The following is a 144,179-nucleotide window of genomic DNA, read 5'->3' on the forward strand; positions in this document are numbered from 1 at the left end:
CAAAATTAAAATAATCAAGTTTACAACACCTACTTTTGATGGAACAAATGAAATTTCGGCTAGAGCATGGCTACAAAAATTATAGACTTTCTTCACACTTAACCCCATGAAGGAGAGTGATGTCATTCAATTTGTATGTCTACACTTGGAAGATGGAGCCTATGATTGGTGGTATCACAGAATGACTACTCAAGGTCACGATCAAGTAACTACATTTGATGATTTCAGTCAAAGAGTGATAGATAGATTTGACCTAAAGGATGATGAAGAGTATTTTAAAGAATTGTCAAAGTTGAAGCAAACTAAATCAGTTAATGAGTATATAGAAGAGTTTCAAAAAGTGGTTGTTATGGTACCCAATATGAGTGAAAAGAGGATTGTTTATCTTTTCTTTGATGGGTTGGAAGATTATGTTAAGGGTTTGGTTAAGGCTTTCTCATCCTCAATTTTATAGGAAGTTATCAAAAGAAGCTTCCAACTTGAAACTTGTGTTCCTATGAAACCAGCCACAAATCAAAAACCCCCAAATCTTTGGCAACATAAGGAGAATTTTCAAAAAAGACTTCTCCAGCACTACCACCAAAGAATGTGATAAATGTAGCAAAAAAGAAGGTAGATGAAGAGACTAGGAGTGAGTTAGGAAGGAAAAGCTTTGTTTCACTTGTAGAGAACCATGGATTCCAGAACACAGATGTTTGGGGAAAGGTCAAGCGCACTATATTGAAGTTGTTTTTGAATCCGATTTAGATGAGCATGAGGAATTTCATGACACTAAGGAGGAAGAATAAGAAGAGAAAGAAAAAGTAATCAGTGAGGCTAGCACTTTAGAAGCATTATCAAGAATCCCAAGATACCATCCCTTTCAAATTTGAGGGGTACTACCAAGGCAAAGGTTGACAGTTCTTCTTGATAGTGGGGCAACTCACAATTTTATTGATGGGGGATTTGTCATGAAATGAGGGCTTAAAGTAGAAGATTTTGAGTGATTCAAGGTTACTATAGCTGATGGATTCACTATGCCTTGAACATGGGTGGTGAAACAACTCAAGATGACCTTAGGAGATTACAAGTTATGTGATGACTTCTATGTTGTTGGCATTGGGGAGACAGATCTTGTATTGGGTGTTCAATGGTTGCATTTTATTAGAGGCTATTACATGAACCATCAAACTATGGAGTTCAAATTTCATTCCAATAGGAAAGAAGACTTATTGAGAGGCTTATCAAATGGAGCACCTAAGGTAGTCTCTACGAAGAGGATGGAGAGGAATTTTTGAAGAGGATAGGTAGCATGGGTAGCAGGAGTCATAATCCATCCAAAAAACTCTCCAAAGAATCAAGGTAATTTCCATTTTTAAATTCAAAATATTCTTGATAAGCATAGTATAGTTTTCAATGATTTGCCTCTGGGATTACCACTAGATAGAGGTTTTGAGCATGTTATAGAGCTAGAACAGGGTGCCAAACCAGTTATAACAACTCCATACTGCCATCCAAGATTTTATAAGGAAGAAATAGAAAAATATATTAAGGAACTCCTAGACATGGGATTCATAAGGCCTCGCTCTAGCCCATTTGCATCATCTATGGTACTTGTCAAGAAAAAGGATGGTACAATGAGAATGTGTATAGACTACAGGGCTCTAAAAAAGAAGACCATAAAAAATAGGTATCCCATACCAAGCATAGATGAACTCATTGATGAGTTACATGGTGTTGTATATTTCTCAAAAATTGACTTAAGATCAGGGTACCATCAAATCTGCATGAGGAGGGAAAATGTGGAAAAGACCACTTTCAGATGTCACTATGGGCACTTTGAATTTCTTGTTATGCCATTTGGCCTTACTAATGCATCAGAAACATTCCAATCTTATATGAATAAGGTACTCAGCTAGTATCTTCAAAATTTTATTTTGGTATTTTTTAATGATATCTTGATTTACAATAAAACATGGGAAGAGAATCTAAAGCACATAGACACTATTTTGAGAATCTTGGAGCAGCAATCTTTCTACGCTAAGCTATCTAAATGTGAGTTTGGTTTGACAAAGGTCCTATATTTGGGACATATTATAAGTTCTAAAGGAGTTGATCAACAAAAAATCTAGGCAATTTTGGATTGGCCTCCACCCACTAATCTTACACAGTTGAGAGGTTTCTTCAAGTTGTGTAGCTACTATAGGAGATTTGCAAAGAGATTTTCTTCTTAGCTTGCTTCCCCCTTGATAGATTTGACAAAGAAAAGAGCTTTTATTTGGACAGAAGAGGCACAAAAAATATTTGGCAAGCTTAAGGAGGTAATGACTTCATGCCCTATGCTTGCAATTCCATATTTCTCTTTACCTTTTTTTGTTGAATGTGATGCTTCTAGAGAAGGTATAAGGGCTTTCCTAACTCAAAGGAGAAATTCAATAGAATTTGAGAGTAGAAAATTGAATCAATCAAAGAGAGGTTACTCCATCTATGATAAGGAAATGTTGGCAATCATGCATGAACTTCATAAGTTTAGACAATATTTGGTATGTGGGAGATTCATTGTAAAGATAGACCATAATAGCCTCAGGTTCTTCTTGATCCAAATGGATTTGAATGATCATCAACAAAAATGGGTGAGAAAATTGCAAGCTTATGATTTTTGATATTGAATACATGAAAGGAAAGAATAATGTGGTTGTTGATGCTCTCTCAAGAAAGCCCACTTCATCTTCCTTTAAACCTATTTTTGTTGATTGGAAAGTCTCCATAATTTTAGAGTATGCTAAGGATTCATTTTCCACCAAGATTTTGAATAAGTTAGTGGATGATAATAGGTACAAGGTTGTTGATGAATTGACTTATTACAAGAATAGGATCTTATTAGTGCCAGGATAAAAAAATTAAGGAGAGGATATTGAGGGCCTTTCATGACACACCTTTGGTCGGTCATCAAGGATACTTCAAGATATACAAACAACTTCAAGAGTAGTTTGAATGGAAGGGTATGAAGGAGAATGTCCTCAAACACATTAAGGAATGTATGGTATGCCAAAAAAGCAAGATTGAGAAAAATTTACCTGTAGGGTTGTTGCAGCCACTTCCTATTCTTGAACAAAAATGGGAAAGTATTTCCATGGACTTCATCACTAGATTTCCTGAGGTTCAAGGTAAGGATTTCATATATGTGGTGGTAGATAGACTAACTAAGTATGCACATTTCTTTCCCATCACATCTAATTTCAAGGCATCACAAGTGGTCAATTGGTTCTTCAAGAAAAAATTTAGGTTACATGGCTTGCCTAGGAACATCGTCAGTGATCAGGATAGTAGATTCCTCAGCTCTTTCTAGAAGGAGCTCTTTCATTTGATAGGAACTAAGCTCACTCCCAGTACTAGCTATCACCCTCAAACAGATGAACAAACAGAGATACTTACTAAATGGATAGTGGGATATTTAAGGAACTATGTTTCAAATCAACAACATGCTTGGGTAAAATGTTTTCACCTAGGGGAGTAATGTTACAATACATCTCATCATATATCTATTGGTATGCCTCCTTTCTATGCTCTTTATAGTTATGATGCCCTTTCCTTTGTTGATCTAGTACTTTCAAATAGCAGAGTAGCTGCAACAAGTGATTTTGTTAGGCAAAGCCAAAACATAATAAGGTCCCTCAAGGATAATCTACAACATGCACCGAACCAACAAAAAATGTATGCTGATAATGAAAAGGATAGAAAGATCTTTTGAGGTGGGAGATTTGGTCTTTGTCAGGTTGCAACCATATAAGGAAAGCACCTTGAAGAGGAGTGGGGTAGAAAAGCTCAAGCCAAGCTTCTATGGACCTTATAAGGTCATTAGGAAGGTAGGAGAGGTAGCTTATGAATTGGAGATCCCACCAAATAGAAAAATATAGAATGTTTTCCATGTTTCTTGCTTGAAAAAGGTTCTAGGCCAGAAAACCATAGTATCTACAGAATTACCACCTCTTGATGATGAAGGAAAATTAGTTTTGATACCAGAAGAGGTTTTGGATACAAGAGAGAAAAGATTGAGAAATAGGATCATCATAGAGAATTTAGTCCAATGGAAATGATTACCATTGGAGGACAAGAAATATTTGGGAGGGAGGACTTGTCATATCCCCTTTTCAAATAATTAAAAAATAATAACTTTTGCTAAGGTTGGGAGGTTCAATAAGTGAAGCCTCTAGAAAGGGGGTTAATTTGTGGAAAAACCAATGGATTAATAAATAAAAATTACTATTAAAATATTTATTATTGACCCCTCTTGGTTGTATATTAGGGTTATGCCCTCTTTTAAAGAGGTTTGGAGGTAATTCGGGCTCATTCTAGAACTTCATTTTTGCTCATTGCTTTGTTGTTCTTCAAAGGCTACCAAACTTGTGGAGAAGGAGACCCAAGGATGAGAGTTTGTAGGTTTGTAGGAGGGCTAAGGATGGAAATTTGAGGCCATTCCATGTGCAAGCTCATGCAGAGTTTTCCTTTGGCTGAACAGTGCAAATTTGTGAGTTGTCGGGTGTATTTCTTATAAGAGCTTGGTGTTTTCGGTTGAGTATCTTGTATCAATTTGGTTTGCTTCTATATTGCAGATATTTAGATGTTAAAATAGAGCTAGATACATGTATCATGTCATGGTTATACTTCTATGATAGATTATTAGGGTTTTATGGTGTTTTTGGCTATTTTGTGTTATTTTCGAGAGTTCGATTGTGAACTCTATACAGATCTAGAAATTTCATTTTGTGGGACATTATGCTGGAAAAAATTCTATAAAAAATTCTTCTTTTATGAATTTTTTGGCACTATTACAGGCATACCAAATTTAGGGTTTTATTGAGAATTGGTAGATCCTTAAAATATTGGTTGTTTGATTTTAGAATCTGATCAGAGGCTTTAAATATCATATAAAACTAGATAGGGACATTTCACTCTCATCATCGCACTTACTCGTAGGCTTAATGGAGGATAATCCACACCTAGTGGATATGTGCCTAGTTGTATGACTTGCCATGATGTTGATTCATGTGATTTCTAGAAGCATTCTAGAGGTCTTTATATATAGGCACTCCTAGTGTACTTTCATATAGAATTGAATTTAACAACAATAAATCAATTGTGGACATTGTTATTCTGATCATACCTTGTTGGTCTACTGTTGTGCTTGTTTTTGAGTTCCTTTATCTTGGGTGAATTTTTTCCTAAGGAAAATTCTTACATGGTATCAGAGCTACACCAAATTCTTGAGAATTTCTCTACACATAGCTATTCATTACTATTGTTGCTTCAACAGCTCAGCTTAAATTTGGAGTATCGCAATCATTGGAGAAATCCAAAGCCAGAACGGATCTCATTATTGCATCTGGAACGTCAATTTGGTGAAATTGGCTATAAATTCGTCCACCCTAGGCCAAAGTCATTATTGAGGCAAAAAAAATTTGCAACCTAACACCTGAAGGTCCAATTTGAAAGTTTAGGTGTGATTTTTTTTTAGATCTACAATTTAATTTTCAAATTCTTTATTTTATTTTTCTCTACTTTTTCAAATAGATTTTTCGAAAAAATTTAGTGGCCAATCAGCCTTGCAAAGAATTTTTTTTTGCAAGAAATGAGTAGTGAAACCCCAACTCCTGCAAGAAATTTGACAATTTATACACTTAGTTTAGGCAGTCTATAAATCCAGCCACTTCATACAAATCTATGGTCGAACCTTCCAATTACTCGGTGGGCACCCCAACCATCGACTATCGCAATTTTTTTAACATTGTGCGGGGTTGTTTTCAAATGGCTAGGAGTTTTTACTCTCACCGATGTGGGACTAAAATCCCAAGAACTAATGACCATTTCCTATTTTGTGGCATCTGTTTTTCAAATTTTTGGTTCGATTTTACCATTGGCAGTCTTCGGTCATCATCTAGTTTGTGTTCACCCTTTTTCAATAGGCACAGTGAGTATGACCCCTTTTTGGCACATAGGAACCCTAACATCTGATGATGAATTCTAGTTTCTATTTTCTTGGCCACATGAAGAGCTTCAGTAGACCGAAAACCCTTCTAGGTAGTAACGTGTTTTAAACTCTTGCCAACAACTTACCTTGGGACACAAAAAAATAGTAAGGACACATGGCCACCTCTATGGATCCTTCCCGAGACCTCGCCACATCATACAATGACAAGTTAGTGAGGATAGCTTAGCCTCCATATGGCATGTTCATACCTTTGACATGTTGTTGTACATCCATACATTCTATACAATACAAACCTATACAACCAACAAGTCGTACGATGATGTCATCTAACACATCACCCAACCGGCCTTTTTTTGCTAACGCCAGCATTTCACGGTGTTAAATTTGACATCTATCTGATCATCATTCCAAAGTATTTTTAAACTACTATGAAAACCATTTTACCATCAAATTTAAGCTCGCATTTCTTTGTCTAGACCCCTCTCTAGATGCAGTCTTGATTTTACAGACTGACTTTGGGAGGCCATAACTCAATCATTCAAACTCCAAATTAGGTGCAATTTTTTTTGATTTCTGGTAGAATTTCCTGAACTTTTAATTGGTGGTATTCTTTTTTGGTTTTGGTGTAGGGATTTGGTAGAAAAAATCATTTTTTGGCAAATGCACTGTCCAATCCTATATTTTGCAACTTGAAACGCTCTGTATGGGCTCATCTGGACTTGAAAATAGGTTCTATTTTTTTTGTAAGTGCATTATTTTTTGCCTACTTTCTAGATTTGCAATAATATTATAGGTTTGTGTGGAAGAAAAATTACTTTCATACTTAGGGCTTTTTCTGTATTGTATTGCTTTGATTACTTTTCAGACTTGTTATACATCCAAGCTATAGTGCTTAGTGTCAGATTTCAGCCTCAAAAGGAAGTTGTATATAACAAAATCAAACAACCACTTTTTAAATTTTTACAAGTGGACTCTTGTACATGCACTATCTCTAAAGCACCAAATCATATATTAGGGTGGGTTGATTCATTTTTTTTTCATCTTTGGGGGGTGCATTGACTAGTCCATTATGGAAGAGGAAGATTTAATTATCTTGATATCAAAAAACTATTAGCAATGGATTCAATTGGTTCTCACATATCTTAGTTAGCACAATGCGCTGCCATATGTGAGAGGACTTACCTACAATGTGGACATTGTTTCCATCATTTGTCGTACTCTTTATCTATTTATGGATATGGAAGTTATGGATTCACTTGATGACCTAAAGTCCACTGATCCATATGATTTTTGGATTTATTTTTGGGAGTTGTATGGAGATCCACACATTCCTCCATTACCAAAAGCTCTTTTACCTCTAGTTGCAACTACATCCTCTCCAAATGAGATCATGCCTCTAGGTGCTCCTATTGCTTCTACTGATCTAGTTCCAGCCACAGATGCTTTGGATTTAGTGCAATAGTTTTTACATTGTCTTCCTACTTTAGCTTGATGGGATGACTTCCTTCCAGATATTGCAGGTCTATTCATGGAGTCTCACATTGAAGATGTGGGAGAATAATATTTGTGTTCTTCTTGTTGAGGCAAACACTTCATCCATTGCCACAGTGCTTGATCTAGCACAGCATAGTACACTTTGTCTTCCAATTCCAACATCAATAGATGACATCTTGGTAGACATTTCAGATTTGTTCATGGAGTCACACATAGCAGATTTTGGAGACTTCTTTGATGATCTACAACTTCTCTTTAATGAGGCAGATCCTTCTACAATTGTTGTGAGGGCTCACTCTGACCCTCATGTCCATTCTCTACATGATCGATATTTACAGGTTGATGTGATTGTGGATTCTTATGTACAAAAGTTTTAGGAGTTCTCTTTATTATTTGAGGAGATAGATGGTTCTTTAGGATAGGTTCTACATCCATCCTGTCTTGATTTGCATATGTTCTTTTCAATAGGATTGGAAGGGGTGACCATTAGCATCGACACAAGGATAGTTGAATGGGTTTCTAAAACACCATTCATCATCAAGATTCTTTCTACATATAGGGGAAGCATCCCATATGTACCGATGACATTGTTTCTTCCAAAGGGGAGGAACATTATTCAACAGTTATGGATTAGCTTCTACATTGGACGGGTTATCGTTGATTGGTAGTCTACAATTGAGGGGGGGGGGGGCCTACCTTGTCTCCTTCTTCTTCTCTTTTATGGGGGAGACTTTTTTCTCTTATAGAGTTTTGTTCTTCTCATTCTTCACTTTTGTTTATACTTGATGTATGTCGTAATGTGGGGGTCTTGACTACTCCATCCATCCATGCATCTTCATCTCTCTTTTTGAGTGAGGGTTTTTCCCATGAGGTTTTCCCTCTTTCTTTGCTTTATGAGAGATTTCATTTCATTAAGTACATGGGTACCTAACATGGCCTAGTAGCCAGGACTCATTATGCATTTCATTCTAGTTTTTGTAAGCTTAAGTGCATTCCCCTAAGTCGCACTTAAGGGGGGGTGTTGGTGTAAATATGTATTTACTATTTACACTTTACTTAAGTTTACTTAGGTTGATGCATTATTTTATTATTTCTTAGGTGAGATACTTAGGAGTTTGCATACTCTTATGAGTTGTCATGTTGACAACACAAAAGTAAGCAACTCTAATTCATCACATGGTGTCTACAACATTGGAGTTTGCATAATTAACTGAGTTGTCATGTAGACAACACAATTATTCACACTCCTATTTTAGCACATGGTGTCTACAACATAAATTTGCATGCTACACCTTTGTGGGCTTATTCTCTCATCATCACACTTACTCCCTTGCTTAATGGAGGATAACCCACACCTAATGGACATGTGCCTAGTTGTATGACTTATCATGATGTTGATTCCTATGCATTCTAGAAGCATTCTAGAGGCCTTTATATACAAGCACTCTTAGTGTAATTTGTACTTTCATACAAAACATTGAATTGAATAGAAATAAATCAATTGTGGATATTATTATTTTGACCATAACTTGTTGGTCTACTATTGTGCTTGTGTTTGAGTTCCTTGATCTTGGGTGAATTTTTCTCTAAGAAAAAATCTTACAATTCCCAACCCCCTATAAAGCATCATCTCTCTTACCCTTTTTCTAGTCTTCAATCTTGTGTTCTACCTCCACCATAACTTCTAATTTCTTAATTTTCCTCATAGTTTATATATGTAAGTTGTACGAATAAGTATCAATGGGGAAAGATGGATTTTCATAGAGTAGAAGCTCTTGGCTTGATATTTGATACAAGAAAATATCCCTTCCTAGTTTTGGAATGCTATTAGAAAATTGAAATTTCTATTGACACTCAATTAGGGATTGAAGAATGCAAGAATTAAGAATACTAGTTTCTTTATTTTCACTCATCAAGCTCAAGTTATATGTTGTGTGTAAAAAATTACAAGAAATTTTTGTGGATTAGGTCATTCCTTTATACTTGCTACCAATCCCACATTGGATATCTTCCTCTCACTTAGTGCTTTACAAACCCATTTCCTTCAAGCACATCTCTAGAGCTAACTAAGAAAGATTTTTTTTATAATTTATTTTCCTTCAAAAATGGGTTTGTAGTGCTATTTTTAGAAAGGGGGGAACCCTATTAGCCATTTAATTTTGGTACATTGATATGCTCCTCTCTTTGAAAGGAATGAACCTTCTCCATCATCTAAACTCAATCTATTACATCTCAGAACTAAGATTCTTCCCATTTCATTTTTTAAATACTATACTAGGTTTAGTATGAGTTTAGTATGAGTACAATTCTAGGACAAGTTTAATTGGACTTGTATTATATTGCAAAAGATTTTTGTGTTGTTATTAGTTGTTTTATTGATTAGACATACTCTAAAAAGTACCCTTGCGAGCTTCATTAAAAAGAAAAATCTTCAATGATTCTAATTCCCCAATGCTATTCATGCATGTCCCACACCTATAAAGCTTCCCTCTATCAAAATAATAGCTTAGCATTTTCAATTGCATCTTCATCTTCTATGTACACTTGGAGGAACCCCAAAAACTTGAAAATAATTTGAACAAATTCTTTTGTAATCTAAGAAAAATCCAATCTCTCAACAATTTTAGTATTTTATACAAAAGGCTTATATTTTTCTCATCTTGTTCTCAAAGTGTGAAACTTCTTCCACCACAAAGTTGCATGCAACTTCAACTTAGATGCAAAAATATTTTCATTGTCGTTGACACCTTCCATTAAAAAGTACTTCTCTAATTCTTATACATATTCTAGAAATGAATTTGCATTGAGCTTTTCTTAATTAGAAATATCAATGTTTATCTTATAGCTTTATCTCCTTGAAGCTTCAATAAGTCTCTTTATTTGGTAGAAGGCATTATAAACATTCCTAATATGGTCATCATTCCTCCTACCATTTTTTCCCTAATTCACATGGACTCCCTTTTGGATCACTGTTGATTTCTTTGATACTAATTTAAAGTAATTTTGAGAGAACTTTAAAGTGTTCTTTTCCTTGGTCTTGCAATCAAACTGATTAGTAAATTATAACCAAAAATCTATAAGAAACTATATTCTAAATATAATATAGACATGGGTGCATTAATCCCTAAAATGGAAAAGATGCTCAAACTTGCAAAAATAGATTATCAAGTGAATTGGAAAAATGAACTATAAAAAGATACCAACTCATGCAAATAGTCATACTCTTTCAATCTGCATGGAGAAAGAAATGTGTATAGCCAAAAAAACCCATATGATAAATCATTCTAGAAAATTATGAAAAACTCTACATGCCATTTTCTAGAGAGAAAAGAAAAAGGTAAGAATTGACTTAGCTTAAAATGAATAGTACAAGACAAAAAAAAGGAAAGGGCCCATAAAGAAAAGAATAGGGAGTAAGGTAGTTTGGCCCTCACATTTATTCAATGACTATATTATTATAGTTAGTTTTGGGTTACTCAAGCATTCCTTTTAGTCACAGTTCTTCAAATGAGGTCAATAGAGTTCATGAACAATTTCCTAGTGTATATAGACATTTTAAAAATAAATATTGATGTTTTTTCACAAGGTAACCCATATAGCATAAGAATTTATAGATTTGATAAAATAGTAAGCACTAAAGTTATTCATTTTTTTTTCTCTTTTGTTATGGGGATTATTAATCATAATCAAATGAAAGTTTGGATCATCATTGTGGTTACTCAAAAAACTCGTGAACTAGGTTTAAATAATTTTTTACATAAGATAAATTCAGTAATCTTGACTTCTCTTATGAATGATGCAATATTTCTAAAGCCTTCTTTATAGTTGACTTTGTATGTGGAACAAATTCTCTGCATGTATTAGAATTTTGATTTTATGTCTTTTATTTATTCATAAAGAATACAACAATTTTACTAATTTTATGGTTAAATAAATAATAATAACTAGAATATTATAGACTCGAGACCCTTATCTTAAGATCAATCTATTTATCTTCTAAAACTCTTTTAGAATGATTTGAATTGACTATTTATCATTTTATTTAATTCTTTTCTTGTTCTCAATGTGATTAATTTATACTTTACCTGACTTAATTTATACTATACTAATAAAGAAATACTACATGTGTGATCACAGCCCACATGAAAAACATGGGGTGGATGATAAATAGTTCATTTCGGAAGAATCGTCACTTCGTTGTGCGTCATTCATAACATGTCAATAGTACAGGCGGAAGCATTTTTGGCTCCAATTGCTTAAAAATGGCCAGACATTTAAAGCATTGTGGGTTCAATTGCTTAAAAATGGCCAGACATTTATAAATTTGTAAATTTATTTGTCAAATTTTATAATTTTATATGATCACAACCCATCTAGAAGGTCAGAACATTGTGTAATAATTTACTGGATAGTAATTGTGTAACAATTGATTGAATGTAAATCAATTATATGTAAGGATGATCTCTTGTCCAGAGCGGATTCAGAGATATTGCTACCTGAAGTGGAAGAAAACTAAGGATTATTACATTACTTCAAAATGTCCCTTTTCTCGACTTTATCAAATTGTCATTGCTGCAACGAAATGATATGCTTTTCCTTTTCTGTTTCTTGATATTTTGCAATGTGGCCTACATCCATTTCTGCTTCTGCAGAAAAAGATCTAGTCAACTTGGCATGCTCCTTCAAATAGGGTTTAATGCATGTTATCACTTCACAGCCCAAGTGAATTGTTTTGATCATCATTTAACTTCATATAATTTCGATGTATACTAAAGGTTCTCCAAATATCTCTACTAAAGTTCATGTGTGGTGAACCCACCGCATCGAAGGACAGAGCAAAGAACAAGTTTTTAAAATGTTTCCCACGTGTTTGGACTCTTGTTGTAGGATAAAAGCCTCTTCAATTTGAGAAGCAATCCCAGGTAGTTGTCCATCTTGTATGTGTTATGCTCAATGTTTTTTCTTTTCTTATCACTCTCTCACAATCCATAGCTGACTTGTTATACATAGTAGTCAAGCCAATATCTTATGAAAATGCCTCGGAGTTATACATGTTTTTAGCATGATATAATCCGAGATTCGCCCTCTATTTGAGTTGCTAAGACAGTTTTGTTCATAGCAAGAGATTGGGTGTCATAATAAGACAACAATTTAGCTGAAAATGAGAAGTCCTCGCCAATTACGCCATTTTGTATATCTGGCCATGAACGTTAAGTTTCTGAATGACTTGAGAGTCAACAGATGAAAATGCATGATTTGTGTTTTGGATAAGTTTTGCATATTTTTCATGTTTAATTCTCAGAATGAAACCAACCTCACAAATGATCAGGAAATAGTTCTGATTTTCTGGGTGTCATTTAAGAATTTATCTATTTGTTTGTCATATTTCGGAGTATTTGTGTCTATCATTGGCATGATTTCATGAAATGTGGAAACTTCTTTTAATATACCTATTTATACCCACACATACATAATGGCAAATTAAGATAAAAATTTATTGTATTGAAGATTTCAATTGCACCGTAATGTTTATATCTTAACCTGTTTTCTTGAGCGAAAATATGATGCTTTGTTAATTGTTTTATTTATTCTATGTTTGATAGGGGTGGATGGATTAGATCCACAATAATAATTAAACAAAAAATACATAACACATGCACTTATAAAAATTATAAAATCATTTCATTGTCTAATCATAAAAACAATACATTCTGCCTCTTTATCTAAATTAACTGACATAGGAAAAATAGACTTTTATAGAAGTATATAAACATAAATGACTTATAAAGCTTTACAAACTTAAATATTAATTTTACCTAATCCTATTCATTAATCCGGCTTGCAATTTTTTGAATCCTAAGAAATTTACACATTCCAACACTCCCCCTCATTTCAACCTCAAATTTTGTTGCATACAAATTCCAATGTGTCATGATTATTATTAAAAAAAAATTGCCAATGTGTCATGATTATTATTAAATTTTGTTTGCCTATTTCTCATCTCCACATCCAAGCCTCTAGACTTTGAAACCTATTGTCTATTTGATGCCTTTATCTAATCTGTTTCCCAATGTTGCTCCATTCATTCTTACTCTTAAAATTTGGACATTCATATCTCCAAATGCCTTTGTCCAACTATTGCATTTGAAAAAAATTAATTTAATTCTTCAAAAATAAGAAACTTGAACTTCTTGTAAAATCACTTTCTATGGATGTCTTGCTAGATCATGATTCAAATTTACTCAAACCATTTGTTGTCCTCTTTGAACATTCAATCTTTGAAAGATTTCTATCATTACACACACTTGAAAATTTGTACTTAAACAAACCTTTTATCATATCTGTAATCTTCTTCCAATTGGATCTGTAGCTTCATCTACAATCCATTTTTATGGAACCCACCATAGAATACTTCTTGCACTCTCTATTCCAACATATCTTATCACAATGATTTTTCAAGCCACAAATATTTCAGGGATTTATATCCCAACATTTTTCTTTTGTGTGTCCTTTCCTATACCAATGTGAACATTATATAGTCTTCATTCTTTCAACCAATTCACTTGAACCTTTATTTATCTTTCCACTACTAGCACATATACAAGACCTTCATATTCCTTACTCATGCTTTCCTAGAGAAACTTGTTAACTAACATTGTCATTAAAATAGCTAGAAGTTTTGTCACTACAATTTTCATGTTCATCATTACACTCATTTTCGCAAACAACTTCAGCAAATTCACATTTATCAAATGATGAATACACATCATTTGTACTACATGAAGCATCACATATTGATTTCTTTAACTTTAGATTTTCATTTTCTCCATTTAATTTCTTCATATTACTCTTTATTCTAATTCTCCATTTCTTATATTAATTTTCAAATAATATTAACTTTTCTTCTAACTCCTTATTTTTCTCTCTAAGTTTACATGTTTCCTTCACCTACCAATTATGTGTCTCTTCCAGAAAATTTAACCTCTTTTCTAGCTCTTCAATCGCCTCTATAGACACACTACTTTCATTCAAAAAAATTACTTTTCTTCTTCCATTTCAATCCTTAATTTTGCATGCACAATTTCTATTTCGCATAGTAATATTGCATTTTCTTTCTTTACCTTCATTAATTTTTTGTCTTATTTTTTTTCTTCTCTTTATGAACTCTACTAGCTTTTCCCATTGAAATCAACAATTTAACATATCTTATTCATTTGTAGAAAATTTTGAATGCCTTCTTACAAGAATTCACATCATACCTTTTGCTCTTTCTTTTATCCTTTCTTCCATTCTTTACAAACAATTTGGTTCCATTATAATCTTCATCAAAAGTCTTCTTTCCATTGATTATATTGTTCCAAATAATGTTCTTTTTTGCTGAACAAATTCTCAACACTTTCTTTGTGGTCTTCTTCAAAAACAAAAAACAACTTTCTTTTCATAATACAAAACAATCCTCAACAATTATTTTGTCCTACGGGGTTGATGGATTGGATCCACAATAATAATTAAATACAAAATACATAATATAGGCACTTATAGAAATTATAAAATCATTTTATTGCTTGATCATAAAAAATATACATTGCACCTCTTTTATAGAGGTCAGAAATATCTAAATTAACCAACATAGGACAAATAGACTTTTCTTGAAAATATAAATGGCTTCTAGAGCTTTACAAACCTAAATATTAATTTTACCTAGCCCTGTTTGAAATCACACTATATGCACTATTTAGATATTTTATGAGATAATAAAATTTATTTTGCTCTATCTTATGTTTAGTGACAATAAAATATTATTAATATATTTATTTATTTTTTATATACAAATAGATATGTAGGTAGGAATATAGATAGAATGTTTTGATTAACACTTTCATTCATAGTTTATAGGCAAGTTGTATGAATAAATATGAATGGACAAAATGGATTTACAGAAAGTAGAAGCTCTTGCTTTACTCTTTGATACAAGAAAATCTTTCTTTCCAATTTTTTGAATTCTATTAGAAATTAAAAATTTCTATTCACACTCAATTTGAGATCAAAAAAACAAGAATTAACAAAATAGGTTCTTTATTTTCACTAGTCAAGCTTAGGATATATGTATTTTGTGTAAATAATTTACAAGAACTCTCTAAAGAACTTGTATAAATCAAATCAAAGTTCAAATCATCCTTATGTGGTTACCAAAATAACTTGTGAACTAGGTTAAAAATGGTATCTGTGTGATAGGTTCCATAATTTTATCTTTCTTGGGAATAATTTTTTTTTCATAAAATTTTCTTTTTAGTTGACTTTGAATGTGGAGTACATTCTTGGAATGAATTGGAATTGGTTTTCATAGACTTTATTAATTTCATAAATAGTAGAATATTTTTCTGATTCTTTAGTTGATTGAATAATAAATAATAATAACTAGAATATTATAAAGTAGAGATCTTTATCTTATGATCTATTTCGTTATCTTCTAAAACACCTTTAGAATTATTTGAAATGACTATTTATCATTTTATTTAGATTCTCTTAAAATTCAAGATTTTGAATCTTATTTTATTCTTAATATTATTCTAGTTTATCATAGACCTAAGTTAAATTTTTGTTCTGTAAATTTGAAAGACAAATTATTAGACACAGTTATCCAACAAAAACCTTATCAAGAAAAGATTTGGTTTCTTAATTATTAGACACAGTTATTCAACAGAAACCTTATCAAGAAAGGACTTGGTTTCTTAAATAATTCAAGTTAAATAAACTTTTGTTGTTTGAATTAATGTTGGCAAGATTGCTGTTGAAAAACCTTTAAATAATTTGTATACATAGAAAAAAATAATTTATTTTTCATTTTGCTAGTAAATTAATACTATATTAATGATCACAACCCTCTTGAAAAATAAATATGGGGTGGAAAATAAATAGTTTATTTTGTAAGAATCGCCACTTCACTATACACCCCTAAAAACTTGTCAACAATATCAAGTGAAAACATTTTCATTCTCATTGCATAAGAATGGCAAGACCCCTACAAATATGTAATCTATTTACAGAAATTTATAATTACATATGACCACAACCCACATAGAAATAGGTGGAGGGGGCGACAACATCATAGTTTATTCTATCAGATCTTGTGTAAGAATTGATTGCCTAATCTTGTTGAAAGCAACAAAATGTCAGCATGGGTTCTGTGCTTGGTCATGGTTGATTAACTTTTCAAATAGTCATTCAAGCATACTATTAATCTAATATGAAAATTCTCTCCTACTTAGCTCCTCTAAAATATTTTTTGGTGTCAATGATAGTTATTTTTCAAGCCATTTAGAGTTTCCCTAAAAAGTCTTCACCCATGCATGGGAGGTCATGAGAAAACATCTCTTTCATTGGCTCTCTATGATGATTCTAAAATAAAAGGTGATTGGATCATCGAATTTCTTCATTTCATGATACTTTTTCTCTTGTTTCGGTATTTAGTCTAGAAAAACTATATATAATACTAAAACTTTCAAGGATGAATTTATAAATTTTATGACTTAGTTTTCTATTACTTTACTAAGTGGAGTGCCTTTTTGACATTAGTACAAAACTTTTTTTTTAGAGCTTCTTTATCACAAATGTGCTTTTTAATCTCTCTTTTTGTTTTTGCACGTCAATTAATTTGTGTTTGTTGTTAGTACTAGCCCTGAAAACCCTAATTAAAATTCAAATAATTATTTAGTTTTCTAGTACTTTTCTAATTGCAATGCTTCTTTGCCATTAGTTCAATGCTTCTTTGACATTAGTTTAAAAAAAAAAATTAATGCTTGTTCTTAATCAGAAATGTGTTTTTTAACCTTTCTTTTCATTTTTGCACATCAATTAATTTTTATTTTCTGTTAAAATAATAAGTACAATATTAAAACTGAATATATCAACTTGATGAATTTGATATTGGCTGGTTTTGTAAATAATACCTATTGATGTAATGACACCTTGTGATATGCAACCAAATCAAATGCAAATGAACCATGGACCTTTGATCTCAATGTTATCTCATAAAATGATGTTGATGCAATGGAACTTAATATCAAAATGGCATGAACAAACTGGATGATACAATGTAGTTGTCATTGTTGAAAACAATTATGTTGTCTTGGATGTTACACAAAATATCAAATCTTTACCAGGAACTTAGTGATAGCTAAGCTCATTCAAGCATTGAAGGAAGTTTCTTATGTATGTAGAGCTTTTAGTTATAACCAAGTTCAGAGACAATGTTGACTTAGTTTAGTTGGTTAACAAAGGGAAGACAACATGAAGTCATTATTGGCTGAGTTGGGTCGGTTAACATTAGAACTCTTGTTCTAACTTAATTGGGTCAATGAACAAAGGGATCCTCTAATTGAATGAGTGCTCAATTCTATAGTAGCCAAATTCTATATTAAGTTTGACAAATTCTTCAGTTAATACAAGTTGACTTAAGGGATGAAAATTGTTTGATTAAAAGAGTATTCAAGTTGACTTGACAAGGTGAATCATATATATGAAAGGTCAAGTTGAGGATTGGAGTATGGAATTGAAGAAAATGAATTAAGAAACTGAATTTGAAGGATATCTATAAAGGGTAGAGCATTCAAGTTGATCAAGCAGCAAAGAACATTCTGATCAAGGATGATCAAGTAATCAAGCTAGAATTGAGATTTGAATCAACAAAGTTAGTTGCATCAGCAATTAGGTAAAATCATTGTTTCTCTCTAATAATTGTAGCAGTGAATCAAATCTCTCAATAGCATTAGCCTAACATATTCAAAAAAATCCTCTAAGAAGGTGGCATTTCTAGATTGAAGTATTTGAAGACCTCTAACAAGACCACTTGTAACAGAGTGAAATGAATACTCTAACAAGGTCACACCTAATAGTGTGTTATGTAACTTTTAACAGGGTTGGCTCCTAACAAGGCTCACTTCGTAAGAGTGAAAAATATTAACTACTTGCAATTGGTGGTTTTCCTAAATTGAGTTTCCATGTTAAATCTTGTTGTCTATTGTGTTCATGTTATTTCCTTTATTTTTCTACAACTAAGTTAATAAAGGCTAATCAAATTAATATCTTAAGATCTAATCATCTCTCTAGTGACCAAGTGAAAGCAATATATCAATGTTAACTAAGTTATAGTAGAATATTCAGTGTTAACCAAGTTATAGAAGGATTTGGTTTAATATTGTGTTGATATCTTAAAAAGGGAATTTGGATTTGTTTTTATAGTAAATGATTCACACCTCCCCACTTAGTGACTCCTTTCCATTTATAACAATTCATGTTAGAGAAACTTTCTTGAGGATAAAGTATCAAGGGCCTAAGATAAAGATCAAGGTGTGTTATAGAAGGCATATATCTAGAGAACAAGTATGTAGCACTTGCTAGAACTTTATCCTTTGTCTATGGATTAAATTGTGGAAAAGAAGAATCACAACCTAATGATGGTTGATATTTCTTCTACTCTTAATTATGTTAAATTTGATGAAGTCAAGGATTTTCGTACTACTCATGAAATATGGATCAAGCTTAAAGATATCTATGGAGGAGACGAAAATATGAGGAGAGCTAAGGTAGAAAGTATAAGATTTCAATTTGATCAAATGAAGATATTGTAAAATAGAGTGAAAGAATAAAAGAAAGTGTGAGTGCAATTAGAGCCTTGAGAGGGAAAATAGATAATGTGACAGTAGTCAGAAAGGTACTCATAATTGTTCTTCTAGTTTATGCAATTAGAGTTTCAACTATTCAATAAATGAGATGTGATCCCAAAAATGATATAACCTAGGATACACTAGTGAAAAGGTTGACAACCTTTGAGTTACATAACTTTGATAACTATGTCCCTAACTCTGATAGCACTGAGTCCACATTTCAAGCTAAAGTATCACTCAAGAAGAAAGGTGGAAATTCTAAAAGAAAAAAGTCTGATAGTGAAGATGAAGATAATTCTAATGATGACCTTGAAGTCATTGAAGCCTTTCTTGCAAGAAGATTTCATAAAGGCAAAGGAAAGTGAAAAGATTAAATACACCTAATCTATTTTTCTTGTGAAGAAGTTAGTCACATTTCTACAAGGTGTCCAAAAAAAGAAGAAAAAGAAGAAAAGAAGCATGAAAAGTACAAAGGAAAGAAATATTTAAAAAGCTACAAAGACTTCAAGGATAAAGGTAAGACATCTTGTTACATAGCCAAAGACTCTGATAGTAGTGATGAAGATGAAATGATTTACATTGCTATTATAGATGAATTAGATGATGAAAATGATAAGATGACCCTCATTTCTAATTTTAATAAGAATGGCACATGAATTATTGATAGTGCTTGTTCTCACCACATGAGTGGTGATGAATCAAAATTTGAGCACTTAGAAAACTATGATGGTGGAAGTGTCATATTTGGAAATGATGAAACTTGTTATGTAAAAGGAAAAGGTTTCATTATATTTATTGATAAACTTAGATGTGACAATTTTCTTACAGGGTTAAGGACTAAAACACAATCTACTTAGTGTGACACATTTGAACAAAATCAGATTCAAGGTAGAATTCATGAATGGAAAGGCCAAGTTGTTGGTTAGGAAAGGAAATCTAGTTGGGACTAGCAATCAAAGAAAAAGTAATCTATTCTATCTAGATGTAACTGAAAGTCTGTGTTTTCTAGCTCAAGTAGAGGAAAGTTAGTTATGACATAAAAGAACGTGCCATGTGAATTTTTATAACATGGTAAACACAAGAAAAAATAAATGAGTGAGAGGCATTCCTAGTCTAAAGAAACTTGATATAGGCAAGTGCAAAAATTGTCAAATTGGGAAGATGGGAAAGACAAGTTTCAAAAGCAAGAATTATCATTCTGAAGAAGTTATGGAGCTAGTTAATATAGATCTTTGTGGACCTATTGGCATAGAAAGCTATTGTACTTCATTTTATTTGTTGATGATTATTCTAGGATGATGACAATGATGTACCTAAAAGATAAATTTGAAGCCTTTCAAAAATTCAAGTGGTATATGGTTAGAGTGGAGAAATAAATGTTGGAATTTTTTAGACTAACTAAGAGGGGGGATGAATTAGTTATCCAAGGTCTATATGTACAAATAAAACTTGTAACAATATAGTGAACCCATATCTATAAAACATATTCATCACGCATGTATCCATTAGATCATGAAATCACTTAAACTTGTAGGTTATTGTCAAATCAACTTTTCATAAATGTAAGCATGAAATGTAACAAATTAGATAACACATTTGACACAATAATTTTATGTTAAAAACCAATTTGGAAAAACCCACCAAGAACATGCTACTAATTTTCACTCTTCTGAAGTGATGCCTTATGAAAGGCCAACTTTGTTAAAGGCTACAATACACATTGTTAAATGTGACCTAGTTAAAGGATTTCTATCAACCTATTAGGAGTGAGCCTTGTTAGAGGAATTTAAATAATTCAATTGGAATGTAACCTAGTTCAAGGATTTACAAATGACTATTAGCTCAACCATAATCCAAATGATTTACCCTAGACTGATACAATGATTAGAAAGTAATAGTAAGGCTTGATTTGATAACAACATACAACTCACTTTACAAATTAAAGATCTCTATTTTAGTCCTCCATTATGCTTGGATTTCACAAACTTTAGCTCTAATAACTTGTCCACCCTTCAAGCATCCATGCCCTTAAGAATTCTTACTTTTCTTTCCAATAGAAGTCTCTTCTCTTTGGTCACTGAATGAAGCAATACCTTATACTTCTTGTCCTCCTTAGGTTCTCGCATATGAAAACCTTTTCTTCTCACTAGTCATCCCTATAAATAGGAAATTTAGATATTTTTCCATTCATCCTCTGTTGTCCATTTTAGGGTTAGGTAGGATTAATTAAGATCCAATGAACCTACCCATCTTTTTATTTTATTCTCTCTTAGAAACTTCTTGTTCAATCCTCCTTGAATTTCCTCAAAATGGTACATCTTGAATTATGCGTCACCAACTCATTAAGCTTATCTTCCAAAAGGTTCATGCAATCCAAGAAATCAAACTTGTCTACTTAGATTAATCAAATTCATGATCTTTCTCATAATGCTAACACTCAGCATGAACTTGCTTCTAATGCTTGGCACATATTGTGTTACTTGACATTCACTATCAAATCACTCAGCAAGGAAAAATTTTTACTAGTGCTTGACATCAACTAAACTTTATTTGGCTTGCACTATATCACTTGACATACACTAAAATTTGACTTTTCTCGACTCTAACTAATTTTTTTCTTGACTTACACTAACTTTTTTTGACACCTACCATGCAAATTGTTAAGCTTGGTAGACTCAATTTGTTTTACTTATTCTTTTGAACTTAATTAATGTATTCATCCTTTGCAACTTTAAGTAGATAATCAATGCACTATAATTTCATTGTCTTAACTGATCTTTATACTCCTTTCCCATATCATAACTCAACCTTTCCTCTAGGTTCTATTGTTAACTCATTTGATTAAATCCTCTTCATTAATCAAATAAATGATAGTACTCAAATCATCTAAGCATTTGTCTTACCAGCAAGTAGCAAGTTTGACATTAGTGAAAAAAAATGATTGAAACATATTCTCATACTCGTATCATTCTATTTTCAACTCTTTGATATTGGTGGAAAACCAAACTTAATCAATAGAACCAACAATAGTATCAAAAAGAAAATAATTCCTTGTACTGAAATCTCTCCCTTTATCAAAAAATTTAATCTTCCATATAGGTTACAAAATTCTATTTTGAGCAATAAACAACCAACACATCATTATGACTCCCTCTTGATCACTTCTTATATCTCCCTCATTACTATCTCCCTCTTACTAGGTGAATGTAATATAATCATTTCTTACTCTATAGTAATCAATAGGTACACTATCTCTCTTTCTTTGATTTCTCTCTTTCTTTTTCTTTCTCTCTCTTTGACAACAATGCCAAAGACTTGTCATCTTAAAATATAGATTTTAATATTTTTTATTTTCTCCTTCTATCACCTAGCTTGTGACTAATTTTTTGCTCCAGCTCTTTGATTACTTTAGGCATCTCCTAAAGTAAGATCCACTACATCAATGTGTAACATATGTCAATCATCTTATTTGATGCATGATGCCTCTCATGCTTCTTAAATAGCTTTGGATAGGGGTATCACCCTTAGTTCACCTCTTAGATACTCATGAGAATCCTTAAGTAATTTTTTTGTGAAGATATTAGCTATTTTCTCTTTTGTATTAACATATTCCATCTTCACCTCTTTATCTTGAACTAACTCTCTTAAGTAATGATACTTGATTGCAATTTTCTTAATCTTTGTATGCATCATAGGATTCTTTGATATATTTATAGCAATTGTATTATCACAGTAAAGTATCATCATTGTAGTAATTTCCTCCTTCATAACTTTAAGTAGCTATTTGATCCACACATTTTTTGTACAATTTACTGTAGCAGCAACATATTTAGCTTCAATGATATATTGAGATGTGTAGTTTTGTTTCTTGCTAGTCCATATAACTAGCCTTTTTTCTAAGAAAATTGCTCCTCCATTAGTGTTCTTTCTGTCGTCAATTTTTCCATCCCAATCAGTATTAATATAGGCTTTCAATTCAAATTTCTCATTTTTCTTATAGTATAGACCATAGTCTTCTATGCCTTTCAGATATCTCATTATTCTCTTAACAACCATCAAATGATTCTCCCTGGGATTAGCAAAGAATCTTGCAACTACCCTTATAGATAATGCAATATCAGATCTATTGTGTACTACATATTTCTAATTTTCCAATCATAGACCTATATAATTTTTGATTCACCTCAGCTAAATCATCATTCATTGATAGTTTATGTCTTGTTACCATACGTGTTCTTACTGGCTTGGAATCCTCCAATCCAAAAAAAATTAGTATCTCCTTTACATATTTTGACTAAGTGATGTATATACCATATTTCATCTAATGTACTTGCAAACCCACAAAGAATTTCATCTCTCCAAACATAGACATTTCAAACACTTCCTTCATTTCATTTGCAAAAGCCTTACATAAAGTATCTTGACCTCCAAATGTTATATCATCAACACAAATTTTAGACACTAAAATACCTTTTCCTTTCTCTATCTTCAAGTATAGATTGTTGTTATCATCAGTCCTCTCAAATCCAATCTTCACAAGATAATTATGAAAACCTTCATACTATGCTCTTAGTGTTTGCTTCAAACCATATAAATCTTTTTGTAGTCTACATACCATGGTTTTTTTGTTAGCATCAACTAATACTTCTAGTTGTTTTATATAAACCTCCTCTTCCAATATGCCATTCAAAAATCCATAAACTTTGAAAGCTTTGTATGTAGAGTAAGAAAGTAGTGTTATTACTTCTTCCAATCTTGCAATAGGAGAAAATGTTTCTCCATATTTTATCCCTTATTCTTGTGCATATCCTTCACAAACTAATCTTTCTTTGTTCCTCGTGACTTCACCATTTTTATTTAGCTTTTTTTTGTATAGCCACTTGGTACTAATCACATTTTTATCTTTTGGTCTAGGAACTAGAGTCTTTGTCTTATTTTTCTCAATTTGGTTAATATCTTCTTTGATGGCTTTACTTTAGTCCACATCTTCTAAGGCATCTTTTACTATCTTAGGATCATGCATGCTAAGAAAATATTTATCATTTCTCAACTTTTTCCTTTTCATTGGTCTAGCATCTTGATCTCCAATGATTTGTGATGTAGAGTGATGTCTCTTGACATACTTTGACAACCTTGGTTCTTTTATATTTTTATCATTTGGTTTCTCAATTTCCAAATCACTGTGTACATCACTAATAGGTAGTTCAAGACCTCTTTCATGTACACTAATATCAAAATCAGAACGTGCCTCAACTTCATTCTACAACTCTGCACTTGAATGTAGCTCAATTCCTAAATGCAACTCAACATTCATAGTATGTGACTTAGAAGTCACTAGAACTTATTGTGGACTTGCAACTTGATTTATAGAATCTTCATCAATAGGAATTTTTTATAAAAATATACAAATAATTTGTATTCCTCTAGTTACTTTATAGGTTCAGCCTCATATACTTTTGTATATTCATCAAATTTCACATTTACACTTTCCACAATCTTGTTAGTATTAGTATTTAAACACTTATAAGCTGTAATTCTTGTGAAATAGCCAAGGAGTATACCTTCTTCACTTTTTGCATCAAACTTACCATTCCTAAAATCCTTGAGAATATAACACTTGCTTCCAAATACCTTGAAATATTTTACATTGGGTGAGTATCCATAACATAGTTTAAAAGGTGTTAAATGAGTACCTTTCTTGACTTGAACATGGTTCAAGGTATGGATAGTTGTACTTATATCTTCTCTCTAGTATTTTAAAGCAACATTCTTCTCCATCATGAGTGTCCTAGCACAGTCCATTATAGATTTGCTTCTCCTTTCAGAAAATCCATTTTATGGAGGGGTCCTAGGGGAAAATCTCTTTCTTTTGATTCCTCTGTCATTACAAAGAACTAAAACTTATTTGATGTAAATTATCCTCCTCTTTCATATCTCAAAAAATTTAGACTTTTACCTTTTTCTCTCTCAACTCTTGCTAAGTACCACTTAAAAATTTGGAAATCATCAGATTTTTATTTCAAAAACATAATTGTCATCATTCTAGAATAATCATCAAAAAATTGCATAATGTACTTATCACCATTTTATCTTTTCACATTAATTGGTCTACACAAGTTAGTATGAAGAATCTCTAATATTATTTTAGAGATATGAGTCTTACTCTTAAAACTTCACTTTGTTATTTTGCATAATTGACATTGCTTGCAAATTATATTGTAAGGTTTCTTTGACTTAGGCAAACCTTTGACTATTCTCATGTTACTGATACTAATCAAGTTGTCAAAATTAACATGACATAACCTCTTATTTCATAGCCACACATCATCAAATTCTACAACTAATCAAGTCACATTATCCATATTAGGATAGAATAGATTCCTATAGTTTGATCACCATTTCCAATTAGTTTTCTATCAGAATCATATATCTTAGAAATGTTGTTCTCAAATTCAACCTTACAATATGAACTATTCAGCTATGGCACACTCAACAAATTATAGTTAAGTTCTTCAACATAGTAAGCATTGCTACATAAAATATTTTCCATGAGTTTGATACAACCTTTTCCTTTTATTAGATAGGGTTCATCATTCCCAAACCTTACATTATTCCCATCATAATAATTCAAGGTAATGACCTTGCTTTTATCTCTAGTTATGTGATGTGAACATCCACTGTCAATGATGTGCCATTCTTGTTCACATGGGACACTAGTGTAGTTGTCTCATCCTCATCAGAATTATCCTTCATTGCAACATACACCACTTCATCATCATGATCATCAGATCCATCAATAGTTTCTTCTTCAGCAATCTAGAAAGACTTCTTGCCTTTGTCTTTATAATCTTTTTTGTCTTCTTATCTTCTACTTTTATTCTTATCTCCACCTCTATAATTTTTCTTCTCTAGACATCTAGTAGCAATATGACCAACCTCATTGCAATTGAAGCACATGATAGGTAACCTACCTTTGAATTTTTCTTAATCTCTATGAAATTGCATTGCTAGTAGTGCTTCAATTTGTTCTACATCTTCCTCATTTGTATCACTGTCACTAGAAACATATTTTACCTTTTTTTAATTTTTCTCATTAGGTTCCTTCTACGACATATTTGATTTGAAAGAATATTCAACATTGTCAGATTTGAAATTATTAAAATTAGATAGATTAAAATCAGTGAGCCTACCTATCACATCTTCAAGAGTTAGATTAGAACTTGGTATGCATCTTAGTTCTTCTATTGCATAAACTCTAATAGAATAAATGAGAAAAAGTGTTCTTAATTATTTTCTTAGTACAGTCTCATCATCTATCTTACCAGTTGCTCCTCTTATTCCATTAACAACATATTTTATCCTAGAGAACTATTGAGCAACATTTTCACCTTCATGCATTCTCATATCATCAATCCTACATCAAAGATATTTAGATTTGGCTCTTAGAAAATTTTTATTTCCTCCATAAATAATGTGACGAGTATCCCATATTTTCTTTGCACTATCAAAACCCTTGATATTATCAAACTCCACATAACCTAGGGCAGATAAAATCTCCAAAATTGCTTGGTTGTGTTCTTTCTTTTCATTTTTAGATCTTCAATAGTTAGGGCTCCACCATGTCTACCATGCTATGTGCTGATGGTAGATTGTACCTGATCTCCCAAACCTCCTAGATGTAGCTTCATTAGAGTTTTCCATGCAAGGAATTTATCTCTATTAAGCTTGGGTGCCTCTCTTTTTGACATCTTGATCTTTTGTTTCTAGTACCTTCAAACTAGTCCTCTTAAGTAGATAACTTTGATACCAATTATTAGAATTATTTAGAATAAATGAGAGAGGGTGAATCAATTATCCAAGGTCCAGATGTACAAATAAAACTTTTCACAACATAGTAAACCCATATCCATAAAACATATTCAACATGTATGCATCCATTAGATCATACAATCACTTAAACTTGTAGGTTACTATCATATCAACTTTACAGAAATGTAAGAATGAAACATCACATATTCAATAACATGTGACACAATGATTTTATGTGGAAATCTAATTTGGAAAAAAAAAGTAGTAACATGCTACTAATTCTCACTCTTCTAAAGTGATACGCTATGAAAGGCCAACCCTATTAAAGGTTACAATGCACACTGTTAAATGACCTAGTTAGAGGATTTCAATCACCCTGTTAGGAGTGAAACTTGTTAGAGGGCTTTAGATCATTCACTTGGAATGTCACCTGGTTAAAGGATTTACAAATGACTGTTAGCTCAACCTTAATCCAAAGGATTTACACTAGACTGATACAATGATTACAAAGTAACAATAAGGTTTGATCTAATAACAACTTAGAACTCACTTTGCAAATTACAAATCTCTATTTCAATCTTCCATTCTACTTGGCTTTCTCACACTTTATCTCTAATAGCTTATCCACCCTTCAAGCATCCATATCCTTAAGACTTCTTGCTTTACTTGTGTTGGTGCAAATAAGTATTTACTATTCACACTTACTTAAGTTTACTTAGGTTAATGCATATTTTATTATTTATTTATTAGTCACCTAGGAGTATGTATACTCTTGTGAGTTGTCATGTTGACAACACAAGAGTTTGCACTCTAATTATGCACATGTTGTCACTTAAGAGTTAGCACACTATTTGATCACATGGTGTCTACAAAATTCTAGACACCTCATTGTGCTTATCCTCTTATTGTGGAGGATATGTGCTTAGTTGTCATACTTATCTCCTAATATATTCTAGGCACATTCTAGATGCATCTTAGAGGCCTTTATCTATAGGCTTTCCTAGTGTGTATGTACATGCTTGAGATAATATATTCTCATATTGATCATACACTTCTTTGTCTACTATTGTGCTTGTGCTTGTGCTCTTTGATTTTGGGTGAATTTTGCTCTCAAGAAAATTCTTACATGGTATTAGAGCTTAGGGAGATTCTCTTCACATAGCCATTCGAGACCATAGTTGCTTTAGCACCTCAACTTGAATCTGGAGAATCTATAGAAATTGGGAGAGTCTAGAGTCAATTTAGACCTTGCCATTATGTCTTGAATGTTGATTTGGTGAAAATCGGCTATAAATTCATCTATGTTGGGCTAAAGTTGATCTTGAGGGAATTTTTTTGCAAATGGGTACCCAAAGGCACTAATTTGCAAACTGGCTATGATCTAATCAATCTATACATTTGAATTGCTTCAAATCTCTAATTTTGATTATTCTCTACAATTATTTCAATTTATTTTTTTGGAATTTTTTTTAGTCCAGTTGGGCTAGCAAAGAATTTTTTTTGCAAAACTAGGTCATACCCCATCCCTACAGAGAATATTCAGCATAATATCCTATTTATTATTTTGTAGGCATTAATCAAGATCTAGCGACCAATCATATTTTCAAGGTAGTCTAGCAACAATCAGGCTATTAGCAACCAAATTGGTAGACACTGACAATACATCTGTTGATGGCATTGAAATTCGACAAAAGTCCCAACACACCTACCAAGCCACTTTGGTTTTTTTTTGAGCAGGGGTTTCATTTTAAACCTTTGTTGGTCTTCTTTCCCCATGAATGTGGGATTTTCTTTGAAGAAGTTTGGTCCCTGTCAAAATACTATTGGCCACCACCAAAAATTTTGACCTAACATCATCCCTCTCATTTGTTGGCATTCATAGTTTTGGACCACAAATTTAGTCTGACACCACTTTTATTACTTTTTGGCAACTACAATAAAATTCCTAGCAAGAGTTATAGTATCTCCAATGATCCTCCAACTTCCACATGGTGAATAGTGTAATCCTCCTCACCAGCATGATCCAATCTGTGCGGAAGACTTCCCACATCAGCACAAGTTGACATCACCACTGTACATGTGTGTCTTAGTCACTTGTACAATCAGCTCCGTATAGCTTGATATCCAAACACGTCAAATAATTTTGTACAATGTGAAGTCATCATGATGTCATGCTGACATCATCACAAGGCTTGAAGTTATTGATGTCATCAATTTTATGACCCTAAATTTGATGGCCATATGACTATCATTCTAGGGAAAATTAGAACTATCGTGACAGTCACATGACTATCAAATTCAACCCTGTCTTTTGCTAATGCAACCCATCTCCATATTGATTTTTGATTTTTTAGTCCAACTTTGGGAGGGCATATCTCAATAATTTGGAGTCCAATTCAGGTGCAACCTTTTTTTTTATTTTGGCTAAAACTTCCTAAACTTTTTAGTTGTGTAGCTCTTTTTTGGTTTTGGTATACGGATTTGTCAGAAATTATATCTTTTGGTGACTGTACCTATTCAATCCTACATTTTGCAAATTTAATTGCTTCGTACAGGCACATTTGGACTCAAAATTATGTTATATATTTTTGAGGTGCATTATTTTTTGTCTACTTTCTAAATCTACAATTAGATTGTGGGTTGTGTGGACAAAATTGTCACTTTCAAAAATAGAGTCATTCTTTGTTTTGTATTACTTCAAATTGTTGTACATTGTAAAGTTCCACATTTCTAATCTATCACAAGGTTGTAACAAGTAAAATTCAAATTCTATGAAAGCCAAAATTGGCAAGTGGACATTGTAATTACACTACTTATAAAGTTCCAAAAGCATCTCTTTTGGGTGGTTTCTTGATTTAGTGAAAGGGGGGTTGTTCTTGGTGCTGTGTTTCTTTTTCTGTAGTTTTCTTTCATTTTTTACTTCATGGGAAATTTTAAGTTTCCTAAATTAACTCCTCATAACTATGTTACATGTTCTATCAAAATGTGGTGTCATTTAATGCATAATGGAGTTTCTCAATATGTAGATGGTACCCTTCCTAAAGCTCCAGGTGATAATGTATCAACTAGTGATATTTCAGCTTGGGAGGCGATGGATAGGAAAGCCCTAGGTGATATTTGTTTGGGGGTTGATGACAAGATCATGTATCAGATTAGGAAGTCTTCTACATCCAAGGAAGCTTGGGATACCCTCAAAAACCTATATGATAAAGTATCTGAAGGAAGTTTTTAGAATTGAAGATGAGCTTGTTCACTTAGATCCTAAGTCATTTGATTCTATATAGGATTTCATCATTAAGGTGAATGAACTAAGGATGAAGTTTATTGATTTTGGAACCCTATTAAAGATGACACGTCAATTTATCTTATTCATAATAAGCTTCCATCAAAGTATTCTACATTTGTTTCTTCTTATAACACCTTAAAGACTACATTAAGGTCTACCTATAAAAAAGTTTCCTTTGATGAATACGCTAATCTATTGGATAGAGAATAAAATAAGTTGATATCAATGAGGATTCCCAATTCACCTAAGTCTAAAGCATTAGTGGCCAATAATGAGGGTTCTCAAAATTTTGTTGGATAGTCTTCAAACAAAGGAAAGGGTAAGAATAAGAAATGGAAGAATAAATTAGAGGATGTAGAAAAGAAAACACCATGATCCAATCAACAAGGAAAGTCTTCTGCAAATTCCAACAAGAAGGGGGAAAACAACAAGGAGAAGAAAAAGTGTTCCTATTACAAGAAATTGGGTCATGAAGAACATGAGTGTTATCATAAAAAGATTGATGAGTTGACCTCTATCATGAAGAAACATAATGTTCTATTACCTAATGCTTATAAGGATAAAGGGTCTTCTTCAGATCCAAAAGGCAAAGGGAAAGCACTTATGGAGAATTCAAACTCTTCAAAGGAATGGATTCTTGACTCTGGTGCCTCCTATCATATGGGTTCTTCAAAGGATGATTTTTCTTCATTGAAGCAATCAAAGGTACTGCACATCTTCGTGGGAGATGATACCAAAATGGAAGTTGAAGGGAAAGGAAATGTGGAAATAGAAAATAGAGAGTTTAAAGATGTTCTCTATGTTCCAAACCTAAGTTCTAATCTCCTATTGATTTACAAAATCACTCACCTTAGAGATGGACATAGAATTGAGTTCCTTCTAGACTTAGTATAGGTGCATAGTCTGAAAGATGATTTAGTGGTTGCAATGGGGAAAGTGAATCATGACAAGAGGTTGTACTCTTTCTCCCATTTTGTGCCCAAGTCTCCTTTACAAGCCTTGTTATCTCAATCAAATTCTCAAATCAAATTATGGCATGAGTGGTATAGACATCTTTCCTTCTGCTAGCTTTAGCAACTTTGCACAAATAGAATGGTCAAAGGTCTACCCAAAATCAAATTTTCCATAGGTGAATGTTCGACAGATATAGTGGATATGCCTCTAGAGGAGAAGTTACATAAAGGGAATTCTTCAAGAGCACTAGTTGTTCTACAGATGGTTCAGATGGTATTAGCATGACCCTTTACAATGACAACAATCAACTAGGGTCACTACATACTTGCCTTCATTGATGACTTTTCAAGATACACTTGGTTCTACTTTCTACATCATAAGACTGAAGTGTTGGACAAGTTTCTAGCCTTCAAGACTCACGTTGAACAAAAATCAAGGAAAGCCATCAAAGTTCTAAGGATGGAAAATGAAATTAGATAGTAAACAAAAGACTAAAAGACTTTTTCAGACTTGAGGCAATTGATCTTCAAAATTCACTAGCATTAAGTTTGCACATGACAAATGTTGCAGCTTTGAGGATCTATACTCTTAAGTCTATCGCAAGTTGCATGATATAGGCCAAGTCTCTAGATCCATCACTTGAATTTGAAGCAATCAGTAGTGGCACTCACATTCTTAATCAATCTCCTCATCCAACCTTAGATGGAAAGACTACTTTTGAGGTATGATGCGGTAGAAAACCTATTGTGACAGTACACATCAGAGTCTTCATTTGTCTTGCATAGGAAAATAGATCTTCCAAGGGATGCAAGGAATAGTCACCTTAGCCTTGTACTTTTATTGGTTATGAAGATAGTGTGAAGGCATACAGACTCATGGATCTTGAGACACATCATATTTTTGTGGGGAAGGACGTACACTTTGAGGAAATCTCACCAAGCTTGTACTCTAATCCTCTCCGCACATCATACTATGTGGAAATTGATAGTGACACCAGCAATATTGCTTTAACAAATTAAAATGCATGGGGTTCTATTGACATTTGCAACAAGAGGTCATGACATCAGTCTAGTCCACATACATATATAGCCACAGTGATAGGTCTAGCATAGCAAGGTACATCCAGTCTTCCAGGTCCAGCATCAGTGATAGATTTGAGAGATAGTATTGATGATTTTCCTCTTCTTCTTGATGTAGCAACACCTTCTTCAATTGTCATGAGGGCTTCATCTATCCCTCATGTTCATTCTCTACATGATCGATTGTTACAAGTTGAAGTGATTGTAGATACTTATGATCAATAGTTGTAGAGGGTTTCTTCATCAACTAAGGAGAGAGATAGTTCTTTGAGATAGGTTCTTCAGTCAATTGTGTAGGTTTCAAAGACATCACTTACCTATGAGATTCTTTCGACACAGTAGAATCATCTCATTTGTACCTTTGGCATTGTTTCTTCCCAAGGGGAGAAACACCATTCTACAGTCTTGGATCAGCTTCTTCATCAGAGCTATCACTATTAGGCATTCTTTTTTTAGCAAAGAGCCTATCCTATCTCTCTTCCTCTTCTTATCATTCTCTTATGTATATATTGGGTATATGTCATAATGGGGGGGTCTTGATTACTCCATCCATCCACACATCACGTGTCTTTCATCTCTCTTTTTGGGTGAGGGTTTTTTCCCATAATGTTTTCTCTCTTTCTCTTCTTTATGAGAGATTGCATATCATTATGTACATGGGCACCTAATATGGCCTAGTAGCTGGGAAACATTATGCATTTCATCCTAGATTATATAAGCTCGAGGGCAATTCCCTAAGTTGCACTTAAGGGGGGGTGTTGGTGTAAATAAGTATTTACTATTTACACTTACTTAAGTTTACTTAGGTTAATGCATATTTTTATTATTTATTTATTAGTCAACACAGGAGTTTGCACTCTAATTATGCACATGTTATCTCCACTTAGGAGTTGGCACATTATTTGAGCACATGGTGTCTACAAAATTCTAGACACCTCATTGTGCTTATCCTCTTATTGTGGAGGATATGTGCTTAGTTGTCATACTTATCTCCTAATATATTCTAGGCACATTCTAGATGCATCTTAGAGGCCTTTATATATAGGCTCTCCTAGTGTGTATGTACATGTTTGAGATAATATATTCTCATATTGATCATACTCTTCTTGGTATCCTATTGTGCTTGTGCTTGTACTCCTTGATCTTGGGTGAATTTTTCTCTAAGGTAAATTCTTACAACTTGCTAATAATAGTCTCTTCTCTTTGGTCACTAAATGAAGTAATACCTTACACTTCTTGTCTTCCTTAGGTTCTCGCATATGACAACCTTTTCTTTTGACCAACCATCTCTATAAATATAAAATTTAGATCTTTTTTTTTAAATCCTCTATCATCCATTTTAGGATTAGGTAGTATTCGAAAGGATTCAATGAATCTATTCATATTTTCATTTATTCTCTTCTAGAAATTTTTCCTTCAATCCTCTTTGAATATGCCTCAAAATAATTTATCTTAAATTTTGTGCCACCGAATCACCAAGCTTATCTTTCACATGGTTCACACAATCCAAGAAATTAAACCTATCTTTTCAAATTCATTGAATTCACAATATTTATCATAATGCTAACACTATACATTAACTTTCTTCTGATGCTCGGTACATACTATATTGCTTGACATCCACTATCAAATTACTCAGTATGAACTTAAGTTTACTAGTGCTCGACATCAACTAAACTTTACTTGACTTTCATTGTATCACTTGACATATAGTGAAATTTGACTTTTGTTGGCTCCGACTAATTTTCTTCTCAGCTTACACTAATTTTACTCAACACCTACTATGTAGATTGTTAATCTTGTTAGACTCAATTTGTTTTACTTGTTCTTTTGAACTTAATCAGTGTATTCATCCTTTGCAACCTTAAGTAGATAATAAATGAACTATAATTTCACTATCTCAACTGAACTTTGTACTCCTTTTCCATATCATAACTCAACATTTCCTTTAGGTGCTATTGTTACCTTATTTAATCAAATAAATGATACTACTTGAATCATCTAAGAAAAAAAATTTACCATAAAGTAGCAGGTTTGATATCAATGAAATAAATAATAATTGAAACACATTCTCATACTTTTATTAATCTATTTTCAACAATAAACATGAAAGAAACTAAAATGTCTAAGGTCAGATAGAGGAGAAGAATTCATCTCAAATAGATTCAATAAATTTTGCAAAGAAAGAGGAATAAAAAATAAGTATCTACACCTGGTACACCTCAGCAAGATAACATAGAAGAAAGAAGAAATAGATCCATTATGGATTGTACAACAACATTAATAGAGAAAAATGTTGCAATCAGATACTAGAAGGAAGCAACTAGTACAATAGTTCATACATTGAACTAAATTCATCTAAAGAAGGACACAAATAAAACACCTTATGGCTATAAACCTAATGTCTATTATTTCAAAGTATTTGGAAGAAAATATTATATCTTGAAAGAAACAAGGAAAGGAAAATTTGATGTGAAAAGTGATGAAGGCATATTCTTGTTAGAAATATTAAGACTAATCGAGGTTACTGAGAGTGGAGGGTGAATCGGTAACCTCTAAAACTTTACCAATTATAATTCTTAATCCAACAATACAATTATAACTTAACTTATTGTAACTAATCTAATTGCATGCATGAGAAAACATAAAATCATCCATAACACATGAACACACAAATTTGGTGACCCAAAAACCTTCCAAATAGAAAGTAAAATTGGGGTGAGGATGATACCCACAAAACCTCAATACTACAACATAAATTTGGCTAGTTAAGGCTTACATTGATCATTTCTGATGATCTTTATTAGGAGAATTTAGGACTATTAGTTCCACCTTCTTAGAGGTATTTACAAACACACAATGAAGTATGCACTCTATTAAGAGATTGAAGAAAGACTATTAAGTCTACCTTGTTAAAGGATTTTGACTGGTTCACCTATTAAGATGAAGCAGTAGATCTCTGATCTACAATAGAATTTTTTGAATGATATTCCTTGGAGTGCTAATCATATTTCTATGATAGATTGTTCTCTGCTACTCCTTTTACTATTATGACCTTGACAATAACTATTACTTGATTTGAACTATTCACATTCTTACACATGCACTTGCTTTCTTTCTTTTCTATATCCCTATATATTAAATGCGATAGAATACATTACATATGTATACCAATAAAAATTACATAATTACAAATTTGGCCATCATACAAGTTAACGCACAAATTACAAAGTCAGCCCACATGAAGATACTCAAGTTCTGAAGATTGACATGGTGAAGTTTCGATACACAATATCCACTATCATCAGTTGGCATTGTCATGCACTTAGTAGATGTAGAGGCTTGGTCCATACTGATCACTTCAAAGTAGTCTTTAACTCAATCTACACTGGTGACTCTATAGATACTATGCAACTTGGCATAAATTGAATCACTCGGTAAACACATAAGCTCGATTTACACTAACTTCACATTACATGAACTGTAAAATTGGTAGAAACTACAATACTCGATGACCATTAAAATGCTCAAGTTGAACTACTAGACTTTAGACTGATCAAATACACTTGGTAGCCATTGGAATGCTTGGTAGCCACTAGAATTAGTCCACAAAACTTAATAGCAATTGTAGAGCTCAGTGGCTATTGAATTACATGGAAAACACTGTAGGTTATTCAATGAGTATGGTAGTCATGCAGAATCTAAATAAGTGTGTGTCACTAATGAAAAACTTGACTAATATGTCAACAATCTCCCCCTTTGGCATTGGTGGCAAAAACACTTATCAGCCAAAACTTATATCCATCACCGTGCAATACTAGCTCAGTAGGGTATACTATTTTTTTTTTGAGATTTTTCAAAATTTATCTTTGTAAGCATATACAATATACTATACAACATATCTACAAATTCTCCTCTACTATGTACATTCTCCCCCTTTGTATGTTTCTCCCCCATATAGTATACTAAGTGTCTCTCTATATATAGCATAATTAGTGTCTCTCCCCCTTTTTGATAGTAATTCCAAAGATTGATTCAAAACTTATCTACATAGAGACACCAAAATGAGATAGAAATTTAGAGTGTACTTTTAGGGTGATAGCTAGGGTTTTATCCCAATTTTCTTGCAAAATCTTACAAATATGAATTACAATTTGCACCTCTACAAATAGTTGTATCATATGATTTGCAATAGAGAAGTTATTATCATGAATCAAATTTTTTTAATGTACAATATGTTTCTACATAGCATCCATTATTGGAAGGATCATATTCTTAACATCAATTAGTGTTGAACGGATCCTTGCTTCTTCTCTTAGTAATTCTGCTTGTATTTTTAACAAAAAATTGATCTTTTTGAAATGTGCAGAGCTTGAATAGGGGTCAAGTTGTAGCTATTGAGCACTTGCTTTAAGATCACTATCAATTTTAGAAAATTTGTCCTTTACTTCCTTTGTAAACTCAGTGAAATCACACAACTTTCCAAAAAGTGATGACACATTGGTGCAAGAGGTCTCAAGATTGACCAAAATTGATGAAAGCTCAACTTGTTGAATAGAAATTTTTTGAACAATGTGCTCCAACACTTTATTGTCAAATTTCTTTTCAGCCTTCTCAATTAGCTTGTCTTGTCCACTAGTGTCCTAATTAAACTTTTGGACTGCTTTTGTTAATTGAAGCAAAATAGGTTGAGATGAATCAACCTCAATTCATATTGCCTTAGACAAAAAAAATTCGACATCGTCTATAATTTTATACTCTCTATCTCTTTCCTCTCTTAATTTTTATAGTTTTGCCTTTTTCTAGAGGAGTTCACCAATTATGTGTTTTTGATCTACACAAAGATTATAAATATCCTATTTGAAAATTACTATTTCCTTATCTAACTCTATGTCCTCCTCTGTCTCCTTTCCTTTTCCCAAAATTTTTGTACTCGATTGAACCTTAGGTTCAACTATCCTTGTACTTGATGTCATTGTGTCTGGGATGGAAACAATAGTAGATATACTAGGACTTGTAATGAAAATTTATATAGTATTAACTGATAGAATACTAACAAGTGCTCTTGTGGAATCCAAAACTGAAGTAGATAAACTGAAGAGCTTATTGGTGATGTACTTAAATCTGTACAAGTCACTGTATCCATTACTAATGATGCCAACTCGATAGCTTAAGAAGATGAGTCTACAACTTAGTAGATGAAGTGGAATTCACTTTTGTCATTGATATGCTGAGCTAAGTGGGGGAAAAGAGTGATTGGACATTTGAAATATCTATGGTAGTCACAACCAAACTTGTTAAAGCTATCTCTGAACTTGATGTAGCTACTAGTTTGTCTGAGGCAATGAATGCTGCAGCTATCTTAACTACGGTAGTCTCATCATCATCTTGCTTTTCTTTCTTGGTAGCTTCTTCCTCCTTTTCTTTTTCATCTTCCTCGTTGTCAAAATGTGTAGGGTCATTATAAGTTTCTTCTTCATCTTTACAATCCTCATCATCATCATCTTTTAAATCAACTGGATTTTCACTAGGCTTGTGAAGATGATAAACATTTGTCCAAGTGTTTATGACATTCTTCACAACATATTCAATGTCTTTCATCAAAATCAAACAAGTATTGAGGTTATGTGTAGGATCATGGTCAACCAAACTATACTCTTAAGTGGCAATAAAAAATCAGAAAATCAGGGTTATGTCAACTTGATGCATAATTTTCAATGTTTTATTAGCTTTATATCAAAAATTTGGGAGAAAAGAATCTCTAAGAAATTGAATCTAGTTTCTAAACTACTAGGAATTATCTCAAAAAAAAAAAAAAAAAACTTTATTAGTCAAAATTTTGAATTTTAATGCAATAGTACAAAAATTTTAGAACAAAAATAAGAAGTAGACATATGTCTGACCAAAGTACTCAAAATCAAATGATAATATTTTTAAATAGTATTCTAGATATAATTAGTAGACTCATTCTTGGATGTGACACATATTTTTGGGTATTTTTATTCTAAATAAATAATAATTAATTAATTTTTGACTTTAGTATTTTTGTAATAAAAAAAATCTCGTGTCTGACCACCTTAACTAATTCAAAACTCTAAAAATTTTAATTTTTCATTTTTTTCCTTAAAGTGGAAGGAACGTAGAATGTGATGCATCTTTTGGATTTAAAAAATGTTTTGCAATTTGAAAGTTATATTTGTTTTTCAAGTAATGTGTCAGTCAACACTTTATACGTAACTCCATTAGAAAATAAGTAATAATTATGTACTAAACTCATAATTTGGCAAACCTTACATTTATGGAAAGATAAGAACATTCTTAAGAAACCCTTTTCATTTCATCAAATTTTGGCAAAAAAAAGTTGTCAACTACATATTTGAAATAAAAATCACATAAAAATAGGCCAAAAACATATTTTTAGGATATTTTTTAAGTTGACCATATAGGGTTGGTATCAAAAGATATAGTTAACCTTATAAAGATATTAATTATTTTCATTTAGTATCAGGGTGGGTGGGAAAATTGTTGGAATAGATTTTGAAATGGTTAGAGGCATTTCAGAACTACATATTTTTTAGATTGCCACTTTCTGGCACACCATGATCCTGCACATACCCTTGAATTTTAGACCATTTTCTTTCATTATCCTTTAATGCCTTATTTACCTCAGCATCTGATATGTTTCGTACCAACTGTCTCAAGGTTTGGGAATATATATCTTTGACAATTTTCTTGATATGCTCCCATCTTGACCTGATTTTATCTAACAAGACACTGGGAATTTGTGAGGCTAGTTGGTCTGGTGAGTACTGTCATTGACCCATCTTATCCATAACTAGATCTTCAATCTATTTCTACTCAGCCACAGTCCTGGTCTCATATTTGAGAGCTTTGATGTTGGTTATACCAGATCCTTCCTTCAATTCCTTGAGTCTATCCTGGAAGGTAGGTGGAGGTTGGCTAAATATAATATCACCACCTTCCTTGTTTTCCTTCTTCATTGTCCTTCTTGTAGAAACTGTAGTGGATGGCTTAGTTGGCTTGGTGATGATCACCTTACCTTTCTTCTTCACAGGCTCTTCTTCCTTTTTATACTCTTCCTCCTCCTCTATTTCTTCTACATCTTCACCCTTGCCTTTGGTTAACATAAGAGGTATGCTAGATTTTAGTTTAGCTAACCTCCTCTTTCCTTTGTTAACCACCTAAGGGAGCTTTATTTCTAGCTCTATTCTTGCCTTGGCTTCATCATAGGTTCCAAAGTAAGGGGCCTCTAGATAGGTTCATTGACTAGGGCTTCAATAATATCCTTTGTTTCATAAATATTTATCTCATAAGGAAGAGGTTTCACCCACAAAATTTTGGGCTTCACTGCCTAGATGTATACTCTGTCACTATCCACCATAAAGTACACATCATATTTTTAGTCCTCAACTAACTTCTTAGGTATCCTAAACCTATTTTTCATTTTCTCTTTGAACACATAAAAGTAGTTGTTCATGTGCTAACATAATTCTCACCCATTTCTACAATGTATTCATTTATTTGGCATAATACATGGACATCTTTTCTCCATACTACTGTGCCTTTGGAAGGGAAAAAATTATGAACATAAAAGGACAGACAAGTGAATAGTGAGCCAAATTTACATGGTTTGTTCTTATATTTTTGAATACTTTCCATGTTCTTGTTGAATTGATTCAACAATAGATTTGCAAGATCATAAGACAAATTTGTCTTTACCACTTTATATGCCAAACCAACAACTTCACATGACACATTGTTGAGATGGCTTGAACTATATATGTTATGTACAATGACATGAATCTCAAATTTCAACTCTGCATTTTTCAAACTGCTTATTTTCATACCTCTTCCATCCTACTTGGCTGGGGTTTTGTTTTCCAATTCTACCCAACCTGGGGTTTTTGTAGTTTTGGCCTTGGCAAGCATGGGAATTCCAGTGATATGATGAATCATTTTCTTTGTTATCACACTTGGTTGGTCAAGCCATAGTTGACCATTATGCATTCGACATAGAATGTATCTAATCCATTTAATTTGAAATCCTCAGGGCATATGGGGAATATGAGTTAAACATTTTTTCTTCTAGATGTTTATGCTCAGGTTTTAGGGTTCCATCAATACATAGTTCACCTAGGGCATTATCCATCTCAAGGGTACCAATTTATTGAATTGCACACTTAAAATAAGTATGAATGCCATTGATAATAAGTACCTTGGAAGGGATTTGAGATTGAGCTCCATTAGGGTCAAGGGTTTCACTAGCCATGGAACAAGCTTGAAATATGGAACTTTCCACTCAACTCCTCGAACCAACATCTCATACCCTTTCTTCACTTTGTTGCTGCTCAATTCCATTTTCACTAGGTAAACTTGTGAGAACTTTTATAACTTTGCTAGAAATTTACTCAGGTAGCTTGATGACATAGAAAATCACTTCTTCACAATAGCTCTTTAAAATTTATCATAAGAAATTAATTCAATTTCACACCTTTTGTTAAAACTTTTCCATTAATGCTTTGTACAAAGGTAGATGAGTTGACATCATGCACAACAGAAGGTTGATAGATTGTCATCCACTATACTGCTTTGATCACTTAGTGAAGTCCACTAAGCTTGGTAACCAAAGGTATCCTTGTTACTCCCAACTTTACTCGGTAGAGTATATGATCCGACCTTACTTAGTAGAGAAGGTAACTTAGTGATAATTGGTACCGACCTTGCTTAGTGATCCCCTTGTATCTTGAATATGGATTTGGATCTTTGCTACCTTCCAACTAGAAACTTTTTGAATGTTATCTTGATTACCTAGTTCTAATTCTCCTTTGAGAACTTAATTTTAAGTGGAGGAGTCACCCAATTCTTGAGTGACTTGACCATCATTGCTTGAAGTAACATCCTCGGTAGACTTAGGAATCCATTGCTGCCTCATATGCCTTTGAATGTTCTCTATTTTTTCTTTCTTTTCATCTTCAATTCTACCTATATTCATGCACTTCTTGGCAAGATGACCAAGTTCTATGCAAATGAAACATCTTTTGTTGGTATCTCTTTTCCTCATATGATGTTTAACACAATTCATGCCAATTTGTCCAAATTCTCCACAGTAATGACATATGCACCAAGTATTGTAATCTCAACCAAATATGGCTTTCAGATTATGCTCTGCTAGATTGAATGTCTTGGTTTTTAATTTTAATGCCTTGTGTCCTTATTTCTTGCATTTGTGACACTTTTCTTCAAATTTTGGTTTCTCTTTGCATTCATTAGCTTAATGACCATGTTGACTACAATTGTAGAACTTTCCATTAAATTTTTCTTTTCCACTACTCCAACATTAGTTCGATGTATGACCTATCTTACCACAATGATTGCAAGTAGGATTTTGATTCTTTTGAGCACCTTTTTTGGAGGATTCACCTTCTTCTTTGTATCCAATTCTCACTTTTCCCTTTTTCCTATGGAGGTTTTGCTCATTCAGATGATTCATGGCTTCCTAAGATTTCATCATTCCTTCATTTATTTTCTTCTTAGTGTTTAGGTCATTTTTTAATCTTTCATTGATTTGTCTTTCAGATCTTAGATCACTCTATAAACTTTCATTCTCTGATCTTAGATTGATGGTTTCCTGATTTGCATTAGTGAGTTGATTGATGAATTCAGTCTTTTGGAGTGATAGATGTTGAATCTCATTATCTTTTCCTTCCAATTTTGCTTATTTTTTTTATCTAGTTGTATGATTTCACATAGCCTTAATGATTGGATTTCTTGGTCTCTTTTCAACTTTCTTACTTCTTCTTGTAGGGAACCATTCTTTTCTAGGAGCTCTTTGATTGCATCATTAGCTTCATCTGAGCTACTTGAAGGGAAGAAGTCTTCTATACTTTCTTTATTATAGAGATGATCATTCATCTAATTTGCAAGTTCCTTCGTTCTTTACAAGGATTGGGAAAGTTGTTCTTTTGCTTTCTTGAGTTGGGCAATGGCCATTTCTAGATCTAGCTTTTCATTGTCAATAGTTTTATCAAGTCTGAATATCTCCATTATGCTTGATCTTTGCTCAAGTTATCAAACTTTCTCTAAGAACCACAAAGCTCTAATACTAATTGTTGGAAATATTCAAGACTAAGCTAGGTTACTGAGAGGGGAGGGGTGAATCAGTAACCTCTAAAACTTTACCAATTATAATTCTTAATCCAACAATACAATTAGAACTTAACTTATTATAATTGGTCTAATTGCATGCATAAGAAAACATGAAATCATCCATAGCACATGAACACACAGATTTGGTGACCCAGAAAACTTCCAAACAGAAAGTAAAACTAGTATAGGGATGATACCCACAAAACTTCAACACTACAACATAAAGCTGGCTGGTTAATGCTTACATTGATCACTTCTGATAATCTACCCTGTTAGGAGCATTTATGACTAGTAGATACACCTTGTTAGAGGTATTTACAAACACACAATGAAGTGTGCACTCTATTAAGAGATTGAAGAAAGACTGTTAAGTCTACCTTGTTAAAGGATTTTGACTGGTTCACTTGTTGAGATGAAGTAGTAGATCTCTAAGCTACAACTATATTTGCTAAATGATATTCCTTGGAGTGTAGATCACCTTTGTAGATATATTTCTCTCTACTACTCCTTTTACTATTATGCCTTTACAATAACTACTGCTTGATTTGAACTATTCATATTCTTACACATGCACTTTCTTTCTTTCTTGTCTATATCCCTATTTATTAGATTTGATACAATATATTACATATATATACCAATCCAAATTAAATAATTTCAAATTTATCCATCATACAAGTTAACAAACATATTACAAAGTCAGCCCACATGAAGATACTCAAGTTCTAAAGACTAACATGGTGAAGTTCTGATACACGACATCCACTGTCATCACTCGACATCATTATACACTTGGTAGACATAGAGGCTCATTCTATATTGATCACTTCAAAGTAGTCTTGAACTCAGTTTTCACTGGTGACTTGGTAGATATTGTGCAACTTGGCATAAATTGAATCACTCAGTAAACACATAAGCTTGGTTTACACTAGCTTCACATTGCATGAACTGTGAACTCAGTAGAAACTGCAATGCTTGATAACCATTAAAATTCTTAGGTTGAACTACTAGACTTCACACTGATTCAATACACTTGGTAGCCACTAGGATGCTTGGTAGCCACTGGAATTAGGCCAAAAAACTCCATACCAACTATAGTGCTTGGTGGATACTGAATTACATCACAAACATTGTAGACTATTCAATGAGCATGGTAGCCATACAAAATCTGAATAAGTGTGTATCACTAATGAAAAACTTGCCTGATATGTCAACAACCTTAGGATACTCCAACAAAATCAAAGCATATAAATGTATCAATCTTACTACTCACAAGGTCATAGAAAGTACACATGTAAAATTGATGAGTTTGTAGAAAAGAGTGAATAACAAAGTAGAAAAGAACTTGAAAACTATAGAAACTTTATCTACTTTGAACCTGATACTTTACCTAAAATTCAAGAAAAAACAATCATAAAATAACAATCTTCACCACCCAAGTCATCTAAATCTCCACTTCAACCTGAGTTACATCTAGTGCAATCTGAGTCATGGTCAGAAGGACCCAAGTCTTAGTCAGAAGGATTTGAGTTTTAGCCAGTGCAAACTGAGCCATAGTCTGATAGACCTAAGTTATAGAGAGTGGGACATGAGCATGATTCAGAAGATCATATTTATCATGGTGAACAGAGTGAAACACTTTCCAAATCAAAAGAGATCTACCTGTATTTGCTAGATATGTAAGAAGGTATCATGCACCTAAGAAAATCATTGGAGATTAGTCAAAAGGCACAATGACAAGGAACAAACTAAAAGGTATGTGTTTTCTTACTAAGTTTCAACCTAGAACTGTTAAAGATTCATTAGATAATAAAAGTTGGATTGAGGCAATGAATGAAGAGATTGATCAAATTGAAAGGAACAAAACTTGGACTCTTGTTCCTAGACCCAAGGAAAAAATGTAATTGGCACAAAATGTGTATTCAAAAATAAGTTGAATGAAAATGGAGAAGTTTCAAGAAATAAGACACAATTAGTATTCAAAGGTTATCCTCAAGAAGAAGGTATTAATTATGGAGAAATTTTTATAAAATTGCAAAACTAGAAGGTGTTAGAACACTAGTAAAAATTCATTTTCAAAAGGACAAATGACCATAGCACTCTATATATAAAGGAAGGACTAGATAAGAAGATAGTGCTAGAAAAATTTGTAGATGATGCATTATTCATTGGACATGATGACTTATACAAATCCTTTAATGAGGAAATGGGTAAAGAATTTAAAATGTCAATGTTTGGAGAGATTAAATTTTTTGTTGGCTTGCAAATTCAATAGAAGAAAGATGGCATGTACATTACTCAATTAAAGTACATCAAGGAAATATTGAATAAATTTGGAATGGAGGATTCTAGACCATTTGGAATGCCTATGTCTACTAGACATAAGCTTTCCAAAAATGATGATTCCAAAGAGGTAAATCAAACAAGATCATCATTTTTGGAATATCACACAAGATTTGATATTGCATTATCAATTGTTATGGTGGAAAGATTCTCTGCTAATTCAAAGGAAAATTATATGACAACAATAAAAAGAATTATGAGATATCAAAAAGGTACTAGAGATTATAGTTTGTGGTATAAGAAAGGAGGCAACTTTGAATTGAAAGCCTTCATTGATGTTGATTGGGCAAGAAGTATTGATATCTGGAAAAGAACTAGTGGTGGAGCATTCTTTCTTGGAAAGAGGATAGTGTCTTGGACAAGCAAGAAATAAAATTTCAACATCTCTTAGTCTACGGTAGAAGCATAATATGTTTCCATAATAATTAATTATTCCAACGTTATTTGGTTCAAACAATTATTGTTAGGTAATGAAGAAGAAATCAAGGATCCTTATAGTTATCTTTTGTGATACCATAAGTGCAATTAGCATATCCAAGAATCTAGTGATGCTTACCAAGAAAAATCACATTGAATTAAAGTATCATTTTCTAAGATAATTAGTGCAAGAAAAAGAGGTCAGATTAGAATTTGTGAATACAAAGGAACAATTTCCAGAAATATTCATGAAGCGATTACCTAAAGATGCATTTTAAATCTAAGAGGTAAGCTATGGGTTATTCTCTGTCTAAATCTCACTAAAAAATGTTTAGTAATGCATCAATCAAGCATTTTGAAGATTAGTCAAGTTGATGCAGTATCACCAGAGAAGATTTCATAGGAATTAGTACATCAAGTACATGGAAAATATATTGATGTTTGTCTTTTTCGTGAGATGTCAAATAGGGAGAGTTTAATGCCATATCAGAGAAATTTCATAAGTGAATTTTGCATAAGGGCTCCCCCTGCCCCCTCCACCTTATTTTCTCATTTCTTTTTTCCTCCCCCTCCTTGGATGTGTGATTTTCTTCTAGAAGAAGAAAATTTTGGGGCAAATTCTCCATTTCTTGGTGGCATTTTTTCTTCTTCTTGCTTAGGTGAATTTCTGCCCTCGGACAATTTTTTGAGTAGATCTAATTTTTTCCTGCTTGGGTGATTTTTTTTAAGTTTAATTTCTCTATCTTTGGCAGTGATTTCTCCTTCCAAAATTAGGTGATTTTTATTTGGTCAAAAGGCAATGTGATTTAAGGTCTAATTCAATAGAATGGGAAGGTTTTGCAAGGTTGGTGAATTCTAATTTTTGCTAGGGCATCATTATTTGCCAGAATTGAAATTTCCAAGATCTAATCTGAACTTGAAGAGGCCTCAGTTATTGGTAAAGACAAATTTAAGGTAAAATTCTATTCATTTTTAGAGGTGAAGATAGGTTTTAAAGGTGGATTCTATTCCTTGTTCTTGCTTGGTTCGTTTCCCTTATCTTCTTCTTGCACTTTTCATCCACCACTTCATCATTTCCATTGATAGACTAAAGTTGGGAGATATAAGTGTAGATTTCATAATAGGAAACTTAGAGAGGTATAAATAAGCTAGACCACACTAGTAGTGAAGTTGGGATATATAAGTGTAGTCCATCCTAAGCTAACGAAGAGGCAGAAATAAGTGGTAGTCCCACCTGTAGGAAAGAAGGTTGGAGATTGATAAGTGTAGAGATAGGATTTGGAGAGGCAAAAATAAGTTAGATTCCATCAATAGAAAGAAGGTTGGAGATTGATAAGTGTAGTCCATATCATTTAGAATGAAGGGGCATAAATAAGTGTTTAGGATGGTAGATGTTCGTGCAAGCAAGAACCCTCATATATGAAACCTTTGTCCACCCTATCATACACCTTCCTAATATCTAGTTTAAAAATTGTTGCATTAAATTTATCAAGAGAGATGGTATGAATAAATTCATGTGCCACAAATACACCATCCACAATATTTCACCCCAATGTAAAGCCACTTTGCTTTGGAGATATGAGCTTCTCTAGCACTAGTTTCAGCTAATTAGCCACAACCTTTGAAAATATCTTATAGGTGGTACTGTACAAATAAATTGGTCTAAAATCCTCCAACATATCTTCCTTCTCTTGCTTTTGGGAATAATAGAAACCAAAGTGTATAAAATCCCACAACACAAAACCACCAATCCTAGATTCCTCCACCACCCCAAGTTGCTCATTCTTCAAATTACATTCTAGAACTTAAGGTAAAAGAATGTTTGGAACCTGATTTATCTCCTACTAAACCAAAGACAACCACCTTCAACTCCTTTAAGCTAATAGGTTCCATTAGCATCTAATTGTCCTCTTCTACCAAAGTTGGTTAAATCACATCCAAAATCTGATTTCTCTATCTATCCCTGCCCACATCACCCCCACTCCAAAGTTGAGAAAAAAATCCACAACCTAAGCATTGACCTGAGACACCTCTCTTCCATCTGAGAGCCATAGGCTAAATATCCTATTAGATGATCTTCTGGTTTTGACTGAGCAATGGAAGAACTTAGTATTTTAGTCTCCTCTCAACTATGGTCCCCTAGACTCCCATTTCTAGAAAACTTACTCCCTTGCAATAATTTCCCCATACTTCACTTTGAGGTCCTTCTTTGTCTCAAAATCAATGTCATCCATCCCTTCCTCAATAAATTTACTATTTAGATTTGCTAGCCACCCTTCTAAAATTCCCCTTTCCTTGAAAATATTCTTGAAATGGGACTTTTTTCCAAGACTTTAAGAACTTCTTTAAATACTACAATTTATTGAAAAAAATAAAGCTTCTATTACCTTATTTTTCTAAGGCATTTTTCCACTAGCTCTTTACAATGTTATAAAAACCTTCTTCTCTGAACTACATCTTCCCAAATTTGAAGGTATTTTGTGGAGTGCAATCTTTGGTCAATCTTAAAGACATAGGAAAGTGATATGAAGCTTAGAAAGGAAGGATAGAAGCATCAGAAACTTCTTGAAGTCTATCTCACTTGCCTCCAACAAAGAAACAATCAAATTTCTCAACAATGCCAGAAAAGCTAACACATCTACTAGTCCAAGTGAAATTACCCTTCTTTGGATTTATCTCCCACAGACCATTGATAGTCACAAATTCTTGAAAATCATTTTGAACTCTCCTTTTTTGTGCAAACCTCCAATGTTACATTAAATCGCCAACAATGACAACATGGTTAGGCTGAATAAATTTTAATATATTTGTAATTTTACTCCACAAGGCCTTCTTTTCTTCAATCTTTGTAGGGACATATATATCAATCAATTTGAAACACCCATTTTGCAAGAGGAATTAAATCTTAATCAAGATCCAATGTTTCCCTTGGTCCACAAGATCTGCCTTAATTGTTTGAAGATTCCACAAAATCCCCAGACCCCTCGAAGCTCTAATTGAATCCACAAAACAACCCAACCATCTAATTCTTCATCCTAACAATTTGGCCACATATCTTTTTTTACCTTGGTCTCTCGCAAAAAAACAACATCTGGTTTCTTCTATTAAAAAAACATTTGATCAAATGATGTTTTTCAGGGGCATTGCGCCCCTAACATTCCATGTAAGGAACCTCATTACTCCCTAGGAGGGAAAAGGTTCATCCTGGATCTTAGTTTTTTTAGCCCTTCATGTTGCCGACTTCTTCCAACAATTTATGTACTGATTTACACTGCCTCTTTTGTTTCCCACCATTGGAGTGTTGGAAATATGTCCAATCAATCAAATAAGGTAATTTATGGTTGTCATTTATGGCAACATATTTTCTTCTTAGATTAGCCATATTCATTTGTGAAGGAAAATTGTCTAAGCATTAGATAGTGTTACAACAACATGATAGATTTGATGATAGCGAGATATTCCTTTGGAATATTCACATGCACAATTAACCAAAGATGTAGGACATCATACTGATGACATGTACCAATGCGCATGTATGTACAACTAATCGAGTTCAAGTTATGAAGCAATCAATAGCATAGTAATGATACTATGCAGAATAAAGCATATCAACAGAATGTGCTTAACAACTTGGTTTATTGTTTTGAGTTATAATTTCTTGTTAAGCTAACTCTAATGATGTTATGTAAGTTGAATAAGGAAGAATTCACCAATATATTTTGTATAAGTAAAGAACTTTATTTGTGAATTTAGGTGAGAGATAGATGATGATTCAATGATCAATAATTATGAAGTTGATATGATCTAATGAAATTTGTGTAACAAGTACTTTGATAAATAATGTGACAAATTGTTATGCAAGAAATGTTGTAGATTAATATGTGCACAATCTCTCTTGTGTAAAGAATCATCAATCAAAATATTTGTGAAGTACAACAAGAAACTCAATATTGTATGTATATTTATTTCTTGAAGGACTTATTGTATAGTTGCATGTTAGGGTAGTGAGCTCTTCTTGCACACATTTGTATACCAAATCCTAATAGGTTTGAAGCAACTCCTAATAGGTTTGAGGCTTTTAAAAAGTCCTAGTCTCCTAAAAGGGACTTGAGACACTATGCATGCTTCATAGACTCCTAACAAGGTAAGTATCCTTAACCAGATCCTTTATATAGTGAGTTATCTTGTGGGTTCCATCCCCACTAGGGTTTTCCCTTGGCTAGGGTTTTCCTAGTTAACAAGACATGGTGTTATGAGTTCTCTTCTTGTGTGGTTGTTGATATTTTTTAGTATTATTGGTTCTCTTTATCATGCATATGGTAAATTAATTAATATTATTTAGTTGTGGGCAAAAAGATTGAAAATACCGATTCACCACCCCTCTCAATATTATATATTTCTAACAATTGGTATCAAAGCTTAGTTATTCAGAAGAGGCTTAACAACTTGAATAAGATTCCTACGTGATGTGGAACAATTAAAGAAGAATCTTGAAGAAGCACTTGAACAGATTGATCTCCTTACTGATGAAAGAGATGGCCTTAAAGATAGATACAAGGATGCAAAAGCTCACATTGGTGAATTGAAGGACAAAATTGATGACCTCAAGCAAAAAGGATCTAGTAAGAAAACTAGTGATGATGATATTGAAGATCTAAAGAAAGAAAATGATATCCTAACACATGAGTTAAAGATAGTTGAACTCAAGATGAGTCTTAAGAAAAATGGAGGAAAAATTGACTCTGAAATAAAAGTTGAAAATGTAGATCTGAGATCCCAATTAAGCAAGGTAACATCTAAACAAGAATCTATTAAGTTAGAACATGTAGAATGAGAGAAATAAAACACTATTGGGAAAGGTGAGTTGGTACAAACCAAACAATAAATTGAGAAATTGTATACAAGCAATGAAAAGATTGAAGAACAAATATGTGTACAAAGACCCAATTATGATAAAACTGGACTTGGATTCTTTCTTGGACAACCTGCCAAGAAAGCTATTGAGAGAAAAGAACTTGATATTTTTGAAGTCAATGAGCATCTAAGAAAATAGATGATACATCTAAGGACAAAGAGAATGTTACTCACTCTAAGAAAGTCAAAGAATCTGATCAAGATATGGATAACAAAAGAAAGGAATCTTTTCCTAGAGTGATGAACTTGAAGACACTGAATTCAACTGTGGAGGTAAGTCTTTCAAACCTATTTCAAAATTTTATTTTCATAATTGTTATGGATATGGTCATTATGTAGTAGATTGTAAGATATCTAAATTTGATAGTAATAATGCAAATAGTAGGAAACATAGGAACACTAACCATGCAGGAAACATAAGAAGATCTCATAGCAATGAAAGTGGAGAAAGAAGAAAAATTGTTTGCTACAGATGAAACAATCTTGGATGCATTGCATGGAATTGTAGAACACATGATGACAAGCTGAATGAATAGAAAAGAGATGTACCTATATGTCAATTATGTAATAGCTTTGGACACACAACGAGGTTTTGCAGAATGGACAAAAGAGACCTAAACAAGAATTAGAATTATAAAATGAACAATAGAAGAAATAAATTTAAGGAATAGACAAATGAATTAAAAGAATCATTTGTGAAGGAAAAGGAACCAAAAAGATCTCATACAATTCTAGAACATGTGCCTGACAAGACACTGAAGTCACTTATTGTTTGTGACTCCTCTTACCAGAATTAAGCATTCTCAACAAAACATAGTATCAGTTGTTGATAACTGATGCTAGAGGAAGTATCAAAGTTTGCATAGTTAACAATATGTAGTAGATATTGAGAGAAGTCTACAATGAAGTGTGCATTTCCTAATAAGATCAGGACAAGGATACATAAGAAGAATAAACTCTCTGTTATACAGAGATAGTATACAGAACTAGTGGTAGATATGCATTTAATGCAAAGTACAGATTGTGAAATATTTAGAGGATGCAAATTGGTGTACATACATCATTTGTTTGTGTGAATTCTGAATTTGAGATCGAAGCAAGATTTGAAGAATTAAACATGCCTACAATTATGGAAAGTCATCGAGAAACCCTAATATGAAAAATTAAGGTATTTTTCTGAATTGTTGAGCATAATCTTTCTAGAATGGAAAAACAAGATGTTTATTGTATGAGCAATAGACCTAGATACAATTTGAAGAAACTAATAAATATTGTGGATCTTTGATAGATAAAACAATTACAAATAAATGCTTGCAAAGAATATCTTATTTGAACAATGCAAAATATCTTTGCTTTTCTATGGCAGCGATCTTAGTAATATATTTTCTTATCCTTCTCCTTCAATAGTAACTATGACATTGAAGTGTTGTATAACAAATGAAATAATGGTGATAACAAAAGTGATGCTTATACAATGTTGTTTCTGACTGCAGGTACTTGGATGATGTGTGATTGATGCTTTCCCTATTGCAACATCTTCACATATATATAAGGGTAAAGGACATGACTTTGAAGAGTAATCTCTCTACATGGCCCAAGGGCCATGTAGAGACATGCCTCTTCAGAGGCATGTTAGATTAATCATTAAAAAAAACCTTTTTATAAGTGCTCAATAACAATAACAAGTCACGATAATAATTGACACCCGATAACAATAACAAGGCATGATAAGAATTGACACCCGATAACAAGGCATAATAAACATCAGTGCCCAATCATTATGAAGTTTTTTGATTAATCACTAACATGATCTCAGTACTACTAACAATCCATGAAACATTACATGGATGTAGGCATATGTATGTGTATGTGTGTGTGTGTGTGTGTGTGTGTGTGTGTGTGTGTGTGTGTGTGTGTATACACACACACACACATATATATATATATACACACACATACATATACATATAAGTATGCTTATATCTCTGTGATTATGGAATCAATAGTAGTTTTAGTATATCAATTAATTCATGTTTTGCTTCTTCTGACACTAAAAATTAACACTCCCTCTTTAGCTAGGGAGAAGTAAAATATTAATTAGTCAAAATCATCATATAATCAACATAGTATGAACTACAAATGATCTCTACTTGCACTTAAGCAATGTCTAGAGATATCCATTGTGATAAAGTTTCCATGATCTCTACTTGCACTTAAGCAATGTCTAGAAAAGTCCATGATACACTCATAATCTCTACTTGCACTTAAGCAATGTCTAGAGATGCACATATAATCTCTACTTGCACTTAAGAAATGTCTAGAAATGCCCATATAATCTCTACCTACACTTAAGCAATGTCTAGAGATGCCCATAATAGGTTTACTATTTGCAAGGTCATCACTTTGTAATTAATTTTCTACAAATTAATATGTCAATATATCCACAAGAAATATCCATTGCTTAGTCAATATAAAACACACAATCATCCAAATGTTTTGACAAAGAAATACCTCTTCCTAAAATTGGAACCAAAGAGTGGTTAGTGAAATTTTAAAAGAAAATCTCAAGTACACCTTACCCCCTAGGACTGACACAACTTTGAAAGGAAACACATAACTAAAAGAAAACACAGTTGCAATAATGAAAATCTAAAATAAATGCAAAAATAAAATCTAACTAATTTTTTTTTTTTTTTTTTTGGTGTCTTTTAGGCCTCAAAATAATGCTTCAGAAACTGCCCATTTATGGGCAAAGGAAGAAATTCCCCTTGTAAGGAATAAATTCACTTGGGCCTTGAATGACTATCTTTTAGGAGCCCATTGGCACTTTCCTAGTGGAGGACTTGATGAACCTCCACTCTGAATCTCTAACAGGAGGAGCGCAAGCTCTTCTTTTTTGTTTTGGATTCCGCTATCAGCTCTTTAATTTCTTCAACTTTGGGAAGAGGATGTACAACCACTGAAGTCCATCCTTGACCTTTTATGTATCACCTTTGTCTTTGAATTTTGATTACTCTTGTTGGAGGAGAAGATAAACCCCCACCATCGAAAGAAGAATCGTTATATGATGCATTTAAATCTTCTATTTCTTCTTCAATCTCTTCAAGAGTGGTAGACACATCCATGAGACTTTGGTTTTCTATAGATTCATGTTGTGGGTCATCACCCTTTTCTGCTCGCATCATTTGTGTTAATACTTTAGCAATTGCTTCCTGGCATGATGAACATTCAAACTTTGAATGAATCATTTTATGTAATCGACAAAATCCAGGAAGGAGGAGAATATTAGGGTCAGGTTCTTCCCCTAGGCATTGCAAGTTAGCCATCATATGATCTATGAATTGTGTCACAACTTCTTCTTTCAAAGCTTAAATCACTGTGTCCATATCTTGATCACCTGGTTTTGTGGTTGAGGTTGTGTCAAGAGTCATTACCTTATAAGAGCCTAGCTCTATTTGTAGAAAGGCTACCTCACTTGGAGCATTGTACTCAGTAATCATTTTCTTCAACTTTGGTTTAGCATCAATTTTGATTTGATTGTTAAGACCATTCCATGGCAACCAAAGCTGAGTAAAGTCCATTGAAAACCATCCTCTAAGAGACTTAGTCCATTCCCTACTGAGAAGCAATCCATATATTTTAGGGATATCAACCACATGAATGTCAATAATATCTTGAATTTGAGGGTCAATAGTTAACTGTATCTGCACATCTTTCAATACTCCAATGAATTTTACCTTTGTTTTATCCAATTGTACCACTACTTGATTAGAAGGTTGAGGACTGACTCCTAACTTTTTTGCTATTGAAAATGGCATAACATTACATGAAACCCCTAAATAAATAAGACAATTGTGAAGATTCTTCCCATAAATCCTGATGCTAAGTAAGAATGGGGGAACCTCTACTTTGTCTTTAAACATAGTGGGCATTGCCTCCACAGCATTGACTTGTTGTGAAATGGCCTTCTGAGCCGGCATCTTCATGAGTGCCTCCCTTTGTTGTGGGAAATTCTGTAACAGTTGCATATCAAACATAGATATATTGGCCTTAGTTCATTTCAAATCTTCGACTGTACTATACTTTTCGATTGACCAAGAAGGATTTTTCAATATGATTGGGACATTCACTTGATTCTGACTTTGTTGTCCTGTAGGTGGTGGTTTAACTGGTGCAAGAATGTTGCTTGCCTTAGGATCTGGAGGAGTCGATTGTAGTCCTGGAGGAATTCCATCTGTGATAGGATTCTTTCTACTTGTGAGATTGTATGTATTCCTATTATCATTGTGCAACGAAAACATCTCTTCATATTGAATATCAAGGTCTTGGCTAAATGGGAATGAAAATTCCTCACTTGTTGGTTGTCCCACTTGTACATTTTGCACAGAATCATAGGACTCTAATAACATGGCATTGAATTGTACAGGGGAAGTGTTGTCATTAACCTGTGGACTTTGATTTGTTTCCTGATTGCCATTATAGTATGAACCATCATTGTTAAGTACATTTTGGCTATTGTCATACTAATTGATATTTGCATATTGAATGTTGTTTTTGTTGTTATCTGTAGGAATGCTTCCATTATTTGGACGAGTATTCCATTGCCAATTTTTTCTTTGGAAGCCACTATTATGGTTACGAGGGTTGAAATTACTCCCTTCACTATTATTTCTTGCATTGTTGTTGATGTCTCCTATGAAGTTCCTATTGTAATTCTAACCAAAATTGGTGTTGTAGGGAGGAACATTATTTCTTTGAAAGTTAATATTTTGTCCCTATGAAAACCTAATTCATGTCAACTCATTGCTCATTTACAACAGAGTCTTTTTCATTTGATCAACCTCTGAAATGAGGCTATTGTTTGGTTCCATGGGGACTATTGCTTTCTTTTCAAAGACAGCTATTTTTGTAAGTTCATACCCTGGATATGTCAATGCAGGGTTCTCTAGAGTAGATGCTTGCTATAATGAAACAAGATTTATCGGTATGAATTGACTAGGCATCGAGCATGCTCCAATAGGATATGTCGGTACTGTAGTAACAGCTTGTGTCGAAAGCATCAGTCCTCCTCCATTAGGATTGACTTGTTTCATGAATGTGATTACTTCTACAAAGACCTTTTCTAATGTATCAATATCTATTGTGGGAAGCCTTCTAAGAAAAATAGTAGTAAGTGGATCCATAGCATTCAAATAAATCTAAATAGCTGCCTCAAGGGGTATAGTGTATGGTGGTTCCAATCTGTGATAAGCCATGTGAAAATGATGATTGAAATGTGAAACTGTCTCAGTCGAGTCTTTTTTTATTGACAAGAATTGTTGATGTAACACAGTTGGGTTGACAAAAGTTTTAAGTTGTTCTAAAAAAAAAATTTTGAATGTATCCTAGTCTCTAATGCATCCAAGTGGAAAATTGACATACCAATTGTAGGCAACTTCACCCAAAGCGTAGGGGAATAAACGAAGAGCCACATCTTCATGAGCAATCTACTTTCAGTTGCAAATTTCTTTAAATACTTTGATGTAATCCTTAGCAGTTTGTGTGTCTCCATATATGAACCTTGGGCAAAAAAATTTAGGATTCTTAGGCAGATCATTAAGCAAACCTTGCAAATTGATAGGTGAATCTATAGCGTTTGCAAAAAAGGCCATTGGAGGATTTGGTGGACCTAGGGGTGGTTGAAATGGTGGTTGAGTTCTTGGAGTTTGTGGAGGTCCATCCAGTGGTTGAAGTGGTGGAGGAGTCGAAGAAGATGATGAAATGTCAAATGGAAGTAATCGAGCTTGGGGAATTCCTTTGTCACTACATGTTTTATGAAAGTGGGTGAGCTCAAGAAACTCATGTGCACCAGATGAAGATCACAATGCTTGCTGAAATTGAGATTCTCGTTGAAATGGGGATTATGGATCAGAACCCTCCAATTTGTATCAATTCTTGAGAAATCGCACCTCTACAGAAGCACACTTTCTTTCCTTTCTGAATTTTGCACACCATAGAGTTTTGCAAATCTGCGTACCTATAGATCTGTGTACCTACAAAGCTACGGACCTACATACTTGTAGAGCTAGACACCTAAATTTTTGAGAAATGAGAAAATTTTATGAACTGTGTATAAAGTGAAAATTATTGCAAAAGTGCAAAATTCCAAAACTTGGACAACTTTTCTTCCTTTTCTAGGAGTGTAAAATGGTTCGCCCTTCCTCTAGCACCACTTCTGTTGGGGGGCTCATTTTGCATGAGGCCAACAATAGGAATTCATTGCATAGTTCCTCTCTTGAAAAGCTAATCTCTTTAGGGATCAACTCCAAGGTTTCGTATTTGTCTTTCGACACACCAGAATCTGCTCAATTGAAGATAAATATGATTGTTCACAAGGAGGACTTTGTTGGTTCTATTATGATCTCGGAATCAAATAAATCTACTTACTGTCTCAGAATCACACACCAAAAGAACAATATGTTTGTATTTTTATGTTTTCAAATGAATGCAAACTACCAATGCAACTAAAATGTGTTCCTATTATGACAAGGGGGTTAGCAAAGCAAATAACGAAACTAAAAGCAAATAACATGAAATTGAAATAACTTGGAATTGAAAACCTAAATGGACATGAGCTATAGAACACAACATGCTATGAGTTAATCTTTCAAATAAATCAATGGGAAACCAATGAAAATAGGAGTAGTGCTTCCTAGAATCCACTGATATAATCATCAGTGAGAAACTTTAATGATTGAATGATGTTTCACCTTCCATCAAATCGCAAGGCCACAAAAAGTGCACTCATGTGAGATGGAAAGCTATGTAGACACAATTTAGTGATCTCTTCTCAAGCTCGTTACATCAACAAAATTCATATACTTGTAGCAAAAAGCAAAACTATAGAATCACACAACCAGAAACCATGCAACAAAACTTTTGGCTTAATCACAATTTCATGAATAAAATTCACAAAACAATGACACATTTAGGCAAGAATCACTACACTCCAAATGCGAGCACCAAAGCATAATTTTATTGCATAATAATGGCAGCCTTTGTAACATTTTACAATGGGGTATTTATAAGAAATCATCTCCTCAATTTGTGTTGAGAGTGAGAGATATCTTTCATGCAATAAAATTCTTTTAACAATAAAAATAAACTAAATATATACAGACTATGAACTAATATGGTGCTTAGAAGGAATCCATCCATATTTTATTCATTAATTGGATGCATGAGCCCTTTACATGTCAAAAATAAAGAAAGCATGAGAGAGAAAGTAGGAGGAATCCATCAGTCAAAGTGGAAGTGCATGGAGGCATCAAAAATGGAAGTTGGCCCTTCACTTGATACATGTCGGAGTTAACTTGTCATCAAAATGTGCTCCCAATTCATGGAAGGTGCTATTTTTGGAATTGATAGTTAACTATCAGCGCACCTCTGAATTGTAGAGCTATGAAGCTACATGAAAATGCGAAGTTGCAGATCTCGATTGGGTCAAAAACTCAAAATTTTACTGTGTCAAAATTGAAATTCTAGCATCTAGGTTTTGTTCTTCTTCATCCCAAAGCTATGTATGGATGTTTTCCCTTGAATTTCTCTATCATCTCAATAATCTTAGCTACATCAGGAAGATCTAAAGCCTCATATTTGTCTTTCACCTTCTGTCTATAATTGTCCACCTCAATTCAAGTCTCTGCAAAGTCTCCAAGTTTGGTGTCTAATTTCAATAGTGCTTCTTCTGTTCTAAAGGCTTGTCTAATATCTTCATCACTAGATGCTTCCTCTAAAGTATTTTTGAAATTCTCCATGACTACCTCAACTAGAAATAGCTTCTCTCATTCTTCATTTTCAAAAATATCCAAGCATGCATCATTGTACAACTTTTCTGCTTCCAAAATCCACTTTTGGGCTTGGTCCTTGAGCTGATGTATCTCATCATGCAATGTTTCCATCACTTTATTGCCATCTACTATCTTCTCTATCCAATCTCCTATCATGTCTAACTCTTCTCTGGTATATACATCAATCAAGATGTGGTACCTTTGGCCCTTTATGGCTTGTAGAGTTTGCAAATCCTTTCTCTAGGCCCTACCTCATCCATGATATTGAAGTCCTACCTCAAAATTGTTACAACCTTGTTCATGTTCTCTTGCATAGCATGCAAAAACCTTAAGCTTCCTATGATTATAGTGACACCTCTATCCTCAAGGTTGTCTCGCCACTCCTGACAAGCTTTCAAAAAAAGATTGAGTTGTACACCTTCCCCTACTCTAAGAATAGTATTCAGAGTCTACTCAGGGTGCTCAGGATCAAGAGGACCAACTACTTCAGCTAGGTATCCCTTTAGGATCTCAACTTTTCTTCGAAGTGTTCAAAGTTCTATCTCATCTTGTTCCATGTGCTTGAGAACTTCCTTGACTCCCATGGTCATCATCTGTCAGGCCAAATGCCTTGTAGGCTTTCCTAACATAACATCCTTTACTTCATAATCCTCAAGACTAACAGCTTCTACATCTATACCTTCAGGAGGGAGAGCCACTTATGCAAATAAATCCTAGTTCCATATGGTAGTGATGAATGTGAACGATGTTGCATTATGTAATGGAGACGGGTTTATTCAAGATCTCTACAATATCACATATGTCATCCTCTGAAGCACAGAATTGATGCTTAGCACTCCTCATTATCTCTTTTTAGAACCATCTTGAGATGTGTTTATCACTGACCTTGGCTCTTGATGATGAAGGGGTATGTTCAACTACCTCCTTCCCTTTATCACTCTTGCCTGGAGTTGTTTCCTATTGTGAGGACTCTTCTTCTATAGCTTTAGTGTCTATAGATCTTGTAGCTTTTTCCTCAACATCTTGGGAAGGTTGTTGTGGATATTCTACTATCTATCCCTCTTTTGATGCTTCATCAGTAGCCCTTGGCTCTAGTTGATCCTGTGATGGCTGATCCTTTTGAACCTATTCCACTTCTAAACTTGGAAGTGGGGGAGTGACTGAACCTTTATCTACCACTATAATTTGGGGTGGAGAGGGAGGAGTGAGATCAGGACCCTATGTATCTGGTGGCATCTATTTCCAGTCTTCCTATTGGAGTTCACCTATAGGGGTGTCTCTAATCTTATCTCCCACCAACTTTGTACCCACATGCATGAAATCAGTTATGGAGAGAACATCTTCACCTTGCTCTCTTTGCTCATTCACCCACTATTGCACTTCATCTTCTAAAGAAGAGAGCTCTAAAGGTTCTACTTGGGTGGGTGGTAGGGTACTTGTGGCACCTTTTCTTCTCTCCATCTCTGCAGATTTTTCTAGCCGAGTTCTTCTTTGTAAGGGTATTTGTTCTTCCTCCTCCTCTAATTCTATATTCTCCTCATCTTCTTCTTCCTCTGAAATAGTTTTGGAAATAGATGGATTATGCACTAATCTTCTGCTAATATTTTTCCTTTTATTCATCTTAATCTTAATCCTCTTATGTTTCCTTGGGATAGAAGGAGAAGCAGGCTCTCCATATATAGGAGGAATGAAGGCTTCTAGAATTTCTCCCTCTTTTGGTTGGCTTGACACAATAGGAGGCAACTAAGGTTCATCTTGGATTTGAATAGTTCCACTATCTTGGAGCTCTTGTTGACTTGGTTCCTTCTATTGAGAAGATACTGGTTCTACAACATGTTTAATTTGAATCCTCTAAGGAGAGGTCCTCTTTCTTTTTCCCTTTCTTTTTGGCAAGTGATAATATCCCATTGGGTAATCAAGTTGATAAATTGTCTCTGGCCTGATGGGAGACTAAAGTGCAAAGGTAGGAATTGTGACTTTCCTTCCTTTACCCCTTTCTAGGCAAGCATGTTCATGGAAGATCACTGTATCTAAAAATGGATCAAGTGGAAAAGGTTTCTTAATCCAACTCTTTATCATTCTAATGGCATGCCTCACTCGATGATTAATATCATCTCCTTCCTATCTATCCACCTCTACATTTAGAATGGGTCTTTCACCAACTTTTTCTACATTAAACAGGGGATCCGGAAACTCCTTAGAGTCTTGTTGTTTTATCTCATCTAGGATGTTCAAATGGAGAGCCTTTTCTACTAGATACAAAGTCATCCTACAATAGTCTCTGATGCAGACATTGTAGTCATTTGTGGCGTTCATCCAATGATCCTCAATGGCATCCTCATGATAGAAGTCCTTTCCTACTAGGTTTTCCACTTTACCAACATTGTCAAAATATGGCCAAGGAGAGTTGTACTCTTCAAGATGATAGTTCTCCCATTCACACTCGAATGTCGAAATATCCTATTTCCCCTTCACCTGATATGCTCCTATGACCAATGGCCAATTCCAACAAGGTCTCCATTGTCTCTTGATCCTCTCATAGGCTAACTCAATCTGCCAGGAAATCCCTAATAGGACCAACTTGTCACTTGGATATCTTGGGAGCTTCTTAGGATTGATAGATGCACCAGCTACCCGAAGATACATTAATGACCTGAACTAGATGAAGTAAGTTCCAAGAGCTATGATCTATGCTTTGGCTTCATCAAATAACCTCTTCCTATAGTCTCCTTCAATGAATCAAATGATTGCAAAGATGAAAGCATCGTTTATGATTCTGTATTCCTTACTCTACACCGAGAGCTTCTTCTTCACCAACTGAGAATAGACTATATATGGCCAGGCATTAGGGTCCTACATACTCCCTTTCCTATACAACCTGAGATAGTTCATTACCCTTGCTGCAAGTAGGTACACCATATAAGAAGTCATATAGAACTTATTCTTGTCCTTCACCATCCTTAGTTGTTCACACAAGTTTTCACTTAGTGTGGTCATCCAATCCAGTGGTGTCTTTGCATGTCTGATGGTCTCAATGAAGTTGACCATGACTGGAGTGAGATGACCCCCTGTAGGTAAGCCCGTGACTCTACTCAGGAGAATGATAGAGTATCCAATGTCATATTTCATGTATCCTCGACTCATATCTACTTTTCTGATTATCTTTCCCCAAGGGGGCTTCTCGATGAGGTATGAAGAATGTATAATATCCATGGCCTCTTGATGATGCTCTTTGTACCATCTTTCAACTACTTCATAGGAAAGTCAAATGAACTACTCAGCTCTAGGAAGATGGAAGACCCTCTCAATGTTATCAGGTCACAAATCTATGACCACTTCTCTGATGACACTTTTAACTACCCTTTCATCGAGAATGAAGTACCGAGATAGGGTCATGATCAATTTAGCTGACTGTACAGTGCCTAGATGTGACGTTGCATTTGCTAATCCGGATCAGATCAATGCAGACATCATGGTTGACCTCTCTATCGGATTGTTGCAAACTCTCATGAATTCACCCAGGTCCGTATGTTTGAGGTCAGTATCTTTGATCTCAGCATAATCATCATGTAACCTTGACTTTGGGGTTATGTCTTGGAACATAAAAGCTATAGGTTTGGGTGTTGCTTTAGATGTGGATGTCATCTGATCACATTGCTTGCACATCAAAAGAAAATAAAATATTATTACTCCAAGATAGCGTAAAAGTAAAAACAAAAAAACTGTCCCCCTTTGGGAATATATTTATTTCAATTTTGAAAAAAAAAATCCCTTTTTATTGTTTTTCTCTTCTTCTTTTTGAAATTTTTTTTAAAAAATTTTTTATTTAGAAATTTTTTATTTTATTTTTTATTTTTTAAAATTTTATAAATTTTTTTTGTTTTTTTTTAAATTGCAAAAAATAAATGAGAAGGGAGAGAAAATGTGTACGTGATGCATGGGGCACAATCCCATGCACCGAGGCATGTGGAGGTGCCAAGGCTAGGGCACATGTGGCAACGTGCATGGCCAGCACATGGTCAACGTCGCCAGCATGCACAACCAGTACATAGTGTGGCTAGCATAGGCACGGCTAGCGAGTGCAACAAGCGCACCGCCAGCATAGGTGCAACCAACATGTGGTGCCAACGTGCATAGCACCATGGCAAGAAAAGAAAGGGTGCACAGGAGGGGGGGGAGAGCTCACCTTGCTCCTCCTCTTGAAGAACTTTTTAAAAAATGAGAGAGAGAGGGGGGGGGAAAGGGGTTTTATAGCCCCTCCCTCCTCTTGCACACTGAGAAAAATGTGTGTTGTACATCGATGCACGTGCACGGGGGTGAGCAAAAAAAAAAAAAAAATCAAATTTTTCATTTTCTAATGTTTTTGTGTTTTTTGACTTTTCTTTTCTTTTTTGTGATTCTTTCAATTTTTCAAGTTTTTGTAGTTTTTTTAATTTTTGACTCTAGAACTCTAACTTTTAGTCGAATTTTCTTCTCCCGACTCTTGAACTATGAGTTCAAAAGTCAAAAAAAGTAGGGGGTCCCCATTCCTAGTGATGAATGGGGCGTGTGTTGTGGACACCACAACACTATTAAACTATAAATTAAATATCAAGTAGTAATAATTATATAAATGATCAATAGTAATAAATAGTAAATGATGAAATATAATATAATTTCACAATTAGACAAGTTTAAATTGAAGATTTAAACTTATCCAATAACTAATACCAATAAAATAAAATAATATATGATAATCACATTTATTGAATTAAATATATGATTCAGGTCAATTTTTCAATTCAATTGACCAATCAAATTATAGAATTTAAAAGATTAAAAAAACTTCAAATGTTTATATCTTTTTCTAATTTTTCATTATTTTATAAATCACATTTTCCATTCATTCTATTGAACCATACCATTTTTGGTAGGGAGAAAATTCAATTTTCTTCAAAAAAAATACAAATATCTTCTAACTCTATGATGCATTAATTACAACTTTATCTTTTCCACACTTGTGACAAGTTGATTAGATTTTATTTTATTTTTAATTATTTTATCTTCCACCTCACACAACTTTACCAAGTTCAAATATAGAGTTAAATGTGTAAGTTGTAGACATCATGTGCTCAAATAAAGTGCTTACTCCTATGTTGTAGACACCATGTGCATAATTAGAGTGCTAACTCCTATATTATCAACATGACAACTCACAAGAGTATGCATACTCCTACGTGACTAATAAATAAATAATAATAAATGCATCAACCTAAGTAAACTTAAGTAAAGTGTAAATAGTAAATAATTATTCACACCAACACCCACCTTAAATACAACTTAAGGGAATGTCCTAAAGCTTACATAATCTATGATTGAATTGCAGGATGGGTCCCAACTACTAAGCCATGTTAGGTTCCCATTTACATAATGAAATGCAATCTCTCATAAAGCGGAGAAAGAGGGAAAACCTCATGGGAAAAACCCTCCCCCAAAAAGAGAGATAAAAAAACAAGATGCATGGATGGATGGAGTAATCAAGACCACCTCATTACAACATACATCAAGTATATACAAAAGAGAAGAAGGAGAAGGACAAAACCCAATAAGAGTAAAATGTCCCCCCCATAAAAGAGAAGAAGAAGGAGACAAGATAGTCCCCCTCTTCCTCCCTTCCCCCCCCACCCCCCCCCCCCCCCTCCTAAATGTAGTGTGTCGATCAGTGATAGCTGCTCCAATATAGAAGTTGATCCATGAGCGCTGAATAATGCTCCTCCCCTTCGAAAGAAACAATGGTAGAGGTATAGGTAAGATGTTTTCCCTATGTGTAGAAAAAATCTCGATGATGAAAGGTGTCTCTAAAACCTACTCAACGATCTATGTGTCAATACTGATGATGGCTCCTTTGAATACTGCTAAGAAGAAGTATAGATCTAGCAAGGATTGATATAGAACCTGTTTCAAAAAACCAATAATCTCCTCAAATGATAAAGAGACCTCCTGAAGCTGTTGTATATAAGGATCCTCAATCATATCAAACTGCAAAGATTGATCATGTAGAGAATGGACATGAGGGTCAAAGTGAGCCCTTGCAACAACTGTAGAAGGATCATGTTCAACAAAAAGAAGATGTATATCATCAAACAAATCCTCCAAATCTGTTGTGTGTGATTCCTCGAACAAACCTAAAATATTTGTCAAGAAGTCATCACCTGAGACTGAAATTGGAAGACAAAGTGTGCCATGTTGTGCTAAAGAGCATGAATCATTCACTATGGCAATAGATGAAGAATTCACCTAAAAGAGAAGAATATCATTGATAGTGTCTCCCACATCTTCAATGTGAGATTCCACAAATAGTTGTGCAATATCTGAAAGGAATGCATTGCACGAAGATAAAATAGGAAGACATGAAGGTTCCTACTGCATTGAATCTGAAGCAACTATGGCTGAAATTGAATTAGTAGAATCAATAGGAGTATCAAGAGGTGTGATCTCATCTAGAGTTGAAAAAACTATTACTGAAGCTGCTAAGGATATAATGTCTCCTGGAAATGGAGGAACCCATGGATCTCCATATGCTTCCCAAAGAGACATCCAAACATCGTGAGGAAAACTTGCCATAAGAAGAGGAGCAAAAGATTCCTTACTCATACTGTTATACATAAAGTGAAGAAGAAGATGAAGATAATATGCAAAATCTAGATGAGGTGGTAGTATCTTCGAGCAGAGATAAGGAATCACTTCCTGATATTCTCTTAGATGATCAAGCATCAAAGCACTCCATTTTTTATAGTTTCTCAGTGTCAACTTCTATCTTAAACCACACTAACATATGTAATAAGACTCAATGAGATCAATATATGTATACACCCCCCAAAATACAAAAAAGATCAATCAACCCCCCCCCCCCCCACCCCCTCCCTACTATATGATTTGAGCACTTAGTGTCATTACAATAGCCAATTCAGGACCTATTTCTAAAAGTAGTATTTATGTCCACATTACCTATAATCTGATTGCAAATCTGGAAAGTAGACAAAAAAATGCAATTACAAAAAAAATGGAACCTAATTATGTGTCTAGATGAGCCCATACTAAGCATTTGAAGTGGCAAAAATTGGGATTTGTGAATTGCAAAAAAATTCAGGAAACAAAGATCTCAAACCACCTGCACCAATGTGTAGATCACAAAATTCTACCCTAGAATAAAATAAAATGTTGGCAAAAAAGAGTCTGTATGAGGGAGATATCATTGTTTGAAAATTGTTGTTGTAATTATTTTTCCTGAATTGCCATCGTCGCACCTCCAAAAATCAAATGACTTTAGATTTCACCTCAGATGTCTGATTTTGATGAAACAAAATCCAATTTGGGGGTTTTTTTACATTTTGACTGTGATGCAAATATCTGATCTGCACCAGCAAGCTTCAATCTTCACCTACAAAATATCTCTCATATAGGCCTAATGGCCAATTTTCTCGAAAAAATAATGCAAATCAGAAAAAATTTGCAAGCCTAAAAGGAGATGCAAATGAAAAATACAAATGTGGAAATTAAATGTACAAATCTAAAATGATCATACCAATTTTGAAAATTGGGCCTTCAAGTTGCCGGTTTGCAAAAAAAAATTGTCTCAATTTTGACAATTGACCAACATAGGCAAATTTATAGCAGATTTTCACTGAATCAACGTTATGAACACAATGGCTAGGTCCGTTTTGACTTTAGATGCTACCAATTTCTACGGATTCTTTGGATCTAGATTGAGGTGTTGAAGCAACAATGGTCTCGAACAGCTATCTGAAGAGAATCTCCCTAAGCTCTGATAGAATGTAAGAATTTTGTATAGCTCTAATACCATGTAAGAATTTGGTATAGCTCTAATACCATGTAAGAATTTTCCTTAGTGAAGAATTCACCCAAGATCAAGGAGCTCAAGCACAAACACAATAATAGACCAAGAAAGTATGATCAATATGGGAGTAAATTATCTCAAGCATGTACATAGATAAGGAATCACTTCCTGATATTTGTATATAAAAGCCTCTAAGATGCATCTAGAATATGTCTAAAAAAAACTAGGAGATAAGCATGACAACTAAGCACATATCCTCTACAATAAGAGAATAAGTGTGATGAGGTGTCTCACATGTGTAGATGTTGTAGACACCACATGCATAATTAGAGTGTTAACTCCTGTGTTATCAACATGACAAATTAATAAAGTACACATTCTCCTAGGTGACTAATAAATAAATAATAATGAACACATTAACCTAAATAAACTTAAGTAAAGTGTAAATAGTAAATACTTCTTTACACCAACAAAATATTTTTTATTTCTTATTTTAAAAATATTTATTATTAGTTTTACATTGATGTTTATTTTTTACAATTGTAAAGTGTTATTTTTTTAAGTCTACACTATGTTTTACTAGCTATTATTTCCAATCTTGCTCTAATTGTTTTATACCATTTTAAAAATTGTAAACCTAATACTACCCCTCAAACTTACAAGATATTTTGGTAGTTTGAATTAAGTAATCAACAATTTATTTATTTTAATTAAACAGTTCAACTTATATATTTATTAAAATCATACAATTATTAATATTTTTTAAATTCCATTCAACTCTCTCTATTATACTACCTCTACTTGTCCTTATAACATATCATTCTCTCTTTTAGCTCTCTCTTCATATCCTTCCTTTCTATATATAAGTCTCTATTCTCTTTCTTTTCTAATTATTGATAGGAACTTTGACGCATTGCATCTCTTGTTGGAAGGCATGATCATTCAATAAGATATATAAGAGACCAAATATCAAACACCAAGGGTACGAGGGAACATTAGGAAAAGAGAATTAAGTCTATAATAGAAGGGATTCAACAGGCAATATAAATCGGAAGGATTCAATAAAAAAACACCACATCAGAAGAGGTAACAGTATATCTTATAGTAGCAATGTTGGGTAATCCTAATCACATAAAATACAAGAGAGAAAGATATTAACAATATCAGATTACTTAAACCATGAGAAACTAAGTACTAGCAAGCATCTAGTCAAAGCATATATGCCAACATACTTAGCCATGAAAAGGATTACATTGCCAGCATTGACAGGACTAGCACATGTCATTGATGCATTCCCAATATCATTTGGTACATTGAATCAGAGAAGATGAATGTTTTAAGCCTAGGTGGATAAAGATATATAGAAGGGTGATCATAGATATGACCCTATGTTGTGGGTCTTGAAGAACTATTTTGGAGATAATTTGTTCAAAGTTACAGCCGAAGGAATCAGAGAAGTATTTATGTTGAACCCCAACATTGCTCTACACGAGAAGATTGACTTCAATGATTTGTAGGCCAGATATCATGCATAAAGAGTATAACTTCGAGGTGAACCACTGTAGGAACACTTTGTTAAGGTAGGAAATCTAACATTGGTGACACCATCTACTATAAAGCCCCTATTGAAGAAATATTTCAACCCTAGGGCACAAGCTCTATACATTTCCCTCTTTAAGATTTTTGGCATCAATGAACAAGAGCATGTTCTAGGGCCCCTAGTTTTCATGATGGCACAAATATTACATTATGGAAAGAGCTCTATATTTGATTTTTCTTCCCATTTAGCTAAAGAGATACATAATGGGTTGATTGGCATAAGCAAGGGTAAGGTGGATAAACCTTTTGGTTGGTATTCTTTCCTTATATACATGTGTCTATTCAAAGGTGTTTCTATCTTTTGAAAAGACATGAAATTGGAATGAGAAAGGGATGGTGAAAAGCTACCAGTCCAACTATGGAGTGCAGATATAACTTGGGAAGTCACTAATACTAGTTTTGTTCATTTTGTGTAATGTCCCCAATATTATATAATAATAATATTTTGTATGTGGTCGAGAATCAATATTTTTAATCTCTCGGGCCCACTCTTTATTTTTGTGAAGTACCAGTCAACTTATTGCCATTTTATAATCCTTCAAGATGTTTCCCTGAAGCTCTTTATAAGGCCTTCTTGTAAGTTTTTTTAGGCATGTGATTGGGATTATTTCTTTGTTTTGCAAATTCCTATTGGAGTTCTAGATTGTTTGCCATTTTGGAAGTGAAAGATCTTCCCTATTTGGTTATTCCGATTTTGATGGGATTCAACCCTCACCCTATTTTGTGGTGTACTTCTCAGCTTGGATCTAGCAAATTCGAGCATTATTTGTATGTGGAAATATCATTACTATTCTATAACAAGTTTGTATCTATTTTGACTCTAGCTTGTGCAAGTTATTTGTGCTTAATATATTGCATTTGCATTCTAAATGGCTTTTTCAAATTCATTTGCATTGCCCCTTGCCATGATCACATTAACCTTTTCATGCACCCTCATGTTGTACCACTATAAGGACACCTTGGTCTTTGTACAACATCCAACCATCACTGTACTGCTTGTAGCATATATCATACGGTGAGTAATCATTCCCATTCGGACTTGCAATAGATATTGTACGGCCTACACCCTTTGTATGGCTTGCATTGACCCTTATATGGACTCCTGCTTGTGTCCACTATACAACACTATTCTTCCCTCACCATACAGTCCTTGATTTGCCTCTTCCGTATGGCCATCTTCACTACTCATCGTACAGCCACTTGTTTCACCACTGTATGGCTCAAACCCCCATACATTTTGATAATGAAGAATCCTCAAGGGAGCAATTAAAACAAATGGGCATCCAAGATGATGTTTTAATAACATCAGAAATAGAGGAAGAATGCCTCAAGAACCCCCAGTGACACTCTTAGACCTCACTATTGAGGATTACAAGGGGAGGGAGATGGACCCTATCATAGAGAAAGCTACTAGAAAATTTGTGATTGATGATGATTTTGCTAAATCCAAAGCTTTCATTAAATTTTTGTGGAGTCATATTTCTAATTTTGAGGGAAAATGTAAGAAAATAAAATCAGAGCAACCTAATAGATAGGACTCTAAGATTAAAGAAGAGATCAAGGCTGAACTAATGCATAATTTTGATCAGATAACCCCTAAGGGGGAACACAGTTACTCAAGGATGAAGGAGTTCTTATATTTCCTGAATGGGACATTGCTAATGCAATGGTCTTTGATGTCATCATAAAAGAAAAGGACACCAAGTTTAATACAGAAGAAGTCAACAAAGCCCATAGAGGGTTAAAATACAATGCGGGTCACAAAGCCCTGGTCATGTGGTCAATTCACAAAAAAGATGAATCTAGACTTCAAAAAATTTCAGATGTCAAAGATATAAGAAGCGTGGTAGTGTATCAAGTAGCAAATGTAGACAGTGAAAAAACTACACTCATGAATAAGGAGGTGGTTGATTTCAATCTAATAGTCACCTGAAAGGATAAGAAAAAATTTATTGAGCTAAACACTAAGTTAGAAAAGGTGTTAGAAGACTATGATGAGAGATGATGGAAGATAAATGAAATGGAGATCATTTCAATTTTGCAAAAGTGACAACGAAAGAGAGAAATGAAAGAAGAGCCTAGCCAACTCATGATAGAAACCTCCCCTATTCCTCCACCTCTCATTGGGCCTATTATTGATATCCTATATACACCTCAGCATCAAGGGTACTACAGATGAAAAAAATGAAGAAAAAGCTCAACTCAGGGTAGCTCAAGTAGAGGTGCAAGTGCAATATGAGGATAGGGTTAGGGATACAATCTTGTTTCTAGTTGATAGAATAAATTGACCTCTATTCCATTTAGAAATATAAAAGTTGGTAGACATTTGGAAAGAATTGGAGAATAATGATGTTGCTTTGAGACAAATTTTGAACAAATGGATCAATGGAGAAGATGATATCATTGCTCTATGTTTTACTGTTACTAACAAAATTGATGATCAAATTGAGAAAACATATGACCAAGCAAGTGACCTATTGGATTTTGATTTGAAAAGAGAAATGTTGCAAAATTTTCTAAGAACATGTTTCTCCAAAAATCTTAGTGAAAGTTTTGATATTTGTCCTCATGTGCTAAAGGGCCTTGGTAGCATTCAAAGTAAAGAGGAGTGGGGAAATGAATTAAAAGAAATTATGAGTGTAAAGATGAATGATGTTGTTAACAAAGAAAACTATATCTAGTTTTCTAGAACTGTTGAAGAAGTACTTAGTGTCTAGATATTCTTTGATTCTTTCCACTAGGACTTTGAAGAAATAAAGAAAATTGCAAAAGATGTTCTGAGTAGAGAAAAAGAAATTCTTAAATTTAGTTGCTTAGATGACACTATTTTCAATGAATGAATGGTAGAATATTTATTCTTTGCCTTCATCAATTTTCAGGTGATATATGGGAGGGAATCAATGGACAAATCCACAACAATTGAGGAGAAAGAATTGATTGACAAGGCTATTCAAGTAACCATGGAAGAAATAGATGGGGTGGATACACAACGGAAACTTGAAGTTGAAGGTAAAGCATCATAAAGGGTTGAGGAAAAAGACATCCAATCATCAACTAAAGATGCCAAAGAATCAGATCAAAGCAGGACAAAAGAGGAAAAGGTGGCCCTACCTTCTAAAGGAGATCAAAAGTTTGAAGAGAAATCTTCAAAAATTATGGAGGAGCAAGAAATGGACAGAACAGAAGAAGCCCCTGCCCCACCACAAACCACAAGCACTTGATGAAAAACTATTTTGTTGAAAACCAAAAGACACCACAAATATTTTCATTTTTCTTGTGCTAAGGATGGTGACATTTTTTCTTTACTGTAACCTTTTTGTCAAAATGACAACTATCCTTTTCCCTTGATGCCTAGAGCTTGTTGCAACTCATGTTATATAAATGAGTTCCCAAGGCTAGAGAAGGGATATAAGAGTCATTTTGTTGAATGAGTCTTGTTCATTTTATGAGTTGGTCCATGTACATTGTATAGTGACTTTCATGGTTATAATGAAAAACATGGTTAACAGTTTTGAGTCTAGTTGAGCATGTCTGCAAGAAATTGACATTGAAATGTATATTTTTCAAGTAAGATAATACAAAGGCATAAATAGAATGGTTTTTAAATCTAAATCTTGTCTCTTCTTTGCAAATCTTGATTTTTTGATATTTGATAGCAAAGTTTATTGAATCCCAGTTATGATTCTTTCTGGAACTGTATTTCAATCTAGGTTTTGCTAATAATCTAATGGATTATGTAAATGCTTGATGTAGGTTGAGAGAATTACTGGTTACCATAAGAAGATTCTGATGAGAATGAGATTTCTAATTGAATATTAATTTCTTTTCACAAAGTGTTGAGATGAATCTGGTAGAAAATGTCAAGTTTTTGTGGGTTAGTAGCCCAACGGATAAGACATTGGTCATCATCAAAGTTGATATAGCTTGTACGTTCTTATAGTGCATCAATGTATAAATCAAATGTTTTAAAGTTTCTTTGTTGAAAGTATGGAAGTGAGCCTACGCTTGATTCATGGAGTCTTAGAGTTTGATAGACTAGCAATTTGTCATTCCTTTGATAATCTTTGAATTAGAAGAATATAAGGAAATTTATTTATATTGGAATTCATATTGAGACATGAAAATTAGAGGAAGAAACAGAATTCCTACATAAATTCACCTGAATTTTACAGAGTTCAAAGTGGAGAAGACATCATAGAGTCTTGATAGTTGGTCCTTTTAATTGTTCCTCAGAAATATTTATCATGGTTTTTAGCTAACTCCTAGGTATTCTTTGCTCTTAAAAAGTTTGTTAAAATTATGTCAAATCAAAAGCCAATAGTGTGGATGAAATCTACCCCATACTCAATTTGGTTACACCCACAATTGTCAAGCCAATAGCTTCTAATTTACAACTTGGAATTCTAGTATGCATGCCTATAACTTCATTCTACCTTAATGGGATTTACTTTGTACAAGTCCTTATAAAGACATTGGAGACTCCTTCTAGTGAACTAAAAGATCAAAAAATTATCAAAATGGAGAGCCATAAGCATTTATTTGTTTGAAATTGCCACACAAATAGTTCAAGTGAACCCACCATTTTTAAGCAGCTATTGATTGCCAAACCATTGCAGCATTACAATCTATACCTTGTTGGCAACTAGTAGTCTTGCACTGTCAGAATATTTTAGTTCTTATCCCTAAAATTTGTCAAGGTGTTTTCTTTATAGGCAACTCATAGAACTGAATCCATTCTCTATCATGAGGGGAGGTTTCCTTTTATTTAACACCTATAAAATATTTCATATCCTAAATATACAAACATATTTACATAGTACAAGGTTGCTTTGTAAAAGACAAAGAGTTAATTGCATGAGAAAAGAAACTACAGTACCCAGATAATTTGAAACTAAATTTCATCTTAATGTTATTGATTAAGGAGAAGATATTAATCACTTGAAATAAAAAAATAATCAATTTGGAAATGACTGATTTCTTTCACCAAAAAATATTAGTCTTGTAAAAATAAAACCAAAAAATCTATGAAACTCACTATGATCTCATAAAATGGATATGTTCAAGGGCTAAAGACCTTGCAAGGTGTACCCTAAATTAGATTCAAGTTATTTACAATGTACCAACTACCAAGTACTGCCTCTTATGCTCCCTATTTTTTGACATTTAGTAAAGATCTGTATAAATGAATGGGAATACCCTTACAGTATAATATCTGTTACTAACTTATAACTACTTTTGAAACTAAGTCTTACCCCACCTAAACTCTTGATAAGTATGTTGCCATTGATATTAAAGTTTGATGATCAAGGTCATATAAATTTTAGAGGATTATTCTAAGTAATAGAGAATTGGAATGACATGCCTGGTTGTTTTCTTGAGCTACTCAGTTACGTGGTTGAGCTATTTGGTTGCTTGAGCTGGTTGTCTGTCTTATTGAGCTACTTGGCTACATGCTCGAGCTACTTAGTTGTTTGCTTGATGGGTGTCCACTATCTGTTTAAGTTGCATGCTTGTTACTTGTTTGTCATGTCATCATTGAATATTCAAAGGGAAGATTTCTTTTAAAAATTAGAAGTGGTGGCTTCAAGTTTATAAAGGCAAGCCTAATTATCGCTACATTGCGTACTTGGTATTTTCTTTAGGACCAGATTAATATTCTATTTTGAAGAGTTGACTTCAGGCATAAATATTATTCTTCTTTTTTTTTCTTAGACTACAGGAATCAGGTGCAGCACGGCCCCCCTATAAATTGTAGTGTGCTAGGTAAACCTTTTAACATGACCGGTAGCGCTTGCGTGACATGCCCACTAGTACCATGGGAATGGGGGAGACTAGAACCCATGGCCAACCCCTACAATAGGGAATATTTAGCCAACTTGGCTAGGGCCCCTACCCCTCATAAATATTCTTCTAACACCTCTTGTAACATGGAAAATTTATTATTCTTAGTAACATGGCTACTTGTGTATCGACTAAAATCAATTTATGTTGTGTAAGGTATTCAAAAGATGATTAGGTGTTTTTAAATTCTTCTTCAATGTTAGTGAATTGAGAAAAAGTGCATGAGGTAGATGCTTGTGACAGCTGGGTATGTTTAGCATTAAGGTTTGTTATTATCGATTGCCATGGTATGAAGTGTGAAGAAGAAAAATGGCTTAGCAAAAATGTGCAATAATTAGTGATTAAGTGGCAAAAATACATGGAAGGGCAAGAAAGAAATAGAGGAGAATAACATTGAAATAGCTAGGGATGCATATTGCAAGAGATACAGGTGAATGTTTTATTTTGAATTATGTGATTGGAGCATAAAATTTTCGAGTAGGCTGAGTCATGTACGTGTAAGGTTGTGTTAATTTTCTTCTCTATTCTGGGAAGAGTTCTTTTTGATGTGTAGACAACACTTCTTTAAAAAGAACATGAGTCAAGTATACAATAAGCTGACTTATGATCTGAAAAAAATTTGAGTATTTGATGAGAGGAGATTCTGCTATACATTCAAACAATGAGTATGAAGATATGTGTGAGAAATGGAATAGCTGGGGATTTTTGATTGGGTGGAATGTTTTCAGTCAAAATTCTGATGTGAAGCAACTTTCTATGTGTGTAGCAATTTGGAGTATCACATGGTATTGTGATTGAGCCTTCTTATATTGTGTTGTGTATTTTGGGGTGATTGTTAAGTCATGGTTGTGTGAAGGATTTCAAAGACAAGTCTAAAGTAATCAACATGTTCATTTTGGTGGAACATTATCTTTGCATTATCTGGTTATGAGTTGTATGTGATTTAATTAAATGAAAGCTAAGTGTATTCAGTGTTGTTTGACTTCAATAACTGTTGGCTAAGGAATTGTGCAACATTGCAATCATGCATGATAAAGGAGGTCTTTATTACTACATATATATTGTAGGGACTAAAGGAGATGGAAGTCTCTTATATGTTGCTAAGTATGTTACTTTGAGAAAATGAGTATTTTTTTAGTTGGTACTCAAACTGAGGTTGGTGCCACATGGAAACTACAAAATCACACAAATACTGTTACATCCCAAATTTTGCTACATTTAAAAATAATTTTCTAGCCATTAGAAATTCATGTAAAGTCAGTTGTTCAGTGAATTTGTTGAAATAATTATTCATATTAAATTTGATGTATCGATAATATTGTTGAGATGTTTTTCTTTTTGTGAAATGGAATTTCAGTTATTAGTTATTGCTTCATGTGACCTATTAGTTAGCCATTATGATGGGAATTGAAAAATGAATATCTTATAAATTGAAAATGATTATGTGATATGTTATTATTATTTCAAATTATGGAATTATGTTATTACCTAGAACCGTCTCCATTTTGCAGGAGAATGATGAAGGGGGGGAGTGTTGCCAAAAAGGGAGTTAGGAATGGTAAACCCGCATCCACTATCAAACCATCAAGGATGAAATCTAACCACCTAGACCAAGGATGAAACGGCTAGACAAGAAAGAAAGTAAAAAGGATGAGCAAGAGCTAACTAGTTAAACTCAAATAAGAAATATTACCTTCATTACAAGGATGAATCTCAGTATATCTAGCAAATACTATCATGTCTTAAATATCGTGTCTACACTCATACTTGTGTGAGTATAAAATGTGTATGTATATATACACAAAGATATATATTATTATGTGTATGAATATAAAAATTTGACGTGTGTATGTGTGTGTGTGCATGTGCATGTGTGCATGTGTGCATGTGTGTGTGTGTGTGTGTGTGTGTGTGTGTGTGTGTGTGTGTGTGTGTGTCTACACATACATACATATTAAGGCTACTCAAAAAAGCATGAATATAAAGGGGTGAGATTAATATACTAAAGCATGAACAAAAATGTTGTTTCCACCCTTAATCTTTTATTTTGAACCTTGGCTATGATTTTCTTATTATCTATTTAGTTACCTTGAGCGGCCACCCTCTTTCTTGTTGCCTTTATGACATCAGGCTATGGTCTTTTCCTTTATTAAAAATATGAAATTTGAAGGTTGTGCGATCATTTTTTTGTGCCACCTCAATCTTAGCATGCACATGAATGAGCACTACTTATCTTGCCTACTATCTATGGATGCATTATATACACATTGCTCTCACCCACTCAGGTAGTTATTTTTCACACATTTCGTTACCATAGAAATTCTTCCTTGTTCATGCTATTTTTATTTTTTTCTCGTTCCCAAATAAGAGGGTGAATATAATCGAAAATTGTCTCTGATTTTGCCAAGCTTTTGAATTATTTTAGTATTCTTTTCTAGACAAAATTGAAAGTTTGATAGCATAGGTGGGTGGCATCTACCTCACGCTAGCTCCATTCATACTTCACAAATCATGCCAATTGAATTAGGTCATATTTTACATTTACATATTGTTTATCATGCTTAATTCATGCACTCTAAACTTGTTGTTTGCTTCTTAGAGCAGGCCTTTGTATTTGTTTCCATTGAAATTCCAAAATTGAGATGTACTATTTTGAAGTATTCTTCTATTATAAACTTGTTACAAGAAAGGAATTATCTAATTGCCAAAAGGTTTTACTTGTAATAGTATTTGAATTTGAAAGTTTTACATCCCAATTTTTGACCTAATTGAAAATGTTCATATAGCTGTTGAGGTTCACATGAAGTCAGTTGACAGTTAAATTTGTTATAATCTTGCGAAATGGTAAATGGTTAGTCGTTATAATTTCATGTGAAGATAACCTACTAGTTGATTATTAATCATGATTTCATAGAATTTAAAAGGCAATTAGCCATTATGATTATTTATGATTAATAACTTGTAATGATAATATGATTTAATTGCAAAGAATTTCCTTGTAGGGAGGGCCCTTTGAGTTAAAGAAAGTGTGGAGATAAGTTTAAGGTCTATGGTTGGGAGATTAAGCCCCTACCAATGTTTCCCCTCTCCATGAGATTCTAGGACGTGCATCGGATGAAGATAAGATGAGCATTCAAACATTTATTGATAACAGGTATTTTATTTTTGTGATGTTTATTCAAGTAAGAAGATAAAATGAATTTATTAAATATATCATCAATTCAGATATTTTTCCTTTATTGAAAACAACCTTTATTGTCAATATAATTTGTAACTAGTTAGATCAGTTGATTTTCCAACTAAATATGGAATATATCTATAGGATTGTTATTTCAGTCTTTCATTTATAAGAATAATGATCATGAGCATATCTTCTAATCTTATGTTATTGTCACATTTAGCAATAGGAAGAAAATGAATGAAACAAAGGTATTTGAGGTTCCAAATGATACATTGGTATCTGATGCCCTAAGTGATATAGTGGTATCTAATGCCCTAAATGATCCAATAGTAATTGATGCCCCAAATGATATATGTGATGCCCTAAATGATATAGTGGTATTTGATGGTAATCATCATTTGATATTGATATTTGTGGACTAATTTGGGTGATTGCAGAAGCATCCCTACATTGAGTTTCATTTCAAATTCCCTAGTATGTAGATTTTAATTTCTATAGTAAATTCATTGATGGTGTTTTTCAAATGTTAGTTATGAGTTTTATGTTTAAGTAATTGTAACTGTTGATCTCATTCACATGAACATAACTGATATAACTACTTTCCTATGAAAATGAAGTAATAGTTGCATTTCTTTGATATGTTTGTTGTTAATTAAGACATGAGAAGAGTGGTTGTTTCATATGGTATCAGAGTGCTAGGTTCAATGCTGAAACCTTAGGCCGAACACTATTTTTTGAGAAACTGAGAATGTAATGTTGAAAAGAATTAATTTTATGTAATTGGATATTTTACAATCAAGCTGGAAAAATCATACTAGGAAATCATCCAAAATAGTAAGGAAGGGCTAAGATGATGGTGTGGTCCATATGAAATCGATAGATGGAAAAATTGCAATATCATAAAGATGAATCAGGACTAAGAAAATGACATGATTGGCAAGTCAAGTAGTGGTGATCATGTTCATTCGCCCATTTAAATCCTTGGCCAAGGTAGATTAAAGGCATGCTTTCCTAAAATGGAACATTAAGAGGTTGGTAGTGCTAGCTAATAGAAAAAAGGGTTGGTCAAGGTGTATCCTCCACCTTGATTGTTTCTAAGTGGACACTCTAACACCAGGATGCTCAGGTAGCAAGACTAAAATGGTAAATGTGCCTTATCCTAGGAGGGAGGGTCATTCTCAATAGAGAATGAGAAGATTAAATTGGGTCCAAATGTCGAGGCTTGCACAATACAAACTAGTTGCTATAACCTTGACAAGATGTTATCTAAACCGTGATGATGACTATATTTTTCTTTTCAGTTGAATGTTCCTAGCATTTACTTTATGCAATTATATTCATGTTCATATGAAATGGTAGTAATATTTTGTTATCTATTTTGAACTTGAACTAAAGGAAAAACAAATTTGTGAACCATGATTTTGAATAATAATTCTTTCTGATGTTGATTAAATGACAAGGTTATTTTGTGCTCCAGTATGGAGTAAACACACTTGTATAATTGAAATTATCAATGCTTATTTATAGATGCAAACTTTTGTTTCACTTGAGTTTTTCCTTGAAAGACTACACTAACAAGATGGGCATGAAAGCCTAGGCCACACAAATGGAAAAGATAAACTTCCAAATATTTACAGGTAACTCCCTATCTAAATTTCTTTCTGATGGTTATGATCAATCCATGACCCAATGATGGGTTGAGAAAAAAAAAATATATATATATATATATCAACATGAAAGGTAGAGTTCTATGGAAATGTAAGAGTTTTGTGGACTCAAAGTCTAAACCACAAACAAAATATGGTAGAAAAAACATTAAAACTACACCCCATCTTAGGAATTGTGTGTGGATGTGTAGTCTAAGTGCTAGAAAATCAGGAAACATATAGTGTGGTACCATGTTAGTGTTGGATACAATTGATTAATTCTATCTTGTCTTTGATGTTACACAAATGTCATATCAATTATTAGCTAGAGCATGCTGAACTCACTTGGATAGTAAGGACAGATTTCCTTGTCTACCAAGTGTTCCTAAGTTTACTCTATACAAAGGCAGTGTCTACCGAGCTCACTTGGGCATTGAAGAAATTCATGCAAGAAAAGAGTGTTGACCGAGCTCACTCAGTTAACAAAAGAAAGTTGAAAAGAGTTAGTGTTAACTGAGTTCATTCGATTACGAAAGGATTTTTGCAAGTTTGTAGTGTTAACCAAGCCTCTGTTGGTTAACACAAATTGCTTCAAAGTTAGTTTCTACCAAGCTAGGTCGGCTAACAAAGGATTTTCTTATTTTGGCATATGAAGCTTGATTGTTTTACCTATTTGTTCTAGCCGACTATGGTAATGAATATTAGTTATTCAAATTTGTATTTGAGCCTACTTGACAATCTGGGATGTATAAGTAAAATGTCAAATTTTGATTTCAAACTATGTAAGTGTATTGAATTGAAAGAGATAAGTAGAGAGGAAGCGAACTTGAAGGATAAGCAAGTATCCTTATGGAGCAGAAAAGTGACATTCAATCAGGAAGGATCAAGTGTAACCCAGATCAGAGATCTGTATTTAGCAATTCAACTGCATCTCAATTAGGTCATTTCATTATTACTCTCTAACCATTGTAACAGTGATCCAAAATCTCTTAACAGAGTTGGTTTGATAGCCATTTGTAAATCATCTAACAAGGTGGAAATTCCATTGAATGGTTTCAAGACCTCTTACAAGGCCACTCCTAATAGGGTGTTCAAATTCTTTAACAAGGTCACACCTAATAGTGTGTTTTGTAACCTTTAACAGGGTTGGCTCCTAACAAGGCTCACTTTAGAAGAGTGAAAAACAGTAACTAGTTACATTGGTGGTTTTTTCCATATTGGGTTTCCACATTAAATCCTAGTGTCTTATGTGTTCATTTATTTTCTCTCATGCATGCAAAATTAAGGTTAAGTGATTATTGATTACATATTAAGGATAATTAATTATCAATTTATAGCAATTTCTATATGCTTACCGAGTATTAGCAGTAATCAATTTTAACAAACTGGCTTTTATAGTTGACATCTAAAGGATTTGAGATTTATTTTAGTGATAACTGATTCACCCCCCCTCTAGTTACTCCTCTTATATTTCCAACAGTTAGATGTATGATGATCTTTCATAGTATATAATGTTTTTACTCTTTAACACATTGCTACACATACATTACTGACTTTATATTATAATGAAATAACAAGACATACTAAGTTGTTTATTTTTTTTAGAGATGAAGTATATATTCTATCATGAGATGATTATTCTAATGAAATGTTATTGTGATAAGATGGGCATGAAGGCCAAGGTTACATAAATGGAAAAACAGGGATCCACTACTCCTTTTCAAGTGATCTATGAAGGATGATCTACTCATTAATGAGTACCATATGCCAGATGGTATGTATAAGTGACTTAAATTATGTGATCAAGCTATGATCTAGAACATGTTAGTTGAGGGTTATAAAATTTGAATACTTATCTTACTTTTAGTTATTGAACACTAAAAAATTCTCTTATATGAGATATTAATATGAGAATTGAACTAAAGATATTATGAGTGTCTACACAAGTATGATAGGAATATGAAATAGAATATTCTAGAACATCATCAACTCAAGTAATGTTGAGGTGACCACAAGTACGATAAAGTGAACTCACATGAGTATGTGTTTTGATATCATGCAAGCATCTTTTTGGAAATTTGAAGTAAAATTAGACCTTGAGTTTTGATAATGATTTAGATTTTGATCTAATTTTTGAAAAGAAATAATATCATGATACTATATAGACGTCTTGCATTTGGAATATTCTTTTATTGTCTAAAATTATAGAGATCATCGAGGACGATGAAACACAAAGGGGAATGGTACCTTATATTCCCATTTTAAATGCTCCTTTATAATGTTTGTTACAATTTCAAGTTCATCAAGGATGATGAAACACAAGGGGAATAGTATGTTCCATCCCAATTTTTGATCTAATTTAAAATGTTCATATAGTTGTTGAGGTTCACATGAAGTCAGTTGATAGTTAAATTTGTTATCCTGCAAAATGGTAAGATGGTTAGTCATTATAATTTCATGTGAAGATAACATGCTAGTTGATTATTTATCACGATTTCATAGAATTGAAAAGGCAGTTAGTCGTCATGATTATTTATGATTAATAACTTTTTATAATAATATGATTTAACTACGCAGAATTTCCTTGTAGGGAGGGCCTTTCGAGTTAAAGAAATTTTGGGGATAAGTTTAAGGTCTGTGGTTGGGAGGTTCCGTGACAATTTTCCCCTCTCCATGAGATGTCAAGACATGCATCGGATAAAGATAAGTTGAGCATTCAAACATTTATTGATAACAAGTATTTTACTTTTGTGATGTTTATTCAAGTAAGAAGATAAAATGAATTTATTATATATATCATCAATTCAGATATTTTTCCTTTATTGAAAGCAACATTTATTGTCAATATAATTTGTAACAAGTTAGATTGGTTGATTCTCCAACTGAATATGGAAAATATCTATAGGATTGTTATTTCAGTCTTTCATTTATAAGAATAATGATCATGAGCATATCTTCTAATCTTATGTCATTGCCACAGTTAGCAATAGGAAGAAAAGGAACGAAATAAAGGTATCTGATGCTCCAAATGATATGGTGTTATCTAATGCCTTAAGTGATATAGTGGTATCTGATGCCCTAAATGATCCAATGGTAATTGATGCCCTAATTAATACAGTGATATGTGATGCCCTAAATGATATAGTGGTATTTGATGGTAATCATCATTTGATTTTGATATTTGTGGACTAATCTGGGTGATTGTAGAAGCATCCCTACATTGATTTTCAGTTCAAATTTCATGGTATGTAGATTTTAATTTCAATAGTAAATTCATTGATGGTATTTTCAGATTTTATTTATGAGTTTTTCATTTAAGTAATTGTAACCGTTAACCTCATTCACATGAACATAACTAATACAACTACCTTCCTATCAAAAATGAAGTAATAATTGCATTTTTTGATATGTTAGATGTTAATTAAGACCCAGGAAGAGTGGTTGTTTCAGAAAGAACATATGTTTCTATCATGAGTGCTGGCCAATACAGAGATATGGTTAATATATCTCTAATATGGGATGCTACTATATATGATAAAGTAATAATCAGAATGAAGGCTTAACTAACTTATGATGCCATAGGCCAAAACTGGCATGAAAGATAGAAAATGTATAAGTACTCTTTGAACCAAATATCATATAATGAGCCTCCCCAGTAATCATCCATGAGGACGAGCATGGTCGAGATGAAGGGAGAGAGTGGGAATAATCTTGCAATGAAAGGAAAAATATAATCAGTAATAACACCCAAATTGAGTAACTAAGTTAGCTCATGGAAATCTTTTGTATTAATTCTTGTTGTCAAGTTGAGCAGTGGGTGATTGAGCATCTAAGTTGCCCATCCCAAATCCTTGGCCAAGGTAGTTAATGGCATGATTTCCACTATGATCACCAAAAGTCGGATAGCTAGCAATTTTGAGATAGGCTGATTAAAAAGTGTCCACGGCCTCATAAGCTGACTAGTTGACACTCTAACACTAGGATGCTCAACAAGGGTGTCCTAAGCCAACTCCTAGGGTAGAGAGGGTCTTTCTCAATGGAGATTGTGTGGGGATACAAAAGGTCCGTGGTTGGGAGGTTAAGCCCATGGCAATGCTTCTCCTCTCTTCTAGATGCCAAGGATTGGACAACACAGGGTCGTCATCTGTTTATTCTCTAGTAACTTTTTCATGTTTTTCACATTTCATTTGATGAATATGTTGCTATCGTGTATTTTGAATTATTCTTAAAGTCAAGAAATTAGTTTATGAAATGCATGTGGAATGGTAGTTAATAATTGAATGTCATGTGAATATACTAGTTGAAATGTTTGTTAGTTTCTAGTTATTTGGAAATGTAAACTACAATTATCTCATATTTTCCCTTCATGTGATAGAACTGAATAACTAATTTAGCTATATCTCCCTTCATTCAATTAAGAATTTGATGATTTTTCCTCTAGTTAATCAGTTAATTAGATTTCAGATTTTTAGTATGTTACAAATATGAAGACAAAAATTACAAGGACCTAATGTTAATATGATTTGATGCTTATATATATATATATATATATATATATATACACACACAGATACAATCTATTAATTTAAAATTAGCATTATAATTAAGATAAATTTAAACAAGTACAAGGAAGAAGACTAGACTGTCCAAAGCCATATCAGATCTAGGTTGTTGAAAACTTTGATTAGTTACAAAAGATTGAAGTTATAATCAACAATATGTTGAACTATTAATCACAAATGAAGTAAGATAGTACAAAAATAAGATTTTCTACATTGCCCAAAGTCGTATCAGATCTAGGGTTGTTAACAACTTTCATTAGCTACAAGAGGTTGAAGTTATAATCAATAATAAATTAAATTATTAATCATAAAAACCATAACATTGTAGGAAAAGAAGATTTTCAAAATAAATTAAATAAAAATAATAAAACATTCATAAAAATAAAATGCACGCATATAATTTTGTATATCTCGCCTCTGGTAGTATCATAAAAACCATAATATTGTAGGAAAAAAAGATTTTCAAAATAAATTAAATAAAAATAATAGAAAATTCATAAAAATAAAATGCACGCATATAATTTTGTATATCTTGCCTCCGGCAGTATCTATATTTACTACTAGGAGAGCTTGAAAATTTATCCAAATCAAATCTTGTCCCCATTTCCATGCAACATTGTGACAGCGAGATAATGTTGGGGAAATTCTAACCATAACAAACCTGTCAGCAATTACAAAATTAACATACTGGTTCATTTAGTCTAAGACCTCCATCTCAAAAGAGACATTGAATCTAGAGGGAATGGATTTAAATTGCAAACCAACACTCTCCATTTGCACAAAGCAATCAAAGAGATGCAAAAATGATCCATCTATGCAAAAAAATAGGAATAATCCTGGGTTTATATGCATCTGACTAGTCAGGGTATATACCAAGACTTGTGGGCCTTTTGAAGTCTACCTTACAGTTAAATGAACTACAAATGATTTATAAATGCACAGATTCCAAAGCATTATTGACCAGATTTTCATCAAATGAGCAAAATTAAGTGAGCTGAAAATAAAACTGTGGATATTGTGATATATATTTACACATATACAGATACAAACATATGTGTATGAATATGTGAATATTTTGTGCTTGTAAACACGTCTATTTTATAAGTTTGTCAGTAATATATAAAATTACAGCCTTTCACTGAACAGATGAGTTTGTTTTCTGTATATTTTACATGCCACATTTCAAACTCATTATATGTTCCCTATAACTGACTCAACTAAAATTGGCATTTGACACGTGTACTTAAGACGAGTGTATCATATATACATGTACTCTCACTTATACAAAGATAAGTTTGTCTGTGTCGAACATTAAATTGGTTCTATTTGCTTCATGTCAATTTCCTTTCACAAATGAATGAGATTTTGCTCTCAATTTGTTTCCAACATACAAAGGAATAATGTGTTTTAATAGAAAATTCTGGATACAACTAAGTCAAAGTATTCTCAATTGCAGAATTCTTTCATGCACTTCTATCCACAATTCTCTACCAAAATGTGGGGCTAGGAATGCAATCTCAAAACTTGAATACCGTGCTCCTTACAAATGGAAATTATCTCAGAGAGAGGGAGAGTGAGCATAGCGGTACCCACAATCGACCATGGGAAAATTATCTCTCACAAACCCATATATCATAACATCACCAACATGATTGTAAGAATTGAGAAGTTCATGTGCATGTGTGCGTTTGTAGAGCCTTTAGTACAAAAATAATTCACAGCTCCATAAAATCTCTGTTATCCACATAATTCACAGGATCATCAATGGGTGAGCCATAGATTTTACACATGTGCCCTTATTGATGATGATCTGCAATATATGATAGATCTTTACCAGAGATATGAAAAAGGATGCACACAGGGGCTCCTCTTATACACCAAACAACGTAGCGACTTACAATATATACAATCACTTCTCCAAACCCTTCTTCAATGTATAGTAAGCCCACTTACACATTTGAAAACATTAAAACGCAAGCACCCATCATAGCACCATCGATATGAAACGTCAGAGCATATGTCTGTTGATGCAACATGCAATTCAGCGGCTAACTAGGTATATGAAAAAAATCAAACTGGTACCAAGGAATACCTTGACGACAGGCATTTGGCTTCCAAACATGAGAACCACAGCCATTTGCAGAAGAACTCTGATGTTATTTACATTGAATTCCTTGAAACTTTCGGCACAATCACCTCCCTGCAAAAGGAAGGCATTCTCCAGTGCTGCTTCTCCCAGCATTTCCTCCAATTTCCTCCAATTATATTTAAATTTTTTTAAAGATCTTTTCAAATTTTATGAAGTTTCATAATTAAGATATATTTATCAATATCAATTTACAAAAGAAAGATAAAAGACTATTTGTTAAAACATTAATTTAAAAAAATTTGACCTGCCTAAAATCAATTCAATAAATACAAGGACAAGCATATGAAATTAAAAAAAGGTTATATGTCATGTGTAAAATAATTTTACATAATATTAAATGAATGCATTAATTAATATAAGTTATTAAATTTAATCTTTGTCATGTGGTGGTAGAGTTTTTCAATTCTTCAGAATACTCCTTCTCTAGATGTTTCTTGTGGTTGTCTAAAATGAGCCTCTAAATAAAGATCAAGGAACCTGAACCATATTTTGGTGAATTGGGGGACACTTATTTTCACATAAAGATGGGTTAGTCATAATTTGTAACATGTTATCCATTTACCCTAGTTTTTCTTCATCATGGGTTCAACTAAAGTTATATTGCATGAATTATTATCTAGATATTTTTCTATTGACATTCGTAATTCAATTATACCCATTTATACAAAGATAAAATTCAAATATAATTTTTGATATAAAATTTGTTAAATGTATTATGATATTCATTATATTAAGATTTGGAAAGTGAATACAATTATGAAAATTAAAATTAATATGTAATGTCTGAAACAAATGAAATTTAATAACTATTTTAAAATTTGTGTTTAATTAATACTAATCAAAACATATATAATATTTTTTTGATCAAATTTGTTATTCTTAATTCAAAGAAAGCATTTTTTTTAAAAATATAAGAAATATAAAAAAATTACCTCTCATATAAGGCTTGTGTCTTTGGTGAAATGGTGAGTTTTCTTGCTTATAATGCCTATAACCAAGGTCCAAGTCTCCACGGGGTCACTCTCTACTGTGGTTCTTAATTGAGAGTAGTTGACTTTGACCCTTGGTGAAATAGTGGGGCTTCTTGTCAAATCAACTTTGATGGCACCTCCAAAGGAAACTCGGGTCCTACAGAGATACGTGTTGTAGCAAGAAATGATGCTAGAGATATTGTGGCGTTTGGAGGTAAAAGACCAAAGAATGGAACTAACAATATGGCTAAGTGATGAGCAGTGGTCAAAGACACCTTGCTTGGTGTCAAATTGGGGGCCCGCAAGGTACATCTTGAAGGAGACTCATAGATCGTGGTTGATGGGATTACTCAAGGGAGTCTAGACGTGTGGCATTTGGACAAACACATTAGACAAATCAAAGATATTCTTACTATTGTGGAGGAATTCAAGGTCTCACATGCTCCCAAAGAGGCCAAGTCCCTGGATGACAAACTTTCTAATGTAGGGGTGGAGGGCTCCTTAGAAGAAAATTATGTGTTGGGAAGATTTTAGTCAAATCTAAAGTTCATATTTGGACTGCAGTGATTAGTTCTCATCCTCTCATTAATTTATTCCTGAGACCCATCAACCTTGGGTTTGAGTACCTTTGTAAGATTGTGGTGCTCGATATTTTAAGCTCATTTTGTTTTTTGGCTAGCTTTTTGCCCATACTCAATTTGGCTCCTACTCACTGGTCTAGAGATGCACACAACCTAAGCAGAGGTGGTTGGGGATTAGCACCTAGATTTAGAAACTAAACTTATCTAGATTCTATAGATTGGGTATGTCTGAAGGATGACGACAACACCTATTTTTATGTTTTTAGATGTGTTGGAGTACATGACATTTGTTATAGGGGTTAGGCATCATTAGCTAGGTCTTCAAGCAATAATGAAGCCTTTTCAAAATTGTGGCCTTCTCAAGACTTCCACAGGTCTTAAAAACTCATCTTTCATTCTTCTTGGTCAATATTTGAGCTGTGTCTAGTTGCTCTCCTCTTACAACATGGAAAAAGATTTCTCCTCTCCATTACTAAACAAAATACATCATTTGAAGGGTACATTTTGGTCATCTGTCTCCAACACATCTTCAAGATTGATCTTGAGGACTTTTGGGTTGCGATTAAGTTATTTTTTGGGGTAATTTTTTTTTTTGAAAAGGGCTCGCATCCCTAGTCTAACTTGGACATTTCATCCATATTCAAGGATTTGGGCATCATGGTGGTAGATTCAAAGCATGAATTGTTGCAAGAGTGGCTTTGCAGTTGAAATAGAGTGGGCGCTTGAACAACATTATCCTGTGAGATGAACTAGGAATTGGTTTGCACATGGGAGACCTATTAGAATATATAGTCCACCAATATAACTAAGAGTGGGGGTTGGGGGGGGGGGAATAAATTATCCAACTAATATCAAAATTATCAACCTTATTAAGCTTTAACCATATCAGTAATATAATCAGAAACCACAACAAGATACTCATGCACAATAACACCATATATGTTAACTACAAAAACTCTTGATAAGAGGGAAAGCCGTGGTGGGGATGGTACCCACAAGATGATGTACTAATATAAATATTCCTTGTTAGAGGATAGACCCTGTTAGGAGTCTATAACAACATTCATTACAAATCAATCCCTGTTAGGAGACTTTGAATCCCTATTAGGAGATTCCAACGCTATTAGGAGTTGTGGAAGACAGTTGGACCCACTACCCAAATAGGTCCAAGGGAAAGATCAATGAATGCACTATCCAAATGTTCTTTGTATTATTCCTTGTAGAATAATAGAAATGAATAGTATTGCTCCTTCCTCTTCATGTCTTGTCAACCGTACTTTTTCTCCTTCTAATCTTGTAACCAAATCACAAATTTCACATCCAATAATCTCTTGGATCGCTTACTTGTATTCAGTAAACACTCTTCTCCTTTTCACACTTCACATGTACTTCAATCTTACAACCATCACAACATACTTTACAAACAAGGAAAACATCTTTCCTTTATATCATATCTTCAAAATAATTCCTTCAGTTGGCCTTGAGGCATTTCCAATTCATTATAATAAGACAATTAATTAATTTACAATTACAATAGCATTATCGGTTCAAAATCTATACAACTTCTCACATCTATGACACTAGGGCTTGCGCATCTTCTGATATCATCATCAAATTGTCATAAGTCACAAGCTAACTACGCATCAACATATTATATCATTGCCAAAGGATATAATGCAAACATTAGAACCACTTCTTAGGTACTCTATCTCTATACTGCTCTTTGTAAATTAGGTACAACTTCCATATGTCTTTGACGTACATGTTACGCATTAAACCTTCACATCAAGACACTGTACTGAACATGTCCATGAACGGGCATCACTAGACAATCAAGACATTGTCCATAAAACTAAGATCTTTGTCTACTATTCTATTAGTCTTCAAAGACTTACTACTATGTTGACATCAATGACAAACATAGTCATGAATGCAACATGTCAATACTCTCCAATGCTTATGATACTCCCCCAAAAGGAATATCATCAACATTCATGCTAACAATCTCCCCCTTTGGCATTGATGGCAACATAGATGAAAAACATCTAAGTTCTAAGAATACCAAATAGTACTCTATTGTTGTTGCTATTGTACTCATTTTTTCAAATCCTCTTCATCAATCAAATCAGAAACCCTCTAGAAGACTACTTTGTTCTTCTTCTCTTTTAGGATCGCCAATAGTTGTTCACACTAAACAACTCATGATACATCAAGATACCTTATGCTACACATCTCCCTCATAGAGATATTCCTCCTTCTTTACATGAATCTTTCTAAATCTCCTTAATAAAGTAGAGATTTCTCATACGCTCTTCTCTCATACATACCTAGGAGATGTTTTTCATGCATATTCTCCCAGATTGACATCAATGACAAAAGCATCATTATGTCAATTTATTGCTCCAAGTCTTCAACCAGCTCAAGTTTCCAAAGACATTATTCAAGACCAAATACCACGAGTCCTCAATGATTCAGCTCTCAATAGAAGCTCCCTCATATAGGAAGCATTAGCATTTAGTCCAGTCTAACAATAGTGTTATGTACTACTAGATTGATGCAATCTCTACATCATCAGTAAATTCTATCCTGATATACTTCAACATCTGTTTCATGCACATAACTTGATTACAATTGTTTGGTGTTGTAATATACTCTATCTTAGCCATACTCTATGAAATACAATCTTCTTTCTTGCTTAGCCAAGAAACCAATTGTTAGTGACTAGATTGTCCTCCAAGAAAATGACATGCAAATATAACCCTGAATGCCCAAGTGAGAAGACTAATCAGCACTAACAGTTGGATAGGTTATCATTGAATTGATAACCTTCCTCTAAATTTTATTAGGTACAACTCCCCATGTAAGATATACAATGAATTAATTGTGGATGCTTTTAACCAGAAAGCGCGAAAGGATTACAAGCATCTATCTGTAAACACAGAGTAGGTGCATAAACTTAATAACTGAAAAGAAATAAAAATAGAAAATAGTAGATGACACAAAGTTCATTTGCTGTATACTGCATTACAAAAGAACAAAGATCAAAGAATCATTTCCATCCTCCTAAGAAAATGAAGAATCATAGCTTCAAGAGATCTTGATTATCAAAAATGTATTTGGAAAATAGAAACATCAGACGCACTTAAAGAAAATTGAAAGTTACCAGAAAATAACCATCAGTGGAAAGTAAACTGCATAAACTCAAAGTTCTAGTTTGCAATTATCTTTCAAACCTCCCTTCTTTAAGATGTAAAAGACTACATAGATCTTATTACACACTACATCAAATTTACTATCTGAAGAAAATGAAAACCCTCTCCCCTACATTACATTTTGAAATCAAATTTCCCTTTAATAACCAACACAAAGTCTAGCAAAATAAAGCTCTGTTATGCTACAACTCTAAAGTCTGCCTTCTTCTCATAGAGAACTGGAAAATTTTCCCCATGGAAAACTAGAATCCTCTCCCTAAAATAGCATAAAATCTCCTTCTGGAAAGGAAAAATAGAACCCCCTATTTTCTCCTTGTCTTCATATTTATTATCTTCCTTCTTCCCATGGCTTTTCAATTATGTAACTGATTCTTGGAAGTATGTGTTATTTGAAATCATCCCTCTTTTTAAATTTGAATCTTCTTTTAATAGAAATAAGAATTAAAGCTTACGTGGGCACATATGCCCCCTGATAGGTGGCATATATCTGTTGACTCATCAGATTCCCCTCTTGATAATATTGAGATCCATTCTTTTAAAATATATATATATATATATATATATATATATATATATATATATATATATATATATATATATATATATATATATATATATATATATATATATATGCTGCTTCAAATATCCACCTCCCGATGAACTATGCTTTATTAATCCCTAACTAGCAAAAGTATTCCATTCCTTGCTAGAACTCAAGGTCTAATCCTTTCCCTGTGGGAATAAAATTATCATTCCCGAAGCATGTAGAGGACAAGAACTTGAGTGAACAATTTTGCAAATTGAGTTCCCCCACATTCAATTATTTTATTGTGGTTTTCCTGTATATCTGATCTTTCATCTGTTTGAGTGATGGAGCCATTAGTAAGCAATGTGCTAGCACTATTCTTTTTACAAGGACTCCCATAGAAAAGCCATGATTGACATACTCTATTTTTGCTATGATTCATAATGACAAATGGTGCTTGTTTTCTTATGTATCTATCCAATCCATATCTGATTTTGGGCTAACTATACCATCAAGAACCCATGTTCTATTTCCTTTTCCTTCATGCCATAGTGTGCATAAGTCTCCCTTTTCATTTTGAATGCCACAGCTTGAGACTAAAAAAAAGGTCATCAATGACTTTTATTTGCAACCATATATTTTCCTTTCTTAACAATTCTTAAATTATGTTTTGTCATTAGCCATATGCATTCAGATCTTTTAAAGCCGAATGTCACTGTCTTTTGCTTCATCTCCAATCGTAATCTCTTCAATGTGTCATTTTATTCCATAGTGCTCCTCATCACACAAATTTGCACTATCTGGCAACCTCATTATAGGTGGTTTGGCGATTGCTTTTAACCTTCTCGTAGATTTTCATGCTAAATTGTCTAAGACTCCCTTCGCCTTTCTCACTACCAGGAAACAAATTACTTTAATATAATTTTGGATGCTTATTTTGACTCATCACCCAGGCTATTGAGTTTCCTTCAAAGTTATCATCCTAACTATTCAAATGAGATCAAGTTTGAGGAACATGAATCTATGATAGCATCCAACAAAGAATGATCAAAGTAATACTCAACATGTCTTATCCAATCCAAGTGAAGGAGGTGCGATGATATACAGCCCGAATGATAACAAATATTATGCAGAATGGTAACATAGTCAGAGTAGGTGTCAATATGAATCTAGAAAAGGGGATCTGCATAGTAAGGAATGTGCCAGCAATATTCTTTTTACAAGGACTCCCATAGAAAAGCCATGATCGACATACTTTATTTTTGCTACGATTCATAATGACAAATGGTGCTCCCCATAGATTCTCGGGTTGTTTTCTTATGTATCTTTCCAATCCATATCTGATTTCGGGCTAACTATACCATCAAGAACCCATGTTCTATTTCCTTTTCCTTCGTGCCATAGTGTGCATAGGTCTCCCTTTTCATTTTGAATGCCACAGCTTGAGACTAAGAAAAAGGTCATCAATGAATTTAATTTGCAACTGCATATTTTCCTTTCTATACAATTCTTAAATTATGTTTTTTCATTAGCCATATGCATTCGGGTCTCTCAAAGTCGAATGTCGCTGTCTTTTGCTTCATCTCCAATCGCAATCTCTTCAATGTGTCTTTTTATTCCATAGTGCTCCTCATCACACAAAGTTGCACTATCTGGCAACCTCATTATAGGTGGTCTGGCGCTTGCTTTTAACCTTCTCACATATTTTCATGCTAAATTGTCTAAGACTCCCTTCACCTTTCTCACTACCAGGAAACTGATTACTTTAATATAATTTTGGATGCTCATTTTGACTCATCACCCAGGCTATTGAGTTTCCTTCAAAGTTATCATCCTAACTATTCAAAAGAGATCAAGTTTGAGGAACGTGAATCTATGATAGCAGCCAACAAAGAATGATCAAAGTAATACTCAACATGTCTTAACCAATCCAAGTGAAGGAGGTGCGATGATATACAGCCCGAATGATAACAAATATTATGCAGAATGATAACATAGTCAAAGTAGGTGTCAATATGAATCTGGAAAAGGGGATCTTCATAGTAAGCAATGTGTCAGCACTATTCTTTTTACAAGGACTCCCATAGAAAAGCCATGATCGACATACTCTATTTTTGCTACGATTCATAATGACAAATGGTGCTCCCCATAGAGTCTTGGGTTGTTTTCTTATGTATCTGTCCAATCCATATCTGATTTCGGGCTAACTATACCATTAAGAACCCATGTTCTATTTCCTTTTCTTTTGTGCCATAGTGTGTATAGGTCTCCCTTTTCATTTGAATGCCATGGCTTAAGACTAAAAAAAAGGTCGTCAATGACTTTTATTTGCAACTTTATATTTTCCTTTCTTAACAATTCTTAAATTATGTTTTGTCATTAGCCATATGCATTCGGATCTCTCAAAGCCAAATGTCACTATCTTTTTCCTCATCTCCAATTGCAATCTCTTCAATGTGTCTTTTTATTCCATAGTGCTCCTCATCGCACAAAGTTGCACTATCTGGCAACCTCATTATAGGTGGTATGGCGCTTGCTTTTAACCTTCTCACAAATTTTCATGCTAAATTGTCTAAGACTCCCTTCGCCTTTCTTGCTACCAGGAAATTGATTACTTTAATATAATTTTGGATGCTCATTTTGACTCATCACCCAAGCTATTGAGTTTCCTTCAAAGTTATCATCCTAACTATTCAAATGAGATCATGTTTGAGGAACGTGAATCTATGATAGCAGCCAACAAAGAACGATCAAAGTAATACTCAACATGTCTTAACCAATCCAAGTGAAGGAGGTGTGATGATATACAGCCTGAATGATAACAAATATTATGCAGAATGATAACATAGTCAGAGTAGGTGTCAATACGAATCTAGAAAAGAGGATCTGCATATATATATACATATACATATATATATATACATATATATATATATACATATATACATATATACATATACATATATACATATATACATATATACATATATATATATAGATAGATAGATATATATATAGATACATATATATATATATGTATATATGTATATATATGTATATATGTATATATATGTATATATGTATATATATGTATATATGTATATATATGTATATATGTATATATATATGTATATATGTATATATGTGTATATATGTATATATGTATATATGTATATATATGTATGTATATATATATAAATTCTTCATGCCAATCTCTATGCTCACACCTTATGATTTCCCTTCCTTGAGAAACTAGATTCTTTGAATTATGAGCACAAAGTGTGGGTAATCGGGTTCATTTGAGCTTCACGACATCTCTATCCCATTGTCAAATATGAATGATTAAGGCTCGTTCCTAAGTGAGTCATGAGATATGTTTCTCGTACATCAAACTCATTCAATATGCTTGTGGTAATCCAAGAAATACATTCATTAGATGCATTCAGATCTGAGCTTTGTGGAGAACTACTTTTGATTCTTTTGGTATCATGAGTTTGAGTTTATTATGCATTGGAATTGCTAGCTTACACCTGCCTTATACCAGGAATACCATAGATTCCTTATCACATGGGAATGATCTTTAATTGCAAAATATATTAATTGTATTTACATTCTATATTGGGAGCATCAGCAGCTATATCATCCTACCATGTCTGAATGACACTAGGCCTTAATCACACACACTAGCCACCACAGTAAAAGTATGAATGTTTGATGTGCAAGGGATTGTAGTGAAATATGTTTTGTATTTCCTCCAATGTGATGTCATCAATTTTTATGATATGTAGCACCCAAATATGATGAGTCAGGTCATTTGTTGATTACTTAGACAAATTTTGATCTTCCCTGCTTCAATAATCAACTCATTGGTTCCATTCAAACTGATATTTTGATCACGATCTACATGTGTGAATGTTTGAGAGCACACAAGTCCTTTCCCTTAATCTACGAACCTATGAATTGTACCTGAACTAGGTGAACTACAATGTGCCCATTGAATCAAATTTGATATTCAAACCCAAGGCCTCTACCTCCAGGCTGTGTCATAAAAGGTGGGGAGATTTTTGAATCTTTTCTACTACATTTGATTGCATTAATGCCATTAGGATGGATCCCTAAACTTGGCTTTCATATGGACTTTGTATCACAGAGCCTCCAAGTTGAAATTGGATTTTGGCATTAAACTTAAAAATAGATTATGAACTACCCTGAATCAACTAATTTGTATTTCGAACCACCTAGAACCATTGAAACCATGCCACTGAATCATACATGTGAACCTCTCAAAATAGATCATCAAACCTGCATGAGCACATTGAACTGTTTTGAACCACTTTGAACTACTTCTAACTTCAGTTTGAAGTGGTTCAAAACTCTGCACTTGAAGTTTTAAAGTTGTGTCCATATCAGGTACTAACAGGGGCTCTAACTAAGGGACTATTTTTTACTACAAAAATAGAGAACTCCAACAATCTTTGGCTAAATGGGTGCCTTACCCATTGAACAATAAAGTCACCAAGAAGATAAAATTGAGAGCTACTTGTAAAGAGGGCAGAGGGGAGTAGGGCAAAGAAAACAAGCCAAAACGCCTCAACTACCAACAAGCACAAAGCTTGCACATTATTCAAACTACCACTATGCAAAACAAAAACTTATTTACAATATTTACAAAGGTAGGAAGAGAACCTACCATAAGAACCAAAAGAAAGAAGAAGTTATGTGAATCCATATACTGGTTGGGGGAAATCAGAGCCTTTCTAAATCAGCAAATCATACCTCAATGGAACAGTTCAAACCATTGCTTGCTAATGACTCTTTCAATTCCAAACTTATAACTGATAGTGTACATGCATATGTTGATCTAGCACTCTTTTCCAAACAGCCATAACTCATCATAGTACTCTCCTTCACTTGAGAATCGATCTTTTACATTCACAAGTTTAGATCCTACTTTGAGCTAAAAAACATAAAATATAGAAACCTCACCAAAAGATGACGCGCAATACCCAAAAATGTTGTCCTAAAGATTCAATTCTTAGACATGGTCTTAGTTAACTAGCAGCCATAGAGATGCCTCATTCAATACGGGATCAACCCTTGGATATATGTTTTATCCATTTCTTTCAAGGAACTACCTGTCATCAACCATGCTAAAAATTCTATCCCTTTCTCTTTCCAAAATGCCATCACATGTTTCAGCATTTCTCCCACAATCCAAATCAGCAAAACTATGTGTAGATAAAGAAAATTTGTAAGTGAATGCTTCATTCTCAATTTGATTTGAACAAATACCTAAGACATCATCAAAGAAATGATTTCACTTGAGTAATAACAAGAATGTGTATGATTTCATCTTCTTCATTGAGAATTGCATTCTCCAACATATCATCTGAGTCACCACTAGATTGAAAGTTAGCTTCATTTTTCTTTGTCTCAACAAGAAATTCAGCGGAAGAGTCTTCATCCAAAGGCATCTTTCCCTCATCTCTATGAAGGATTGAATCACCATGAAAAGGGCTGATTTGAGAGAGGTCTTCTAGCTAAAGATATAACAAGAATTCATCAATGATTTCTTCTTCTTGATCAAGTGATGTTCCTCTCCATGCTTCAGTTGGATAGTTTACAAACTGATTATTAATTTCAGCATCTTTATCATGAGAAAGAATATTTTCTTCATGCACTTTCACCTTGTCATAATTACATATTTCATCATCAAACTAAACAAATCTTTCTATGGGTTGACTACTACTTTTCAAGCATGAGGAATCATCTTCATTTTTCATAAAAGTGGGAAGTTCATTTTCGGGTTGTATGTTATTCTAAATCCTTTCATCAAGAATACTTTTCAAAGAAAGATGATCAACATCAAAGGTGAAAGATTGAAATTCTAGAGGTAAGTTGTCTACTTTCTCACCAATAGGAACTTCTATAAGGTCTACTACTGCAATATCTTTAGAATGGAAAGATTCAAGAATGGGATCTTTTTCAGCATTCACATTCAAAGAGTCAATGCCTTCACAATCTCTCATGAAATTTAAAGATTCATTTTTAGAAAAAGCATCACTAGAAATCATTTCAATAGAATCTTCAAGAAAAGAACAATCACCATGATCCTCTACCATAAAAATTTATACATGAGATGAAGAAACATCTTGAGACAAGATTTCATCATTATTACTTACCCTTTCTCCATTGTTGGCACATATATTCTCATCTATTGAAGTTGGATCAACATGAGGTTGGAGTAACTCTGGCTATACTTCTTAGTCATTCATGACAAGGAGATTGAGATACATGGGTGAGATTGAGATAACAGGGGGTTCATCATCATCTACCTCCAAATACTACTTCAACTGATCCACTTTCTCTTCAAGTTCTTGAAAGTCCTTCAACTTGTGAAATCTTCCACAGAGGCCTTTCCAAAGTAGCCAAGATCTTGCATCATCTTCAAAGCTTATGTTTTTGTGGATACCCTTGGAAATAGTTTCTCTAAATCTATCCACAAAGTCATGTAAGACTTTATCATAAATTTGACAAAGTTCTAGGAGAGAAGGGTCTGGCCTTAGTTTTCTCATGACTTTTATATCTGGCATGGTCTTTGTATAGAGTCACCAATCTCCTGCACATGGAGATAATCATAAAATTAAGGAAGCAAATGTTAGGTGCTTTAATCTTCACTTTGATCCCCATCAGAGTTGCCAAAAATCTGTTAGTGAACAGATTGTCCTCCAAGAAAATAACATGCAAATATAACCCTCAATGCCCAAGTGAGAAGACTAATCATCACTAACAGTTGGATAGGTTATCATTGGATTGATAACCTTCCTCTAAATTTTATCAGGTACAGCTCCCCGTGCAACATACACAATGAATTGATTGTGGATGCTTTTAACCATAAAGCACGAAAGGATTACAAGAATCTATCCCTAAACACAGAGTAGATGCATAAACTTAATAACTAAAAAGAAAGAAAAATAGAAAATAGTAGATTAAAAAAAGTTCATTTGCTATATACTGCATTACAAAAGAACAAAGATCAAAGAATCATTTCCATCCTCCTAAGAAAATGAAGAACCAAAGCTTCAAGAGATCTTGATTATAAAAAATGTATTTGAAAAATAGCAACATCAGACACACTTGAAGAAAACTGAAAGTTTTGAGAAGATGATTATCAATGTAAAGTAAACTACATAAACTCAAAGTTCTGTTTTGTAGTTATCTTTCAAACCTCCCTTCTTTAAGATGTAAAAGACTACATAGATCTTATTACACACTACATCAAATTTACTATCTAGAAGAAAATGAAAACACTCTCCCTTACATTACATTTTGAAATCAAATTTCCCTTTAACAACCAACACATAGTCTAGCAAAATAAAGCTCTGTTCTGCTATAGCTCTAAAGTCTACCTTCTTCTCTTAGAGAACTGGAAAATCTCCCCCATGGAAAACTAGAATCCTCTCCCTAAAGTAGCATAAAGTCTCCTTTTGGAAAGGAAAAACGGAACCCCCTAGTTTCTCCTTGTCTGCATATTTATTATCTTCCTTCTTCCCATGGCTTTTCAGTTACATAACTGATTCTTGGAAGTATATGTTATTTGAAAGCATATCTCTTTTTAACTTTGAATCTTCTTTTAATAGAAATAAGAATTAAAGCTTACAAGGGCACATATGTTATTTGATAGGTGGCATATATCTGATGACTCATTAGATTCCCCTCTTGATAATATTGAGATCCATTCTTTTTTAAAAAAATATATGTTGCTTCAAATATGCACCTCTCGATGAACTATGCTTTATTAATCCCTCACTAGAAAAAGTATTCCATTCCTTCTTGGAACTCAAGGTCTAATCCTTTCCTTGTGGGAATAAAATTATCATTCCCGAAGCATGTAGAGAACAAGAACTCGAGTGAACAATTTTGCAAATTGAGTTCCCCCACATTCAATGATTTTATTGTGGTTTTCCTGTATATCTAATCTTTCATCTATTTGAGCAATGGAGCCATTAGTAAGCACTATGCCAGCACTGTTCTTTTTACAAGCACTCCCATAGAAAAGCCATTGTCTTATGTATCTGTCAAATCCATATCTAATTTCGAGCTAACTATACCATCAAGAACCTGTGTTCTATTTCCTTTTCCTTCATGCCATAGCGTGCATATGTCTCCCTTTTCATTTTGAATGCCATGGCTTGAGACTAAAGAAAAGGTCATCAATGACTTTTATTTGCAACCATATATTTTCCTTTCTTAACAATTCATAAATTTTGTTTTGTCATTAGCCATATGCATTCGGGTCTCTTAAAGCCAAATGTCACTATCTTTTGCTTCATCTCCAATTGCAATCTCTTCAATGTGTCTTTTTATTCTATACTGCTCCTCATCACACAAAGCTGCACTATCTAGTGACCTCATTATAGGTGGTCTGGTGCTTGCTTTCAACCTTCTCATAGATTTTAATGCTAAATTGTCTAAGACTCCCTTTACCTTTCTTGCTACCAAGAACCTAGTAGGGGTAGACATCTCCCTTTTCCCCAAACATGCTCCCAATGGAGGAAAGAGGCAAGGTTGAGACAACCATGGACTGGTTGGTGATGTTATTCACGTGCCCTCCAAATAGGAAATGTCAAAATGGTTCAGAGGTTGATCCCGTCCCTTGTTCTCGAGTTTTTTTTGGGTTTGTTAACTACTATGGCCTTCTTGGTTGGGTTACTTTTATCTTTTTTCATGCTGTGCATGCTTTGTATGTAAGTTATTTATGCACTTTTTGTGTTTTTGGTCAGGTTTCTATTTTGGTATCTATGGATCTACGATCCATCCTTAGGTGTAATCTCTCTTTTTGGTGACATAAATATAATAGACTTTTTTCCTTTTTTTTGATCGGTAAGAAGCCAAAGCCAGGGTTAATAATTATTATTTATTGTGATTAATTATTTAGATTATTAGTTAATCTTGAGTATATTGGAACCATAGACCTCCCAATTAAGAGGCTCACAATTCACCGTTGTGTTGTAAGCTCTTGCCTAAATATAATAGACTTTGTTATAGATAATTTTTATTTTAAAAAAAATTATGTCTCATATTTTGACTTTACATCTTTGATATAATTTCTAAATTTACCTACACTTGCATTTTACTCATTTTATACCACGTAAATTTATTTTCCATAATTATTCATAAAATCAAACTTTACGTATTACATATTTATTTCATATAAATGAAATTTAAAGTATATCTTATATTCTAAATGTATATAATAGATATTTAATCCTACATACACATATACATATAATCAATTGTAATGTCTCCTATTCAATTATAATCTCTCTTTTGATTCCTTATCTCTATCTCATTAAAATCAAACTTTATGTGCTATATATTTATTTTATATAAATAAAATTTAAAGTATATCTTATATTCTAAATTTAAATAATAGATATTTAATCCTACATACACATATATGTATAATCAATTGTAATGTTTCCTATTCAATTATAATCTCTCTCTTGATTCCTTATTTCTATCTCATTAAACCTCTGAACATATTATTCTATCTGCTATAGGAAATATACTATTGCAATCATTTCATTCTATCTACCTATTAATCCATTTTATTACAACTAATTAGATTTAAGAATTTTTTTTTTGAAATTTTGTTTTGATTTTTCTAATGTACATATGTGAGTTTTTTAATTTCTAAAATAAATAAAAATATTTTCTTTCAAATTCATGGTTGATATGCTTGGGTGTTATAGGGGCTAAATTCAAGGAAGCATACCCTTAGGGTCTGTTTGGTTTGTGGAATTTAAAAACTGGGATTTCTACAAACCTTGGTTTATTCAAATCAAGGCTTTGCAAATCTTCATTCCAATTTTTGGGATTTTACTTGAACAGTTTGTTTCACTCGGTAGATGCATGTGAAGACACATTTTTATGTGTAAGCTTGGAGTTGAAGGCAAATTTCAAAAAGTAGTCCAATCTATTATTTTTACACTCCTTAAAAAACATAACCAAGTTTTGATTTTCAATTCCTACTTGCTAGTACGAAGTTGGAAAACCTAGTTTTGAGGCAAATTTGGAAGTTCGGTATACTAATTCCATTTTGCCAATTTTGAAACAAATGCAAAAATTTTCAAATCCAAATTTTGACAAAGCAAATTCCTGTCATCTTCCATGAACCAAATGGACCCTTATAGTGAGACAATAATCTCGGAAACACAAATATACGAAAATATGAAATAGATCAAACATATTAATTTTATTATGATTTAACAAAACAATAGCACTACAAATGAATTTTTATATATTGAATTAAACCATTGACAATTGAAAGAATTAAAAAATTTTAAATAATTATTAATTAATTATAATTTTCATAATAATAAAGTATAACTTCACCAAATATATCTTACCATTAACAATATTTTGATCGGTTCAATGTATATAACTATTATGTAAAACTAATTATATGATTAAATTATATTTAAAAAATAATTCTTTTTTGTTAAAAAATTATTAAATAAAAAATTAAATGCATTAAGAAAATTAAATTTTCAACCTCGTAAATTAATGATTGCATTAGATTAGTACTATTATATTTTCTTAACTTACATAAGCACTTATTTTTATCTTTATTTTCCTACTTTTCAAAAGTATCATCAAATTCAATATTTTTTTAATCAATAATTTAATTTTAGTTTTCCATATTATTTCTAAGAAGTATAATTTAATAGAACCTTGTATTAATAGAATGCTAAAAAAATAATAAGTAACAAAAATAACTATCCATAGGTCTAAAAGTGAACTTACCTTTATGTATTCTTCCACAAAATTTTAATTTCAAATCATCAAAATCATTATCTAAGATTTACTACCTATTGAATTGAAATTTTACAAGTTTTATATTACATTTATTAATTATACTTTTCATAGGCCTGATTTAAAAATAATTCCAAACATGTGTCAAAAGCTCTACAAAATAGATATCTTATAATTTCATTTAATAATACAAAAGTTTATCAATTTCTTTTCTATATATGAAGACTTATAGTGGTGTTTTATTAATTGAATTATCTAAATATTAGATTCTTAAAACATCATGTAATTTATTTCTAATTATACTAACATGACTATCAAAATAAATCATAAATATATAAAAGTAATCAAACCAAAAAAAACTCATTCTTTTATCTTTCTTCTCTATAATGAAGGGCTTTTTACCTACATTGTTTCTTTTTGCCTTTTTTTAAACTAATATAACTAAAAAAATTGTTATATTTTAATGTAACTTATTTATTTTGAATGTTAGCACCAATATATGGTACATATTATTATTTTTGTTATATTTTAATATAAATAGATTTAATATTATTGTTATTGATTTTAAAATTAGAATATAACATAATTATAATTGTACATGAGTTTTTTACTTATTGGTTCATTTAAGTCATCACATACATTATTAAATTTTATATAAAAATATTATTCAAATTTCTATAAAGAAAAAATTACCTAACATATATTTTATAAAAAATATTTTTTTTGTTATATTCTAATATAATTATTTATTTCTACTCATATTTTTAAATAATTTCTTTTCAACTTTGATAATTATATATTTAATTTTATTACAACTATTTCTTCTAAAGAAGTACTTAGTCACTATGCCACACTTGTTGGCCATTGTCTCCCTCTTAATTTGTCCGAATATTTATATACATGCCTTTTTATACCTATATATCCATTTCCCTACTACCTAATCTTAATTCTACAAGCATTATGCTATTTTGGGTTATATTACTAGGGCATAGCATTTTGGGTTGGCTTATCTTTTAGTTTAAGAGAAAGATATTTATGTAGCTTTACTCTTCTCTATAGCTTCTATAATATTAGTATCCATAGCATTTTAGGTAGACTTATCTTTTAGTTGAGCAACAAGAAATATATGCACTCTAAATTGATATTATACTGTTTCAGTGACTTCTCCTTTGAATGTACAATCATTTTAACAATTCCAAAAATGAAGGGCTAGTTGATATTTTTAAAAGTTGTTTCCTTTGGTAACAATGTTTCTTTTAAATTATGATAACTATTTTCAAATATATTTTCCATTTCATTGATATTTCTTGTATTTGCATATTTACTTTATATGTATTTTAAGTATTCAAATATCAAATATTTTTAATTTGTTTGTAGTATTTATTCTTTTTCTTTATTTCTCTAAATTTATTTTCCCCACTTCATTACAATTTTTTTTTTTTTTTAAATCTACAACACTACAACCATGAACTATGACGCTTTGAGTCTCTTGTTATAACTAGCTATATACATATTATGTATTTATATAATATATATAAATAAGTCGGGAGATATCTAGGCTTTAATTTTTTAATGTGATAATTTGCAAATAAATTAAAGCCTCAATATCTCTTAGCTTATCTATATATATTATATAAATATATAATATGTATATAGCTAGTAACATTGGGAGGGGGCGTTGTTTGAACTTAATTCTAATATTTATTATATAATATTATATTAGTACATTAATATAGATTTGTATAAAATTATTATTATATATTTACTTTTCTAAGACAATTAGATTTTAATTGGGAAAATGGGTCTATTTAGTATGGGGTTAAGGTTGGGGTTGTTTTGTTCAATGTAAAAAATAGTTAATTTGTGTAGGATTAAGGTTCTACTTGGTTTAGGGACAAGGTTTTCTTTTCTTTTTAGTTTGGTTTATATGGTTAGGTTGAAATAACATTTTTTAATAATAGGATTATACATTGATTGAATGTTGGGTTTTGATTATATGTATTTAATTGAACTTTTATAGGATTATATAAAGAATTAAAATTAGGTTATTATTATTTTTTAATAATAGGATTATATATTAATTAAATGTTGGGTTTTGATCATATGTATAATTGAACCTTTATAGGATTATATAAAGAATAAAAAATAGGTTTTAGACTAAAATTTTTAACCTAATTGAATGTATGGGTTAGCACTCAAAATGACTTTTTAATCAATTGGGGTTAGGGTTATGTTTCATTTTGGTCTTGTATTATCATTTATTTTGGTTTAAATGAAAACTTTTTGTTCAATTATTTTAAAAAAATCAAAAAGAATCTAGGTGTTGATATCACATTAAAAATTAAATTGAACACTAATTTTATTAGTATGTCATATCTAGAGTTATTAGGAAAATTTATGATGATACAATTTTCTTAAAAGTAAGTTTTCAACTTAATTTACTATATAACATTAGATTAATCATTTCATCAATAATAATGTTATTTTTTTTTTTAAGTCTATCATATCTAGATTTATTTTTTAATTATAGGCAGACTTTAATTATATAATATGTATATAGTTTATTGAGGTTTATAGTTAGGGTTAAAATAGGTTTAGCATTAAGGATATGGTGTTTAGTTGATTGAGTATTATGTTTAGGATTCACTACCATTTCTAGGTTTATTAGGTTTAAGGTTATGATTCAATTTGGGTCAACATTTAATCACTAATAGGGTTCACTTTTGGCTAGGGTTATTATGTAATTAATCAATGAAAGGTTTAAGATTAAATTGTATTTAAGGTTATTTTGTGCTTAGAGTTTAGTTAATGTACTCTCTCTCTCTAATAATCTCTCTCCCCTACATAACATATACTTCAAACCTACATATCTCACCCTCTCCCTCTCCCTCTCATATTAATTACTTTGTGTGTGTGTGTGTGTGTGTGTGTTCTATTTTCTAATTATTATCTTTATTTTCCTACATTGTCTCTCTCTTCCCCCATTACCATTTGTATCTATTTTTATTCCTAAATTTGTAACTTTTCAAGATCCATTTCATATGAATCCCTCTAACCCATCTTAATTTTCATTTCTTCTTTTGTCCCTTTTCATTCATTCCCTTGTAAAATCTCTTATCCCCTTCCTCATCTCACCATTATAATTTTCATTAAAATTGGTGTACTATTTGATTTGGTTTAAGATTATAGTTCAATTTGGGTATGGATTACATGATTCAACTTCACTTAATATATATGGGTATATATATGTAACCTTATATATACTATAAATGTATATAATTATATTGATATCTTTTTTTGGTCTATTTTCAAATCTCTCTCTCTCTCTCTCTCTCTCTCTCTCTCTCTCTCTCTCTCTCTCTCTCTCTATATATATATATATATATATATATATATATATATATATATATATATATATATATATATACCTACTTTTCTGATCTTTTCTCCCTAATTATATTATTTTATCTACCTCATGCCTCTCACCATGTTCCCATTCTCTCTTATCTACCCACTATAATTACTTACTCTCTATCTTTATCTCCATCTCTCTCCCTCCCTCCTTTCACCATAACTACCTACTTTTTTTGTGTGCATAATATTGCATCTATTGTTGCATTATAGACTTAAAATTCAAGCATCAAAAAAAGTTTTGTTTCTTTGATTACCTCTACTTATCAATATGTCAAATATAAAAAATGAAGAAAATTCAAAGAAACCAACTGATCCTAAACCACTTATAGTCCTCAAGGCAGAGCCTAGATATAGAATGTGGTTTAATTTAATTTATGTTATGTTCATTATTCTTTATTAATACACCATTATTATTTAGATCCTCTAGATAGAAGACATTGTCAATTTGTTTGCCAATTTATCAAAGGTTTCGTGTCCTATCCATGTTACAATTCAAGTAACTTAAAATCAAGAGAGATTACCAATGAGACCAATCATAAAGTGAGAGCTTAGTTGTGATCAGTAAATTTGGAAAGGTATGAAAGTGTAAAAGGACCCAATAGAAACCTAAAATCTTATTCATATACTCCATGATATTGATAATATTCCAAAGAAACATAACAACAAATAATTAAAATAATTGTTTCTCTATCCTTCTCATTGGATATTTTTCTAGAAATAACATAGCATAGAAAATATGGATTTCATTGCTCAAAAGCATTTAGATGTATCTTTTTTTATTTCTATAATAGGACAATTTCACAGAGCTTAGTGGTTCTAATGTATACAAAGTTTAGATATTTATATTTTCTCTCGCAATCTCCTTCTTTTATTTGAACCTCCATCTCTCTAGTCACCTCCACATTTTGTTCTAATCAAAAGCATAACATTATATTTTGATTCAATTTCAAATTAAATTCACACATGAAAATGTCAAAAAAATATTAAGGAACACAAAGCGAGATTTTGAACTTGGTATGGATGGTTGCCAAATTGTTTCTCACCTAATCTCCTTCTTTTTTCTGCTCTTTTTGGATTTCTATAATAGGAAAATGACACATAGCTTAGTGGTTTTAAGATATACAAAATTTAGATATTTCTATTTTCCCCCTAGATATCCTTCTTTTTTATGTTCCTCCTGCTCTCCAATCACCTCCAAATTTTGTTTTAATCAAAAGTATATCAACAAATTTTGAATGAGGTTCAAATTAAAGTCGCACATAAAAATTTCAACAAAATATTTTATGTCTATGTGTCACTTTAATTTGAAATTGATTCAAAATATAATGTTATGCTTTTGATTAGAACAAAATTTGGAGGTGGTTGGAGAGCAGGGGGATTAGAAAAATAAGGAGATAGGGGGAGAAAATAGAATTTCTAAACTTTATATACCTTAGAAGCACTAAGCTCTGTTCCATTGTCCTATTATAGAAATTAAAAAAGAAAGGAAAAATGAAGGATATTGGGCAAGAAACCATTTGGAAACCATCTAAACTAGGTGTGAATTCCAGCTTTGTGTGCACTTAATATTTTGTTCATATTTTTATGTGTGCCTTTAATTTGAAATTGATTCAAAATCTAATGTTATGCTTGTGATTAAAATAGAACAAAAAATGCTCTATTTAACAGTACATCTCTATCTATCCTCCAGCCCCAGTACATCAATTCACCATCCTCTGCATTGAGTCGCTCGGTTACTATAGTATTTGTATTTAAGAGTTCAGGGATAGATTGGATTAGGTAAGTGAGTTTAGAGAGAGATTTGATTAGTTTTACAAGTGAAACTAAAAAGATGTAAACTTTGAAACTTCAAAATTATATTAAAATAAATATTAAATAAAATACTTTTACAAGTAAAACCACAAAGGTTTTAAAAACTTTTAAAAAGATGTAAACCAAAAAAAAATGAACTAAAAAAAAAACACTAAATAAAATTCTATTATGAGTAAAATTAAAAAGTTACATCTCCTAGTTCATGCTATTTTATTAGTACATTAAAAATACTTCATTATCATTGTTTCCCATAATTGTATTAAAAAATCATATATACTCTCCACCAAAGTGAAATACATTGTTCCCTAATACTCTATGATGTGATGATCCAAATACTAATGTAAAATAATGCTGAAATACTTGAATGAAGTGATAAGCACATAAAGACGTATTTTTCTATTTTGTCACCATGGGAAGGAAAACACTCATCCACCACAAAGATGAGACATGAAAATATCTGATATATGTAGTGGATGAGTGTTTAATTGTAAATATTATTTATATTTTTTATTTAAACAATAATATGATTATTTTTAAGTTGTATAATATAATCTATATCTATTCAATACACTACTATCAACTATAAAAATTACTAATCATGAAATATAAGAAAAAACATACATGTTTCGAATTCAAGCCAAATGAAAGTCTAACATATAATACGAAACATAAACGTGATTGATTATGTATATATACTTCAATACAATGGCCTTTTCTATCAAGCATGTATCTAAACTATAAACATAATTCCAAACAAGTCCCTTCATAAAAAGTTATGATACAAACTAATTGTTATGATGCACTGACCTTATAAAATAGTCACACTTGAGAATAGTGTTATGACCTTCATTTTCATCATGATCGTGTTGCACTTCTTCCAAATGTTCTAGAAATTGAAATACTTGATTAAACATCTCTCATACCTTAGCAACAACAATCTGCATTTGCAAATTATCATTATCTGAAACATAATCTACTAACAACATTGTAGATTCAAAATGTTGAATCATTTGGTAACAACATTGTAGTATAGACTTTTTGCATTTATCAATTGGTATTTGAGGTGAGCCATCCAAGTTTAAAGAAACGATGGGACTTGGTGTGATAATTTTAGATTCATTGTTTGATAATATAATCATAGGAAAACCATGTGACAAGGAAAAAAATAATCATATTGAGCTTGAGACATAGATCAAGGGAAAAAATATGTAAAATATATATTTGAGAAAAATGAATGTAACATATAACATAGGTAAACTGAAAAGTGAACATATGTCAACTCAAAAGATAACGGAAAATCATTTCCATAATTAATGTGACTTGTGAAATTTTCAATAATTAATAACAAATTCTAAAATAGTTGAAAACATCTATGTAATCTTTTAATGTGAAAAAACAAATGTTAAAACTTACTATATATCAAATTACTACACCCAAAAGGATATAAATCATATATTTGTAAAAAAAAAAAGATATATAAAATATTTAAATTTAAAATGTAATATTTGTAGCAAAATTTATATATAATTCATATAAAGAAAGTAGGAATGTTCACTAATTTCATAGTTACACGAAAGTTGCATTTTTTTGGAAAGTAATAGAGAGATAAATATTCTAATTAGAATCACTATCATCATCAAATCAAACAATGTTTTGTTGAAAGAAAATAGAGTCCATAGGATCTAAAATATATCGAACCAATAGAGATGTTTGTAAGTTGTATGTCACAAACACCATGTGTTTGTAACTCCTCGCCTTATTCTTTGAAAATCACAAGTAGCTTGTGTCCATGTTGGTATTTTCTCTACAACAATCTTCTTTATTCTTTCATAGATTGGTAGAGTTAGAAAGACCCCTTGAGGTCCTCATCTATCTACCACAACTTTATTCCATAGGGTGTTCTATAATCTATCGAATTGTAATCTAAAAATTTGACCATGATAATGATAGTTTTTTAGACCTTGAGTACTAGTTTGTGGAGAACAGAGCATTCTTTCTAACCAAATAAGACCATTTTCTATAGAGTCCATTGGATAAGGATATTGCTCAAAATATTTGTAGGAACAAAATAAAGCTTTGTGGGGTCACAGTCTTCACAACAAACCAATTGCGAAAATATAGGTTCTTGGTAGAAGTGACCAAAATTTTGAAGAGTTGGTGGATAAAATTTCAACAACCCTGCTTCTAGAAGATGTATTTTACAAGATAAATATTTGTTCTTTCCTAGTTGTGTATTGTTTGAAGATCAAAATGATGAAATGTGTCATCAAATTTAATCATTTTTTGCCTCAACATTTTTTTCCCTTCTAATATCTAGAAATTTAAAAAAAGTATTAAAAGAGACAAATTATATTTTCTATCTATTCTATAAATAATACTTATTAAACCATGTTAAGTTCCAACAACATATTAAATAAAAATAATTGATTAACTATAATAATAAAATATTGAATGAGAATATTAAACTTTCCAAAATCATTTTTTTGGTAAATCTTTACCAACCATTTTGTGTTATATAAAAGAAGAAATAAATTATAGAAGAAGTACAACTTGCATTGAGAACGATGAACATCAAAGTAATAACATATTTGTTTTATTAATTTTTAGTCCAATTTTGTTTTCTTTACTCAAATAGAATAACTCCTATGTTTATAACATTTCTATATACAAATGCACATTATTTAACAGTTGTAGAAAAGACCTTATTAAACTATACAATCATGATGGTTTATTTCTAAAGCCTTTAGCCTTTTTTCTTCAGCTTTTCTTTTTTCCACCTATTTTCCATTCTTCATTTTCTCATAACAATCAAAAGAAAATGGTGGCATTATCCTTAGACTCTATAGTGACTTTACATGAGAAATTGTAACAAATGTCATTCCTATTCTTTCTCTTGGTCTAATACCAATTGTTGTTTTTGCAAGTGTCAAATCTTGCAATTTATGTATTGGCAGTGCCCATGCCAGTCTCAACAGCATTTAAGTGGTAGAACCTCTTTGTATAACACTAACAAGTACTCTTATAGGGTTTTCATTATTGAATGGAAAGCCAGAGTAGGCATCAAATTTTACCATGACATATAATGGTAGTTGAGGTGGTGCACTACCTGGCTTGTAGGCTATTTCCTCAACATAACCGAAAGCTCCATTTACAAGGCCTACTTTTATCCATGAGTTTGATGTGAGCATAACTCTTGATCTCCTTGAAATCAATAATTCAATATCAAGTTCATCTGCATAATTATCATCTACTGAACTATGATTTGACAACTTTGTAGCAATTACATGTGTAACTGGTTCTCAAAGAGAATGGAGTTTTATTTGATTATGTTTGTGAACATTATCATTTGTAGAGAATAAATGAACATTGTTGTCAAAATCATCATTTAATATTGTTGGAATATTGCATGTTGTTCGTGACATTAGTAATTTTGAATCATCAATTATTGGTTGAGCATCTCTAATATTTGTGAGCAATTAGTGGAACTTATTATGATCTAGATTCTCTCCCTCTTGTCTATAATATTTTTCCAATGTAGTCACAATATTGAAGTCTTCCCATAGTATTTTTGCATGTCTCCTACTATAATATGCTACCTTGTCTTTCACAGAAGGGAGTTGGCCAAGATCACCAACCAAAATCACTGAGATACCTAAAATAATATATAAAATATTAAGTAGAAATTCAGTAATAAAAAAATATTCATGCTAATTTTTTGTTTCTCTAGTACATTAATTCTAAATTTGAAATAAGTATAGCTCCAAAGTTAAGATGCGGATTTGGAGGAAATGCTTGACAAAGTCTAGAGTCTATATTCTCAAGCAACTTCTCCGCAAGGAAGCTCATTCCATCTATTAATATATATCTCATTTGACTTAGTCCTTCTTGGAAACTTGTCAAACACGTTCCTTCCAACTGTCTAAAATCATTTACTTGAATCTTCAATTTGGAATGTACAGTTGAACCACCTATATTGTATGTAGCCACTCCTGTCGGTGCTAGAATTAACAATGGACAATGGTCAGAGAATGCAGAATCATTTAAAAATTTATTGATTACACCAATAAAATATGAATTTCATGTACCATCTATACCCTAAATTATCATATACAAGGTGTTAGATTATCACCACCATTATAGTGTGTCGCAATAACATCAAATGTTGTTTTCTATTTTTCACCCAATTTATTTCTATTGATTTTTTGTTCACATTGAAGATTTATAGTGCATCCATTTTCTCTCATTCTACCAATAAAATTGATTGCATCTAAAGTATATTCATCAAACCTATATTGCTCTGACCAACTATGTTGCCTATCCATGTCCCTTCTTCCTAGCATATCAACTTCATAAATCTCCATCATTTGACCATGATTCATCCGTGAGATGATTTCCAATTCATGCTCTATAATGTTATGAGGACCCATTACATTGTTCTCACTTCCAGATTCAGAACTGCCATCACTACTTTCTACATGCACTCTTCTTTCAACAGTCTTTGACCCCCTCCATGTAATATGTGAAAACAAAAGCCTAAAAGTACAAAAGGACACAATACTTATCACATTAATACAAGTTTAATACAAACTTACTCTCAATACAACGACCTCAAAAATAATTACAGTATCTTATTCTCCTTACAATTTCCATTTTCAAAATTCATTTTTCTCATTGCTCTTTTCTTGAACAACTAATAGAAATCCAAATAATTCACTTTTTAATAAATTATATGGGGAAAAGCCCCAATAGCCACCCATGTTAACTTTGCGCATCTAAATCTTCTAAACTTAAAGCCAAGCTTTCCACTTTTGGGTATTTACAAATTTTGCTGTAAACGTTGTAGAGCACAAAGTGCTCCAAAAGTGCTATTTCAAAATGTTCGCCCAATACCTAATATGTCTTGTAGCAATATTCACTCAATAAAAAATTTCAGTACTTGTAGCTAAATGTCCTAGTAGTCTGTGAAATATTCTAATAGTGGGGCACAAATGAGACGATCACCAATAGAAAATGACCGACTATTAGTACATACATTCTCATTTTTTAGACTACTATTAGAAGATATCTATGAAAAAACAGTAACATTATCACACTCCTTTCCCCCTACTCATGGTAAAACATAACGAGTGGCTAACTAGCCGACCAAATGATGTTTATTATATTTTTTTATTAAATAAATTTTTTAAAACAGTTATATAATAATATTGAAAAATAATTTAATTGCCTAATTTAGTAGTATATCTACATGAACTAATAAATACAAACTATAATATTAAGAAAGATTGTGATATTGTTATCAAGAAGATTTTAACTGTGTGATTTTCAGTCAAACTGATTGACCCATCTCTGAGTAGGGATTCAACATGAATCCCTCTCCTGGAGAAAATATGAAACATTCACCACTTATTGAATCTAGGTAGGTGATGCTCACGGATGAATGCGAAACACTTTTTTAGAAGATTTTAATGAGGTTCACAAGCCCAACCAGTCTGAAGGGACCGTAAGACAAAAGACGGTACGCCAATTTCCAATGGAAGTTTTGAATGAAGTTTTTCCACGCCGAAAATGTTGTGCTGTAGCGGCCGTTTGATCCACAAACGCCTGATATCCCCGCTGAATTGAGCTGAGTTGGGGTAAGGAGGTTTAAACGTCGAGTTAGGCTTAGGGTTGAACGAGATGAGTAGATTTTTCAAATACGTTTCAGGCGCTTCCAGACAAATCCTCGTCGCCCAAAAACTTAAAACAAGAACAGCACCGATCCCTTCGATTTTAAATATTCCATATATTCGAAATACAGATAAAACAGTTGCTTTGTTCTCATTTTCATATTTATGCCGCTCCTATTGTAGCGGAAACGATACTGGCAATGGAAATGGCGAAGAAAAACTCGACTCAGATTCATCTAAAGAAGCACCTTCTCCAGATGTCAACAACTTACCCACTGGATCAGATGAAATTAAGATTTTGGCATCGGAACTTGTGCAAGATGTGGAGACCAAAGGTAAGAACATTTTAATGTATTCTGAACATTTATATAGCTATTTGACAGTAACACAATTGGTTAAAATTTTGGTTTTTCATTTATATATGGAAAACATTTTCAAGATTCCCAAAAACGGAGTAGACTGGAATGCACCTTATTGAAATTTGACCTTTGAAATGGACAGGGTGGCTGTACCATAGTCACTGCACTACAACTTTGCTACACATCAGCAGAAGTTAGGAGCTCATCGTGATCTTGACATCACAATTTTGTGGATTTGCAAGCATCCTCTCAGAAGATTTAACCATGAGTTATAACTGAAAATAAGAATTAGTGGCAACCACTTTTCGTGGGAGCCACGGATCCATTGCATCTATTCCATTGCGTTACTTCTGTGCGAAAAAAAATAACTTCATTTGCTCCCTTGACTTAGAGTCGGCCACAAGTTCCTGCAACCCTTGGACCAATTTGAGCTACATTGTCAAGATTTGTAATATACATTGTCAAACCTGGGTCACAACAGAACTTTGCCACATGTCTGCTGATCTTTATCAATGTCCCCATCTACCATTCTTCTCAGCTTTATAATATATCCTGTTAAACTCGGGTCACATCAGAATCTTGCCACTTTTCTGCTGGAGTAATGATCTTTACTAGTCTCTCCATTTGGCATTCTCCTGAACTCCTCCCATGGGAATTTATGTTGATATATTTTTAAATTTATTATAAGTTTGGAATTTTTATGGCCCTTGGCATTAAGAAAATGAAACGTGATTTGCAGAGCTCTTAGAAGAGCTGAAAAAATTCTGGGGTGGAAAGGAGGATAATTTGGAGAAGATTGCAGAGATGGTACTACGAAGAGCTGCTTTTGAAAGGTATGAAGAGAGTGATGAAGAGATCATGGAGACCCTTCCTATGTGTCCGGTTGAAGATGTTGAGGATTCCGAGTTCGAATCTGACTTTGATGAACTTCATTAAGTTGACACAGACATTGATAATCTTTACAATGCTACTGAATATACAGAGGAGAATTTACTACCGGATGAGTCAAAAGAAATGACTGCTGAGAAGTGGGATGGAATAATGGAAGAATATCAGGAGTATCAGAGGACAGAAAATGCCAAAGAGAAGGGCAAAAGTCATGAACAGCAGAGTTTGGAAGAAAAATATGGCCAATAAACTGCTTCCAGGTATCTATGATTTTGTTTTCTGCATCTCAATTTTTTTTTAATCATGGAATGGGTTACATTTCCAAGTTGTTTTTCAAGTTAGGCCCCTTTAAACATCGGAGAGGGTAGGTGATTCAAGAAGATATATAGCACACTTGAATCAACGTAGAATTAATCACATACAAGGATAATGCTAACCAATATACAAGTGTGGATCGTCAAGGTGGAAAGTGCTTTGTCTTGCTATATCACAGTCTGATGACTTGAAAATTGCTGTTGTGTAAAGTCCGAGAATTGATATTGAAGTGATGTTGACTATTAAAAATTTGGTTCTCTTAAATATTATAATATTACAACACCAATCCAAATATATTGTACATGAGTAAATACTCGATGCAACTATTAGGGCTTGATACTTACACTGATATAAGTGGACTTCAAAAGGCCCACTAGCCTTGGTATATACCCTGACCAGTCAGATGCATATAAACCCAGGATTATTATGCATACATGGGAGACAATTCCTATTTTTTTGCATAGATGGATCATTTTTGCATCTCTTTGATTGCTTTGTGCAAATGGAGAGTGTTGGTTTGCAAGTTAAATCCATTCCCTCTAGATTCAATGTCTCTTTTGAGATGGAGGTCTTAGACTAAATGAACCAGTATGTTAATTTTGTAATTGCTGACAGGTTTGTTATGGTTGGAATTTCCCCAACATTATCTCTCTGTCACAATGTTGCATGGAAATGGGGACAAGATTTGATTTGGATAAATTTTCAAGCTCTCTTAGTAGTAAATATAGATACTGCCAGAGGCGAAATATACAAAATTATATGCGTGCATTTTATTTTTATGAATGTTCTATTATTTTTATTTAATTTATTTTGAAAATCTTCTTTTCCTACAATGTTATGGTTTTTATGATTAATAATTTAATTTATTGTTGATTATAACTTCAATCTCTTGTAGCTAATGAAAGTTGTTAACAACCCTAGATCTGATACGGCTCTGGGCAGTGTAGAAAATCTTATTTTTGTACTATGTTACTTCATTTGTGATTAATAGTTCAACATATTGTTGATTATAACTTCAATCTTTTGTAGCTAATCCAAGTTTTCAACAGCCCTAGATCTGATATGGCTCTGGACAGTCTAGTCTTCTTCCTTGTACTTGTTTAAATTTATCTTAATCATAATGCTAATTTTAAATTAATAGATTGTAACTGTATACATATATTATTATTAGCATCAAATCATATTAACATTAGGTCCTTGCAATTTTTGTCTTCATATTTGTAACATACTAAAAATCTGAAATCTAATTAACCGATTAACTAGAGGAAAAAGCATCAAATTCTTAATTGAATGAAAGGAGATATAGCTAAATCAGTTATTCGGTTCTATCACATGAAGGGAAAATACGATATAATTGTAGTTTACATTTCCAAATAACTAGAAACTAACAACCATTTCAACTAGTATATTCACATGACATTCAATTATTAACTACCATTCCACATGCATTTCATAAACTAATTTCTTGACTTTAAGAATAATTCAAAATACACGATAGCAACATATTCATCAAATGAAATGCGAAAAACATGAAAAAGTTACTAGAGAATAAACGGATGATGACCCTGTGTTGTGCAAGCCTTGGCAGCTAGAAGAGAGGAGAAGCATTGACATGGGCTTAACCTCCCAACCGCGGACCTTTAGTATCCCCACACAATCTCCATTGAGAAAGACGCTCTCTACCCTAGGAGTTGGCTTGGGACACCCCTATTGAGCATCCTAGTGTTAGAGTGTCGACTAGTCAGCTTATGAGGCCGTGGACACTTTTCAATCAACCTATCTCACAATTGCTAGCTATCTAACCTTTGGTGATCACAGTGGCAATCATGCCATTAACTACCTTGGCCAAGGATTTCGGATGGGCAACATAGATGCTCAATCACCCACTGCTCGACTTGACAACAAGAATTAATACAAAAGATTTCCATGAGCTAACTTAGTTACTGAATTTGAGTGTTATTACTGATTATATTTTTCCTTTCATTGCAGGATTATTCCCACTCTCTCCCTTCATCTCGACCATGCCGGTCCTCATGGATGATTACCGGGGAGGTTCATTATATGATATCTAGTTCAAAGAGTACTTATACATTTTCCATCTTTCATGCCATTTCTGGCCTATGGCATCATAAGTTAGTTAAGCCTTCATTCTGATTATTACTTTATTATATATAGCAGCATCCCATATTAGAGATATATTAACCATATCTCTATATTGGTCAGCACTCATGACAGAAACATATGTGCTTTTTGAAACAACTCTTTCCGGGTCTTAATTAACAACTGACATATCAAAGAAATGCAATTATTACTTCATTTTCATAGAAGGTAGTTATATCAGTTATGTTCATGTGAATGAGGTTAACAGTTACAATTACTTAAACGGAAAACTCATAAATAACATCTGAAAACACCATCAATGAATTTACTATTGAAATTAAAATCTACATACCATGAAATTCGAACTGAAAATCAATGTAGGGATGCTTCTGCAATCACCCAGATTAGTCCACAAATATCAAAATCAAATGACAATTACCATCAAATACCACTATATCATTTAGGGCATCACATATCACTGTATCAATTAGGGCATCAATTATCATTGGATCATTTAGGGCATCAGATACCACTGTATCACTTAGGGCATCAAATACCATTGTATCATTTGGAGTGTCAGATACCTTTATTTCGTTCCTTTTCTTCCTATTGCTAACTGTGGCAATAACATAAGATTAGAAGATATGCTCATGATCATTATTCTTATAAATGAAAGACTGAAATAACAATCCTATAGATATATTCCATATTCAGTTGGAGAATCAACCGATCTAACTAGTTACAAATTATATTGACGATAAAGGTTGCTTTCAATAAAGGAAAAATATCTGAATCGATGATATATATAATAAATTCATTTTATCTTCTTACTTGAATAAACATCACAAAAGTAAAATACCTAGTATCGATAAATGTTTGAATGCTTAACTTATCTCTATCCGATGCACGTCCTAACATCCCATGGAGAGGGGAAACATTGTCAGGAAACCTCCCAACCATGGACCTTAAACTTATCTCCACACTATCTTTAACTTGAAAGGCCCTCCCTACAAGGAAATTCTGCACAGTTAAATCATATTATCATAACAAGTTATTAATCATAAATAATCATGACGACTAACTGCCTTTTCAATTCTATGAAATCGTGATAAATAATCAACTAGCATGTTATCTTCACATGAAATTATAACGACTAACCATCTTACCATTTTGCAGGATAACAAATTTAATTGTCAACTGACTTCATGTGAACCTCAACGACTATATGAACATTTTAAATTAGGTCAAAAATTGGGATTTAACATACCATTCCCCTTGTGTTTCATCGTCTTTGATGAACTTGAAATTTTAACGAACATTATAAAGGAGCATTTAAAATGGGAATATAACATACCATTCCCCTTTGTGTTTCATCGTCCTCGATGATCTCTGCAACACTAAAAGAATATTCCAAATGCAAGATGTCTATATAGTATCATGATATCATTTCTTTTCAAAAATTGGATCAAAATTTAAATCATTATCAAAACTCAAGGTCTATTTTTACTTCAAAGTTTCCAGAAAGATGCTTGCATGATATCAAAACACAGCCTCACCTGAGTTCACTTTACCGTACTTGTGGTCACCTCAGCATTACTTGATTTGATTATGTTCTAGGATATTCTATTTCATATTCTTGTCATACTCGTGTAGACACTCATAATATCTTTAATTCATTTCTCATATTAATATCTCATATAAGAGAATTTTTCAGTGTTCAATAACTGAAAGTAAGATAAGTATTCAAATTTTATAACCCCTTAACTAAGATGTTCTAGATCATAGCTTGATCACATAATTTAAGTCACTTATACATACCATCTGGCATATGGTACTCATTAATGAGTAGATCATCCTTCACAGATCACTTGAAAAGGAGTAGTGGATCCATGTTTTTCCATTTATGTAACCTTGGCCTTCATGCCCATCTTATCACAATAAAATTTAATTAGAATAATCATCTCATGATAGAACATATACTTTATCTCTAAACAATATAAACAACTTAGTATGTCTTGTTATTTCATTATCATATAAAGTCAGTAATATATGTGTAGCAATGTGTTAAAGAGTAAAAACATGATATACTATGAAAGATCATCATACATCTAATTGTTGGAAATATAAGAGGAGTAACTAGAGGGGGGAGGTGAATCAATTATCACTAAAATAAATCTCAGATACTTTAGATGTCAACTATAAAATCCAAACTGTTAAAACTGATTACTGCTGATACTCGGTTAGCATATAGAAATTGCTATAACTCGGTAATTAATTATCCTTAATATGTTATCAATAATTACTTAACCTTAATTTTGCATGCATGAGAGAAAAGAAATGAACACATAAGACACCAGGATTTAACGTGGAAACCTAATATGGGAAAAATCACCAATGTAACTAGTTACTATTTTTCACTCTTTTGAAGTGAGCCCTGTTAGGAGCCAACCCTGTTAAAGGTTACAAAACATACTATTAGGTGTGACCTTGTTAAAGAATTTAATCAGCCTGTTAGGAGTGGCCTTGTAAGAGGTCTTGAAACCATTCAATGGAATTGCCACCTTGTTAGAGGATTTACAAATGGCTATCAAACCAACTCTGTTAAGAGATTTTGGATCACTTTTACAATGGTTAGAGAGTAACAATGAAATGACTTGATTGAGATGCAATTGAATTGCTGAATATAGATCTCTGATCTGGCTTACACTTGATCCTTCCTGATCGAATGTCACTTTTCTGCTCCACAAGGATACTTACTTATCCTTCAAGTTTGCTTCCTCTCTACTTATCTCTTTCAATTCAATACACTTGCATACTTTGAAATCACAATTTGACCTTTTACTTATACCTCCCAGATCGTCAAGTCGGCTCAAATACAAATTAGAATAACTAATATTCATCACCATAGTCGGCTAGAACCAATAGGTAAAACAATCAAGCTTCATATGCCAAAATAAGAAAATCTTTTGTTAGCCGACCCAGGTCGGTAGAAACTAACTTTGAAGCGATCTGTGTTAACCAACAGAGGCTCGGTTAACACTGCAAACTTGCAAAAATCCTTTGGTAATCGAGTGAACTCGGTTAACACTAACTCTATTCAACTTTTTTTCGTTAACCGAGTGAGCTCGGTCAACACTCTTTTCCTGCATGAATTTCTTCGACGCCCAAGTGAGCTCGGTGGACATTGCCTTTGTACAGAGTAAACTTAGGAACGCTTGGTAGACAAGGAAAACTGTCTTTACTGTCCAAGTGAGTTTGACATGCTCTAATTGACAATTGATATGACATTTGTGTAACATCAAATACAAGACACAATTAATCAATTGTATCCAACACTAACATGGTACCGCACTATATGTATCCCGATCTTCTAGCACTTGGACTACACGCCCACACACAATTCCTGAGATGGGGTGCAGTTTTAATGTTTTGTCTACCATATTTTGTTTGTGGTTTAGACTTTGAGTCCACAAAAATCTTACATTTCCATAGAACTCTACATTTCATGCTGATATATATAATTTTTTTTTTTGCTCAACCCATCCTTGGGTCATGGATTGATCATTAGCATCAGAAAGATTTTTACATAGGGTTCTTATCAAGTAACTCATCGTTCACCTGTAAATATTTTGAAGTTTATCTTTTCCATTTGGTGTGGCCTAGGCTTTCATGCTCATCTTGTTAGTGTAATGTTTCAAGGAAAAACTCAAGTCAAACAAAAGTTTGCATCTATAAATAAGCATTGATAATTTCAATTATACAAGTGTGTTTACTCCATACTAGACCACAAAATGACCTTGTCGTTTAATCAACATCAGAAAGGATTATTATTAAAAATCATGGTTCACAAATTTGTTTTTCCTTTAGTTCAAGTTCAAAATAGATAACAAAATATTACTACCATTTCATATGAACAGGAATATAATTGCATAAAGTAAATGCTAGGAACATTCAACTAAAAAGAAAAATTTAGTCACCATTAGGGTTTAGATAACATCTCGTCAAGGTTATAGCAACTAGTTTGTATTGTGCAAGCCTCGGCATTTGGATCCATTTTAATCTTCTCATTCTCTACTGAGAATGGCCCTCCCTCCTGGGATAAGGCACATGTACCATTCTAGTCCTGCCACCCGAGCATCTTGGTGTTAGAGTGTCCGCTTAGCAAATCAAGGTGGAGGATACACCTCCACCAACCCTTTATTCTATCAGCTAGCACTACCGACCTCTTAGTGTTCCATTTTAGGCAAGCATGCCTTTAATCTACCTTGGCCAAGGATTTAAATGGGTGAATGAACACGATCACCACCGCTCGACTTGCCAATCATGTCATTTTTTTAGTCCTGATTCATCTTTATGATATTGCAGTTTATCCATCTATCGATTTCATATGGACCACACCATCATCTTAGCCCTTCCCGACTATTCTGGATGATTTCCCGGTATGATTTTTCTCGCTTGATTGTAAAGTATCCAATTACATAAAATTAATTCTTTTCAACATTACATTCTCAATTTCTCAAAAAATAGTGTTGGGCCCAAGGTTTCAGTGTTGAACCTAGCGCTCCGATACCACATGAAACAACCACTCTTCCCGGGTCTTAATTAACAACAAAAATATCAAAGAAATGTAGCTATTACTTCATTTTCACAGGAAAGTAGTTATATCAGTTATGTTCATGTGAATGAGATCAACAATTACAATTACTTAAACGGAAAAATCATAACTAACATCTAAAAACACCATCAATGAATTTACTATAGAAATTAAAATCTACATACCAGGGAATTCAAACCGAAAATCAATGTAGGGATGCTTTTGCAATCACCCAAATTAGTCCACAAATATCAATATCAAATGACGATTACCATCAAATAACACTATATCATTTAGGGCATCAATTACTATTGGATCATTTAGGGCGTTAGATACCACTATATCACTTAGGGCATCAAATACCACTGTATCATTTGGAGCCTCAGATACCTTTGTTTTAGTCATTTTCTTCCTATTGCTAATTGTGACAATAACATAAGATTAGAAGATATGCTCATGATCATTATTCTTATAAATGAAAGACTGAAATAACAATCCTATAGATATATTCCATATTTAGTTGGAAAATCAACCGATCTAACTGGTTACAAACTATATTGACGATAAAGGTTGTTTTCAATAAAGGAAAAATATCTGAATCGATGATATATATAATAAATTTATTTTATCTTCTTACTTGAATAAACATCAGAAAAGTAAAATACATGTTATCAATAAATGTTTGAATACTCATCTTATCTTTATCTGATGCACGTCCTGACATCTCATGGAGAGGGGAAACATTGTCAGGGGCTTAATCTCCCAACCATGGACCTTAAACTTATCTCCACACTTTCTTTAACTCAAAGGGCCCTCTCTACAAGGAAATTCTTCGTAGTTAAATCATATTATCATAACAAGTTATTAATCATAAATAATCATAACGGCTAATTGCCTTTTAAATTCTATGAATTCGTGATAAATAATCAACTAGCATGTTATCTTCACATGAAATTATAACGACTAACCATCTTACCTTTTCGCAAGATTATAACAAATTTAACTGTTAACTGACTTCATGTGAACCTCAACGGTTATATGAACATTTTCAATTAGGTCAAAAATTGGGATGTAAAACTTTCAAATTCAAATACTATTACAAGTAAAGCCTTTTGGCAATCAGATAATTCCTTTCTTGTAACAAGTTTATAATAGATGAATACTTCAAAATAACACATCTCGATTTTGGACTTTCAATGGAAACAAATACAAAGACCTACTCTAAGAAGCAAACAACAAGTTCAGATTGCATGACTTAAGCACGATAAACAATATGTAAATGTAAAGCATGACCTGATTCAGTTGGCATGATTTGAGAAATATAAATGGAGCTCGCGTGAGGTAGATGCCACCCGCCTATGCTATCAAGCTTTCAATTCCATCTAGAAAAGAATACTGAAATAATTCACAAGCTTGGCAAAATTAGAGACAATCGCCGATTATATTCACCCTCTTATTTGGGAACGAGCAAAAAAAAATATAGCATGAACAAGGAAGAATTTCTGTGGTACGAAATGTACGAAAAATAATTGCTTGAGCGGGTGAGAGCAATGTGTATATAATGCATCCATAGAGAGTAGGCAAGATAAGCAGTGCTCATCTGTGTGCATGCTAAGACTGAGGTGGCCAAAAAAAATGATCGCACAACCTTCGAATTTCATATTTTTAATAAAGGAAAAGACTATAGCCCGATGTCATAAAGACGACAAGAAAGAGGGTGGCCGCTCAAGGTAACTAAATAGATAATAAGAAAATCATAGCCAAGGTTCAAAATAAAAGAATAAGGGTGGCAACAACATCTTTGTTCATGCTTTAGTATATTAATCTCACCCCTTTATATTCATGCTTGTTTGAGTAGCCTTAATATTTATGTATGTATGTGTAGACACACACACACACACACATGCACACACACGCACGCACGCACACACACACGTGCACACACGCGCGCACACGCACACATGCGCACATACGCACACGCACACATGCGCACACACACACGTCAAATTTTGAAATTTATACACATAATAATATATATCTTTGTGTATACATACGTACACATTTTATACCCACACAAGTATGAGTGTAGACATGATATTTAAGACATGATAGCATTTGCAAGATATATTGAGATTCATCCATGTAATGAAGATAATATTTCTTATTTGAGTTTTTATAATGTTTTTAATTTAACTAGTTAGCTCCTGCTCATTCTTTTTACTTTCTTGCTTGTCTAGCCGTTTCATCCTTGGTCCAGGTGGTTAGATTTCATCCCTGATGGTTTGATAGTGGATGTGGGTTTGCCATTCCTAACTCCTTTTTTGGCAACACTCCCCCCCTTCATCATGCTCCTGCAAAATGGAAACGGTTCTGGGTAATAACATATTTCCATAATTTGAAATAATAATAAAATATCACATAATTATTTTCAATTTATAAGATATTCATTTTTCAATTCCCATCATAACGGCTAACTAATAGGTCACATGAAGCAATAACTAATAACTGAAATTCCATTTCACAAGAATAAAAAAATCTCAACAATATTACCAATAGATTAAATTTAATATGAACAATTATTTCAACAAATTCACGGAACAACTGACTTCACATGAATTTCCAACGGCTAGAAAATTATTTTTAAATGTAGCAAAATTTGGGATGTTACAGGATTTGTGTGATTATGTAGTTTCCATGTGGCACCAACCTCAATTTGAGTACCATCTCAAAAAATACTCATCTTCTCAAAGTAACATACTCAGCAACATATAAGAGACTTCCATCTCCTTCAGTCCCTACAATATATATGCAGTAATGAAGACCTCCTTTATTATGCACGATTGCAATGTTGCACAATTCCTTAGCCAACAGTTATTGAAGTCACACGACACTGAATACACTTAGCTTTCATTTAATTAAATCACATACAACTCACAACTAGATAGTGCAAAGATAATGTTCCACCAAAAAGAACATATGTCGATTACTTCAGACTTGTCTTTGAAATCCTTCACACAACCATGACTTAACAATCACCCCAAAATACACAGCACAATATAAGAAGGCTCAATCACATAGCTTTCATTTAATTAAATCACATAGTTATTGAAGTCACACGACACTGAATACACTTAGCTTTCATTTAATTAAATCACATACAACTCACAACTAGATAGTGCAAAGATAATGTTCCACCAAAAAGAACATATGTCGATTAAAAGAACATATGTCGATTACTTCATACTTGTCTTTGAAATCCTTCACACAACCATGACTTAACAATCACCCCAAAATACACAGCACAATATAAGAAGGCTCAATCACAATACCATGCGATACTCCAAATTGCTGCACACTTAGAAAGTTGCGTCACATCAGAATTTTGACTGAAAACATTCCACCCAATCAAAAATCCCCAGCTATTCCATTTCTCACGCATGCCTTCATACTCATTTTTTGAATGTATAGCAGAATCTCCTCACATCAAATACTCAATTTTTTTTCAGACCATAAGTCAGCTTATTGTATACTTGACTCATGTTCTTTTTTAAGAAGTGTTGTCTGCACATCAAAAAGAACTCTGCCCAGAATAGAAAAGAAAATTAACACAACCTCACATGTACATGACTCAGCCTACTCAAAACTTTTATGCTTCAATCACATAATTCAAAATAAAACATTCACCTATATCTCTTGCAATACACTTCCCTAGCCATTTCAATGATATTCTCCTCTGTTTCCTTCTTGGCCTTTCATGTATTTTTGCCACTCAATCACTAATTAACGCACATACTTGCTGAGCCATCTTTCTTCTTCACACTTCATACCATGGCAATCGATAATAACAAACCTTAATGCTAAACACACCCAGCTGTCACAAGCGTCAGCCTCATGCACTTTTTCTCAATTCACTAACATTGAAGAAGAATTTCAAAACACCTAATCATCTCTAGCATACCTTACATACCATAAATTGATTTTAGTCGATACACAGGTAGCCATGTTACTAAGAATAATAAATTTGCCATGTTACAAGAGGTGTTAGAAGAATATTTATGAGGGGCGAGGGCCCTAGTCCGGTTGGCTAAATCTTTCCTATTGCAGGGGTTGGTCACGGGTTCTAGTCTCCCCCGTTCTTGTGGTACTGGTGGGCATGTCATGCCCACGCTTCCGGTCACATTAAAAAGTTTACCCGGCACACTGTAGTTTATAGGGGGGGCTGTGTTGCACCCGATTCCTGCAGTCTAAGCAAAAAAAAAAAAAAAGAAGAAGAATATTTATGCCTGAAGTCAACTCTTCAAAATAGAATAGTAATCTGGTCCTAAAGAAAATACCAAGTACGCAATGAAGCAATAATTAGACTTGCCTTTATAAACTTGAAACCACCACTTTTAAATTTTAAAAGAAATCTTCCCTTTGAATATTCAATGACGACATGGCAAACAAGTAACAAGCATGCAGCTTAAACAGACAGTGGACACCCAACGAGATCGAGCAGACAACTAAGCAGCTCAAGCATGCAGCCAAGTAGCTCAATCAGACAGACAACCAGCTCAAGCAACCAAATAGCTCAACCACGCAACTGAGTAGCTCAAGCAAACAACCAGGCAGGTCATTCCAATTCTCTATTACTTAGAATAATCCTCCGAAATTTATACAACCTTGATTGTCAACCTTTAACAGCAATGGCAACATATTTATCACGAGTTCAGGTGGGGTAGGACTTAGTTTCAAAAGTAGTTATAAGTTAGTAACAGATATTATACTGTAAGGGTATTCCCATTCATTTATACAAATCTTTACTAAATGTCAAAAAGTAGGGGGCATAAGAGGCAGTACTTGGTAGTTGGTACATTGTAAATAACTTGAATCTAATTCAGGGTGCACCTTGCAAGGTCTTTAGCCCTTGAACATATCCATTTTATGAGATCATAGTGAGTTTCGTAGATTATTTGCTTTTACTTCTACAAGACTAATATTTGTTGGTGAAAGAAATCAGTCATTTCCAAATTGATTGTTTTTTTATTTCAAGTGATTAATATCTTCTCCTTAATCAATAGCATTAAGATGAAATGCGATTTCAAATTATCTGGGTAGTGTAGTTTCTTTTCTCATGCAATCAACTGTTTGTCTTTTACAAAGCAAACTTGTACTATGCAAATATGTTTGTATATTTAGCACATGAAATATTTTATAGGTGTTCAATAAAAGGAAACCTCCCCTCATGATAGAGAAGGGATTCAGTTCTGTGAGCTGCCTATAAAGAAAACACCTTGACAAATTTTAGGGATAACAACTGAAATATTCTGACAGTGCAAAACTACTAGTTGCCAACAAGGTATAGTTTGTAATGCTGCAGTTGTTTGGCAATCAGCAGCTGCTTAAAAGTGGTGGGTTCACTTGAACTGTTTGTGTGGGAATTTCAAACAAACAGATGCTTATGTCTCTTCATTTTGATAATTCCGTGATCTTTCAGTTCACTGGAAGGAGTCTCCAATGTCTTTATAAGGACTTGTACAAAGTAAATCCCATTAATGTAGAATGAAGTTATAGGCATGGATACTAGAATTCCAAGTTGTAAATTAGAAGCTATTGGCTTGACAATTGTGTGTGTAACCAACTTGAGTATGGGGTAGATTTCATCCACACTATTGGCTTCTGATTTGACAAAATTTTAACAAACTTTTTAAGAGCAAAGAATAACTAGGAGTCAGCTAAAAACCATGATAAATATTTTTGAGGAACAATTAAAAGGACCAATTGACAATACTCTGTGATGTCTTCTCCACTTTGAACTCTGTAAAATTCAGGTGGATTTACCTAGGAATTCACTTGCTTCCTCTAATTTTCATGTCTCAATATGAATTCCAATATAGATAAATTGCCTTATATTCTTCTAATTCAAAGATTATCAAAGGAATGACAAATTGCTAGTCTATCAAACTCTAAGACTCCATGAATCAAGCATAGGCTCGCTTCCAAACTTTCAACAAAGAAACTTTAAAAGATTTGATTTATAAATTGATACACTATAAGAACTTACAAGCTATATCAACTTTGATGATGACCAATGTCTTATCCGTTGGGCTACTAACTCACAAAAACTTGACATTTTCTACCAGATCCATCTCAACACTTTGTGAAAAGAAATTAATATTCAATTAGAAATCTCATTCTCATCAGAATCTTCTTATGGTAACCAATAATTCTCTCAACCTACATCAAGCATTTTAGCAAAACATAGATTGAAATACAGTTCCAGAAAGAATCATAGCTAGGATTCAATAAACTTTGCTATCAAATCTCAGAAAATCAAGAGTTGCAAAGAAGAGACAATATTCAGATTTAACAACCATTCTATTTATGACTTCGTATTATCTTCCTTGAAAAATATACATTTCAATGTCAATTTCTTGTAGACATGCTCAACTAGACTCAAAACTGTTAACCATGTTTTTCATTATAAGCATGAAAGTCACTATACAATGTACATGGACCGACTCTAAAAATGAACAAGACTCATTCAACAAAATGATTCTCGGACCCCTTCTCTAGCCTTGGGAACTCATTTATATAACATGAGTTGCAACAAGCTTCAGGCATCGAGGGAAATGGATAGTTGTCATTTTGACAAAAAGGTTACACTAAAGACAAAATGTCACCATCCTCAGCATGAGAAAACTGAAAACATTCGTGATGTCTTTTGCTTTTTAACAAAATAGTTTTTCATCAAGTGCTTGTGCTTTGTGGTGGGGCAGGGGCTTCTTCTGTTCTATCCATTTCTTGCTCCTCAATTTCTGAAGATTTCTCTTTAAACTTTTGACCTCCTTCAGAAGGTTGGGCCACCTTTTCCTCTTTTGTCCTGCTCTGATCTGATTCTCTGGCCTCTTTAGTTGATGATTGGATGTCTTTTTCCTCAACCGTTTATGATATTTTACCTTCAACTTCAAGTGCCAATTGTGTATCCACCCCATCTATTTCTGCCATGGTTACTTGAATAGCCTTGTCAATCAGTTCTTTCTCCTCAGTGGCCATGGATTTGTCCATTGATTCCCTCCCATATATCACCTGAAAACTGATGAAACCGAAGAATATTCTGCCATCCATTCATTGAAAATAGTGTCATTTGACCAACTAAATTTAAGAATTTCTTTTTCTCTACTCAGAACATCTTTTGCAATTTTCTTTATTTCTTCAAAGTCCTAGTGGAAAGAATCAAAGAATATCTGGACACTAACTATTTCTTCAACAGTTCTGGCAAACTAGATATAGTTTTCTTTGTTAACAACATCATTCATCCTTACACTCATTATTTCTTTTAAGTCATTTCCCCACTCCTCTTTACCTTGAATGATACCAAGGCCCTTTAGCACGAGGACAAAGATCAAAACTTTCACTAAGATATTTGGAGAAACATGTTCTCAGAGAATTTTACAACATTTCTCTTTTCAAATCAAAATCCAATAGGTCACTTGCTTGGTCATATGTTTTCTCAATTTAATCATCAATTTTATTAGTAACAGTAAAACATAGAGCAGTGATATCATCTTCTCTATTGATCCATTTGTTCAAAATTTGTCTCAAAGCAACATCATTATTCTCCAATTCTTTGCAAATATCTACCAACTTTTATATTTCTAAATGGAACAGAGGCCAATTTATTCTATCAACTAGAAACAAGATTGTATCCCTAACCCTATCCTCATATTGCACTTGCACCTCTACTTGAGCTGCCCTAAGTTGAGCTTTTTCTTCATTTTTTTCATCTGCAGTACTCTTGATGCTGAGGTGTATCTGGGATATCAATAATAGGCCCAATGAGAGGTGGAGGAACAGGGGAGGTTGCTATCATGAGTTGGCTAGGCTCTTTTATCATTTCTCTCTTTTGTTGTTACTTTTGCAAAATTGAAATGATCTCCATTTCATTTATCTTCTGTCATCTCTCATCATAGTCTTCTAACACCTTTTCTAACTTAGTGTTTAGCTCAACAAACTTTTGCTTATCCTTCCGGGTGACTATTAGATTGAAATCAGCCACCTCCTTATTCATGAGTGCATTTTTTCACTGTCTGCATCTGCTACTCGATACACCACCAGGCTTCTTATATGTTTGACATCTGAAATTTTTTGAAGTCTAGATTCATCTTTTATCTGAATTGACCACATGACCAGGGCTTTGTGACCCTCATTGTATTTTAACCCATTATGGGCTTCATTGATTTCTTCTATATTAAACTTGGTGTCCTTTTTTTTTATGATGGCATCAAAGACCATTGCATTAGCAATGTCCCATTTAGGCAATATAATAACTCCTTCATCCTTGAGTAACTGTCTTCCCCCTTAGGGTTTATTTGATCAAAATTATGCATTAGTTCAGCCTTGATCTCTTCTTCAATCTCAGAGTCCTGTCTATTAGGTTACTCTGATTTTATTTTCTTGCATTTTGCCTCAAAATTAGAAATATGACTCCACAAAAATTGAATGAAAGCTTTAGATTTAACAAAATCATCATCAGTCCCAAAATTTCTATGACAGGGTCCATCTCCCTCCCCTTGTAATCCTCAACAGTGAGGTCTAAGAGTGGCACTGGGGGTTCTTGAGGCATTCTTCCTCTATTTCTGATGTTATTAAAACATCATCTTGGATGCCCATTTGTTTTAATTGCTCCCTCGAGGATTCTTCATTATCAAAATGTATGGGCATTTGAGAGGGAGAGTATTCTTCCATCCTTGATGAAGATCCCTCTTCTAACCTTTGCTTCTTAGCCCTCTTCTAACCTTTTCTTCTTAGTTGCCGGTTCTGAAGGTGGGCTCTCTGAATGTTGCCTTTGATAAACTGGTACAGGATGTGCCCCCACATTTCTAGCAACTATATATTTAGCCTTTCTTTGGAGGGTGTATTGCCTTGGACTGATGATAATTCTTCTTATGAGTCTTCTCTCCACCTCCTTGGCTTCATCTGGATATGCCTTCATTAATGCCTCCTTTTTCTCATTCAAGGTTTGCATTATCCCAACAAAATGTGTCATCAATTTATTTACTTTATCTCCCCAAAAGTTAATGTTACCCAAAAGCATCATATTTATTATCTAATACAATAATAAATTCAAGAATTCTGCTAAAAACTCTCCATTTTTCTTTCTTTACTTCTTGTTCTTGTAAAGCAAACTCATTTTTGATTATATCCTCAGGATAGTAAAACGTGTGATTATAGGATTTAGCCTTATTTCTTTTTTTAAACATTTCATAAAATCCCTCTGGATCTATAAAGCGAGAATGGGATTGAGCCATTAGATACTTATCCAAAAACTTACCTAAGTGTCTCCATCCTCCCTTGGTTATCACAAAATGGTGGGCAACTGTAAAGCTTGGAAAAATTGTTCCTCTGGATCTTCCCACCGTCTCTATCTTCGAGCCCTCCAATTTGCCACAAAAATTCAACAACACTTGCCTTTAATAGTACTTGGTAGGGTAGGACATGAGTTTTCCCTTGGAAACCATATACTCTGAAAACAATCGAAACATAATATGGGATAATATCTCCCCAATTGTGGCTAACCTTGAAACCCTTAGCATGATCTTTAGGCCTGATCAGCTCTAGTAAGGGTTTAAGAATTTCAGGGTTGTCTTGAAGTAACAACGCCCTCATCTTAGATGCAAAGTATTGACCAAAATGTAATGTTCTAAAATACGGAGGATCGAATTGTATGGAAGGGAGGAAGCAAACTAGGGGCCTGGAGGGAGCCGTACAGTGGTGAAACAAGTGGCTGTATGGTGAGTGGTGAAGATGGCCGTACGGAAGAGGCAAATTGGGGACCGTACGGCGAGGGAAGAATACTGTTGTATGGTGGACACAAGCAGGAGTCCATACAAGGGTCAATGCAAGCCGTACGAAGGGTGTAGGCCGTACATATCTATTGCAAGTTCGTATAGGAATGATTACTTGCTGTATGGTATATGCTGCAAGCAGTACGGTGATGGTTGGATGTTGTATAAAGACCAAGGTGTCCTTACAGTGGTACAGCAAGAGGGTGTATGAAAAGGTTATAGTGATCACGACAAGGGGCAATGTAAAGGAATTCGACAAAGCCATTTAGAATGCAAATGCAATATATTAAACACAAATAACTTGCACAAGCTAGAGTCAAAATAGATACAGACTTGTTACAGAATAGTAATGATATTTCCACATACAAATAATGCTCCAACTTGCCAGATCCAAGCTGAGAAGTACACCACAGAATAGGGTGAGGGTTGAATCCCACCGAAACTGGGATAACCAAATAGGGAAGATCTTTCACTTTGGAAATGGTGAACAATCTAGAACTCCAATAGGAATTCGCAGAACAAAGAAATAATCCCAATCACATGCCTAAAACAACTTACAAGAAGGCCTTATAAAGGGCTTCGGGGAAATATCCCGAAGGATTACAAAATGGTAATAAGCTGACAAGTACTTCACAAAAATAAAGAGTGGGCTCAAGAGATTAAAAACATTTATTCTCGGCCACATACAAAATATTATTATTTAATAATATTGGGGACATTACACAAAATGAACAAGACTAGTTTTAGTGACTTCCCAAGTTATATCTGCACTCCATAGTTGGACTGGTAGCTTTTCACCATCCTTTTCTCGTTCCAATTTCACGTCTTTTCCAAAGACAGAAACACGTTTGAATAGACACATGTAAATAAGGAAAGAATACCAACCAAAAGGTTTATCCACCTTACCCTTGCTTATGCCAATCAACCCATTATGCATCTCTTCAGCTAAATGGGAATCAAAATCAAATATAGAGCTCATTCCATATTGTAATATTTGTGCCACCATGAAAACTAGGGGCGCTGGAACATGCTCTTGTTCATTGATGCCAAAAATCTTAAAGAGAGAAATATATAGAGCTTGTGCCCTAGGGTTGAAATATTTCTTCAATAGGGCTTTGTAGTAGATGGTGTCACCAATGTTAGATGCCCTACCTTAACAAAATGTTCCTACAGTGGTTCACCTCGAAGTTATACTCTTTATGCATTGTATCTGGCTTGCAAATCATCGAAGTCAATCTTCTCGTGCAGAGCGATGTTGGGGTTCAACATAAATACTTCTCTGATTCCTTCGGTTGTAACTTTGAACAAATTATCTCCAAAATAGTTATTCACGACCCGCAACACAGGGTCATATCTCTTGGCCAACATTGTCAGTAGATCAACATCCATAAAAACACTTGGCACAACAAGCTTCCCAATGTCAAATTCCCGAACATTACTAAGTGGTGTATTATGATTCCTTTGTGAAAATCATTTTTTATAAAGCTCTAGGCCATCCATTGATGTTTTTGCATCCCTCAACCAGTTGCCTTTATTGTAGAAACCTTCCTTAATTTTAAATGTAGGGCTTTTCAGGACCAATTCCTTCCCTTTAGCAGTATCATTTGTAGAGGAAGGTAGTTGTTTGAGAAAACCATCATGAACATTCCTATGCTAGTAGTCCGTCTTTCTAGAGAAATCCTTTCATGGAGGCATTTTATCTACCTAGAAAGCTTTAACAGAAATTTCTCTATAGCAATATTCAAGTACCTACTAGCACTCCTTGCACAATTCCGATTACAACAACACCACTCTAGTCGTAGCAACTTACAATCTGGAAATTCAAGAATTTAAGATCTGTCTGCTCTGTATTACGTTGTGCCAAAATGCGGAATAAACTACATACTTTATGCTCAATTCACTGGCATGAGGGGTGTCTTAATTCACCATTAATGTGTCCAACAGTTGAATTGTGCATGCAGTATAATAGAATTTGAAAACTAGCCATTGATCTGAAAAGAATTTGACGGTTGTGATTCAAATTTGATACTGAGTCATCTTTTCATCTAGTGGGACATGTGGCAATTGCTCGCTTTGGTTAAATCTTGCGCATCTTGAAATAGCGAGATAGCAACAACCATTGATCATTTATTTATCAGACGATTAGGGGTAATTGCGATCTTTTTAGCATTTCTTCACATAGTGGGCCCACTAAGAATACGTGTCAATCTATCGCGTTATCGCTTTGGTTAATCACCCTCCATGTTTCTTTTGCAATCATGCGACATCCATTGATCTGTTGGATATTGAATGGTCAAGATTTTCTATTTGTTGAAATACCATAATGCTGGCTAATAGGGACATGCAGCGATTTCTCACCTTGTTGCAAGTCTTAAAATTTGAGCATCTCTTCATAGTGACTAAGCGATGCTCGTCGATCACTTTTTGATCTGACAGTTGGGAATAACATCTTAATATTGTATAAGGCTAACTGAGAGCGAATTAGGACATGCCACCTGGTGTTTTATGATGATATTATTTCTTTTCAAGCTTGCAAGACACTTGGTCCCACCCTAGACACATGTCATGTAGTCGTTTTGTTGCTTTGGTTAAAAATCGTGCACCTTGAAATTGCAACAATACGAGAATTGTTGATTTCACCTCTGATCAACAGCTAGAGATTTTGCCTATTTTACCATCCCTTTGGGACCCATAGGAACACATGGCAGCTTCTCACTTTGTCGCAAGTCTTAAAACTTGGGTATCTTTTCATGGCAAGAACACATCTATAGATTCTCATCTTGATCAACAATCAGGAAGTCATCCTAAAAAAATTGCTTGGCGTGTGTTGTAAAGCAATCACTGTGTGATTGCTATCTTGTGATGACATGACATCCTTAAAGGTTTTCAATGGGTCCACCATATCCACCCGTCACCATGTCGCTATTGTTAAAATACTCATAAGTTTCCTTAACAAAAAAGCGACAAGCTTTGATCCTTTTAGCATCTGAGGGCTGAGATTAATCGTGAGGATTACTGCATTTCTTTGGTCCCACCGGACAACTGTCAGAAGCTTGCATTGTCGCATAAAATAAAGAGACAACACCTTCACAAAACGATAAAGCAAGAACAATAGATCTAAGGTAGATTGGTAGTCGTTGAAAATAGCTCATCACTTGGGTTAACCAAATGTATTTAACTAGGACATGAACTAACTAGGATGCAACCATGGGCAGAGTAAAACCAGGAAATTAAAATAATTAACCCCATTCTTTGAAAAATAAACCTAGCAAAGGAAACAAACCCTATCAAAGGAATCAAAATAATACGAGGGTTTTTCAAAACATTTATATTGTATTTAGGGTTTATTTTAAACTTCCTGCCCTAGACAAGAGATATGACCATTGAATATCAAAATTACTCCAAAAACACTTTGAAACAATGGGGCTCAAAAAGGGACTAACACACACTCTTAGTATATAATTGTACTTGCAGAAGTCTCAATAACATTGTGTTAGAGTGTAGTTGCCACAACCAAAGCTGGTTTTTCGAGGGTGAAAATCTACGTATTCAGTTACTGCCATAGCTTTCATTTCCTTTTAAGGGTCTTTTGATTTGAATTTAAGTAGTAAAGCTTATTAATATTTGTGTTCTTAATTTCTACAAGCATAGAGTTAAGAAATTATGAATCACTTTTAGTGTGCAAGTTCAGTCTTCCCAAGCATCAAATGTGTCCCGTGCAATGTGATATTTATGTTGAACCAAGCTTGTCCATCTCTTCTTACCTACAGTCTTAAATGGACTTCAGGCTCTGGAAGTCAGGAATGGTTTCCGATATGGAGGATCAGGTTGCTTTCCAGGGATGCTTCTGGGTCAGGCATGTGGTTTTTCTTTGGCAGACAAATGCATTTACTCACAAAGTATAGAGTGAGTAATCTTACCTTTCATCTTCACTAGTATGACTCTTACAGGCATTTGCTAGTTCCTGACGTTCCATTCTAAAGTAACTGGATGATCCTTGTTGTAGTAGGACTTCTTTGCTCATTAATTTTCTGTTTTTAAGCTAGCAATGGAGATGTCACAAATTTATGTATGCTGATATTGGATGATCCTATGGTAATCTAACATTTTATTTCCGATTGTTTTTTGTAGCAATTGTATCAGAATGGGCCTTTTAATATGCTTGTTACATATTTCAGATGCATTCTTTTAAATTATGGTAGTTTGTTTCTCGCTTTTCAATCAATCACGTACAGCCCTGTTTACCTAAAATTCTGTCAATTGCTATCATGCTGCATTATATATTGTTTTGCTAGCATTAAAATATGAGCTTATATTTTTCATTTTATTTAATGTGTGCCTATTTAGTTGAGTGCCCAAGCCAGAGTTCATCCTTGCACAATTTTGTCTGTGGTTTATGATTGAAAGCTTGTACACAACTTATAACCTCTTTCTCCCCTTTGTACTCTTCCTTCCAGCTAATTTACTGAAAGTGGTCTTTCATGCCTGATCCTATGAGTAGCTAAAGCATTTGAAAATCACTCATGTTTTTCAATACTTGAGATTTGGGATTGGATTTATGTCTTACATTATGGTTGTTTGGACACAGAGGATATAAATCAGGAAATTGAAGCAAAATTTAATGAGCTTTGTGAGAGATGTAAAAGTGGTGAAGTAGGACCTGAGGCAACTAATGCATTATTCAAAGAATTTGAAGAGAAAATGGTGGAAGAATATGCCAAAAGAAGCAATGTAAACAATGACGACTTCAAGAAGTATCCTTCTGGTAAGGGGCCAATTTTGAGATGGGAGACTCGTGTTGTTTTAGCACCCGGGGGAAATGCATTTCACCCAAAAACCAGGAGAGTCAAAGCTTCCGTCTCTGTAAAGGAGCTTGGCCTTTCAAAATATGCAGCTAAGCGACTAAGGGCTATGGTAGGAAAACTGTAAGATATTGGGAAAGACGAACTTACTATTGTGGGTTGAAGGTATGATTGACAAATTTTCTTTTAAAAATTCACATATGATATAGATGCCTTTCTCCACTTGTAGATAGCATTTTCTTGTCAAGATATATTTGAATCCCAGAAGATAATATTGCGTTGCTGCTGCTCTTTGTGCAGATTGTGTTGTATATGAAAGCAATGTTAGGAAGCATTATCAATTGAGTTGGTAATTACTAATCTTACATTTTTTTCTCTAACCGTCCTGAGCATTTCAACTTCAGATTCGAAAACCGTGAGGAGAATCGCAGAGATGTTTTGAGGATATTATATGCTCTTATTGAAGAAGCCCAAAAAGCCAATGTATATGTTCGTGAGGCACATACTGCAGTTATGAAGGATCATTTGAAAAAAAATCCAGAATTCCAGAATAGATTAAGGTTTCAAAATGCCATGTTAAGAGGGTCTGAAGGACCAAGTTTTGTGTAAAAATGTTGCATCCATTAGTATACTTTTTTTTCACTGTCTTCAATCTGATGCTATGTCTGTCTCTCCAATTATCAGTATAAAATTTCTAAGGCATAACATTCGTGTTTTGCCAAAGTATAGAAATTAGAGCCATGCTTATGGTTAGTCTTAGATATGATCAAATCTTCTAATGCCAGAAAAATGTTTGAAATTCTTAATTGAACGAGTCTTTACACAGATAACAGTACTCAACATTTGCCTTAATCTTCTTTATTGCTTCTCGTCATGGTCAATAATTTTAATTAAATGGTTTGTCTTTGAATTAATTGATAAAGTGTTTTACATGGACAGATGGTATAATGAGAACACGTATATTTGGTTTAGAGTTCTATCATTGATTAGGTGACACAGGAGTATTCTTGGCATTGGGCAATGATTCACCCATGGTAAGATAAGTAGCGTCCTTGAGTGATTGATTAATTAGAAACACTGAAATCATCAGTAGGAACCACTAAAATCTGTGATAACACCAATTTACTTTGGGAAATTAGATAACAAGCTAAGCGGGTTCAATGATGTACGAAACTCCATGATTAAGTGTACACTGGTGTTGGAGTGGTAATAGAATGGTGACCATTTTAAAAGAGCTACAGCTTCATCCTTGTGAGCGTCACCTAGATGTAATAACTGCTAGCTGACCATTCATGCTCATAAGCAATTGATTCTTGTGAACCATGAATCATGACATCTCGGCCAATTAAGATTGACTCCAAACTACACAGCTGGATCTGAAGAAATCATCACATTTTTTATACATAAGAAAACATTAGTTATATGAAAACCCATAATTATTATAAATTCAGCGATAGTGTATTAATAGTAAATACTCATGCTAACACACTATGATCTAATATTGTAATGCCACTAAACGACCTTTAAACAAAGAATTTTCTATCATTGAGGATCTCTGTATGGTCTGGAATCATACCATGCATTCTGAGATTTGTCTAGTTTTATCCTAAAATCCAAAAGTAAACAAAAGAAGCACACCAGACTCAACAATAATCTCAATTCTAGCCACAAGTTGACCTCCTAATATATTTCAGAACCTTGAAACTTTTTACAATCTTTTCAAACCATCCTGGAATCAGAACTTGTCAATGCTTTGGACAAAGTGTTCAAACATGGTTGCCATGTAATTCCTTATACCCACAAACATGAAATGGGCACTATTAAGTTAGGGCGAGCTGATGACAACTGGTTTTGTTGAAGGTTCACCAAAAGTTAGAGGGGGTCTTAGAGTGATAGATAGAAAACAATGAATCGCGTGATGACACAAGATCGCTTTAGAAAATGAGATAACAAGCTAAGAGGGACTGTCAATGGAGGAAACTCACATAATTAAGTACACTTGAACTATAATTCTATAATGGGTAATCACCCCAAAATAGATAGAGTGTCATTTTTGTTAGCATCACCTAGGTCTAAAAACTGCCTGGTGCACCATCAATATTTATGAGAAATTGATAATTGTGAACTGCAATTCATGAAACACGGGTCAATAAAGATTGACTCCAAATCACCCAGCAGAATACCTATAGATGATACAATAAAAATATACATCACTTACATGAAAACCCAAAAGTGTTATAAGTTCGGTGATGGTGTACTTCTACTCTTGCTAAAAGACACTATGGTTACATATTACCATACCAAAAATGAACGGAACTTTAAAAATAATTTATTTTTATCAGTGGGGATCTCTCTATAGTTTAGACAAAACCCAAAAGTGTTATAAGTTCGGTGATGGTGTACTTCTACTCTTGCTAAAAGACACTATGGTTACATATTACCATACCACAAATGAACGGAACTTCAAAAATAATTTATTTTTATCAGTGGGGATCTCTCTATAGTTTAGACAAATATCATGTCTTCTTGTCTTTGTCTAGTATCATCCTAACAAAAAACAACACTAACAGCACACCAACCTCAACAGTAATCTCGAATTATGGCTGATTCTGAACCTTTTTTTAACCTTTCCAAGCCTTCCTGGAATTCCACAGCTTGCCAATGCATAAAATTTTAAAGAAAACTGTCCAAACACAATTGCCATGCAATTCCTTTGTACCCACTCGCCTAGGACACTAATTAATTTAGTGCTGGGTGACGCCAAAGAGTTAGGTGGAAGGTTCATCCGAAGTAAGAAAGATAGGTTATTGAGTGATTGATCGATGGGAAACATTAAATTTATCAAAGGGAAACACTGACTTATGTTATGACACAAGTTCACTTTGGCAAATGGGGTAACAAGCCAAGAAGGTTTGATAGTGGGGAAATCTATGTAATTAAGTGCAACTGGGCTGGAGTAGTACTAGGATGGGTGATCACCCTAGAATAGCTAGTGCTTCATCCTTGTTAGTATCACCTAGATGCAAGGACTGCTAAGTAGACGATTCGTACCCATGAGGATTGTGAAATGAGTTACTGTGAGCTGCAACTCATGAAATATGTGTCAATAAAGATTGACTCCAGACCACCCAGACAAAGCACAATAAGTTGTCACATAACTTGAAACAGTTAAAAAAAAACACTAATATGAACAAAAAAAACACTAATATGAAAACCCAAAGTTGTTATAGGTTAGGTGATAGTGTATTAATACTCTTTGTAAACAGACTAATGAGTTATTTTCAAAGTTTTAAATCTATTTTATAGTTTAAGCTCATACCAATCCATTTTCCCTACAACTGACTGAGTGGAAATGCTATCTGATAGAAACATATTTCAGGGCATCAACAATAATATTTTAATGGAAACAGGCAGATGGGTAAAACAAAAATGAAAAGGGTGCAGGTTTAGATACATAGGCATCCATGCATATATGTCCACGAATGAACATTCTATTGTTCAATAAGGTTGTGGTGTGAATTCTTTTTCTCAACAGGTAGGTTTTTCAGCCCTAATTATATGCCATATTTCAAACATTTTCTATAGTAAAAAGGCACATAGCTATAACAGAAATGAATTATGGGTGTGTATACTCTCTCACCTCTCTCCAATCCTCCATCTAGGTTTGGTGTTGTATAAATCTTTCAGACTGAACAGCTGAGAGTTGTAGCGTCATCTATATCCCAGAGTTGAAATGAATGCCATGTTCCTTGCACTTGACAACGTGGAAACAATAAACACATATTTCAGAACATCATTAACACAAGACACACTAATGCGTGTACTCGTGCAATTGTACATAATATCTGGGTGTGTGAATGGAAGAGAACATTCTATTGTTTATATGTTTGGCAATAGTGAGTAAATCTTTTACTGAACAAATGAGGCTGTAATGTAACTGAGGATACTCCTCACTGGCGTTTCTCTCAATCAGTTTCCTGCAATTCATGTCTTTCTATTTTAGTTTATTTTTGTAGTGCCTCTTTCCAACTGATGCCAGTTAGGGGGTTGTCGTGTAATGAGTGCAGAAGGCTGTAGTTTTCTCCTTTATATAGGAATAAAGGCTCTCTTTTAACTTTTAGGTGGATGGGTAGGGGCTGTGAAAAAAGAAATGAGAAGCTTCAACATATTTTTTTATATCAGTTGCTATTTTCTGTTACGTAAAATACAATGCAAAGCTTTGTTTGTTTGTTTTATGTTTTCCCAGATAGCATGGGACCATTATCTTCTCTCTCACACACACACACACAGTAGCTCTCTTAGTTGTCTGTCAGAACTGACTTGCAGGCACAGGGTCGTTTATCTGTATCAAGTTTTGGTATCAGAGCAATTTATGATGGCAAAGAGGGCAGTTCACATGGACTGGGGAAGAAGGGTCAAGAGGAATGTAAGCCCTCAAAAAAAACTGGGGAAGTGTTTAGAAGGCTAGACGCTAGATTACAATTGGATGAGTCCAAAAAAGAACGGGAAGAAATAGTAAATGCTGTTAGGGCTTCAGACCCTTTGGAGAGGCTTATTGAAGCACTCACTGAAAAAAGTTCCAAGTGAAGGAGGATTTTTCAGATTTGAAAGGCAAGCTCAATCCTGATACATTCATAAATTGGATCCAAGAGTTGGAGAAGTAATTTGAAATGGAAGATATGTATGAACGTGATAAAAAAAGAGTTAAAATTGCTGTCTCCAAGTTGAAACCACATGCATTCCTATGGTGGACAATGTGCAAAGCTAAGAAAAAGTCAACGACAAGATAAATTTGAATTTGGTCTTTGACGGTGAAACTTTTGAAAGCTCTATTTTCGCCCTTATATCACCAACAAAAAATGTTGTAAAAGTTTCACAATTTATGAGACTTCAAATTTGAATGGATATACAAGAGAACAAAGGACGAGCGGCAGCCCAATATGTGAATAGGCTCAAGCTTTTAACTAGAAAAACTTGTGGGGAAAGTTCCTACTGTAGATGAGACATACAAATATGCCTTGAAGGATGAAAAGAAACTAAACCAGAAAAAACAAATAGTGGGTAAATGGGTGATACTACGAAAGAAGATAAATATAGTTAATTTAGAACTAACCGTGAGTGAAGAGTCATAAGAAGACAAGAATGTGAAGTTCGACTTTAGAGGAAGGGGGAGCATTGGAGGTAGAGGACAAGGACGAGGGCCTTCAAGAGAGTAGTAGTTCTTGAAATGATTTATTTATGATGAAACAAATAAGGCCATAAGGCACACATATAAACATATGAACAAAATATTAAGTGCAGGCAAAGTTAGAGTTTGTACCTAGTTTAGATGGTTTCCAAATGCTTTCTCGCGCAATCTCTTTCATTTTTCCTCGCTTTTTTAATTTCTATAATAGGACAATGGAACAGAGCTTAGTGCTTCTAAGATATATAAAGTTTAGATATTTCTATTTTCTACCCCTATCTCCTTATTTTTCTAATCCCACTGCTCTCCAGCCACCTCCAAATTTTGTTTTAATCAAAAGCATAACATTATATTTTGAATCAGTTTCAAATTGAAGTGACACATACACAAAATATTTTGTTGACATTTTTATGTACGATTTTAATTTGAACCTTATTCAAAATTTATTGATATACTTTTGATTAAAACAAAATTTGGAGGTGATTGGAGAGTAGGAGGAACATAAAAAAGAAGGATATCTGGGGGGAAAATAGAAATATCTAAACTTTGTATATCTTAGAACTGCTAAGCTATGTGTCATTTTCTTTGTATAGAAATCCAAAAAGAGAGGAAATAAGGAGATTGGGCGAGAAACAATTTGGCAACCATCCATACCAAGTTGAAAATCTCGCTTTGTGTTCCTTAATATTTTTTTGAAATTTTCATGTGTGAATTTAATTTGAAATTGAATCAAAATATACTGTTATGCTTTTGATTAGAACAAAATGTGGAGGTGACTAGAGAGCAGGAGGTTCAAATAAAAGGAGATTGCGAGAGAAAATAGAAATATCCAAACTTTGTATACATTAGAACCACTAAGCTATATGCCATTGTCCTATTATAGAAATAAAAAAAGATACATCTAAATGCTTTTGAGCAATGAAATCCATTTTTTCTATGTTGTGTTATTTTTAGAAAAATATCCAATGAGAAGGATAGAGAAACAATTATTTTAATTATTTGTTGTCATGTTTCTTTGGAATCTTATCGATATCATGGAGTATATGAATAAGATTTTAGGTGTTCATTGGGTCCTTTTACACTTTCATACCTTTCCAGATTTACTGATCACAACTAAGTTCTCACTTTATGATCGGTCTCATTGGTAATCTCTCTTGATTTTAAGTTACTTGAATTGTAACATGGATAGGACACAAAACCTTTGATAAATTGGCAAACAAAATGACAATGCCTTCTATCTAGAGGATCTAAATAATAATGGTGTATTAATAAAGCATAATGAACATAACATAAATTAAATTAAACCACATTCTATATCTAGGCTCTGCCTTGAGGACTATAAGTGGTTTAGGATCAGTTGGTTTTTTTGAATTTTCTTCATTTCTGATATTTGACATATTGATAAGTAGAGGTAATCAAAGAAACACAACTTGTTTTGATGCTTGAATTTTAAGTCTATAATGCAACAATAGATGCAATATTATGCACACAAAAAAAGTAGGTAGTTATGGTGAAAGGAGGGAGGGAGAGAGATGGAGATAAAGATAGAGAGTAAGTAATTATAGTGGGTAGATAAGAGAGAATGGGGACAAGGTGAGAGGCATGAGGTAGATAAAATAATATAATTAGGGAGAAAATATCACAAGAATAGGCAGTGGAGAGAGGGAGAGAGAGATGCATAATAGGGAGAAAATATCAAAAAAGTAGGTAGTGAATGTATATATATATGGAGAGAGAGCGAGAGAGAGAGAGAGAGAGAGAGAGAGAGAGAGAGAGAGAGAGAGAGATTTGAAAATAGACCAAAAAGACATATTAATATAATGATACACATTTATAGTATATATAAGGTTACATATATATACCCATATATATAAAGTGAAGTTGAATCATGTAATCCATACCCAAATTGAACTAGAATCTTAAACCAAATTAAATAGTACACCAATTTTAATGAAAATTATAATGGTGAGATGAGGGAGGGGATAAGAGATTTTACGAGGGAATGAATGAAAAGGGACAAAAGAAGAAATGAAAATTAAGATGGGTTAGAGGGATTCATATGAAATGGATCTTGAAAAGTTACAAATTTAGGGATAAAAATAGATACAAATGGCAATGGGGGGAAGAGAGAGGCAATGAAGGAAAATAAAGATAATAATTAGAAAATAGAACACACGCACGCACGCGCACACACACGTGCACACACACGCACACACGTGCACGCACACACACACACAGAGTAATTAATATGAGAGGGAGAGGGAGAGGGTGAGATATGCAGGTTTGAAGTATATGTTATGTAGGGGAGAGAGATTATTAGAGAGAGAGAGTACATTGAAAGATAGAGCCAAAACTAAACCAAACTAAACTCTAAGCACAAAATAACCTTAAATACAATTTAATCTTAAACCTTTCATTGATTAATTACATAATAACCCTAGCAAAAAGTGAACCCTATTAGTGATTAAATGTTGACCCAAATTGAATCATAACCTTAAACCTAATAAACCTATAAATGGTAGTGAATCCTAAACATAATACTAAATCAACTAAACACCATATCCTTAATGCTAAACTGATTTTAACCCTAACTATAAACCTCAATAAACTAAGGGTGAACCCACAATAATGGGTTCCACTTTAGTGGGATGAACAAAAATGAAAAAAATTTCAAAATGAGAAATTGAGTTTACCATATGTTCGCGCAAACACACTTATTGTGTTCGTGCGAACTTTTTTTTTAATCATGTTCGCGCGAACATATTTCGTATGTTCGCGTGAACATATGTGATATATATGTTCACGCAAACATGATTTGCATGTTCGCGCAAACATAGGTTCACGCGAACATGGTAAACGTGTTTGCGCGGACGCCATGTTCGCACAAACATGCAAAATCACAAAAAATTTAACCTTTTTTTCTTTTTTTCTTTTTTTCTTTTTTTTTGCTCTTTTTGATTGCCATAATTATAGGAGAATGATCTCTTACTGTAAAATTAAAAATGTCAAAATGTGCTTCTCGGAGCAAGCTTTCCAATGACTATAATTTTATTACATAATTTAATCATTAAGACTTTCAAATATGAGTTTAACTCATTATAGGTTCATTACCGATTGAACATCAACCGACTTTGACACCTCGGAAAAATTAGTAAATTAAGTCAAATTTTTTTTGAAAAATATGGAGGCACTGGCTTATTGAGATACCTTTATATTCAAAAAAAAAAAAAAAATGGTTTATGATAAATTGACTTCAAATTATCTGTGTCAAACGTAACGTATGTCTGAATTACGGTTCATGTCACTTCAAAACTTCATAAACTATACAATATTCAAAAAAATAAAATCAAACCAAATGCAGACACTGGATATTGATGCTACAAATCCAACGCAGAAAGAATTACTTCATTATCATTTCTAGAAAAAAAGTTATGTGTGTCAAACGGACTGTCACTTTTTAAAATATTGAATTTTATTATGTACCACTTTTTGGAGGAGATAAAAAAAATTGACATAAATAATTTTTTTTTTTTAGATTAAAAAATATGGTTACAAAGTAGGAACAAAGTACTCAAAATCACTAATTTATGTCATCTTGAAATTATTTATAGTTTTGGAGATATAGTCACTTGAACGTGACATTTGTTGCAAAAATATTGATTTCAGAGTCAAAATTGGTCAAAAAGTGGAACCCGTTATATTGGGATCACCCCTAAATACATATTATATAATTAAAGACTGCCTATAATTAAAAAATAAATCTAGATATGATAGACTATAAAAAATAATAAACATTATTGTCGACCAAATGATTAATCTAATGTTATATAGTAAATTAAGTTGAAAACTTACTTTTAAGAAAATTGTATCATCATAAATTTTCCTAATAACTCTAGATATGACACTAATAAAATTAGTGTTCCATTTAATTTTTAATGTGATATCAACACCTAGATTCTTTTTGATCTTTTTAAAATAATTGAACAACAAGTTTTCATTTAAACCAAAATTAATGATAATACAAAACCAAAATGAAAGATAACCCTAACCCCAATTGATTAAAAAGTCATTTTGAGTGCTAACCCATACATTCAATTAGGTTAAAAATTTTAGTCTAAAACCTATTTTTTATTCTTTATATAATCCTATAAAAGTTCAATTATACATATGATCAAAACCCATCATTTAACTAATATATAATCCTATTATTAAAAAATAATAATAACCCAATTTTAATTCTTTATATAATCCTATAAAAGTTCAATTAAATACATATAATCAAAACCCAACATTTAATCAATATATAATCCTATTATTAAAAAATGTTATTTCAACCTAAACATATAAACCAAACTAAAAACAAAAGAA

Source organism: Cupressus sempervirens, chromosome 4 (assembly GCF_028749045.1).
Source record: "Cupressus sempervirens isolate cs-2001-9-10 chromosome 4, ASM2874904v1, whole genome shotgun sequence".
Classification (NCBI taxonomy): Eukaryota; Viridiplantae; Streptophyta; class Pinopsida; order Cupressales; family Cupressaceae; genus Cupressus; species Cupressus sempervirens.